This window comes from Brachycentrus maculatus, unplaced genomic scaffold, assembly GCF_059751285.1.
Source record: "Brachycentrus maculatus isolate JH-2025_06_01 unplaced genomic scaffold, ASM5975128v1 h1tg000010l, whole genome shotgun sequence".
Taxonomy (NCBI): domain Eukaryota; kingdom Metazoa; phylum Arthropoda; class Insecta; order Trichoptera; family Brachycentridae; genus Brachycentrus; species Brachycentrus maculatus.
The window spans coordinates 193,462-337,500 of record NW_028280764.1 but is presented as its reverse complement, the minus strand read 5'-3'; the positions used below and the strand labels follow the sequence as shown (position 1 = coordinate 337,500).

The 144,039-nt window shown below is 31.1% G+C and overlaps 12 protein-coding genes across 15 annotated transcripts in view; 10 read left to right on the top strand and 2 right to left on the bottom strand.

Annotated features, from left to right (window-relative positions):
- The window catches only part of LOC148313504 (uncharacterized), a 26,526-nt gene extending 6,110 nt beyond the window's left edge, over window positions 1-20,416 (top strand). Inside the window, exons 2-5 of the mRNA XM_088261200.1 lie at window positions 5,221-5,350; window positions 17,476-17,655; window positions 19,533-19,669; window positions 19,748-20,416. Of these exons, the coding sequence (XP_088117326.1) occupies window positions 5,221-5,350; window positions 17,476-17,655; window positions 19,533-19,669; window positions 19,748-19,993 (693 nt within the window). The 3' untranslated portion in view covers window positions 19,994-20,416. The remainder of the gene's footprint in view (window positions 1-5,220; window positions 5,351-17,475; window positions 17,656-19,532; window positions 19,670-19,747) is intronic.
- Window positions 20,417-22,379: 1,963 nt separating this feature from the next.
- On the top strand, window positions 22,380-26,925 carry Atg4a (Autophagy-related 4a). Its single transcript, XM_088261133.1, has 9 exons — window positions 22,380-22,632; window positions 22,713-22,908; window positions 23,185-23,331; window positions 23,995-24,074; window positions 24,152-24,333; window positions 24,822-24,956; window positions 25,225-25,323; window positions 26,257-26,425; window positions 26,667-26,925. Exons 1-9 carry the CDS (start codon window positions 22,512-22,514, stop codon window positions 26,726-26,728), a joined length of 1,191 nt encoding a protein of 396 aa, XP_088117259.1. The 5' UTR covers window positions 22,380-22,511; the 3' UTR covers window positions 26,729-26,925.
- A 667-nt stretch (window positions 26,926-27,592) lies between these two features.
- Window positions 27,593-29,733, top strand: LOC148313502 (protein phosphatase 1L). Its single transcript, XM_088261168.1, has 2 exons — window positions 27,593-28,722; window positions 29,094-29,733. The coding sequence occupies exons 1-2, from the start codon at window positions 27,709-27,711 to the stop codon at window positions 29,463-29,465; spliced, it is 1,386 nt and encodes a 461-aa protein (XP_088117294.1). The 5' UTR covers window positions 27,593-27,708; the 3' UTR covers window positions 29,466-29,733.
- Window positions 29,734-35,994: 6,261 nt separating this feature from the next.
- Window positions 35,995-67,887, bottom strand: Ziz (dedicator of cytokinesis protein Ziz). 3 transcript variants are annotated; one of them, XM_088261144.1, is made up of 32 exons: window positions 67,742-67,887; window positions 66,876-66,988; window positions 65,868-66,040; window positions 65,090-65,393; window positions 64,565-64,736; window positions 64,019-64,205; window positions 62,991-63,294; window positions 62,659-62,876; window positions 62,385-62,575; window positions 62,052-62,296; window positions 61,568-61,767; window positions 61,317-61,440; window positions 60,974-61,234; window positions 60,782-60,895; window positions 60,468-60,650; window positions 60,245-60,382; window positions 59,520-59,718; window positions 59,167-59,397; window positions 58,813-59,073; window positions 58,586-58,718; window positions 58,358-58,501; window positions 57,886-58,097; window positions 57,380-57,616; window positions 56,598-56,758; window positions 56,385-56,505; window positions 55,418-55,638; window positions 54,635-54,776; window positions 39,237-39,646; window positions 38,820-39,033; window positions 38,542-38,707; window positions 37,253-37,378; window positions 35,995-36,878 (listed from the first exon to the last, which is right to left on the bottom strand). In XM_088261144.1, exons 2-32 carry the CDS (start codon window positions 66,975-66,977, stop codon window positions 36,662-36,664), a joined length of 6,111 nt encoding a protein of 2,036 aa, XP_088117270.1. In that variant the 5' UTR covers window positions 66,978-66,988; window positions 67,742-67,887; the 3' UTR covers window positions 35,995-36,661. The 3 variants fall into 3 exon arrangements, with proteins under 3 accessions (XP_088117270.1, XP_088117286.1, XP_088117278.1); XM_088261152.1 differs by lacking the exons at window positions 35,995-36,878; window positions 37,253-37,378 and adding an exon at window positions 38,210-38,320; XM_088261160.1 differs by lacking the exons at window positions 65,090-65,393; window positions 67,742-67,887.
- LOC148313501 (venom acid phosphatase Acph-1-like) lies at window positions 42,179-49,941 on the top strand. Its single transcript, XM_088261179.1, has 7 exons — window positions 42,179-42,381; window positions 44,052-44,162; window positions 44,936-45,175; window positions 46,887-47,069; window positions 47,595-47,715; window positions 47,805-48,022; window positions 48,106-49,941. The coding sequence occupies exons 1-7, from the start codon at window positions 42,202-42,204 to the stop codon at window positions 48,253-48,255; spliced, it is 1,203 nt and encodes a 400-aa protein (XP_088117305.1). The 5' UTR covers window positions 42,179-42,201; the 3' UTR covers window positions 48,256-49,941.
- LOC148313500 (venom acid phosphatase Acph-1-like) lies at window positions 49,991-54,432 on the top strand. Its single transcript, XM_088261192.1, has 8 exons — window positions 49,991-50,128; window positions 50,312-50,376; window positions 50,668-50,778; window positions 51,166-51,402; window positions 52,022-52,201; window positions 52,273-52,393; window positions 53,329-53,549; window positions 53,662-54,432. Exons 1-8 carry the CDS (start codon window positions 50,068-50,070, stop codon window positions 53,806-53,808), a joined length of 1,143 nt encoding a protein of 380 aa, XP_088117318.1. The 5' UTR covers window positions 49,991-50,067; the 3' UTR covers window positions 53,809-54,432.
- Window positions 67,888-68,517: 630 nt separating the features above from the next.
- On the top strand, window positions 68,518-71,666 carry c12.1 (spliceosome-associated protein CWC15). Its single transcript, XM_088261106.1, has 4 exons — window positions 68,518-68,762; window positions 68,850-69,132; window positions 69,786-69,890; window positions 71,076-71,666. Exons 1-4 carry the CDS (start codon window positions 68,632-68,634, stop codon window positions 71,211-71,213), a joined length of 657 nt encoding a protein of 218 aa, XP_088117232.1. The 5' UTR covers window positions 68,518-68,631; the 3' UTR covers window positions 71,214-71,666.
- A 639-nt stretch (window positions 71,667-72,305) lies between these two features.
- Window positions 72,306-74,835, bottom strand: LOC148313497 (mediator of RNA polymerase II transcription subunit 11-like). The gene is made up of 2 exons (XM_088261119.1): window positions 74,634-74,835; window positions 72,306-73,646 (listed from the first exon to the last, which is right to left on the bottom strand). The coding sequence occupies exons 1-2, from the start codon at window positions 74,707-74,709 to the stop codon at window positions 73,300-73,302; spliced, it is 423 nt and encodes a 140-aa protein (XP_088117245.1). The 5' UTR covers window positions 74,710-74,835; the 3' UTR covers window positions 72,306-73,299.
- Window positions 74,836-76,280: 1,445 nt separating this feature from the next.
- RpL3 (ribosomal protein L3) lies at window positions 76,281-79,568 on the top strand. The gene is made up of 7 exons (XM_088261090.1): window positions 76,281-76,307; window positions 76,437-76,629; window positions 76,945-77,113; window positions 77,422-77,744; window positions 77,848-78,027; window positions 78,134-78,312; window positions 79,341-79,568. Exons 1-7 carry the CDS (start codon window positions 76,305-76,307, stop codon window positions 79,524-79,526), a joined length of 1,233 nt encoding a protein of 410 aa, XP_088117216.1. The 5' UTR covers window positions 76,281-76,304; the 3' UTR covers window positions 79,527-79,568.
- Window positions 79,569-81,246: 1,678 nt separating this feature from the next.
- slmo (PRELI domain containing slowmo) lies at window positions 81,247-88,533 on the top strand. Its single transcript, XM_088261074.1, has 4 exons — window positions 81,247-81,375; window positions 81,457-81,622; window positions 86,152-86,346; window positions 87,421-88,533. The coding sequence occupies exons 1-4, from the start codon at window positions 81,344-81,346 to the stop codon at window positions 87,724-87,726; spliced, it is 699 nt and encodes a 232-aa protein (XP_088117200.1). The 5' UTR covers window positions 81,247-81,343; the 3' UTR covers window positions 87,727-88,533.
- A 1,485-nt stretch (window positions 88,534-90,018) lies between these two features.
- Window positions 90,019-103,257, top strand: mdy (diacylglycerol O-acyltransferase). 2 transcript variants are annotated; one of them, XM_088261050.1, is made up of 11 exons: window positions 90,019-90,730; window positions 94,678-94,806; window positions 95,183-95,277; window positions 97,930-97,982; window positions 98,669-98,777; window positions 99,446-99,595; window positions 99,984-100,022; window positions 101,221-101,368; window positions 101,447-101,612; window positions 101,688-101,960; window positions 102,388-102,734. In XM_088261050.1, the coding sequence occupies exons 1-11, from the start codon at window positions 90,618-90,620 to the stop codon at window positions 102,589-102,591; spliced, it is 1,479 nt and encodes a 492-aa protein (XP_088117176.1). In that variant the 5' UTR covers window positions 90,019-90,617; the 3' UTR covers window positions 102,592-102,734. The 2 variants fall into 2 exon arrangements, with proteins under 2 accessions (XP_088117176.1, XP_088117184.1); XM_088261058.1 differs by lacking the exon at window positions 99,984-100,022 and having other exon boundaries at window positions 102,388-103,257.
- A 14,048-nt stretch (window positions 103,258-117,305) lies between these two features.
- On the top strand, window positions 117,306-119,081 carry LOC148313493 (neural retina-specific leucine zipper protein-like). The gene has a single exon (XM_088261830.1). The coding sequence runs from the start codon at window positions 117,361-117,363 to the stop codon at window positions 118,270-118,272; it is 912 nt and encodes a 303-aa protein (XP_088117956.1). The 5' UTR covers window positions 117,306-117,360; the 3' UTR covers window positions 118,273-119,081.
- Window positions 119,082-144,039: the final 24,958 nt, after the last annotated feature.

Sequence of the window (144,039 nt, the reverse complement as noted above, 5' to 3'; positions counted from 1 at the left end):
TCCGTCAACATCTGTGTCAAGAGAGATTGTTTCTCAAGTTTCGTAACCTAAACTTTGATTTGTTCGTATGCCTGGTATTAAAGATGATCGAATGCTGTTATTATCTCAGGAGATATAATGGAAGCGTGTGTATCGATAATAGATAGTTATATTTACGAGTATGTAGGTATAAGCGGGTTATTTGTACCACGTGATTGAACTTCGTTGTTTAACTTAATATGGTTACCAACTGCGACCCGTGAAATAGCTGTAGGTACCATTAAAGTACGTAGATTGGTTGTTTAGTACGTTCTGTGAAAGTATGTTCTTTTATGCCTAAGGGGAGGCCAGGGTCACTACATACTTTGCCGTGCTTCTTTATTATTTTTTTCAGAGAATTTTAACGACGAATCATTTTTTACCAGTGTAGCTAATTTTCCGTTAAAAAGGTATTTTTATTTAATATTATTGATTTATTTAATTTATTTAACCATCCGGGGGTATTCACAATTATCGAAGAGTTAACATAATTAAGGAGTTTTTAAAGTAAACCAGTAGAAAACAACGTAAGATAAATTTTAGTATAATGTTTAATACACAGCATTGTAAATTAATTGAATGCTCTGGAAATGAACAGTTTTTTTTAAATATTGTAAACAAATTTACATCTCTTTCTTTCCTATTTCAGTAGTGTGTCAATCACTGAAACTGAAATAGTGTTATCCTAATCTTGGGTGGCAGTTGGCGTTTTCGATTTTCAATTTTTTTAAACCCGGTTCCCCTAGGGAAATAGAGCTATGGCGTACGACACCGCCAACACAGCTCAAACTTACTTCGTCTTATAATATTTTTTATTCATTTGTTTGAGAGCCGTACAGAGTCCGACTAGTTAAAGTCAGTCTTCAAATTAAGGAATATAATTGATATTTTACTGTATTGATAAACAACTAATACCCCGGTCAGTAATTAAAAATTCCCCGGGTTTTCGGGTTCGGGAAAATCCGTGTCAAAAACCGTAGTGTCGGTCCAGGAAAACATAAATGATTTATTAGTGAAAATGTACTAAGAGTAAATACATATTAATATGTTGACTATCAGAAATACCCGGGACCGCATGCACGTTACGAAGTCAGACATAATAAATATTTGGTAGGCATTTACTATGTTTACAGATATGTCAATATTACGTTTATTTTAGAGTCGGTGGATTAAGTTACTCGGTAAATACCCGGAAAAATAGAATTATTATTTTTACATAAAAATCAAACAAGACGGAAAGGTTAGAAACTTGACGTAAGAGAGTAAATAGTAAAGCTAATAGAATTATTTACCTACTCGCCACTCGTAACTTGTGCACGTCTGCCGGATAAAGGCATCAATACAATAACATGAGATACATGTTCTGTTAGAATATAGTTTGTTAAATGTAAGAAAATAACTAAGTATACATAATAAATATTACTAACTCACACTTTCGTCAGTTGGTACAGTAATAAATCCTACAAATACCCTAATTACCTGATTGTCTTTTAACTCGATCGCATGTTTGCAAATTAATTAAAAAAAAATCAATAATAAATTATAATCCCAAAGTCGGTAATATGATGTTATTTCCTGTTGTCAGAATATCTTTCTACCCAAACGCAAGTTTGAAAAAGAAAATTACATTTCAGTCCCCTGATCTAATAACACAATCTTAAACATTGAAAACTAATAATTATATTAAAAAATAAATGAAAAATACCTTACCCGTACTACATTAATACATCAAGAAATAATAGTCGGTTGTAATTGTATTCTGATTAATTAGGGGAAACCGAGATAAGTGGGACTAGAAATATGTTCTAACATGTTTTTTTAATATCTCACCCAGTATCGAAGAAATACAATAACAATAAAATTAGTATCTATTAAAAAACGTGTGAAATATTCGATCAAGGTCGTATTTGCAATTTTTAATTCGAGTAGAAAATTGTCGGAATTGTTTTTGATACTAACAATGCAGTTACAATATGTAATGTATACGTGTATGGTAATTATATTCACAAAGTATAGTAGGTAGGTAATCCTAAGTTTGCTCAGAAATAAGCCCACGTTTCCATGGTTTGTTTGCTTGTCGCGTGAATAGGAACAAATAAAGCGGCTTAGGAAATCAGTCACAGATGTAATGGATTAGAAATAAAGTGCGCGTCGAAGAACGTGAGAAAAGTCAACGTAACAGGAAAAGGTTTTACTTTCAATCCAATTGATAACGCCGCCATCGCTTCTGTACTTTGCATCACGATATTACTTTGATTTCATTAGCTTTCTAAATGAGTTCGTTTAAAAGCGTAATTTCTGTGAACAATGTTGTTTACTATTCATCACACCGTTGAACAATAAATGAAATACTTTCTCTCGGATTCAAAATAAAATGTTTAAACCATGCGTGAAATAAATATTAAATTACTATCGTGAGCAAACGCATCTCCGAAACTCATTGAAAAATGACACTCTTGATTTAAAAAAAACTTCAATGAACAACTCATAGTTAAATAGGTACATATTAAACCTGTTAATGAATATATGTATGAATGGGAATCTCTTAAGTACATATTATGTAGCTTTTTCGCATTGCCTTTATTCATGATTATATGTGCCCGTACAAATATCATCGATTGAGTAAATATTATATTGTAACATACTTCCAAATTAATAATGAACTTTTAAAAATTAATTAAATATTATAAAGGTTCTTTAAGCGATGCCAATGTGTTGGTATTTTATAACGATGCAACATATAATTTAAATGCCAAATTCGAGTGCCTACTATCAACTATATACATGAAGTTTTTATTTTGGAAAAAAATTACATCATGTTATGGTGACCTTTGAAAAATAAATATGTTTACAAACATACAAATGTAAGTATTACCGTGTCTCTGGTATGTCGTAATAGTACCTGCAGAAGAAATTACTCCAATCTTGAGGAATATCTCTTAATACAAGTGTTAGTGCAGTTTTTTTCTCATCATTTTAATTATTGTTAGCATTTAAGAATTTAACGACAATATTTAAAAAAAAATTGTTGTTAAAAATGAAATGTTACCCTTATTTTATCAAAAATGTTACCCTTATTTTATCAAATACTCAACACTATCATAGTAGGTATGGAAGTTCATTTATGAGCACTTAAAACAACTTCTTTGATTCGTGTGTGTGTGTTTTTTCATACTTTAAGCTAAAAATTTATACATATCTAAAAATATACCCCCATTTCTTATTAAAATGCATAAAAAGTATATCTCCAATATTTTTGTTATGCCATGCCATTAGTTACATACATTGCAAATGAATAATATAGCAAATGGTAAAGACCTCATTCACGTTTGAATGCAACAATGGTGAATGAAGTCATTCGACCTGTAAAACGTTGTCTAAACAAGCCGTAGTATTATTGCTCACGTATTAATTAATCATTATAAATGTACACATAATATTATGTAAGTATGCATATTCGTCATAGTGATAATTATACACAATGCATGTAATGTTAAAAAACGTCATATTTTCTATTGTTAGAAATTAATCTTAAAATCAATTTGACAAAATCGTAAAACATATTTTCAAAGTGGTATTTCGGAATTTTTATTTTAAACTGCGGATCAATGATGACAGTGTTAAATATAAACCAGGAAGTAAAAACAGTTAAGTCATTGGTAACGTGTCATGTAATTCGTGTACTTGGATATATATGACAATGAACTTTAATATAATTTTATTTAACATTATTTTAAAATCATAATTCAGCCATCTTTCCATTCAACGTGTACCGGATGTCTACGATTTAATGAAAGGAACATTCAATGTATTTCTTTAATCGTATATACCTGAGGTTATGTGAATTACAGTAGGGTCTCATAGTTATTATATAAGAAACAAAAAAATGGATCTGATTGCACATTCGAGAATCGACACTTCTTTGGCAGTGCCAGTACCATTACATCGGTAAAGCAATTTACAACCTTATGCCTGAACTGAGTAATGCTAATGAAATTGTTGGCTTTGCTTTACCATTGACTGTGGACATTAAATATTAAATATTGTGTGACTCTTAAATATTGATGACCGTTGACGCGGTCGTCATAAAAAATATCTCCTGCTTAACAACTAAACTAATTTCATCCTGTTGTTTCTCTATTCTTCTTCGTTATTTTTGTTTTGCTTAGAACGCAGATCTTACCCTAGGTAGACACAAAACGTCACGATTTTTTTTCTGTAAGTGGCTGTGTTGTCTTTTTAGTTTATCTGCAGATCGGTCGTATGTGGTTATAGAAGTCGGTAAGATATGCATTAAAAATAAATAAATGTTAAGTAGGACAATATGAGAATTAATATAATCAGTAGTGGGTACATACCTATAACACCCCCCGAACAAAAATTAAAGAGAGTAATTTTATTTACGTGTATTTTTGTTTATATTTCAGTTTTAAATTTTTATATTACTAATCCATATACCATATGGTATACAAAATACAAATACATAAAAAAAAACGACATACGCATAGCCGGTGCGTGGGTGTAAAATATATCTTTCTTCTTCTTGGTGTAGGCCTTGTGACCTATTTTTAAGAGAGATTAGCCTGCTGTGATGTTGGTTCCCAGCTGTCGATCCATCTCTTTGGCGGTCTGCCCGGGAGTCGTCTGCCGGAGTCGTCTACCTTGGGGTTGTCCTCGCAGTGCGATGTGGTGGAATCTGGATGGTACCATTATCCTCACATGCGTATACCATTATCTTCTTCGTTGTCTTCCCCACCTTAAGACGTCTTGGATCTCGCATATAAACTATAACTTTCGGTTTAAACTATACGATACAAAATACGGTTAACCCTTACTGGTCCAATCTCATTCGACATCGATTTTTTGCTCTTAGGTCCCATGTTGGATGTTTTTCAACATTTTTCTCATCATAAGTATTATTTATTTGAATTCCAAGCTTACATTTTTGTCACTCGTATCTATTACAACAGTATGTGGAGCAGAGGACTAAATATATTTTTTCCAATTGGAATGTAACTGTCTACCTAGATTTTTTTTTTTAATTTTGGGGGACCGGAAAGGGTTAAAAGAAATCGGATAAGTCGTGGGAAAAGGAATTTTTGAACTGTATTTTATTTACGAACGTACGAGAAAATCATGATAAGAATGATAATGCGATAGAAGGTTCGAGGGTAGTAATAATGTGGATGGATTGTTTTGCAGATGAAGTTGACGTGTATGCTGATGTGTGCGCTGGCGACGCTGGTGGCGGGCGCCATTAACGAGATCCGGGCCCAGCAGAACCGCCCTGGACGCTTCCTCACTCTCCCCAATGCCCAGAAATGCGCCCAAAGTAAGTGTTGTTATAACTTATGTTTTCCTCTTTCCTTTTTACTTACTACAATGTCATAATCTTATAATTGCGAAAATTGAAAGTACGACGATAGATCGAAGATAAATGACAGATATAACAGGGTTGCATTTTTTTTCAAAGTTGTCAAGTTGTTAAGTCGTTAACAACTTTTACAGAATAGACCTGTCGGTATTCTAAAATTATCAAATCATCAACTTAATTTTCTAAAATAAGAATGTATGATTAATAAGTAGTAAGAATATATAGAAAGTTACTAGGAAGTATAATGTGTTTTACGGAATACACACACACACATTCTTCTCATTGAGCTTCTCTCAGAATAAGGAATCACATTTTTTTTTTCTCAAACTGGAATACAAAAACAAACTTCTTAGAAGAGACAGTCAGAGATTTACAATATTTACCAGTCAATTTACTAGGACGAGATTTACATATCCTTGATTCGACCACACGATACAAATTAAAATAGTGAATCAATGAAAGTCGATTACTTCAACAATAAATTGTTAATTATTAATACAAATATCTGAGTAATATTTTTACAACGCCCCCTTTTTCTCCCAAATTTATTTATTTTTTGCGGAGTGGAGAGTACCACGAAATAAGAACCCTTTGTAAGTAGCCCTTGTCCAAAAAAAAAGTTCTAATGATAAAATAAAAGTTCTAATAATATTAGTCTTAAACTGTTTAAATTAAAGTATTGTATATGGCCAATAAAAAAAAATCAAAAATATTATGAACAGTCTAAAATAGATATACACGTTTTTAAAATAAAATTCATCAAATCTTCATGATTGAGATAAAAATCTGGTCTATGACTTATAATATAATATATATAATAATTGTTATATATGTTTATATATTGTGGTCCACTTACACATGCTAATATGTAAGTACTATACGCCCATTTACCGTATTAATGGAAAGTGTATTTTGACCGGTTCGAAACGACTGAAAGCGAAAACTCCAATGAACGACAAATTTGAAGCCACCTTTTTCATCGGTTTATTTTTTACGTACATAATACGTGTATTCAATATATTTTTTTGGTTGACGAAAACTGGTATATTTGTTCGGTATATATGTTATGGTCTGAGTATAATTGAATTGGATTTAATGTTATTTTAATGATAATATAGTATCGAATTAATATACATACATAAATATGTTGTAAAACAAAAATAATAATTATACATTTGTATGCGTTTGTACAAAACTAGTTTTTGTTTATTTATTCGTTTGATGTTCATCTAAAATATTGCTTTTAATTAATTCAATACCAATAATGCGGATACGAGTATACTCACAAAATATAGGAGGTACACATGTATATGTAAAAACCAGTAATTTCACATCGAGTTTTAACCCTCCTCTTTTAATTCTCATTCGAAATTTCTCCTTTTTTTACTCGGAGTTTGTTGTAAGTATGTATACCAGTGAAATCACAAAATCAGCGACTATTTTAATCCTCCGTAATTTATTTTTAAAACCTCTACATGTCCTTCAAAGAGTGATGCGTAAACGTACGAAATAAATGGTGTAAGACAAAATGTAAATTGTAACAATTTCGAAAAATTATTCAAAATGACTACCCGATACTCACCTCTGATCGAGCAATGTGAATGTGGATAGATCCGAACTCCGAACAGTGACCCGACCTAGTATCTTGTAGGTCGGTAGGTAAACATTGCAAAACTTAAATAATGCCGACACAAGATGGAGCGTTTTCTCGGTTTACGATGCGCCCGACGTAATATGGTATCTTACATAGCCTGCAAATTTGTCTTACGGCTTTCGAGTCACGACCATTATCGAACATCGAACCAAATTAAGTAGGTACATACTAATATTTTCGTTAGAGATATATTATTTGTAAAATGGTTTTGTCTATATCTGCAAAACGTGTATCAATAATAATTGAATGTTCTTCGAGATTTTCCCATGGTTTTTTTCTCGCTCGTTCTTAGCGCTCATTGTTCGTGCGTGGTGATTTCACGATTTAAGCGAGTTATAATAAAGAGACGAATTTTAGCTTTAATACGAAACTTCAATAGGAAACTTACCGAAGGATTACTTCATAAGTCACAAGATAGCGTGTCTTGTGTTAAGTGCGAGTATGCAACAGTAGTGTGTACTACACCAAACCGGTCTGTTCACCTCAATAGCCGAACACTTCAATCGATATTAACGTCATCTTAAATGATAAGTAATTAAATTACCGTACGCTTAGGTTTATTGTAAATTATTATAGAATATTTTTCTCTTTTTGATCAGACAAATTTTCTTATAACAACAGTACATTCCGGTACAAGTCACGTGGCTGGTATATGAAACATTACATATTTACCTACCCGGTTAGAGAAATTGGTGATGACTGTGAAGAAAAAAAGCTGTAATGTAACTTTAAAGGGCTTATCATCCCAAACTTACGTACAAAACTTCTTTAAAGTGCTGTTTTAGTGCTAAATAATCTGATAAACTTACTAGTATACACAATAAATTAGTACCGTTACTGCCGTTTATAGATACATTTCACGTTTTGTACCTGATTATTTGTTTTTTGTCCAAATCGAAAACGTTTAATATTACATAATTTAAATTATGTGAATTATGTATAACATTCCCTCATCTCTTCGTTATTTTTATTTCTATTGAAACTACTTTGAGGTGGTATTTTACGAAAATGGCGCTATAGAAATTATCAAAATTTATTATTATTATTACTTCAGTATAAAACGGCGTTTAAATAAATAATTACCATGTAACTATGTGATATTTTGGCAATATCCTTTTAAAACTATTTAAACGTGTAATTTATATATATTTACATACTATTATTATGTTATAAGTTGGGTTCTCTACTATACATATGTTTTAAAATTTGTAATTTAATTAAAAAATCCTTTCTAACTTGACGTAAATGTTTTTGGCCTTTACTATATGATACTATATAGTCTTAACTATATGGGTGCATATGATGATTATGTTTACATCATAACTATTATTAAATGCCTATAAATAAATAATGTTATTATTAAAGATAGGTCAAACAACAAAAATATTTTAATACTTGCATGATTTAATTTCCTTAGAATCAATCGAGAGATCAAGTTCATTATGTGTATACTTACAACATTTTGAGTGTGTCCAAATAAAATAAAATGTTGTAAATAAATTATCTGGTTAAATTATAAGCTTAAATAATAAAAATGAAAATGGTATTTTCTGGCGTTTCTCATGTGTGTGATTATAATCCAGGATTCGGACCTCACATACTAATATAAGAGTTTCTGCTTAATAAAAAGCTTCTTTACATCTCAGCAATAGATGTCTCTAGTGAAGTTCTAGTGATTCAAGAACAAGGTTTCTAAATTGGTTCATGTATAAAGAACTTCCAAGAATTTGAGTAGCGTGGTTGTCAATAATGGGTAGAATTGGTGAATGTTACACGTGTGTAAAGTGATCACTTAAACCAGCCTATGACGGTCGTCAGCCCCGTAAATGCCCAGACTTCCATATTCTTCTTCATCTTTGATGAGATGTCAAAAAAATAATATGTGTATACTTGGTACCACTTATAATAAAGAGTAATAGGTGCATGAAGATTTATATATATATATATATATATATATATATATATATATATATATATATATATATATGTATAAGTATATACATTTGAAAATTTACTCAACAACCAAATTTATAAACCACAATTTGAAAAACAAACATCCGTATCAAAATATTAAACTCTCAATGATCATACTCTTTTATATACAGTCAGTATGTACTGGATAAAAATTATTATTTTTATTTGGGTTAAAACAAATAAAGGTTAGGTTTAGGGCTAGGTTATACATATTGAACGTGTCATACGAAATACTGACCTTATACAAGGCCTACTAGAGACAGGCCTGGGCGCGCAAACGCCGAATTACGAAGTCAGTGCTATTGTCCGCGTGCGATATGCGAGTGGAATTTCGGATTATTTTTTAAAGGTTTAAACCTACAATTTTCGAAAATCCAGATGTTTAAATGATAACAGTTTATACAAAAAAGGAAAGGTAAAAATAAAACGAATTAATATTACATAAAAAGGCATTATTTATTTTCTTATATACACACACATACACATACACATATACATGTATATATATATATATATATATATATATATATATATATATATATATATATATATATATAAATATATATATATATATATATATATATATATATATATAATATATATATATATATATATATATATATATATATATATATATATATATATATATATATATATATATATATATATGTAAATATATATATATATATATATATATATATATATATATATATATATATATATATATATATATATATATATATGTAAATATATATATATATATATATATATATATATATATATATATATATATATATATATATATATATATATATATAAAATATAATATATCATACTCAAAAACACAAAAATAGTAATGGAACCTACAGTAAATTATACAAGTAAATTATAATAATGACATCAAGAAAATGTTGCATTTACCAAGTAAAATTAAAATTTAAAATGGACAGAAATTACCACAAAGCTATAATCTCACCATAAAAGACATGCATCAGGAATATAATTATTTCTAATATGTATATTTATATATATATATATATTTATATATATATATATATATATATATATATATATATATATATATATATATATATAAATATGTATATATATATATATATATATATATATATATATATATATATATAATATATATATATATATATATATATATATATATATATTTATATATATAAATATACATATATATATATATATATATATATATATATATATATATATATATATATATATATATATATATATATATATATATATATATATATGTATATACATATACACATTTAACATTAAAAACATGTAATATAACAGTAATTGAAAAAAATCTATTCAACACAAATATTTTAAGCATAAGATATCAAATGGAAAAATAATTGGACATGAAAAGAAGCTTATAATTATGTAAGTAAATTTCTTAATATTGGTGACCATATAAGTCGATTCAATTACAACATTTGCATTTAATCTTGTACTACTCAATTTAACAAAATACTTCAATTTTGTTAAATTGACAATTGAGAATATGTGATTTATGTTATGTGAAGGATTTAATTTAAAGACATGTTACATTAATTTACTCAAACAGTTTACACATTAGGTTTGATAGTTGATGGTTATGGATGAGAAAAAACTAATAAAATTTTAGTACTTTTCTACTTGATCCCGAACAACTTTGTGCAGCAAGTTCATCATTTTTGATATTTGCTAAGTTACTTAAAAGGATTTTACAGGTTCTATGGCAAATATTTTCTAATATTATTAGCAAAGTCTTATTACAAATACATTCATTTAAAAAATCACCTTGATTCAAGAAATAATAATTTAATTTAGAAACACTTATCTTATTTAAAATATAGAGTTGATTCTGGCCACTAATAAAAACATCAGGACAATAATCTAAAATTGTTTGCAAACTAAACCATACCAATGCTGTAGCAAGAGGAATGCACAAATAATTAGTATTAAATAACATATGATACGTAGCCGAGGAGTGTAAAAACATTGACGCTGCAAATATCAAAGTATTCCCGCTGTATCGACGGAGATTTTTTAGGGTAGCGGCATACTTAATTTGTTCTATAATGAACATAATTCTCTGATCACTATCTGGGAAGTGTGATTGCAACATAATTAGAACATCATTTAAATCAATGGCGGGGATGGTAATGTCATGGATAGAGGATTCAATAAAATTTATCACGTCACTTAAATCATCTACGTTTTTGATTATACTCACATTTCTTGGATGACGACTTTTACTTACTAACTTATTACCTAAATATAAATGTATTTTTAAATCACTCACTACTTTAATAGCGCCCAAAACACAAGGCACATCATTTAAGTCAATTAAACACAAAACTCTTTGTAACGCTGTCTCCGTTAAAACCCATTCTGGTTTAATTTGATTGGTCTTAGTTAAATCGTCTAAACTGTTTATGGATTTTGCTTCATTCAGCTTTCTTAGGTCATCGAGGCTGTTTTGAAGAGCGATCTCCATCCGGGATGTCTCCACATCAGCGAGTCTTCTAGTTGATTGGGGTGCGGTGGATAGATATTTGAGAGCACTCGGAAATATTGTAGGAATCCCTCACGAAGCTTGGGAATTTTGCGAGGCACATCTATAGCTTCCTCGCGTACTGTGCATCTGTCGCTTCGTATAATCATGGATTCTTCGAAATGCTTGATGCAAACATATGGATTTTTTATTCCAGAAAAATCCGTAGGAATCCGACGAAGCCATTTTTTTCCGTAGAGCATCGTTTTTTGGAAGAGCAAATGTGGATACATTTTCTTTTTGAGAGCGGTAGTTGGATTTACATCCAAAAACGCTGCAACATCTCCCCATTTTGTTTTGTAAACCACCTGTAATGAAACAAAGATATTAAGCGTAGGAATTAAGAATGCTAAGTTTGGTCATCCGAGGTTATCGTTTGGTTATCTTGGATAAACTCAACATGAATAGTGTATGTTTAATACAATAATTTAATATGATAACGAAAACGAACAGAAATTTGAGTCGACATCATCTCTCGTGAGTAAGCTCATGGATTCGTAAGCGAAATATAACCTCAAATGTGAAATAATGATTTTGTTGAAAATATTAAGTATAGTTATAAATAAAACACGTGTCAATATTCACGTTACATAAACACTTAAAAATGAAATACAAATAAGTATGCATTGTTATATAAGCTAAAAAGTAGCAACGATTTATTGAAACGTTTTGAAACGTCAAATGAGATTTAAACTCGTATAAACATCGAAATTGTGTTATAAATACGAAAATTACTTACTAATTCAATTTTCAAATACACTTCACTGTCTAATCACTCACTTTGAAGTTTATATGCTTTTAATTCAATATCAAAACAACACACAAATAAAGCAACAACGAACATCAACATAAACAATCGCGGCCATTTGTAAACACTGGACGCACCGACGCACTCCGCTTGGCTCGAACTGCAAATTTTAGAACACCGATTTGATCACGTGACATTTCAAAAACCCTTGTGCGCCCAGGCCTGTCTCTAGTCGGCCTTGGACCTTATATTACTGACGTCAGTTATCTCCTGACCAATATGCAGAATTAGATAACAAATCAAAAAATACAGCCAGATTCTTGGAGACATTTTTTTTACATTCAAACCCTTATCCGCACCCCAATGGTGCATAGGGCACTGCATCATATAAACGCAGTGTTATCTTGATCGTTAACACACGAAGGAAAGGTGATCAGCCCTCAGCTTCAGGTACCAGTTCAGGGTAATATTGAATAAATATTACAGTGAAAAAATCACTTATATTTATTAGATTCCTCCTCTGGGAATCGAACCCGGGGCCTCCAGAACGGTAGCCGAGCGTGCTGACCATTACACTTCTTTTTACTCTACATACATACATAATATGATATACATATCGCTATATATGATTTCTTTTTACATACATACATAATATGATATACATATCGCCACTGATTTATATTATAGATAAATATTATGTAAGTCATTCATTACGTAAATAGTAAAGAAGATTCTTGTTAGAATTTTTGACAATGCAAATTTTATATTAGTATCGTAATTATTGGTATTTATGCATAACTTGACAGTATTTTAGAATATGTAAATCTAGTTAGCATATTCAATGGCACTTCATGCCAAATCTCACCTTGGCCTCATCTCTTTCTCATTTTGGTAATTTATTTTGTCTTTTCCAGTTTCGACTTTGACAAGTGCAGATGTTTTTTTTAAATAATTAAAAAATATATCGTCGCATTTTTAAAGTTATTTTACTGTAGTATATCGCTGACAAGGATTGTCTTTAACCCATCAATGTAACTTAAGTAGTTATAAATTTAATATATATTAAGTAAAATAGCACACCCTTGAAATAATAATAAGGGGAGATGAAAGCAGATAAAATAATTAACGTTTTTGAGTTGCAATTATTACAAATAATTTTTTGAAAACATCATGCCTCATAATATAGCACATGTCGCTCACTCCTTTCAACTACGTCATATATCAAAAATCGTCAATTTTCAGTTGTGCATGTTCACAGAATGCATAGAAAATGTACTATATCCCAGCAAAAGCGGCATATTTTTAACTTAATATTTACCCGCTACAGGGCAGAAAGTGTTGTTTTTGCATTTTGAAGAAAAGGTTTTGTTTAATAACTTTTTTAAATATACTAAATGTTTTTCAAATGGAGAAAAAATCAGGTTTTATCTAAAAAGATCTGTTGCACAGTAAAAAGTTCAATAAGTGGCTTGATATTTATTTTTAATACATTTTATTATATTTTTAAACTTTAAAAACGATCTCCCGAAAAATCAAGTTTTTTTTTATATATCACGTTGTTGAAAGGAGTGAGCGATGTGTTACAAAATAATAGCTAGTAAGTATGAGTTTTACAAGGAAAACGAATGAAATGTTTCTAATATCTTGTGGATCAAAAATCGATAATTTGTTATAGCAATCATCAAAAAATAGCAGGACTTTTATTTTGGGTGAACCCAGATGGTAGTTTGGGGTGATGGGTGCATCATGCAAGTCTGGTTTCTCTTTCATGTCAGTAAATAGGTACCTTGGTACATCCACCGCTTCCATGCCAGTTTAATAACGTGGTCGATCGAAATATTTCTCTACTCCTATTCACAAAGCGATGATTGGTAAGAGCTGTGGCAGACGAAACTCCTTGGCCTCATTTCCATATGGAGTTACACAATGTAGGGGACATCGCTCTCTGTACCAGAGTCTTGTTTCTTGCTATGTGGTTGCTGGAAATACTCGTAATCCGTAATATCACGCGTACCTACACTATTGAGATAACAATTTATTTCCTACAACACACTTACATTTCAGTAAGGTTTTTTGTAGCAAATTGTGTAACTCATGGTACTTGTATCCTTAAGTTGATACTTATTTTACATCCGATTAGCAATACCGTGCTAAAAGTAAGCGCGTCAAGTGAGTAGCAAACCTCTGGAAGCTTTTCTTAATTAGAATAACTCGATAAATCGAAGGAAAAAACTCATCACAGTACACAATACTATTTTCATGGAATGTTTGTCTCTTTATCACCACTAAAAAGCTAAAAAGTATTTTTTTTAAATATTTATATCATAATACAATTCGTACGAAAAATATCACTTAATGAAATTGAAATAAGCTTTTGAAAGTAAAAACATATTATTACAAGAATTAAAAGTAAACGCAGTAATCGTCGAAGATTTTCGTTTACACATTTAATTACACGAATTAAATGCAAAATTTTAAACAATAGATAATAAAAATAAGATACATTCGTATTTTATGCGTGTTTCCATTTGATAATTTATGCTAATTATCATCGTTTTTTGCTGTATTTGACAGCACACGTTATGTTGTGTTTATATGCATTGAGGTTTGTGAAAGAAAACTCCTTTGTACGCAGAATAATGCAGAACTCACAGAACATCACGGAAACAGAATTATGTTTCCATACTTGCCAATAATCTTGAAACAAAACTATTAACAAAAACTACATATCGATGGGAAGGAAAAGCAATTGAAGCGATGCTTATGAAGAATACTGTTTTTTATGATTTTTGGCATTGCATGCCAAATTTTGCTAGATTTGGTTTAGTGTAATTCTAAGATTTAAAAAAAATGGATGAATGTTTTACCTTCTTCGTTTTTCATAGATAATACGCTCCTTTAATAATGCCTAGAAAATTTACTATATCCCAGCAGAAGCGGCATATTTTTAACTTAATATTTACCCGCCACAGGGCAGAAAGTGTTGTTTTTGCATTTTGAAGAAAAGGCATTGTTTAATTATTTTTTAAAATAAACAAAATATTTTTCAAATGGAGAAAAAACTTCAGGTTTTACTTAAAAAGATCTGTTGCACAGTAAAAAGTTCAGTAATTGGTTTGATATTTATTTTTAATGCATTGTATTATATTTTTAAACTTTAAAAACGTTCTCCTGAAAAATCGAGTTTTTTGATTTATGACGTTCTTGAAAGGAGTGAGCGATATGTAGCCAAATGTGTGTGTATGTATTTAGTATATATATAGGTACTTGAATATTTTAAATGTGGACATAAAATTTAATTTTTTCGGAAATGGTCAATGTGACTTTGAAACGACGATGGTAATAAATTCAAACCTTAAAAAAAGCAATCGCTTGATGCTGCATGATAAAACGAGCTTTCGAATCCAGATCGTAAATCCTACTTTAATATCCTTAATAAATCACCAAAGATCCGAGACGGTTAAATATTGTACAATAGCCACCATCAATTTAAGGTTTTGTATATATATTTTTCCTATGTCCGAAGTTATTTCTCACATACAGTAATTAATGGACGGTGACAACGAACATGATTAAAAAAAACAACTCGTCCGAGGATCTTCAAGGTCAAAACCACGAATACTTCATGGAAAATTAAAACCAACAGGCAGAGTACCTTGAGATCACAAAAAGTTTATTGGCGTTTAAATGGAAGCGGATCTTGTGTATACGAGTATATTGTATTTCTACGGACCAACTTGTACACGAAGATGTAATTAGCGATTATATTCAGAGCAGGAACATCCGATCTCCAGCGCCCTTGACCATCTTGCTGGCTGGCGGTTAGTAACTGGTCGCTGGTCAGCCTGGTGAATGCTGAAGGCCAATTTACTCTCAGCGGTGGCCATCACGATGACCCTGCGCCCTGAGAATGTTAAAAATGTGCACATCCTGTTAAAATCTCCACCTGTGCTTACCTAATACGAATATACAGGGCTTTTTCCATTTAACGCGGTGGAACGGCGTTCCGGCACTTTTTTTCACGGATACATATACGGCTATATTTTTTAATTTTCAAAATCAATTAGACGAAACAATGTTTGTGCTTACGTAATTAGAATGTTTATTTATATAATTCGTCAAATGATAAAACATGGTATTGTAATGAATATTTAAATGATATTTGAATACAATATATTTTTTTTAGAAAAAAGCTTGACATGAAGTGAGTTCCGGCAGTTTAATTAAAAAGCCCTACGAATACATAAAAACATTATTTTTATTACAGTAATTTACTTTATGTAGATCAATAAATATATTATCAAGTGGTCAAACAATTCAAAATATAAATTAATTTTGTTATATTTATAAATTAACATGAAAGCAAAATGAACAGTCCTGAGTTCTAGATTTTTGGATCTATGTATTTAATATGATACAGATGATGCGAGTGAAGGAGATCAGGGCGAAATACATTACTTTTATATGGGAAATGAAATAGAGGAGGAATAGTAATAATAATTTGGATAATTTGTGCAGCGCCATTTTCGTAAAATACTACTTCAAGGTCGCTTAGAAAGGATTAGTTCATAATAGGATGATGATAATTATGATAGATTATTTAAAAAAAATAACAATAATAATAAGGTACAGGAAAAGTAAAATATCACCAATGGTCAGGGCATTCGGGGTTGCATACCGTAGTTGCACAAGTTTGTGTAATGTGAACGACTCCCTTGAGGAAATGTACAAACATACATAATAGCGTAATGTCATAATGAAATAATACCGCCTTTATGTATGAAAGTAGATTGGCATGTATATTTTCTCTTTCTTAATTTCAATAAATTGTGTAATACGTAAACTATATAAACTTTAATCATAAAAACGTATAAGATTTTCCAAAATTCTGATTTATGGTTTAAATATTCAATTTAAATTTCTTAAAATATTCAATCAACATAATATTGATCGGTACTATGGTAAAAGCCATTTATCAAATAATTTATAAACTTACCTATATGGTTTATAAATTTTAATCATGTATAAATTTTGGCACACTATTATTATTGGAATCGAATTAAGACGTTGAAGGTTAGTGTTAAACAATTGGCTAATAAATAATTTATTATAATTTACGCATTGTTTTGTAGGACCAAAAGACTTCTTCTACCGAGGCCATAACTACTTCTTCAGCGAGCAAGTCGCGGGACTGAAGGGTCGCAAGTTCGACTGGCTGGACGCCAGGAATATCTGCCGCGAGTACTGCATGGACCTCGTATCCATGGAAACCCAGGAGGAGAACAACCTGGTCTTCAGAGTTATTCAGCAGAGTAAGTATTGCCATCTTATATCTATCTATGCGCTAACCCTGCGTCCGTTTATTCTCGGACAAACGAGTACATGTGTAGCGGGTTCCTCTTAAATCTTCCCGCTTTGTGCAGCTTTCATCCAGCCGAAGTTGGCTTTAGGTCATTATTTAAAAAAAATGTGAATCTCAGATTCATGGCCGCTACTGGGCATAGATTTCATATTAAGGTTAACTTTAATATCCCTTCATAAAAAAACAAATTCAGTAAACTTTTTGTTTGATTAGGTAAAATTAATTTCTTGACAATACGGATCGATATGCAATTTCAAAATCTTTGTGGTTACGTAATTACAATCTACATTTTTATAATTCGTCAATAATAAAATATGGCATTGTAATGAATATTTAAATGATATTTAAATATATATTTTTTTTAGTAAAAAACTTGACATGAAGTGAGTTCCGGGACCTTTTTTGTTAGTAAAAAAAAGCCCTGCGAATACATATAAACATTATTTTTCATTGAAGTATTTTTACTTCATGTAGATAAATAAATATTTACTATATGTAGATAGTAAACTTTTTGTTTAATTAGGTAAAATTAATTTCCTGACATAACGGATGCATAAAATGTCAAAGTCGTCAGAAATTAATACCCAGAAATAAAGTTGAAATTATCTAGACCACGTGTAATCTATCTATTGTAAGGTTTTTTTAACTTTTTGTCGCAAATCGTGTAATCGTGTAATCGTAATGATCGCAAGTGTAAAAATATTATTTTACACGATGATGTTTTAAAATACACAAAAGATGGTTTTTATGATTTAAGATACATTTGATTGTTAAATGTATTACAGATTAACCTGATACATAAGCTTCATGTACAAATACTTTCTTCCTACTAATGGCTTTTATAATAAACTAGTTACTTTTGTAACGGACCTATACCTTCAACATGTTGATACTGATACTTACATTGTTAACATCTCTTTCTTTGTAAAATATAAATGTGTTTACGACGTAGTCTCATATTGTATTGATTGACAAATAAAGGCCTATAAAAACCAGTTCCAATGCTATTATATTGATGTAATGGTTTTCATCGGTATACATTTGGTAAATAACCCAATATTTAAGGTTAATGCATTAAACATATGTATCTTTCATAATTCTTACCAATAGCACCTTGAAGAAACTTAATCGAACATTTATAAGGAAAAACTTTCAAAGTTTTGATTATTAAAACGAAATACGTAGACATACAATATGCATGCATAATGTTGGTACATTATGAAATCAAGAGTAAGAGTTGCATCTTGGGCAACGTATAAAAGAAGATACGTATTTACACCTATGTATATATAAATATATATGTATATGTGTGTGTGTATATATTTATATATATATATATATATATATATATATATATATATATATATATATATATATATATATATATACATATATTTAATAAATACTTTTCTAAAGAGTTTTCTACGTATGTAGAAAAGTTTACGTTACACAGGCCTTAGTAAATGAATCTGTTTATTTTTTTGTTTCTTCATCAATTAAACCGTGAATAAACAACTAGATTGTAATAAATAAAAAAAAATGAACATCAAGCATTCAAAAAATATTTAATATCTAATAACTTTCCTCGAAAGTTTTGCAGCAAATATTATTCGTGAAAATCTTCAATTCTCAATAAGTTATATAAGTTTCGAGGTCCGAGGAAAATGAAAATCATGTAAATTCATATTCAGTAGAATAATATATTATACAATAACAATGTATGTACGAATCAATATTGTCAAAATGGTTTTTGTAACCATTGACTACCTCTAAATTGATAAAATATTGTTAACATGGCAAATAACAGTAAGTAAATTATAATAATAGATGACGCCCCCTACATCTGGACCAGCGGGCGACTGTGCGACTTCAAGGGCTGCGAAAACCGAAACGACTTGGTGCCCAAAAACATCTTAGGGTGGTTCTGGTCTGCCAACAGAGTCAAGATTTCACCTACCAACCAGGTATGTCATGCGGTTCAAAATTAAGGGACTATTATTGTAGCAATAACAGTTTGCTAATCGCGATCGCTTATTCCACAGATTCCCGGCGGATGGGGCTACAACCCGTGGAGCCAAACAGGACACAAGAAGATCCGCCAGCCGGACGACGCGGAGTACGACATTAACCAAACCCACGAGTCGTGCTTGAGTGTACTCAACAACGTGTATAATGACGGCATCGCCTGGCATGACGTGGCTTGCTATCACGAGAAACCTTTCATTTGCGAAGATTCCGATGAACTCCTCAACTACATCGCTGCCACTAACAAAGGAATCCGCCTTTAAAATTTGAATTTTTACAATAAATTACACGTTATCTATGATCTTTCACAAAAAAATACGCGAGTGGTGATACTTACCTACTGCGCGCCGTGCCACTACAAGCCCATCCAGGTGTAGATATTTATGTGTAAATACCACAGTCACATTCCGGTGATGTCACGGTGTAAATCAATTAATGTAATTACTTAATTAAGTTTTTATTCCAATTAAAATTCAACATGTTATTTGGTGATCGAACTTTATCACCTAAAGTGAGGATTGCGAGTTAGGCGAGCAAATGAATTAGTTGAATAGTAGCGTGTGTTGACGTTGCATAATATCTTGTTCAATTTGAAAGAGATCTTTCATTTTGATCGAATGTTTTTTTTATTTATTTTTAGGACTTTAATTGAACACAAATTATGAAATAAAAGTATTTTTTTAAAATGTTGTTTCATTTATTATTCACTTTTTTTATTTTATTTAATGAGATACATACATACGTATGAATAAAAAAATATTTTTTAAAAATCGTAATTAATACGAACAACTCATATTTATAAATAAAGGCTCTGAAGAGATAATAAAAGGGATCATCAGCATCTATTATTATAGCGTATGTTTAATACGCTGACAGTGTTTAATCCTTTGGTTACCGAAATCCAATATTTCGGCTTTCGGTACTCTAGCGAGAAATACCGGATCAGTTAGATCTGACGTCATAATTTATAAAATTATCAGATACATTTTGGACAGTATGTTAGGGATTCCTTCAGGGTTGCGCAAAATTTCTCGGTTCACATTATGTTTTTTTTTTCTTCAATAAGTTATACATCAAAATTTAGAATTATTGATCTTACATATGATGATACTTTACAGTTACTTTATAATTTTAATATAAGTTGTATTATTACATAAATTGAAGTTACAAAAATACTTAAAGAGAAATGAAAAAACAAAGTACATTAAACTATTTTCGTTTCCTCAAAAAGTAAGCTGTGTATTTTTACGAGTCAAGGTGAATTAATTTTTTTTTGCAATAAATCGATACAAATGCAATAAATTGATACACACATTTCATAAATAAAAAAAATTGTTAATTACACGCGCCCTACCCTATTTCTTTCAACGCCGGATGTCATTGAGTCGTTTGATCTCTAGTGTTATACGTACGGCGTAAAAAGGAGCTACCTCCTTAATGTCTACACATTGAGTGGGGAGCATTTACTTGTTTTAGATGTTTTATAAATCATACATTTAGATAAATTAACCCCAAGGTATATTTTCGACGCGGCGAAGATAAAACAATGGCACAGAGCGTTTTTAAATTACATAAGATTTTACTCTTGAATTATTTATGTTTTTAAATAATTCAATAGTCCTTGGTAACCAAAGGGTCAAGAAAATAAAATTAAAGAGTATGACCATCGTTTCCTTTTAAAATATACGATACTTTAGTTTATTGTACTTTAAAATATACTATACCTACTACATAAACTTTCCTTTTAAAATATACTATAACTACTATAGTTTCCTTTTAAAATAAACTATACTTTAAATTTTTAATATATAATAGTTGCATAGAATAAAGTACTTTGGTACAAATAATGCCCTTTTTTACAAACCTGCGAAGGATATATTTTAGAGGCCTGTCTATAGATAGAAGAAAGAGGATGGGGAAGGAAAATATGGAATATACAGTACAACATCAAAATAAATTTAAAATAAACTGATCATGAACTATACTTAAAGTCCTTAATGTGAGTTAGTAGTCATTTGAATATTAAAAAGTAAAAACGATTTGTGAAAAACCTCGACTCAGATAATAAACATAATAATATGGTCCTGGTCACACTCCATAAACATTTGATATTTCTGTAACATACATTAAAATAATCCCCTTTACAACGTTAGAGCCTTTTGAAGTTCGTAAATTTCCATTGTATGAAATTGACAAGTTAACATTGTTATTTATTTAAAACTAGTATAAAGTATGTCTTTATAAGAACTAAAGTTAACTATGCATTGTAAAAATATCGAAAACTGAGCTTTATTATTTAAAGGAAACATTAGAAGAAAGATCTGGAAATGATATTTTTCCTTGATTCATAAATGTTTCACCATAAATTAGGGTCTAACCTGTCATCAAGTATATAAACATAACTTCTAGATTTAATTTTTATTGCGAACGACCAAATTTTTCAACTAAAACGGTTGGCACGTTTCACGAAGTCAAACTAATTTTCAAGTTTTGAAATTGGTCCCTGGATCTATATGCGAACCTAGCGAAAAAACTTTTCTTTGCTCATAGGTGATCATTTGATCAAATTTGAAATTATTAAAACGCACTTCATTATTTCTTGATTGCTTATGGTTCATTATTTTTCTATGATCAATATGAAGTGTTTTTGTCAACAGCTGACTGTCATTGAAAGTTGAAGGATAGGTTGTTACTGATAAATTCTCTTTGTTATAAACATGCGTTTCATTGTTGTTAAGACTTTTTATTGGACCAAAAACATTTAACCAATATCGTCCAACAATGGAGGCCATGTTTGATATCGCTTACTTGGGTCAAGATGCAAATTCAACAGAGCCAAATGATATACCACTAACAAAGGAACCAGTATGGGTTTTAGGAAAAAAGTACAATGCGATACAAGGTAAGTTATTCTTTATGAACCTCATTGATAATAGGAATCTCTAAATATTTATTACATACTTAGGTGATTTTTTTCGATAGATATTGAAAAGATTCGAAGAGACATCACATCAATAATTTGGTTCACATATAGAAAAGGTTTCATACCAATAGGAGATGAGGGCCTTACTACTGACAAGGGATGGGGATGCATGTTGCGGTGTGGCCAAATGGCTCTTGCACAATCCCTCATTAGGATACACATGCAGGGTGATTGGTATTGGACACTTGAAACAAGGTATTATTTACAAATTTACCCATTAGAGATCAAAAAATATTTATTTTTAAGTACACATATATTGATTGTGCTTGAAATTCAGTTATTTTTTATATCTACCATTATACAACACCATCATAATATAGTGTTATTTTGAATTTTGAAATAAAGTAATTTAATGAATTATTGTTCATTTCCATAAACGGTTTTAGATGAAATTAGTGCAATTAGCTTATTTTTCACTGTAATGTTAATAAGAAATTATTAAACTACCTTTTTATTTAATGAATTTTTTAGGGATCCAACGTATTTAAAAATTATTCAAAGATTTGAAGAGCGTCGCCAATCTCCGTTTTCGATTCATCAAATAGCACTTATGGGGGCGTGTGAAGGGAAGGAAGTCGGACAGTGGTTTGGACCAAATACTGTAGCACAAGTTTTAAAGTAAGACATTGATATTTAAAAATATATATATAAATCTGGTTTATTGTGACTTTTATTACCATATTGTATTTGCAATCAATAAAGTATCTGACCATTATTGGTTGCATCCAGTGGCGTGCACAGAGTTTTTAATCAGGGTAGGGAGTAGGGTTAGGTAAGGATAAGGCATAGTAGGCACTGGTCATGTTTCTATATGGGACACGAGTAATCCAGGGTAAGCATTGCTTTTCTGCCTAATATAGAATGCACGCCTCTGGTCGCAAGTATATTTTTAGTACCATGATTCCTACTAAGAGAATGAGGTAACCAAGGCTCCGATCAGAAGACTCGGAATGATTAGTTATTACATATAGAAGTATATTACGAAAAGCTGAATTAGCATTGAAAACTGGTAAAAAGTTTTAACAAGTATTGACAACATACGAGTAAATGTAGTAATACAAAGTGAGGGAATATTTCTTGATGCTGAGATAACTATTTTTTATTAAAAACTTAGTGCAAGAGATATCAAATGGGAAAGTATTTTTTTGAGGTTCGCTTTAGGAAGTGAAATGGAACTGTTATAAGACACTCATAAGTTTGCTCATCTTGGGTTCCTCTTTTTTTTGTTTTTACATAAAACACTACAACCTTATCTTATTAAAAATCCATATATTTTTATAGAAAACTGGTGGTTTATGATAGTTGGAGTTCACTCGCAATACACGTGGCACTTGACAATACAGTTGTCAAAGATGATATAAGTAAGTGACACAGTACTATAATTTTATTAATTTGTTTGTTTTTTTTTTAATGTCTACTTTATAATTGTAATTTACAGGACAACTATGCAACATAAAAAAGGAAAATAAAAAGAGTAAAAATAAAGATGACAGGAAATGTAAAAAAAATGTTACTTCTGATACTAGTCATTCTACGGAAGAGTGGAAACCTTTATTACTTATCATACCTCTAAGATTGGGGTTAAGTGAAATAAACCCGATTTACATTAATGGACTAAAGGTATTGCTCTTTTCTCTTCAAAAAGAAACCCTACAGCCTCCGGCAGATTATCAATATAATTTAAATTTTTACATTAGTCACATAAATGTGACATCAAAAAGATAATTAAAAATTTATTTTATTGATTATCTACAAGGGGTTTTAATATTTTCTTACTGAACAGTTATGTAAAATAAAAGAGTGCATTTTATTTTTTATTATCATTAAATTAATGGTTAAGTTAACACTATATCGATTTGATGCAGTTCTCTAGGCACCATTGTGTGTGGATAAGTTTTAAAAAATGAATTGGCAATCAATTCTATGGAGTATAATTGAAATATTTATACTAAATTATTTAAAAATGAATTTATTTTTATTTTTATTTATTTCAATTTTTATTAAACAAGTATATATTTTATTACTGACTCAGTAGCAAATCAATCAATTGACAAAAAAAAATTATTGTGGATTTCAATTTTCTTTATGTTATTTTGCCATTGTTTTAGATGTGTTTCTGCTTTCCCCAGTCGCTTGGTGTAATTGGAGGGAAGCCAAATCAAGCATTATACCTTGTTGGTTGTGTGGAAGAGGAAGTTTTATATTTAGATCCGCATACAACTCAAAGGGCTGGATTTGTTGAGGTGTATATAATATTTAATACATTTACAAGAGGAGTATTTATTTAAACACATTCTCGATTATATAAAATCACTTTATATGTGATATTTTTTTTATTCCTAGGTTTTTCTTCCAGGAACATTTTCCTTTTTTTGTTCTGATAATTTATTTCTGCACTGTTTTGGACAATCAGAGGCTTCACATGTAAAATATTTATCATATAAAATTATTGAAAATTATCTTGAAAATGTGTATATATATCATATTGTAACATTTGTTAAAAATTTCTAGAGCAAAGACACTGATGACCAAAAAGACATTGATTCTTCTTATCACTGTAAATATGCCTCAAGATTTCCAATTATTGCCATGGATCCATCTGTTGCTGTTGTAAGTAATTTAATGTGGCTATCAGTTTTTTATTTAATTTTTAAAATATATATATGTAGGTAGTAATCGATTGTATCACCCAAATCAAAAGTGTGTACATATTATGTTGAAGCTCAACAATTATTATTTATGTGTGGGTAAAAGAAGAACAGATTATACAAATGATTATAGTCACATTTTTGGTATTAAGTATGAAGGTTGTTTTACGTCCAAAGTTTATCTTTACATTTATTTGATTACGCTTTTTTACGCATTTTTATTGATTGCTGCGCGGTATGATCGATAATCCTGAAATTATCTGGAACATTGGTCTGTATGTTCCCGATAGTTACCTAAGACAGCGTCGGCATAGATTGTTTCACATTCCTATACACAGGACCAACCTGCCGATGGTTATGCCTGTAGGAAGAGCTACCGCTATGTTGAACAATATCTCATTGGATATTGATCTGTTTCATGTGTCTGAAGGAGTTTTCCAAAGCGGGATTCTTCTACACCTTTAGCCAATAGTTCATGCATATTTCCGATTTTTGTATGTATTTTAATGTCTACACATTAAATTTTTTAGTTAGTAATGTATATGTTAATTGAAAATAAATAAATTGAAATTGATATTTAACATTGACAAATCATTGTTCATTGTTCATCGTTAATTTGACAAAATATCAATAACTTCAATGCCATAAACGAGAAACATGTGTTTCTTACTGTATTATGTTTTTTAATGTAGAATACGCCCTTTAAAAAAAATAGGCAATGAATTTTTGACTTTCTATGCAATAAATAACTCCTTATATTTTGTTGTGTAGTATGTAGATATTCGCCAACCAGGAATGTAATACACCTTACTCTATTTGATTTCATACAAATGAGATCATCTTTATTTATGGTTACGGAATAACTAAGCAGATATGAATTTTTTTACATTTTCAGTGTTTTCTTTGCAAAACTCAAGCAGAATTTGAGTCGCTTTGCAATGATTTTGAAACCAGCATAATGAAAGAAAGCCAACCTCTTTTTGAAATCTGTAATGAACGCCCTAAACACTGGGGACCTAATAATGGTGATTTGGAAGAACAGCTAGGAGCAACAGCATTAAATGGTATCAGTTATTTTTATACAATATCTGTTCTATATTTTTTTTAGATTAAATTTATTCTTTACATTACAAGAACTGAGAAAAACAATACAAAATTATTATTTTCACTGTCTTATACCTAATTTTAATTAAATCATCTTTGTTTTATATCAATACAGTACTCCCAGCATAATATGAATTTATACTGAATGTGACATTAAAAATAATATATTTGTAATGGCCAACCTATTTTTTTTCTTTTCAGATTTTGATGAACTGGATAGGCAGTTTGATGATTCAGATGAAGAATTTGAGATTCTCGGGTAGAATTTTGACAAGATTTTATTTCTTAAGAATATTAAATGTCTTTTCAATTTTATACACCATTAGTCTTTTAAGAGTAACGTAGACCTCATTGTTTAATCCTTTTTTTAAAGCTTTTGTGAATATATATAATTGTGCATATAATATAAATTTGTAATATATGAAAAAACTTTTTTTTAACGAATAAATAATGTACCTAATATTATTATTTTATTAATTGTGAATGAAAAAGAAATCTAGGAGACCACAAAATTTAGTGAAGGCTTAAAAAACAATATTAAATAGATATGCTGAAAAATAATGTCAAAATAATAATACCAAGCAATAAAAATCTACCAAGATGGTGTGATTATATAATTCAAATAAAAAAGTGGAAATATACTTTTAATTTTTGCTATGGACAAACGAAGGAAGGTTCTTCGTGCTTTTCCTTCAAAAAAGTTTAGATACCCTTATTCAAATCACAAGCCAGTGAAAATTGCCATCAATTTCAAAAGAGAAATTCGAAAAACAATCTTGGAAAAGAAATGTTTTCCAAATAAATAAACGATACTTAGGCAAAAGTGCACATTGTAACAACTGACTCAACGCGAGTATCTCGCACATGAAAGGTATTTATTTAAATAAAATATGAAAATAATATTGTTGACATCGAAATTCAAGGAAGAAGTGCTGAGCAGTTTTCCTAATGCTAGAGTTCACCGTAGCTGTTCGTTCCTTTATTTTTTTTACCCTAAAGATCTACCTAGCGAACAACATATTTATGTTTCTAAAATGTTCATGGTGCTCTGAACGCTTTTATTTTCGGAACACACCTCGGTGTGTTTATAATGTTTGTCTTTGATTATAAGTTCCTAGGTTCACAGTGATTGTTTATGCTTTCATTGTTATGATTTTGACGTAAGTAATTTAATTCGACTTAATATAATATTTGCACGATATTTTGATAATCAAAACCTAAATTACGATCGAGTAAAAGGGACATGGAAGACGAATTAGAAGATCGATTGTTTTACCAAACCTACCTTTCTCACATGAAGCTGTTATCGAAGTTTTCATTTGGAATATCGATGAACCACCTCAGAAGCTATTTATGGAAAATAATACGTTTATACTTATTACGGTCGGAAGTAATAATTTTCAGTTTAGCGCTATTTATTTTCCTCATGTACATTCAAGCCGTTGATGTTTGGAGCCGAACTCTCCTAAGTCGTCTTGGATATGCGGTCAGCCGGTCCTCCATCGGCACTCAGAGGCTCAAATTGGTCGAGCCTTCCGACTCGGACAAACAAAGTTGGGAAATAAAAGAATCTTCGAGTGCTGCCTACGCAATAACAGGCAGAAGACCTCAAATGGAAGATCGATTTATCGTAAATGAAAATATTAACGCCTCTGGAGTTTCGTTATACGCCATATTCGACGGTCACGGTGGTCAATTTGCAGCTGATTATGCTAATGACAAACTTATCGGTATACTGTATAAAAAAATAGTCACCCTAAAAAATATAATGTCCGGCAAAGAAATTGATACCAGCAAAGATTGCGAAGTGGATACAAGTAAAGTTGAAAAAAACATTAGCTCTGACTCTGTAGAACGCAAGAAGAGTTTTAAGAAGACTGCGAGTGCTGCGGATGATTGTACTAAGAAAGACATTACCGATGTAGAACTGTTGAATAAGTTAAATATGTCACGCCCTGTTAGTAGAGAAGTCCATCCATCTCCAGTGCAGACTAAAGTACCCGCCGTTCCTATTTCTTCATACATCGAAGGAGACAAGGTCAACTACGGCAAGTTGCTAACTGACGAGGTCCTCGCAGCGGACAGGCTTCTGGTAGAAGAGGCCAAGAAAACTATGGATCTTGCAGGAACAACTGCCCTGATTGCAATTTTGGAAGGAAACTTACTAACTGTAGCAAATGTCGGAGATTCTCGCGGTGTGATGTGCGACTCTAAAGGAAATGCTATTCCTCTTTCTTTTGACCATAAACCTCAGCAGGTAAATTATTTTACTTTATTAAACCTTCAATAACCTTTCTTCATTCTTAATGCTGTCTGAAATATATGAAAAGTTTAAAGGCCTGTGTATAGAACAATATTCCCAACTTTGTTCAAAAAAATAAAAGTGTAAACTTACCATTTATTCAATTAGTACTATTCATTTTATATGCTTTTTCAAATGTATCTATTTTGTTGAAATAATATTAATGAAAAAAATCACATCAAAGTAATGCATATTTCTGCAGGGAGCAGACACAGCACTTCATATTTAATTGATTTATCCTTTCCCAGAGTTCAATGAATAATTTCTGACGATTCAGGCTAGTTGCCTAGTGGTTATTTTTGATGTGTGTGTATTTATGCTTATAGATGCGAGAACAGAAGAGGATAAAGGAGGCAGGAGGATTCATAGCTTTCAATGGTGTGTGGAGAGTAGCCGGAATCCTAGCCACATCTAGGGCTATGGGAGACTATCCACTAAAAGACAAGAAGTTTGTCATAGCTGACCCGGATATATTGACTTTTGATATTTCAGACCACAAGCCACTATTCATAGTTTTGGCATCAGATGGCCTCTGGGATACATTTAGCAATGAGGAAGCTGTAAATTTCATAAAAGACCGACTTAATGAACCTCATTACGGCGCAAAAAGTCTCACTCTTCAATCGTATTTCAGAGGTTCTCTTGATAACATATCCATAATAGTTATTAACCTAAAAGATAGGGAGTATGCAAATTAATTTAAAATCGTACATTTTGATGAAACAATACACTAAATGTAATGCATATCATTTTTGTTAATATTGCTAAATAAAATTAATATTTTTATACCAAAATGTATTTCAGGGTACAAAAATGGTGTATTTTAACCTGTCAAACCATAAAAATGAAAGGTTATTTAGTCTGTTTCTTCAAGTACATTGTAAATGCACTCGGATGTATTTATTTTGCTTAAATAAGTACGGGGAACTATAATCTCTAGCAGTCATGTATTATAGAGTAAATTAACCACCAGCGGGACTGCCACTGAGAATATTAAGATTCTTTATTTTCAGTCACTACATAATATTAAGGTGTACATGTTCATGTTAGAATATTCAGCTGAGTAAATAGTATATCATTTTAGATTGTTACTAGTTAATGGGACTACTTTGTTTAATCTTTTGGCAATTTTTACTACTTAAATTCTTTGCACGATATACCTTTAACATAATTTATGCCTCATGAAATCAAAATATAAAAGCACTACACAAATACTAATACAGCCCCCTATGTATTATGTTTTGAGAATACGTATAGATATGTATTTTGATGTATATTCAGACATGTCTTGTCTGAAGGCTTTTAAAGCAAACTTTTGTTTCCAATTTTATTATTCCACAGAATATTTGATAGTTCAGAATTTCTATATTTCAAAAGAGAAAATAATAAAGATAAATCGCAGTAACATTTATCCACATTTTACTTAATTTAAGTTTTAGTAATTTAGTTTTAGTATAATCCTTAGAATTCTGCTTTGTATCTAAATAAATAAAAATTGCATTGTGGAGTAGGAGACTTTGAAAGTTTAAAAAGTTCAGTTTAGAGCCAAACTGATCCAAAAATCAGGTAATTTTTTGTTAACATTGATTTTTTTTAGAATAAGAGTTTTAAGTTTAGAAGAATGAAAGAAAATTCGCTCTCCTAATCTTTAACTTTAAAATATATATCAATCTCAATATTTTAAATATATTTGTTCTTACCTATTCTCATTACTTACTGCACAAGTTAGCCCAAACGTTTAATTTGATTATAAACAGATATAACTCTGTCTCCAGAAAAAAAGGCTGCTGTGTTGGTAATCTTTTTCATATACTTTTTGTTGTTGTTACATTTTATATAATTTAAAAAATGTTATACTTACAACCATTGTTATTTGCGCATGCTGAAATCTTGTGAAATAAAACATGTATATTTATAATGGACATACTTCAATGAGTATCTAAAATAAACTATTGGAAGTCTTCTTGAAAAGAATAAAACATTTAAAATATATTTTAAAAGATAAAAGGTCCAATTCTATTAAGAACATTATTCTGTTAGATAAAAAGACAAACATATTTTTATATTATCGTTAAGAAAAAAAAAATTTCAGCAAGTTAATGGCATACCTTACATTCAGTATTTTATTCAATCTATCAGCTGTGATTTTATTTATTTCATTTTAAATTGTAATAACACTCATATAGTAAAAATTGGCGGAGAATGTATCAGAAAACTCCTATAACTTGTTAACTAGGATCCTAATTATTTCTAGTCTCTTTAAAACATACTAAGGTGCAAAATACATAACATATTACATTGAATTGTTTAAACAAGCGTTCTACATTTATATTAAGAGTTTTCTAGACTTATTGCATGAAGAGTGCCATAGAAAGTTGTATGTATTATAAGCACTATTTTTATTGTTTTCTTTTTTGTGTTTTGGTTGTGATTTTTAATAATATATATTCTATTTATGTATTTATAGTAGTTGATATTTCACGTTTGCTTGCTGTGTGCCAAATACTTGGAAGAATTTTATAAACATATAAATATTTACTTGTCTACTATTCAATAAACTGTGTTATACATTTATTATTTTGTATTATTTTCAAATAATTTTGGAATCATACTGTTTCTATATATCTCCTTTCTATATATTTTAGTCATTCATGGTGAAGAATTTAGGTAAATGTAATATAAAAATTATTATTTATAAACACATATATTTCCCATTACTGTAGCACATAAACAAATCAAGATAATAAATAATACACATTAAAATACAAGTATTATATCCCTATATTGTGGAAGTTGAGGAAAACTTATAAATTGTCATATATGAAAAAAAAACACAAATTAAGGTATATTTTGGACTCTTCTTTTATCAACATTTAATATTGATAAAATAAATAATGTCATGAGCTGTATCAAAATGACCCCTTCTTGGCAAATTATCATTAGTGGCATTTAGATGAAAATATTTTTTGCCGTTATGTGTATATTACTTGCTGTGTAATTTAGTATGTGATGTGCAAGCCAATATTTATGAAATTTTTCAAGAATATTTGAGATGATCTTATTTATAATATTTATTTTGTTTTAGTCGACACATTGACATCAAAATAATATTCTTACTCAAATTTTTCTAAAAATCTTTCTACTAAGGTTTATGGTTGAGAAATAATCAATTTTCAAAATTTCTTTCTCTTTCAATGCATATTTTCTTAATTGAATTAATATAAATTATTTATAATTTTAATTACGAAATTTTTACTATACGCAAGTGCAATATGGGCTTAGTTTAAATACATACTGTTTGTAAGTGGTTAAACTTATAAACAGCACTTTATTCATGACAGTAAAATACTTGTTGTTACTTTTTAGATTATCTGACGCTGGATTTTCCACCCTTAGGATGAATATATTAAGTCGTACATATATTATAAGTATGTTAACTGAGATGAAGCGTCTATTATTTTTTTATGAAGGTAAGATGGAAATCTGAGGATTCCAGGGGTTACGACCTGGCATTTGACTGGCTTAAGTGATCTCTGCATGTCAGTCAAATGGAAAACAAAAGCTAGTCTAATTCCAGGTTGTAAACTCTGGGATGCTCTGACTTCCAACTTTCCTTCATGTAAAAACAATAAATACTTTGTCTCATTTGACACACCTATAAACGTAGAAATGTCAGAAAAAATCTAAACCTATTAATACATGAAGTTTTGAGAAAACAATAATTTTCCTAATCAGTAGTAAAGTAAGTGATTAAGTGTGTTGCCGTAATAAAATATTAAAATTGTGCATAGCGGAATTCCCCTAGAAAGTTTTCAATTGAGATTTTACTATTTTTCCATCCTGTTTCAGTTTATTTTTTTTATTTTTAACTAAATATCTCTGTAACTGTTAACTAAATGTATCTGAGAAACGAAACATAGTAAATCATATTGCAAAAGACCCTGAGTTGGGTCAAGTAAAAGTATCCTAAATGCCATGAGCTAGAATTATAATGTTTAATGTCTTCTTATCATCCAATATCATAAGATACACAATAATATGGCTGCATTTTAAATTTAACTAAAATGTATATAACACAACTTGAGATATTTAAAATTAACATCCTATTATGAAATGGGATTTTAGGGTTTGCGATAGTTTGCCAGGAAAGGTACAGTAAGATGATAAGATTTGGTAGGTGACTTTTAATTTAGAAATATTTGTTGTATTCACTTTTCTGAGGCTAACAAACAAATGTTTGATAAAGAAAAATAATTTTCATTGTAATAAAGATCTACTCATGAAATATCTGACATACTGCGAATAAACGATAACTCAATAAACATACTGTTTAAAAACAAAGACAATATTTAATAAAAATCAATAAATCAATCATTCATATGTACACAGATGGTATTTCAAGGCAGAAAAAATAAATTTCGCATAATATAAATATGTACATTTAAACTACAGGTATACCCCGCATTAACATTTGCAATGGTATATACTATAGGTCCAAAAAATAAGTTTACAGTGTTGAAAATGAAGTAACCAACATTTTTAATTATTTTTTGTCGCCATATATACTTAGGAACTGATGGAATTGTAACTTTTGCCTTAATTTATTTTCTTAAATTTTATTATTGCAAAAAAAAAATCTATCTGGGGAAAGGTGTGACGATTCTTTTTTATTAAAATAGTATCAAATCTTAGAATTCAGTTTACAGACTGGCATTAATTTCATAAATCATTTTTAGCGGACTAATATTGAGTATTTCAACTATGATTCTTTGACATTATGTATTTTTTTACGAGAATTTTTTGATGTAGTAACTAAATTTTAAAATATTAAAAAATAAAAAACATTAAACCAATTTTTGAAACAAGGAAAACTATTAATCACTGGAGCAATCTGTACCAATGTATATTTAAAAAAGGTAAGATACATAATTTAAATGCAACATTATGCATTTCCCTGGAAGATATTATGCATAAGTCAACTGTCAGGACGTCTCTCAATCAAGGTCAGGCTGAGTCTGTATTTATAATTTCATTTTATTAACCAAGGACTGAGGATTTTTAAATGGTGAACTATATATTTTAGTCAATCTAAAATTTTGGCAATTACAGTAGGCTGGACGCAGTAAATTCTTTCAAAGGATGCTTCCTCAAAGAATACCTTCGATGATGTTGTATCAGACGCCTCTAGGTAACAGACCACAAGAGAGACCTAGGAGGCGATAAATTTATAAATTAAATACACTTTATAAAAATAAACATGTAGACGGGTTAATATGAATACGTATATCATCATTGCCTACAACTATAGATAGGTACAAAATTATAAAAGTGTTTTAACAAAACTAGTATCAAAATTATTTCATGTATGAATAAAAATATATAAACATATACATCAATATAAAAATGTGATAAATAAAGAAAGACTAAATGATTATGTTAATTTTATCTTGATGATAGGGACGGAGATTTAAAAAAAAATAGTACATACATAACCACTGACTATAATCTTAAAAATATAATTCAACAGGTTTAAAAACAGAAATTACCATTCAATTTCATTTTAAATTCTTTTCCACAGGTTTATAAGACGATTCCTCTATTCCACAGGTTTACAAAATGATACATATTTTTTATGGCTAAATTAATTTCACATCAAAAGCAATGTACCCTCAGTAAAAGTTTTACAATCCTTTATTCTTTATAGGTGATGTCACAAAGCGTACTCAATATGTAACTTGTTTAGTATTGATATTTTCACTTATGTGGATGTAAGATTTTACTGAAGATACGCATACATCAAATACAAGTTTACGCATACTCTACATCAGTGGTTCCCAGACTATAATAGGTGTACCTTAAAAAAATAAATCTCTGGTGATAGAGAATGCACAAGTTAAGTTATATTACTTAATGGCAGAAAAGTATATGATGTTGAAAGAATAGTAAATAATTGTAAATATTTAACGGAAAGGCTTCAATTTGGGAAGATGAGGTACTAAGAGATACCCAAATAAATAAAAAATATGGGAACCACTGATCTACGTGAAAAATAATCACATAAATGGCAGACATAATCATTTTTAAAAGCCGTTAAAGAAATGTAAACACAAAAAGTAACATATATAATATAACAACACATTAAAAGTAATTCTTAAATATAATTTGTACAAATAGACCACAGAACATGTTTTTCAAAATTATCAGATGTATATGGAGTACTTTACACATAATGACTTAATTTACAAACTCCCAGTTGAAGGATTTATAAAAAACATACGATTTACCTCAAATTATGGCAAGATCTAACAAAATCAAGAATAATCACCACTTATTTTTTTATATTTGCTTACTAAAATTTATTTAAATAATGATGGTACATATTGTCATGGCATTAATTAAGGAGTAAAGATTCAAACTTAGGGAACACACTGTAAAAATAAATTAGTTAAATAAATTATAACTTATTTACTCACTGCCGTTGCCGTTTTTACAAGAGATTCTAAAGAGCGCACACACATGTTCTTTATTATAAAGTGTGATGTAAGAGTTATTCGCCATCTCTGCATATTTGTGAGAGTTTTTATTAGAACCATACTAAAATGTATACTTTGCATTATCGCTGACCATCAATCGCCAATTCATCACTAGTTAGTCACAATATGGAACCTGACTGAAAACTTATGCTTTCTTTTCATACACAGTAAAATTTCTGCTACATATTAGTTTGTATAGTACTTTTATAAATTTTAAAATTAAAATAAAATAATATAAAAACACTTCTAAAAAAACTAAAGAATTGTCAGGAAACATCTTAGATTTTTTTATTGAGGCATTTTTGTTATGGCCTAGAGAAAAAATACACATGGCACATAACATTTCTGGAGTTTTTACAATATATAAGTATACGCTAACATTTAGTGAAAAGGTAATAAATATAAAAAGTAAAAAATGGTTTCTACTCATATTATATATATTGCTAATGTGTAATTAGGTTTTTGGCATTAACTTTATTGTATAAAAGATTACATAATATTTTCACTACTGGCACTGTCAATATAATTGACTCCTTTAAAATTTCATCTAATATTATTATTAGTTAGTACATATTGAAAGAGGATAATAGTGTTGTTGTCCTTAAATTTGATATTATGTGAATATGTTATACTAAGTGTTAAAATTTGAGCGAGTACTTTGGTGATGAATAATATTAATATGTTAAAAGTGTTTGGATCCCTCGAGTTGATGGCAATAATTGAGCAGGTGTAAAATGAGCTAATGTGTAAAATTGTAAAAAGGTATGCCTTTAGTCATGGCAAGTCAAAGCCGACGGTTCAATTTACTTTAAATACTATACTAGCATATCTAACTAAAGGATTAAAACCTTTTAAATGTTTCGAAAATTCTAGTTAAGTATACTTTGAACCATATATAAAATCACATTTTAACTATCATTATAATCTGTATAGTAAATATAAATTTGTAGTAAGTTAATCATGGGCAAGATAAATATAAAAACAAAACTAAACTAAACCTGATGACATAATAGGATCTGTCATAAAACACATAATTGGATTAATCAATGGTCATTAGTAGGTTAGTCTAAACTATTTTTAATCTAAGGGAGATATATTAAAACTGCACCTTTAATGGCTACGTTATTAACATGGTGATATATTGGCTTACATTTATGGGGGTCACCACAATGTATCGATGGTGAAAAATGGCAGACTACTTCTACTGATTATTGAAAGTTAAATGTAGATTATTACAATAAAGCTAGTTAATAAATAACAATTATGTATATCTAAACATTGGCAATACACAAGAACCCTGATATGGTACAGAGCCTTGACTGAGGCTGTTAGTTAGGGAGCTCTAATCAGGTAAACGTTCATCAAGCGGTGCTGGAGTCCACTTGAACACCGCTGACAGTGGTCTTGGGAGTGAGAACTCCATTTTGCATTTTCTTTATATTTTCACCTGTCAATTGTGACAAGGAATTACAAAATTTGTGGTAATTATCTTCCAAAGCCTCCTGATATTCAAATTGGTCCGATGAAATGAGCGTACTATTTATTTTCAACGCAATGCTGCATACTTGAATGAAGTCCCTGAAAGAAGAAAAGTAAAATATAATTTTGTAAGTTGTACGTATTAATTTACTTATGGTATATTAATGTATTTATCAAATAAAATCCTGTTAAAGGGTACATATCCTATTAAATTCTTCCTGGCATATAAAAGTAAAAGTCAATTCGATAAAAATCCTTTTGAAAAGTGGAAAAAGTCATATAAATACTTATATAAGAAAGAATGCATAGTATTTTTTACCCGGTTACTTTGTAAAACTGCAATACATACAGTTTTCTTTTCATTATGCAAAATATGTCGTGGTACTACTGGAAATATACTATAAAATATGAACTCTCATTGGGAAAAGGTCAAAATATTCTAATGCAAATTTAATAATATAAAAAAATATTACCTAAAGACATTATGCAGTAATTTGACTTTATCATCCGAGTACATTTTGGATAGGGCTGGGTCCAAAAACACAGAAGCGTATGCTAAGGGACCGGCATTTACTTGTACACAAATGCTCCCCTGTAATCTGTAAACATAAATACATGCTTATTGAGAAAAATAACATACTACATATAGTTAACAAATAATATTCCTCACATCATAGCATTGGTTTACCATGTGAATAAGATCAGTCTTTATTTATTTGCATCTTTTTTATCAGAATACCAATCAGTTATCCATGCTTTTGTAATTAAATAAATTTTGACCAGATTAAGTTTGTACAAACCCATGTTTTCGGTATCCAATTATTTATATAATGGTTTAGACCAAGGGTGGCCAACCTGCGGCCCGCGGGCAGCATGCGGCCCATGACTCCCTTACGTGCGGCCCGCGGTTATGTATGCCGAATATATTTTTAAACCAGTGATATCTTTTGATACACGGTTTGATACATCAACAAAATTTATGCCCTCAAGTATTATCTATGAGCTAAGTCATACATTTTGGTATAAAAACAGTGAACTATATCCATTCGCACGCTCTTCAGCATCGCCAATTTAAGGCAGTCTCAAAAAATCTCGAAAACCAGTTAAGGTGTGCAACTTAAACTATTGAAATAGATTTAGAAAAATTAAGTAAACGAAAAGAATCTCAAATCTCGCACAAGTGGTCATTGATAAATTGGTTTTATTTCAAATAAAAAAGTTAATATTGCTTGATTTATGTCCTGATTAATAATTTTGATTGTTAAAATTTTTCAAAATGTTTATTACTATACAAATACATTTTTGTTGGTTCAATGGGTGTTTTTTTCTCACATCTGGTCGTAGTAATGTTTTATTTCTTCACAATTACCCTGATTGTACTTTCTGATTACCTCTGCATTCAAATTATTTATAATACTTACAAAAAATCAATAAGAATGAATTCGTTGTTATAAAAAAAGTCTGTATGCGGCTCTTGGGAAAATATTAGGTCCGGCCCGGGTGCAATTTGGGTTGGCCAGGCCTGGTTTAGACACTAAAAACTTGGGAAAAATAAAGGATTTGTGTTTACACTAAAAGTCTTCTTTAAATACACACCACACACTTTACTTTTGTATAATTATGTTTATTTAGTTACTTTTTGAAAATTATCTGCGGTTTTATTTTCAACATATCGAGGGACCATAACCACAGTGAATAATGGAAAATGAAGGTTCTTCTATGAGTATTTAATTGATAATTGAGAATTAAAAAAATTACTTACTTTAACTGCAGTTTCTTAGCGTCACGAGTTCTGGCACTCACAATTTCGTTCAATTCTGCAACTCGATTTTGCATTTCTTCTAATGCTACTTCGATAGGACTTATCTCTTCCATACTTGTATCAACAACCATGATACGTTTCTTCACATAAGGAAATGAAGATTCCGCTAAAAAAAAATTATACATTTTTTAAAAGCAGTTCTATAAACTAACACAATAAGTCCCCATAGAGGGAGTATGCTTAAAAAATATTTATTCAGGATTAAGGCAGTTACTTACTAGTAAGAATTGTTTTCCGTTTCCACTGTTCTTCGACATTTCCACGAGCTCTGCCATCTTTAGTGAAGGGTGTTTCGTACATAAACCTTTTAACTTCGTGGTTTTTATCAAACTCTGTTATTCTCTCCTGTGATAATTCGGAGCAATCGAAATGTGGTTGAACTGATGTAACCTGAATATAAGCGAAGCGCTCATCTAAGTCGCTAACAACCACCTGTAAAACATTGTAATTCATAATTGAGATAATTAAAAAGTGAAGTAATCAAGCGAGAAATTATTTAAATATACAAATAAAATGTTTTTATAATAAGTGAGTGTAGATAAATACTTCAATGGAATGGATGGATTTATATCTACAATTGTGTTTGGTAGGAAGAAATGTTTATGAAGAAAATACACCAAGGCACAATTACTCACCGGTGCAGAATCCATGACAAGTTTCACCACCCCATTTCCAAATTTCTGCTCGTACAATTTGAAAAGGCGTTCAGAAATTTCGGAAAGCGTCGTCACTTTCGGTTCCTTATATATATATTCAATTCCGCAGTCATTCTCAAAATAAACCTGATTGAAAAAAGCAACCCGGTAATATCTACCGAGCAATCGCCTTCCGGTATTTTGTATTTCCAACACTTTGGTGTAGGCTTGGTTGAGATGGCGATAGCAACGGGTCAGTGCCTCGAAGTTTCTTTGTTTCTCATAAAAAGGAAGGATCAATCGATAAAATGGCCCCAACAGCTCATAACGCTCAGCTTTGTCTATATAACTCGTACACGTTTCTAACTGTTCAAGTAATCCTTGTTCTGTGTATTGAATATCAACCATACCTGCAATCAAATAATGTAAAATTTATTTCAATGTAAACAAAAACTGGAAAATATAATATGAGTTATTATTGTCCATTTCATTATTATAATGCATTATTTTTTTGAGTTGTATCCTAAACAAAAACTGGAGTTTCAGCTTTATTCTAAGTCTAGGTAAAAATGATTTATTTTACATAATTAAACATTTAAGTTAAGTCAGCGCTGAATCTTCATGATTATTATGCTTTTGTAAACAAAATATGGTTGACTAAGTATTGCACCCACCCTCAGGCGAGCCAGAATAAGCTATTATTATTATTATTATTCGCCACTTGGTGCTCAAAGTTTAAAATTTCCTAGTGAGTTTTTATTTTAGCCTTTAGCTCCGAAATTTTATGTATATATATATATATATATATATATATATATATATATATATATATATATATATATATATATATATATACATATACACATATACACATATATACATATATATAAATATATATATATATATATATATATATATATATATATATATATATATATATATATATATATATATATATATATATATATATAAAATATATAATAAACATACAAATAAATGTCTCTCATATTTCATAATAATTATCTAGACCTAATAAAGTAAGTTGTACCTAATTAAAATTGTCTAGATAATAATAAATTAAAAAGAATCTGAAAATGCTTACTTCATTAAATAATGATGTCTACAAAACGTTGATAAGTCATGGCGTGATGCAGAATGGTGTGATAACACATTACAATGTACAAATACAGTGTGATGGCAAACATTACTACAACAAATGTTAACTATCATAATATTAATTGCCATAGTTAAAAGAGTTCTCGCATAAAATTTAGTCTAAAGTAAATAATAAATTGATCAATATTTGGAATAAAGAAATGCCCTCATCCATTTTTATGATACAGAATGTGAAAAAACAGCAACAGTCTTTTCTCTGCTCCCCACTCAACAATGATGATATATATTTATATTTATATATATATATATATATATATATATATATATATATATATATATATATATATATATATATATATATATATATATATATATATATTATTTATATATATATATATATATATATATATATATATATATATATATATATATATATATATATATATATATATATATGTATAAATACATGTTTTTTGCGTTTATTACATTCTATTCAGCTACATCCTTATACAATAAACTAAATAAGTAAGAAATCGGTTATAGCCATATGAAAACACCCCATTATAAGCTTGCACAATATGTGACAATCAGTCTGTGTGTGTGTAATTGGCTAATATATATAGGGGCATCTATACAAAATATCGCCTCAAGGGCGCTTTACATTTTTCTTCTTTACTATACTTATGCTATGTACTATTTTCAAATTTGATTAAAATCTAAATGTAAGATACAAATGCTGATCAATGTAATTAATAAATTGCACTCCACAGAAAAAAAGAGGAATATTGCTTGAAGGAAGAAGGCTTAGAACATATAATTTAATTTTAATTGAAAGGATGGGAGACTTGAAAAGGATGAGTCTTCAGTTGTCATCGAAAATAGTTAGGATTCCGGAATAATCTCAAATGGGAAAGCCAACCGTTCTAGGCAGAAGGGCCAGCAACTGCAAAGGATTAGTCTTTAAAATTGTCATACACAGTATTTTTTCCCTATAATGCCTAACACATTGCTGTCGGATAGTTTTTTCATCAACTCTGACCCTAATCATACTGAGACAGTCTGCCGCCCAATCTTCAGTATACTAATCACAAGTAACTGCAAACTCAATTTCGATCTGTACAATGTTTTTTGGCATTTTTGCACCCTACCAAAAGTAATATGACTGACTTTTTATCACTGTACTCACTTAACTATTCCACACCACATAATCTTGATTAAATAACTAACCAACCATCACGTCGCTCCCCACAGGGGTAGGCAGAGAGAATCGATTAAATAAAACATTCATTGCATGGTTTCCAAAATCTGTTTTTAAATTACATATGGTTTTTGCATTTTTTTAGTTCTAATGGCATATTTATAAAGTTTAAGGAACTGAAAATAAACAGCTTTTGGATAAGATATCAAAACAATATAATATTTTCTCTGTAAAAAAGTATGTATGTATGTATGTATGTATGTATGTATGTATGTATGTATGTATGTATGTATGTATGTATGTATGTATGTATGTATGTATGTATGTATGTATGTATGTATGTATGTATGTATATATATATATATATATATATATATATATATATATATATATATATATATATATATATAATATATGTACATAAGATTAGTTGTACATCATGTACATTTTAGAATGTTCAAAGTTTCCAGTTCAAAGATGAAATGAATGAATGTTCAAAGTTACTAAATTAAAATAGAATATTGCAAAGCAGCTAAGTGGCATGTGTGCGGTAGTATAGTTTAGCAGTATAGTGGGGCATGGTGGCTTCCAAAGGTGTATAAATATAAGTATTTGTTAATAGATCTGTGAGTAGTAGACATCCCAGCAGCCATGCTGCAAGTACACGTCTGTGTCTGCTATCTCGCGACGGTGTGGGTAGTGCTGGGGAATGAAATGTGTCGTGTAGACGGGGAACAATTCACCCCGATACGGATCGATAGCTTTAACCCTGAATACAGTGCTGTGATGAACAAACACAATGAGAAAACAGAACTTAAATTGTTACATGTGGTAAGTGTTGTAAATATTTATAATAAAAAAATCTAACTATATACTTTATTCATATATACATAATATCACACTTCATAAGTCGTTTTTGTTGAGAAATAATATACATATATATGTATTTTTAAAAGATAACATGTTGATGTACTATGTATAGTTAATTTAAGTAAGTGATGTTTGAGGTTCATTTATGTATATGTTTACATATATACCGTAAATGTATTTTCCAAAAGCTGGTTATGATAACCAGGCTGTTAGCTGACGGTATACATATACTTAAAAAATAAAACAATGATCTGAAATAGTTGAAATAAAATGATAAAACAAAGAACACACATTGTAAGCGCGTAAAATTTTAATATTGTGTATTTATTTACAGATTTTATCAATACCCTACGAATGTGTATCGTTATCTATTTTACAATTTTTAAATAGTAAAAAGTATAACTTCAGATTAAATGATTGTAGAATACACGTTAATTTGAATAATAAACTAAAATAAGGTCATTAACCTATCAAACTTAGTTCAATGTCGAGGAACATGAATCAATATTGGAATTGATAATAATCTATTAACATATCAGATGTACCAATAGACTTTTGTCATACACACATTTTAATTGAGTTAATATAATATGTAACAGTTATGAGTTGAATATTTAAAAATTAATATATGTGACTCATGAAAATTTTCAGAAACACTATTTAAAACAGTTCTTTTTTATAACATTTTAAAATTGCATAAAAAGTTCAAATTTTATAAGTATACATTTAAGTAACACATTTTTATAGCGAATCATATCTATAAATTTAATGGATTTAAAAAATAAATTATTATCATTATCGTTTCGTGCTTATTTGTACTCCTTTCCGTATGTGATATAAAATTACATTATATATCCGATGGGTAATAAAATTATATTAGATTGTGAACCAAGAATCTATAATACTTATAGATTAATAACTACGTAAAACCCATCTAGCAAATGTATTTAATATGTGCATTAAATTTTTATATATTATTTATTTTTAACCCTTAGCTACAGTTACTAATAATTGATAAGCATATTGGGAAATTCATAGAATATGTGAATATCGAAAGCGAACCCTTTCTTAACTCTTAACTTTTAACTCAGATTAACAATATGATACATGTATATTGTACTTTAATCTAATAAAATATTAATTACGCAATTAACTGATTTAGTAAATATAAAGACATTCCTCTGAAGGCATAAATTCAATATAGCTATATATATATATATATATATATATATATATATATATATATATATATATATATATATATATATATATATATAGATGGAGATTTAAAAAAATGATGACACCAAACAAATGAGGAATAAATAAATAATATAACATAAATGAATAAAAAAAAAACAAAAAAATTGTTTCATTGGCAGTTTCATTTTCGAAATAATTTTTAAAAACATGAATAAATAATCTTAACCTATGTTTAGTAAAATTACAGTAATATATAGTATTTACTAAAACCTGTTGAGAATAACTGTTGCACGATCATTGTATCAAATATGAATGTGGTGTGATGGTGATTTAGTGCATAATGGGGCAGCTCATTAGCTTATTTAAGATAATAGGTATATGGCAATTGTAGCACAATAATGGATGTGTTGGAAACTGTTACTCTACCGTAGCTCTTCCGGCACGGAGACAGGACGCCTGACAGAGAGGAGATGGAACTGTACCCAGACGACCCTAACATTGACAACAAATTCTATCCGTACGGATTGAAGGCATTAACTAATGTAAATATATTCATTCTTCATTTCTGTCTGACACCGAGCGCTTGCTCCAATTATTTATACACTAGACTCTCAATATACAGTTGAATGAAGAAAAAAAAACAATCCCATATAAAACAAAACGTGTTGATTATGTTTATCCCTTTGAACGCCATTTATACCATACCTTACAACCGAAGCTATTTAATTTAATTGATCAATTTAATTGCGTCGGTTATTTGGATAAGAAAGCTTTTTTGGTTCGGGCAGGTGCCTTCAGCCAAAGATTTTCAGAAAGTGACGTTTAACTGAAATGTTTTACAACTGATTTAAAATATTAAAATAAAGATACCTGTTTTCTATTAGTAACTTTTTGGCGAATTGAAAAGAGTATTCCTTCAATTTAAAAAAAAAAAAAGAATACTGTTGTATTATAAAATACTGACGATTGAATGAAAAAATATATTATTTGGAATTGACTGAGAGTATATTTTCAACCATATGCCAGTAAACTCATTTTCCAGTTCAGTTGAACCCAGTAAATTGAGAGTCCACTGTATAAAAGATTATCACATAAAAGAACAATATAATTTTTGTTATTTCTTACTTTTATTTTTTTATAATTATATGGTTGTACACAAAATATGGCTAAGTGTTGCACCCACCACTTAGTCGGAATAAAATTATTATTATTAGTATCATTATAACTATGACTTGTTTTCAAATGTTATTTTTGCAGTTGTTTTATTATGTAACACTCACCGAGAAGCTGATCAATTTATAACAAATACTTTTAGGAGGGGAAACTAAGAGAGTACAGATTGGGACAAATTTTAAGGCAATATTATAAAGATTTCTTAAGCAATATTTATGTACCTGAAGAAATATATGTGCGGACAACAGATTTTGATAGAACTAAGATGAGTGCTCTGGCATGCCTGGCTGGGCTGTACCCACCGCAAAAAGAACAGCAATGGCACCCACATATTACGTGGCAGCCTATTCCTTACTACACTATACCGTATGATGACGATGATGTAAGTAAAAAGAAATTGAGAAATCAGGACTGGGATTATGTACCTTATATGTATGCCAAAAAGTAAAGTATTGGTAAATTTAACATTACCTCGGAAACTACATTTCAAATAACTTTTTTTAAAAACAGTTGTCAATCCATGCTTTAGAGAAATTAATGTTACCAATAATAATAAAATGAGTATTATGTAGTAGTAACTACAAGCAAAGTAAAATTTGCTTTCACTTTATTTAACAACATAGATACATCTTTCGATATAAAATACCAGCAAAAATATACATACAATAAAAAAATTATAAGATTTTTTATTATTGTAATTATGACTATGTTATAAATATGTAAGACTGTAAAAAACATGTTTTATTTTAAATTTACACTACCAGTTTTTACAAAGTACAGATAAGATAATTGAACAAAATATTACTTCAATCATTTGATTCATGAATATTTCATGAACATCCGATGTTTTGGATTTATCTCGTACTTACTGATAATATGTATAATTTAATCCATCAAAATCAATCAACTTTAACAAACTGATATGAAGTACTTAAGGTTGATGATACGAATAAAGCTATCCATTTTAAAAATACAATATATAATTAATATGGGATTTTTTGTTAATATATTTGTAAGCATGAAGAGTGTTATTCTTCTTCTTCTAACCCTTATCCGCACTCAATGGTGCATAGTGCACTGCATCTTATTGACACAGTCTCATCTCGATCGTTAACAGAAAAAGCCAAAGTGATCACTCCTGAAATTCGAGGACCAGCTCAGGGTAATATTAAATAAATATTAGAGTGTAAAATCAGTAATATTTATTTTCACCCCCCTGGGAATCAAACCCGGGACCTCCAGCACGGTAACTAAACTTGCTAACCATCACACCAGGGAGGAGGACAAGTGTGTTATAAAACAATAATAAATTATTCTCATGATATTTGACCTAATGTATTTTTGATAACGTCTTTGAAAACATCCGGTAATTACAGCCTATTACTAGTAGGGTTATCGTTGTCTATTGGAGCTTTTGAAGTACTTATAAAGCAGACATTAATCTTATCATAGTACTTATAACAGAGTACCTTAGAATTAAAACACAAATTTCGAAATATTATTTAAATTTACATAAATGTCTTAGTTATTCCATAAATCCCATAATCTTTATTATGGTCTCAAAATAGCAATGAAAAGTGGCAGTCAAAACTTACATTATCCAAAGTTTTGACTAAAGGAAATTTACACGATTTATGAAGTCAGACGGTCCCAATCTTTTTCGGTCTGCGGCTCCCTTAATACAACAAGAAAACTAAGCTTTTTGAAAGCAATTACTCATTTAACAGTGAAAAATTGTTGATGCAATAATTTTGAGAATTGGAAATTCCAAGAAATTTGCCAAATTGTTTAATTAAATATTTTGCGGCATCGATACTAAACATTAATGAGAAATATGCTATTATGGTATATTGTATTTTTGTAAAAGCTAATATTTTATAAAATGTGTCTTTCGATCCCAAGGTACTCATTTATTGGTATAAGGTAATATTACTATTACGTTTGTTATAATCCATTGGAAGACCTGAAGGTTTATATGCAAGTTGCTTAACCCAAATTTTTTTAAATCACTGTTTATAACATTAATAGTTTTGAGGATCAATCAACAAATTGTAAATTGTGAAAGATACAGACATTTCGATTGTGTTTTTCAGATGTTATATTATTATACATGTCCAAGATTTTTGGAAGCAAGATTAGATGAACTATATAGTCCAAAATTTAGGAAAATACTAGAACCATATTCAAATTTATTCACAAAAATGAGTTACTACACTGGACGCAATTTAACCACACCGGAAGAAATATTTTACATAGATAATTTATTTCAAGCAGAGGTAAAATATAAAATTGATTATATTTTTTATTGATTTAGTATTAACTTTGTGGAATGACATGTAGATTCTTTTTTTTAAAAATAAACACTTGTATAATATGTACCACTTATTGAGTTTTATTTCATTACACGTGACTAGTTTCGAAAACTACAGTAGTTTTACTAATCACCTGTCAATGAAAACAACTATAGTTTTCGAAAGTAGTCGTGTTTAATGAAATAAAACTCAAAAAGTGTTATACAAGTGTTTAATATTTTTTTTAAATAATTCAAAATTTATTAATTGTTCTGTACAATCAATATTAATATGTACATAAGGACATACTTGACACATTGGCATATACCGATCATTATTATCATTTATTCTACTTTGAATGTAAGCAATGTCAAAGTAATAACATACAAGACTAGTAGTAACCATAGAATGCACATGTAATTGTAAAATTATTAAATTACTGTAAATATAGTTATGTGATAAAAGGAAATGATTGACAAAAGTAATTACTTAATATATAATAAATTATAGAAAAACTATAACATTCCTCCGCCGGATTGGGCTGTACCACTGATGGGTCTAATTAAGGAGATGACTGTCATAGAGTATAAACTACAGTTTGCAACTGATGAACTGAAAAGAATCGCAGGAGGTACGTCTAAAACTTTAATTTTAACAAGCGATAGCAGACCTGTGTATCTTTACTAACCATAAATAATTTGAATGGGAATTTTACAACAGGTACACTCCTACAGAAGATGTTACGGGATTCGTATGCTAAAATAAAGGGAACCCTGGAACCTAAAGAGAGGAAGCTATTTTTGTATTCGGGGCACGAGAACAATGTCGCCGCAATGTTAGCGTGTAGTGGAGTATTCACACCACACCAGCCCGCGTATGCTTCGACCGTCATTCTGGAACTTCACAAACTTCTACAGTCGGAAGATTACGCTTTTAGGGTCGGTAAAATTATCAATCCTATGATATCTTAATACGAGATTTTCCAATATCCTTGATAACTATTCAAAATATTATATTTCAGATATTATACATCAGAGATACGTCAATGGATGCGGAAATATTAACCATTCCCGGTTGTGGGGAATTTTGTCCGTTTGATAAATTTGTTCAACTAACAAAAAATACAGTAACTAGTACACTGAAAAATGATTGTGTATTAAAGCACGGTTGAACACTCTCAATTAGAACGTTAAACAATACTACTTGAACCAATCAAGCTATGCTGGAAATCTTAGTATGGCAATTTGTCGCATTGAACAGTGCCAGCAAATATATTACAAAATAACGTGTGATGGAGACACCACACTATAAATAAGAAAACAGTCATTCTATTTTATAAATCTACAATATGTTTCTGTTAATTTTGAGTTTATTTTTCTACCACATTATATTTTAGTAAATAAAAACATTCTATATATGAATGGGTAAGATGTGCAATTGGTAAAAAAAACGTTTTACTTATCCCATTACATACACATTAGATAATTAATAATTTTTCTAATTAAATACCAAAGGTAAAGTAAGATAGTAAAGTAAAGTACACTAAAGTAAAGAAATCAATTAGCCTTGCGTGTGAATAATTACATTTTGATAGAAGGGGAAAATAACTTCTGTAAATGCAAGGTCCAAAGGCTTTCATTCATTTGGTACACTCTACCTAATCATTTTCTAAATACATTTACTTAAGTATTGTTACTTTACAATAAATTTATACATAGATGCATAATACTTTTTAATTGTGCATAATTAAGACAAAACATTTTGGCTCGTTTATCTATTTATTAATGTAAAACAGTGAGATTGTGATTATTTAAAAGATTAAATTATTTATTAAAAGTGTTTTTGAATTGTTTTATTATAAATGAAATCATAATTACCAGTACGTAAAAATTCTAGGTGAAACAGATTGTCTATCCCAATTTTTTTTTTTGGAAATGGAACATTGAGTAAAATAATATACTTGAATAGTTCATTGATGTTTGAAAAACCAGCTGGAAACAAAAAGACAATTTTGTTTCCAGCTGTACCTATGGACACTTTTCAAATTTTAAAGCGGAACATGAATTAATTGAGGAAGTTTAAAGAGGTTAAAAAAGTGAAAGTTAAAAAAAAATACATATATTGTTTTATGGCTCTCGGGAAAACATAATATGTATTCAATTGACGCAAATATAATACATGATGAACGATTAATGTTACAAAGTTAAATTTCAGCAATTCATAAAACCTGTAATTGTGTTTGGTAGTTGTAATCCCTGTAGATATTAAAAAAACTTCAGATAAAGATGCAGACAAGGTTATATGCTTTGAATGTACATAAAGATTTATGTTAAGACTTTTCAAATATAGCAAGATAGTCTCCGTATATTATTTACTTAGTAAAATAAAGGATCAAGTCTCATTTATGAACATTACACATGTTCATGTGAGGTGAACTCAAATTAACCCTCGAACGGATATAGCTATTGCCGGTGTCAGAATGCAAGTGTTCTATTTGCAAAAAAAATTATGTGGGAACATGACCTTCAAAGTTCTTTGTATTGTTGAGGTGGTAAATATTTAAGTTTGGATACCACATGGAATTGAAAGGTGGTACATAAAGAAATTAATTAATTTTAGTATTTTTCTAAAACCTACATGTTTTGCATTTTGAGGGTTAACCAAAATTACATAATATAATAGTACTTAAAGCAACGTAAACAAATAACTGTCGGTAATGGTTCTCGAGTAAAACATTTTCATCCCGAGACTAAATGAAGGTTAATAATCATACGGATTATGATTAGCTCAAAATTTCAGATAATTGGTGGCTGTGATTAACCCTCATCATCGCATAAACAATATTTATCTTATATTGCATATTTGTATATCTCTGAAGTTAAAGTAAGGAATCTCAGATAACAGATGGTTACCCCAATGGGGAAGCTAAATGTCAAATGAAGCAGTGTTTAATTAAGGAAGTAGTTGTGCACTATCAGCAGCCATGAGAGTAGATCGAACGTGGTACTACGTGGGTGGACTTGTTGTGGTGGCTATTATTGGAGGTTTGTTAAATACCCTATGTATTTAAACTATTAAATAAACATATGTCAATAAAAGTATTTATGTCATTAAAATATTTTACAAAGAAAAAATAATATTATCCAGATAGAAGTGATCATATATTATGTGATTAGAAATATAATTACTGAAGTAATAATGAAATGAAATGTGATATTTGATTTAAGCTCTATGTGGCGCTTACGTAATAAGGAGATCTTTAGATGTTACAACACTGAGACAAGTTCATGTGGTAAGGAAACATTAAAATATTATTTAGAATACATACATATGTGTCTGCCGGATCAAAATAAAACTAATCATGATTGTATTTTAATGTTATGTATGTAAACATATCAATTTGGCAGACATTGTTTGACAGCTGTTCCAGATAGTATTTGGTCAATTGTAGATTTTTATGTAATTAAAATCAGTTTACCCGTAACTGATAAGCATATAAAGTAAAGTAGTAGGTATTAATAGTAAAAAAAAATCAGCTCTGATTTTAATAACTTTTGTAAATTTAATATTTTACCTTATTTAGATATTTAGCCATGGAGAAAGAACCCCAACATTGGATGAAATTGAAATGTATCCTTTAAAAACAAATAACCCAGAATTATACTACCCTCATGGATATGGAGCTTTAACGAATGTAAGTTTGATTTATAAAGCTTTCTTCACTAAACAATTTTTTTTTCAAATCTTATATTTTATTCTTATCTATCTCATCTTGAGAATAAAATGTGCATTTGAAAAGTGAATGTATGATACAAAGCTAATGCCATTTATGTTTATTTTCACATTTTATTTTGTACAATACATATAACCATTTATCTTAAGGGTTGCACTTACCGTCAATACCAGTCGTTTAGAGGGTCGACGTCACTCAAAGAACAATCTCTTACTTCACAACCTATTTTTTAGTCATTGATAAGAAATTGGACGAAAGTTTAACTTTTAAGGGGTGCCCTAATAACTGTGTGTAAGGGTAAAGGCTGGCACTTATTAACTTATACATATTATTATTAATGCATTCCAGAAAGGAAAAATGACAATGTACGAAATAGGAACAGCTATACGTAAAATGTATGACAGTTTTTTACCAAAGGAGTACGACCATAATATTTTTAAAATACAGTCGACCGATACAGATTTATCTAAAATGAGTTCGCTACTAGTCCTAGTAGGATTATGGCCAGTACAAGATAACCAAATGTGGAGTGATTTGCCGTGGCAACCAATACCATATTCTAATTTAGAGAAGAAACATGACTATGTAAGTAAAATGACCTTAATATATAATTGAATTCCGAGAGCAGAGGTGCAAACCAGCAAAAGCAAAATACATATTGAGTAAGATAACAACAAATGTTGGTTTTCAATTTAAATGCGCGTGGATCATGAATTTTATAAGAGGCTACTCTTGTTTCAGCAAGATTTATTTATCATAAAAGACATTAAAAAATCATATTTATAGGGATACTATGGGAAAAAAGCTCCTTAGCTGACTGATACATTAAAATATAAAATAATACATTTGCTATTATAGTAGGTACATTGTAAACCCATATAGGCATAAGGGCCTGCAACAAACGAACACATCATTACCATCCCGTATACAACACTGTATCTGTGTTGGTAATATGTTCGGGTCAACTCTGATGGCGATAGGTTTACTTTACATTTTAGCATGTCGAAATATGGTGACGAGTATGAAAATATCTCATCGAAAAGCTTGTCTCATACTATTTTTCATAGTACGAGCTAGTTCTACAACTTAAAAATCTTATTTGGTTTCGACACCATTAAAAACGGTGATGGCATTCATCATAATGTACTCGTAACAACATTACAATACTATATTTTGTTTTATACATATTGCAATATCTTTTTAGCTTCTCTATGAAGAAAGTTGCCCCAGATATATTCAAGAAAAACACATGATTATAAATGAAATCCAAAATACTAAAAAAGTACTGTATAAAGATTTATTCCAGTACGTAAGCAATCAGACCGGCAATAACATTACAGACATACATCAACTCAAGAAACTTTGGAATCTTCTGTCAGCACAGGTGCGTATCAACTATAAAATGTATGCATATTTATATGATTTTAAAATATTGCTAACAAATATTTTTTTCAGGCAAATATGGGAATCCCAACACCCGGATGGTTCAATACTAAAGAACATGAAATATTGAAACTCATCGAAATGGAATATGAAAACATGTTCCACAGTGCAAACATGAAGAGGTTATCCACAGGTGAATAAATAGTATCGCTACGAAGATCTAAAAAAAAATTGAATTTGCCAAAATATTTATTTCTTTCAATCCATGTATGTATTGTACATACATATTTACATTTGTGCAACCCACATATGTACATATTTGTACTCTGTGTCGGTAATTACTTAGTAAAATAACTTAACAAAAAAAGATCAATAATGTGATATGATAACTTCATCAATCTTTAGAATATCGTAAAAGTAACAAAGATGAATAACATTATCAATCATTAGAATATTGTAAAAGTAAGGCAAATCAATAATATGATATGACAACTCTATCGATCATTTGAATATTGTAAAAGTAACAAAGATGAATAACGTCAAGCGCCCTTGAGGTATTATACGAAAATGGCGCTTTATAAGTTATACAAATTTATTATTATTATTATTATTATCAATCATTGCAATATTGTAAAAGTAAGGCAAATCAATAACATGATATGACAACTCTATCGATCATTTGAATATTGTAAATTAACAAAGATGAATAACGTCAAGCGCCCTTGAGGTATTATACGAAAATGGCGCTATATAAGTTATCCAAATTTATTATTATTATTATTATCAATCATTGCAATATTGTAAAAGTAAGGCAAATCAATAATATGATATGACAACTCTATCGATCATTTGAATATTGTAAACGTAACAAAGATGAATAACGTCAAGCGCCCTTGAGGTATTATACGAAAATGGCGCTATATAAGTTATCCAAATTTATTATTATTATTATTATCAATCATTGCTATATTGTAAAAGTAAGGCAAATCAATAATATGATTTTATAACTCTATCGATCATTTGAATATTGTAAAAGTAACAAAGGGGTTATATAATACATATTTAACGAATATGTAATATCATATTTAATTTATTGGAAAATATTAATAATAATGTTTTGTTTCCCAGGTGCCTTATTTCAAAAGATTTTGACTGACACAAAACTAAAAATCAAACATGACAGCGAAGGCATTGAAGACATGAAGATGTACATGTTTTCGGGATATCAGAGCAATGTGGCATCTGTGCTTTCCGCTTTGCAAAGTTTGAACATATTTGAAGAGAGCTATGGCTCATTGATTATTATCGAACTACATTTAAGAATGAAAACAGCTGACTATGCGTATAAAGTGAGTATAAGAGAAAATGACGTGTCAAAACTCAATAATAATAAATGGCTTTTATCATATTATATTATACATACATATGAATACGTAAAGTAAATTTATTATGAACTTTTAGGTTTTGTACAGATTGAAGAATGGAGATATCATAAATATTGACATTCCAAATTGCGGAGTGTTGTGTTCAGTTAAGGACTTTGAAAATAATATGAAATCACTTTTGGTAACAAATTATGAAGTTGAATGCAAAATATCGAATAATTAGTTTTAAAAAATGGTGATAGAGGGTTTAGTTTATATATAAACACGAGAAAAAGACCAAGGTCACAATGTACGTAAGATAGTATGGTGTAATATGAAACATGTATTTCCAAAATCTGTCAAATCCACCCGCAATAAATTTTGGTAGCAAGACATTTAAAATAAAAAAAAAGATCAGGTAGATAATAATGTTAATTAAAAGAAAACCTTTTTTGCCACCCTTGTTATACATACAGATATATTATACAGATCTTTTTTAAGGTTTAACAGCGTATAAATATAAACTCCTACTGATGTTTCAGACACCATTTTAACAGTCATTTTCAGGGCATTGGAACGGTAGCCGAAATGTTTATACATAGTAAGAAATATTGATGTATAGTCTTTGAAAATCTAAATTGAAACCCCCCCCCCCATAAAATTAAAGTTGATTTTAAATGTGTATAAAAATTATCCTTGAATTTTAAATAACCTGTTGTCCTATAATTATTGCAAATGAATTTGCTGATCTGAAAAATACACGTATGTACATCAATTTAATATGATATCAGTATTATTTTATATAATTGAATAATGTATTGTATACATGTGTTATATTTTATAAATAAATGATTTATTATGTCAGAAACATCAATAATAATTTTAGAATAGCTACAATAAAATTAAGTTTTATAAGTTTAATGAAAAAAATGCATAGTCCAGTTGGTCACAAACTTAAAGAAAGGAACCGGAAAATAAAAGACTATTGAAGCTATGTATAAACTAAACAAAAATATATATGCTTTACATTTGATTCTTTTATATGTGGAAGTCAATCAATAAGAACTTACCTGGATCGATTTTGAGTCCCATTTCATCTCTGGGGATATTTGAGGAGATACAGGTAAATGCGTCTGCTCCCCAGGACAGACATCCTCGCAGCCGGAGATACTCAGCGATCAGTGCCGCTATGTGCAACTGACAGCACATTGCCTGAAAGCATTACCGAGTATGTGACATTGACCCTTTTGAGAGTAATAATCTATATGTAAGGCAAGTCCCAACCTTGCCCAGGTGAGTACTGGCATATACATAGGACAATACTCCTATATGAGACTATAATATTTTTTAGATGTGTATGTGAGAAAAAAATCATTGGCAGAAGCAAAACATGTTGATAAGAAAAAATGCAAAAACATGTAGGTAAGAAATATCTAGGGTCTCCTGGTAAAGTTTTAGTTTTAAATAACAACAAAACAACAAACAACAACAACAAATTTGGAAACAATTAACTAATATTTTTTTAACAATTTTAGTGTAATTACATAATTTTAAATGTGACAAAAAATAGCAAGGGCCATTCATATTTTTTTTCTGAATCCCAAATTTAAAATGTGCTATGTCACAAAAAACTACAGTGTACATTTAAAAAAAAAAGGAATAACTCAAAGCGTCTGCTTGTCTGCAGTTAGGATAGAAAGGGTAGGAAAGGTAAATGTGAAAAATACATCACAAACACCCAGAATATAAATCTTTCTTGAATTCATTTTGCAATTGGCGGGAATCGAACCTGCGACGCCAGTTTCGCATCACGATTTTAAAAAAATGCATTTCTCCAGTGAAATTTCCCTCACCTCGTCCAGGTTGAGAGCTCTGGAGTGGTGCTGCGCCATAGTATGCAGCCAGGCATGGCGCAAGCGCGGCGTGGCCCGGTAGGACACGGCCAGCGTGTGCTGCAGCTCCGCCAGCCGCTCCTGCTCCGCCCCGCCCACGGCTCCACGCACCGCCATCTCCTCGGTGGCCACCAGCACCGTGCGGATGCGCCGCATCAGCTCTTTTACCTCCACCGGGAATCCTGACATCGGATTACACATTTGCATTTTAATATAGGTGCCTATCAAACGCTAATATCAAATAATAATTTTGTTGATTTATTCGGCAGTCACTTTGTGGTAGAATCTATCCATTTTTAATTCAAGTTTTATTTAGTAAATACCACTTTTTCTTAAAATCTACTGTGACACGTGTTTCGATGCATTCCACAATATTTTCCATGTTTGAAAATGAACCAAATTTAAAATTGGTGAAATCAAGGTATCTACAGAAACAATGCTGTCAAACAACATTGTTAATTTGTTATGTAACTTTATTCTCATTGCAGATACCAAAGTTTTACAAGACATGTTGCTCGATTTTTGCCAATTTTGCATTTTGGTCAGTTTTTTTTAAGCTAATAATATGTATGCATACAAGATGTACGTCACAGCAAGGGAGGTTTATTCAGCATTATTTCGATTCCTTGTTAACCAAGAGTAATAATAATAATAAAACCCTTATCCGCACCCCAATGGTGCATAGGGCACTGCTTCATATAAACACAGTGTTATCTTGATCGTTTACACATGAAGGAAAGGTGATCAGCCCTCTGCTTCAGGTACCAGTCCAGGGTAATATTGAATAAATATTTCAATGAAAAAATCACTTATATTTATTTGACCCCCCCTGGGAATCGAACCCGGGACCTCCAGAACGAGTAACCAAGAGTAAAGAAATGTAAATAAATTATTGATGTTTAGAATAGAAAATTAGAAAAACAATTACCTGATCCCTTCATTACTTTATCACTTGTAGCGTAGCTGTTAATTAATGAAAGGGATTCTTGAAATCTGGTATTATTTAGGCTTACTACACTCCCCAACATTTCCGACACACCAATTATAACCTGCAATAAATTTAGAAGTAATTGTAAATAAATTATTCTAATAAATGATAGATAAATACAACAGTAAGTATGAATTTAGAAACTTTAATAACCTGTAAATGTATTCTTGTAAGTCCCTTTCTGTGAGTGTGCTCAAAGTTTCCTCTCATCAAGAGGTACAGTAAAGCGGTAGATTCTTGACGCAAACTGGCTAAATGACTATCGCAACCTTTTAGCAAAACGCTGACTAGATTTCCACAAAGGATTCCGTTACCTAGAATCAAATAACCAAATTGCAATTACCCGTCAATATCACATTACATACAATTAAATGTCATTATAACTATAACAAGTTTTTTTAAACTTATTTTCTGTCACTCTCATTCCATTTAAAATTAACAGAGTAAAATGGAATAAATTATTATTCAGAATATCCATATCTCGCATTAAAGAATTGATGTTAAATTTAAATTAAAATTTCTTATAAATAATACATAAATATAGTGTCCGCCTACGTAATGTAATCGTCAGCGCGCTCAGCTACCGTTCTGGAGGTTTCGGGTTCGATTCCCAGTGGGAGGTCAAATAAATATAAGTGATTTTTTCACTCTATTATTTATTCAATATTACCCTGGACTTACTGGATTACCAGTGCTTCTATCCACTGGGTGCGGATAAGGGTTAATGATGATGAAATATGGTAGATATGATAAATATATATGATGTATTCAAAGTTTGCTATTTTGTGGATGATCCTTTTTCATCTTAAAATTTAATTAAAAACGATCAATCTATGAACTTTTTTTAAATTGTCTTATGTTAAAATTCTCTTGAAAGATGAGATATGTCTTTAAAAAGGAATTATTTGACACATAAAATAAACTTGCATCCTTACCCACAAACAGAGTATCCGAAAACTGGTTAATGTACGCTCGCAGGGCAGCAAAGAGGTGCTTGTAAAGCAGTTCACTCTGCGGAACGGCAAGTAGGCGAAGGTACGGGCGTAGCGCCGCCCCGTCCAGGGGGCCGAGCTGCTCCGTATACAGGCAGCAGCGATCCACCACCACCATCCCCACTTCGGTGGATAGCCAGCCCGCTATATGCGCCGCGGACTCCGCACCACTGTCCTTATCTGTAGATTAAAAAAGTTTATTGTTGTTACTTACAATAGATATAATCCTAAAAGGCCAAAATTTACAAAAAGCTCCAAAAATATTATATTTTGCATACTTCTACATACTTAACTCTATTCACAGATGTTAACTCAATTTACAATTTACAAATAAACAAATGTGAACTTAAGAGCTACACACTCGTTAGACACAAATATGATACTACAAGTCGAGACTAATTAGCGAAAAATGATTGCGTTGTTAACATGTTTTTATGTTATATATTTACCCTTGTTTACAGATAGAAGTTTCTCTCGATTGACAGTATTATTTTTTTCTGGAAGTGTTGGCGGTTCCTTAGAAAAATCTGGAGGACTCATTCTGGCCGGTAATGTTCTAGCTTTTAAAGGTTTATTTTTTCCCACATTTTCCGGGGTGCAATTTCGTACATCTGCCATTATAATTTTCTTGCCTTGATACTTGAAGTTTTCAATACATATTCTGAAACAAGAAAGAAATATACATATAATATAATTTTTAATAACTTTTAAAGAATTAAGCTAAAAAAAATGCATTGAGTATCTACGTCAAACATTAATAGTAACTCATACTATTAATGTTTGATGTAGAAAAAAAATGGAAAGGAGGAAGTTATTTTAAACAGAATGATATACATATGTACTCTAAACAAAAGCAATTAATCGATATATTGTTGGCTAAATATGGACAGATTAGCATGACATAAGTGAAAGTATACTCACTCAAGAATACTGAAGAAGGATTGAAGTTGTGTTGTTGAACAATGTTTCCACCACGACACAAGTTGATCATCATCCAAATATTTCAACACAAACAAAAAGCAGAACAAAACATCCTGAATTTCACTTTTGGACAACACACCAAACCTACCAAAATTGGAAATAAATAAAGAAAACCATTAATGTCTGTAGATTGACACTGGGATTAGAAATTGGGAGAATGTAGCTTACCGATTGACAGGATCCGACGAATCTTTATCCACCAACCTGAGAGTATTATCTGTACAATGATTACTGCAAATATCATTAGACATTGTCGAAATATCAGATTCTATAGAAGCATTTGAGGTTCCATTATAGTGTCCTACAAAAGTAATAAAATCATTAAAAATAAGTAAAAAAAAAAGTGAAATTTAGTTTATTAAAATTGCCTTATTTTTGTTCTTTGAAATAATTACCATTTGCTTGATTTACAGAAAGCGGAATAAAGAATGTAGACTCCTTCGGGTGAGTTGGATTTCTTAGAGGACTGGGTTCATCAAAATGCAACGTTAACCTATTTCTCTTTGGTGTACAAATATTACTACTGACTGTTGAATCCTTAGATTGCAGGCACAAGTTAAGAGTATTTGACATATTATTAACATCCCCGTTTGATTTTTTTACACTACCATTTATATCAATTGACGGATCCCTCAATACTAAGCGATGAATATTATCTAGAAAAAAAATGAAAAATAATAGAAAAAGATAAAGAGAAAAAAGAATAAGTTATGAATTAAATTGGATAATGCGAAGAGATGTTTACTCACCACATACAATTGGTAACCAAGGTGCGTAGAGCGCAGCTATTCTTGCACGTGCAGTCTTCCATTTATATCTATCGTCTATTTCGTGCTTTATTAAAATATCTTTCAAAATGGATAGTGACGACTTCCTTTTCTGAGGAGCTTCATTCAAAGACAAGTGCACATGTTTTAGTAAAGTTCCAGCCAAGAAATGCCTTTGAATAAATGCCTCGCCTGGTCCTACATTTTCTGTATCTGAGTAGAAAAATATATCAACACATCTGCACGTATAAAATGGGTAAGAATAATTTTAAAACTAAATACAAAATCTAGGTACATAAGTCCTTAGTTAATAATAGTTTTAAATATAAACTAACCAGTACACCAGTCTGCTGGTGATAATCTGTTGTGTTGCAAGGGAAGATTAAATGCCACATAGTGCTCGTGTTGACATATAATTTGAAGAAAACTAAATTTGAAATCAAAAAGTGCCTTAGGATCTCCGTGTTTAAATTTGTCTACATAAATTTTTATGAGTTTAAAAATGAATCCTCTGTCCATAAATGTTAAACATTTCTGTAAAGAAAAGAAATTTATTTAACACTACAACTCACAATAATGTCTAATCACTTTAATATCCACATTCAACAATATGTACATTTAGATTTTATGAGTTTAAAAATGAATCCTCTGTCCATAAATGTTAAACATTTCTGTAAAGAAAAGAAATTTATTTAACACTACAACTCACAATAATGTCTAATCACTTTAATATCCACATTCAACAATATGTACATTTAGATTTTATGAGTTTAAAAATGAATCCTCTGTCCATAAATGTTAAACATTTCTGTAAAGAAAAGAAATTTATTTAACACTACAACTCACAATAATGTCTAATCACTTTAATATCCACATTCAACAATATGTACATTTAGATTTTATGAGTTTAAAAATGAATCCTCTGTCCATAAATGTTAAACATTTCTGTAAAGAAAAGAAATTTATTTAACACTACAACTCACAATAATGTCTAATCACTTTAATATCCACATTCAACAATATGTACATTTAGATTTTAAAAAGCTGAAGATTGACTTACTTTCAAGAATAGAGCAATGTTTTTGTTTATACTATGCGTCTGAACTGGTTGCTGCAGAACGTAAGAGGGCTCTAAAGCAATTATAAGTTTTTCTAAATATGTATTAAAATTCTCAGTAAACCTCTCACTACGGCACATCTAAAAAAAAGGTATCATAAATAACAAGTTTATTTCCAAGGAGTGAGCGTGGGCTTGAAATACAGGGGTGAACATTTTTATTTACCTTTATTCTTCCAGTGTTAAATAAATACTGAGCCATACTTTTAGTTATAACATGGAAAAAGAATTCAGAGTGCTGCATAAACTTGTGTCCTAAAAGGAAATCCTGTTGAGAAGACTCCACAAAGGAGTACAGGGGAGCCATCAGATGCTCGTGGACACCGTTTCCAACACACACAAATACATACTGAAATTAAACATAATATTAAACATGGATATTATATCAAATTAAAAAAATCATAGATTGATCCTGGAAATAGTTCTGTGAAATGAAGAGTAATCTCATATACGAGTACATGAGGAAAAAAGTGTGTTTACCTTTATATAACTTTCCAGAAGATCTTTTCTACCAGCATCGTATATCATGTGAACCAAATGTACCATCAACCGAACTATGTGCACTCCCACATCCGAGGTCCCTTTCACTGTAGCCTGTAAAGTATTATTAATTTTTTTTGAAGGAATAAGGGAATAAGTAATACAGCTTAACTAAACATCAAAATAACTTACCAAAAGCTCAAACAATTGGTTCAATATAGTTGGCAAAAATTGAATCAAAGTAGAATAATGCATGGCATGAGCAGCTTTTAATATTTTACAGGTTTCTACTTCAGAGGGAATAGCCCCAGTCGGTGGTTTTATTAATTTTTCAGCGTGGCTAAACAGATTATGAAGATGTTGGTCTCGAGATAAAATCGTGGAATCGAGAATTAAGGAGCATTTGAAAAGGGGCTTTTCACCATCGATCCAAACTGTTTCTGGACCGGAGTTCTGAAATGACTTTTATTAATATACATATATACGTAATAGAACGCTGATAAGTTAGATAATTCCGATAATTATAACTTCTTACCCCTTTCCCCAATCCTAATGGCTGAATAGACAGGTATCCCGAAGCAAGATGCGTTGCGACAGGAAGATTCACTACCTCTTCAACCAGTTTACCAGATTTGTTAAGAAGTGGTATCCAAGAATAACTGTTAGGGTAGAATAAACAATGTTACTTAAATACAATATTTGAAAATATGAATGGATTTAATTATTATTTCAAAGAAGCCATAATGGTAATTAGGAAATCAGAATTATTTCAAAATAAATACTCACCCGACACATGTATCTATTCCGCAGTCTTGTTTTTTGGAAAGATCACAAGAGACATGATAAAAGGTGAATAGAATATGGTGTGAATTGGTCAGCAAAACAGGAAGCTTTATTTTTATTTCCTCAAACCAGTTTGGACATGTATTGTGGTGGACAACGGAACACATTTTTTTATTCATTAATCCATTACTGCCATAGATTACCTAAAATGAGATTAAATTTTTACAAATTCATGAAGAAATTATAAAATCCTTTTTGACCAAACAGCACTAAAATCAGAAGTTAATGTTTTTGATATACGCCGATCAGAAATATAAGTTCTGTATTTTATGCGTACAAATGAGATTTTATATATTTTTGGTCACACTTTATATAATGTGAATTAGAGTTTTTCCATGCAACCAGAATGGAATCAAAGCAACGATTAATAGAATTAAACAAACACTAAACTAAGCAAAGATAGTTGTTTTCATGAGAGTGGACTCACATTTAATGAAGTTGCTTCCCGAGAATCACTATCCCTCAACTCTACACTACAGGCAATGTTTCGAGCTCTAGCAAAACATTTTTGTGAGTCGAAATTTAGCATCATGGGATAAATATAGAGATGGTTAACATAGGCAGTATACGGATGTTCTAGTGGCATATTAATAGTGGACACTTCGAGAGTGCATGGACTTGTTGGAGGCATTGAGAATGGTTTGACGGGAGCCCATCCACATGTAAGACTATCTGAAAAAATACATTGGTATGTTTAAATTACAACATTTCAAAAGCAATTGAAAAATACATCATCATATTTTATCTAATGAATACATACTAGGAGGTTGTTCGAGGCAGGACTGGATATTTATTTTGATCCATCCAGGAATGAGCGACAGTTTTGATAACTTTTCAGGTTTCCGATAATCAGATAAAACTTTTAGTAAATCGTCATCTGACATACGACCCGGTTCTTGACGATATATTGCGGGAAAATCTGGTCCAGTATCTAATTCATTACTGTACAATCTGAAAGGATTTACAAAGACATATAATTTATATTTAAAATGTGTTAAATTTTTATAGTGATATAATGGTGGTATTCTTTATACCTGAATAATGGTTTTGCCGCCCAGGCAAAAGGCATCTTATATGAGCCAAGTCGGTTAGCGTATGTCTGTACGGTCTTATGAACCTTAAGACCGAGTCTAGGGTCTTTAGCGGCTTTCACATACGGCTCTGTTACTTGATAAATGTTTCCTTGTAGAATTTTATCGATTCTCACAACAAGAAAAATATCAGGATGAGGATTATTTATTGATAAAATAGCCTACAAGAAACAAGTTACACATTTAAACGACATGATTATAACGATAAATAAAAATAAATAACAATTTACAGAATAAAAAAGAAAAAATTGTAATGTTCACAATTTTCTTTTTACCTGTTTTTTACTTTTAAACCAATCATCAGGCAGCAAATTTAAATCTAATTTGGGATCAGAGTCGGAGTGCTCATGGCATAATCCAGAATGGCTTTCATCCAGCATCAAATCTTTCACTGCCGGGTGATTAATATTGAAATAAAAGTTTTCAGAGAGCTTTTTGCCATTTCTAGCATCAAATAATGAAAGATAGGTATAGTAAGGCTCCACTTGACATAACAGTTCTTTGTCTCCATCTATCGGAGCTTGCAATCGGAATTTTAAGCTTTCACATTTCAGCAAAATGCGCTGTCCAAATTGTTCTCTGAAATAAAACAACAAATACAGAGATATTGTAACCAACTAATTCTCATGCCGTTTCTCCACAGGGATAGGCAGGAGGAATAGAATCACACACCACTCTGTCTTTGCAACCAATCTTCGTCTCTTCCACATTCATTTATCTCCTCATACATACCCGCCAATTATTCTGACTTCTGACCTGATCACTTTCAAGTATATAAATACTTAAACATGCCAAGTTTTCCTCAGTCTTCCTCTGATCCTAGTCCAACAACATTTGTGTCATAAATTTGTTTTACTGCTCTTTCCTCACTCATTCATTCCAGATGTCTACACCATCTCAACACACCTTTCAAAATTTTGTTAATCATGCTTATCACAGCCTTGCATTTTTTTCTTTATTTCACTGTTCGAAACTCTAACATCATTTTGCCGCAAATTCGTCTGAGAGATCGTATTTCGACAGCATTCAGTCTACTTTCATCTTCCTTTGGCTCAGGAAATGAAGCTTTAAGTCTAAGCTACATTTCCATACATTAGTGGACGTTGTGTACTGCCAGTTTAGTTTTCACTAATAGACTTTTATTTGAAATAACTGATTTCAGTGCACCATTCAATCTCATTTCTATATCTTTATCAATCTTCCCATCCCTAGAAAACATTGTTTCTAAAAATATTATGTTCTATTTTTAAGAAAAGAAGAAAAAACTTTTTTAAATCTTTAAATATGAAAAATCTTTGGTTACTTGAATGGTTCGACTTGAGGTTCTGGTGTGGAAGAACAATTATTTGTTAGCATGAAAAGGTTTTTGCGAGCATAGCTACGGGCAGAAGAGATTGTAGCGGTAGTTTCCTTGGCATAACTTATAAGCTGGGGATTCATGCTGTGCTCTAAACCTTTGAGTGTTCCGAATATTGCAGGCGGAGGAGCACCTAAACATAACAAAACAAAAGTTTAAAAAGAGGACTGATCAATATACATATATAGTAAACCCCCCTATAAACAATGAGATAAGTACCGCATTATCGGAGAGAGAGTAAATGTTTTTAAATTGTATTTTTATTTAATAATTACTCATTTCAGTAATTTCTGCTGGTTAAAATATAAGAATAAAATTTAAAACATTAATTAATCCCTTATAACATACCCTCCAATAACGCGGTACCTATCTCAACGTTATAAGGGGGTTTACTGTACATCAATGCGATTTCTGCAAGTTCTCTGTGGTCGCAGCCAGAGCATTGTCAGTGTACAAAAGGAATATTACCGATTGATCCATTCAATTGTGTACCTGGTTCTAATTCTTCTTTATTAGCGGATTCTTCAATTTTATTCTGTTGAAGTATGGACAGTAAAGTCACAGTCCAACTTTCCAATTCAGCTTCTGACTCCGTAGCAAATGTGTATCCCTTAGTGCCCGTATCCATGCGAATTTCAAAACAATTTTTGCTGCGCTTTGAATTCTAAAATACAGTTAATAAATTATGTCATTTATCCAATTACTTTATATAACTGATTATTTTCATTCAAAATTGACTTCTATCTACATCCAAGTGGTGATACCACAATGCGATTGTTATTGTTTAAATTGATCACTGATTAATTTAGCAAACTCCTGCGCTTTAGATTCTTGGATATAGTAGTGAAATATTTTTCATAGGATGCTGATAACGTAAATGAAAGAGCTCAAGCTGAAGGTCATTGGTACTTATTACATGGGAAAGGAAATGAAAGAGGAATAGCAGATTATAAAAGTAGAAAAGAAGCAATGGCAGTGGGGCTGTAAGACAATATTTTACAACAATATTGAACTCACCCTTACAACTTCTGTACAGAGATCCAGAATAATAGACTGTTTAGCATCCTCTTTTTTATCATCTTTATGAATATCCAAAACATAGGACCCGTCAATGTGTTGTCGTAAGTAACAGTATCGCTTTTTAAATGATTTTGAAGCTAAATTAATAAAGATCCTGTCGGATCCAATTTCAGGGCCTTTTAACAGATATCCTTGTTTTTTAACACAATCAGTCTTGGTATTTTTTGAATCCTTATCAAGTATTTGAATGTCTAAATCAGTTTCGTAAACATCTTCTTTTAAGGAGAGAATATTTGGCGATCTGTAAAATAAAACATAAAACATAATACTATAATAGAAAAGAATTAAGAATTATACTATTTATGGTTTATATTGTGGTGGAGCACATTAAGCATTTAAAACGGGTGAGTTGCTGGCAGCCCAATCATCTCAGATACCTTAAAGCTGAAAAAAAAAACGAGATGTTTCCCATCTGCTAGTAAAAAAGCTCTCAAATGTGTTAGAAGAAGAGATATCTTTATCTTAAAAGAAACGAGTTTGGATAGGGAAGTGGATAAATGATACCGTGGATAAACGACAGCATTGGATACTCTACAGCGCTGAGTCTTGTGCTAAAAATAATGTACCTTGTAGGATCTCATTGATTTTCCAGATCAATAAATTGTGATAAACGATTTAATGGAGGTTTTTGTGCTAAAGACTAATCCCGATGAGACTTTATTTTATCATTACCACCTATTTCATAAATGCATTCAGAGGTATGTAGAATACTGACCTTGGCAAGTCTAGATAGGAACCAGAGTAAGCGTTGTATTTGAAATGTACAAGATTCCAACTGGAAGCATAGCTGAGTAGCGCCTGGCGAGTGAGAAGAGGACAAGCTGCTGCCACACGAGCATCTGGTACTGTAGTATTCACTGTGCGCCATCTCCTTGGCAGAACTACACACTACAATCAAACAAGAACCGTGATCACACTTGCTGAACAATATGGCACCATTACACGCTTAACAAAAATAATGACTCATTGTCCTGTTATTGTAATCCTAAGCGATAGCCAAGCAAAGGAAAGTTTCCAAGCAGCACTATTATATAGCATATAGTAGATATGAAAAATAATAAGAAATAACAAAAACATAAGTATAGAATTACCTTGTATCTAATGGTTTAAAAATAACTTAAAAATTCAATATTTGTTCTCAATTTTTGTATGTGGTGAAAGTAAAGGTGAAAGTAATTGTACCAGTTTTGTTAGTTACCATTATAAATCAAAACTTCATCTCATTTTTTTATAATAGAATAATGTTAATAGGATTTTCAAGGATAAGTAATAATGATGATTCGATTTGCAACTAGGATCCTAAATTTATAGTTTCCAAGTATTAATATACATGAGACCAGAGTTTTAAAAGTGTTACTAATCATTTCTCCATTACAAAGTCTAAAATTATGTGTATGTAATTCAAGAATGGCTCAGTGCACTTCATGAAAAGTTTAATCAGGATAATTATAAAAAGAAAAAATAATAGTCGGGTTGTGGTCCTGTGGTTAGTGTCGCGGACTCCGTCAGAGTTTCTAGGTTTGGACTTATTACCCACTCTATCAGAATTTGAAAACTATTTAAAATAATGGGTCGCTTAGGCCAATGAAAAAAGTATGATATCAAATTATTTGTGTATATAATGAGAACACAAATGACTCCTTCTAAATTAAAAATAATGTTTCATAACCAATTTTTTTTACCATTAGGTAGAGATAAGGAAAGAAGATAATAAAAATCTTACCGAAACATCATCAACGGGATACACTAATATCTCTCTTAAAGAATCATTGTGTAAAATAGTTTTATTTTTTGACACAAATTCTTCAAAGTCTATTGGATCCATTTTGACAATGTCTGCAAAAATACAAAATAACTCAAAAATATAATACTCATCGCTAACCACAGAAATTAGTCAAAAATATACATTATTATTATGAAATCTACACAAAATACAGATTTTTGTTAATATAATTATATGGTGTATAATTAAAAAATTAAGTGAATGGTACAATATTGCTATTTTGTATGTTATTTTTAACACATTACAAAAATATACATGGTATGTTCATTATCTTCGGCAAAACCATGTTATGGCGCAATGCATAGTGATCTCACTATATCGAGGAGATATTTTATTAAATAAATTCATAACACATTTTTATCTTAATTATAACGAAACACACATTATAGTGGTTTTAAAAATACATCATCTATATAGGATATGGTTATAATAGAAAATCTAACCACAAAGAGTCACACAAAATGTGATAAGATGTATTTAAACAGTATATGAGTGGCGGCAACTATTATATTGTAAGTGTAAACAGAGCAGGATGGCAATATTATTAAAAATGAATTCCCAATATATCTGATTAAAAATGTCTTATAAAAATGGCATTTAATACATGTATACATTTGACAAATAACTATCAGAATATTCCGAGAATTTTAATCAAACGTGTACAATTATTTTCAAAACATTTAAAATAAAAAAAAATATATATTTTTTTTTAAATAAGAGAATGTCATATTATTGACAGAAATAAGTAGTAATCATTTTGGTAGATTATTAATATTAACCAAATTAATAAACTTCTTAATACTCACTGGTCAATTACATCTATAATGGTCCACTAATAATGTTAAAACATGTAGAAAACAGGCAATATTTGAGCAACACCCACATCCCTAGAAGTGTCCAAAATCTATTTCCCGAATATGACAGCAAATGTAAATAAATTCTATGAAAAAATAGCAATTCATAAACAATATTTTTTAACAGAAACCATAAACAACAACTTCTAACTAGGGGTTTTGTTCTAGAAATATGTTTTTGCTTTCAAAATTAAATATTATAAATATCGATACAGCAGCGAAACTTGATAACTTCAGCTTTGGTGAATATGTACCTAAGTAAATTACGACTATAAATGGTCGTTTAAAGAGATACCGTCATAATTGCTTAGGGTAAGGACTGTCTGTAATGTGAAATTCCTGGAGTTGTAAATTCCAACCAAACGAATATTTTTAGACAGCTTGAGTTGCATTAACATTTGATTTCCCACCAACATCTTAACTATATTAACCTTCCCTAACAAACTTGCACATAAAAAATTAACTGTATAAACTTGTAAAGATATATGAAAAATGTAAGATAACTCACTTAACAATCAAACATTACTAATAACACTAATCCCACTAACAGGAATACTAACACTTGAAAGTCAAATGTAAAAAGTGTAAATAAAAATATATCTCCACACTAGCTAGAAAAGGGTGAAAAGCCATTAAAAAAAGAAGAAGAAGAATGAGATCAGTAATGTGTATTTTATCTTTGATTTTGTAATTACTTTCTATCTGTCTATGGTTCTCCGTGAATCATTGTCAATTTCGTTTCGTATCTTGGTGGTATTTTGTTGTAAATAATATTTTTTAGAAGTTCATGCGGAGATATTGAATAAAAAAATATTTTGAACGTATTGTATTAATTAAATACAATGACTACAGCTGCGCGTCCGACTTTCGACCCCGCAAGAGGTGGATCTGGTCGCGGGGAGAAAGACTTGAGTGCTATCTCCAGGCAATATTCCAGCAGAGATTTACCTGGACATACAAAACTTAAATTCCGGTAATTATGTTATTCAGTTATAATATCTTTGTGTGGTAAATATATTATAAATGGTCTTTATTGCCGGATATTCTTTTTATATTTTAGAGAACAAGGTCAAGGAACTACTGAGGAACTAAGAAGTCGTGATTTCCGTAAAGATCTCGAAGAACGCGAAAAGGATGGGAAACAAATCACTGGTTCAGCCAGGAAAGTAGAGAGCACAATAAAAAGACCCAAATTTGACCAAGTTCCTGCTGCAAGTTTAGACGCAGATGATCCCATAGAGGGAGATTCTTCTGATTCAGATGACTCCGATGACGACACTGCTGCCCTTCTCGCCGAACTCAATCGCATAAAAAAAGAACGAGCATTAGAACAAGCCAAAAAGGTTTTAAAGTATTTCTGTATATTAACTATTTGGAGAACAAAAATAATTGTTCTTTCATCTTACTATTTTTCACATGAGGGAATAACTTTGAATACCACACTCATGCTAAAACTAATGTACATATATATATATATATATATATATATATATATATATATATATATATATATATATATATATATATATATATATATATATACATACATACATACATACATACATACATACATATATATATATATATATATATATATATATATATATATATATATATATATATATATATATATATATATATATATATATATATATATATATATATATATATATTTTTTTTTTTCATTGCCAACAATTCCGCTAAGTCTCGTATTATTCATCCAATCCACTGCTAGTAAGCAGTAACTACATACGTACTTGAATGATCAAATCGCGGAATGTGACTGCCCAACTATCAAAAAAGTAAATGGCCTATTAATGTTTTCTTATTCCTAATTGCTGCTACGGTTTTTCCCGTCTCTTTTTTTGTTTTATGTTGCACCATTAATTAAATACCTTTTGTACGGTCTCCTTTTCGTTTTATGGTGTACCATTAATTAAATATACTGATGCTTTACAAAATTATTAATAATTGTTAAATTTAATATTGGTTTCAGGAAGTAGAAAAACGGCATGAAGATGAACGCATTCGAATGGAGAACATTTTATCAGGAAACCCTCTTTTAAACTACACTGCTAATGCTCCCAAGGCAGATTTAAAGGTATTTAATAACTTGTGTATGATTATTTTCAGCAATACTTGCCAGAAAATTTTATTTTTGCCTTACATTAGCATATTGATATCATTAACATAAAAACACGTAGGTTTTTGTTTAAGAGAAAGTATTACAGCCACTCAGTTACCTCAAAGCGAAACCAAAGATTTGACGTAGTGGAAATTTAAAGGAAAAGAAAAATTAATATATTTAATTTTTAATCATACAAGATCAAAAAAAAATTGAAGCAATTTGATGTATTTTTTTTAAATTTAGTTATCCGTTATATTTGAAGTTAACATTAAGGGTGAAGACTGACCGGAGCCATTTCGTCGTAACGTAACATGTTACGATGCGAGCATTCGTATAGTCAGTACAGCGAGCTGAGCGCTCCATCCATAGTTTAGTTTTTTGATGTTACGTTATGACGAAATGCTCCGGTCAGTCTTCACCTTAACATTAAATATATTAACTTCTTCAGTGTTTGCACTTTACATTAGATTAGTGGTTCTGAACCTTTTCTAAGTCAGGGAGCATTTTTGATCACAAGAAATATTTACGGTACACCAAAACTAAAGATTCACAAATTAATACTAAGATAACTTTTATCAAAAAATAAAACTGATTGTTTTGTTAGACAAGTTAAAAATTACATTAATTAAAAAATACATACACACTTAAATACTCGAGTGGAACTTTTTGCTGCAAAAATTAATTAATGTAAACTGAGCTTGCCGGCTTTAAAATTTTTTAGCAATATTAGGTCTAATATTTGATAAAGCTACTCTCATTTCTTCATCCAAATTGCTAAGCCTTTCGCGTTTCTTCGTTTTAATATTGGTTAATGTAGAGAAATCTAGCTTACACAAATATGAGGTTGAAAACTGTAATAAAATTTTCTGCGCCCTTGTGGAGAGAGGTGGGTATTAAAGAACGGAAGTAACCTTTCCTTCCCAGTGATGTATTTACTGCACTTAATAACGAGAATATTGATATACAGTAAATCAGCCAATATTCAATTTGCATAATTTCGCGTCGCACTTGCAATAAGCTCACAGAGCACCAGTGCCCCGCGGAACACCGGTTAAGAACCACTGCTCTAGATAGATGAAAATGATGATTATTCTGGTCTTGTATGTTCTTACCTTGAGTCATTGACTGTCAGTTTGAGAGTTTTTGTTGTTATTTCAGGTTAAAAGGCGTTGGGATGACGATGTTGTTTTTAAAAACTGTGCTCGCTCTGAACCGGAGAAAAAGCCAAATACCTTCATAAATGACTCACTTCGTTCCGAATTCCACAGGAAATTTATGGAAAAGTACATTAAATGAAACAATATTATCAGATATTTTTTTTATATTCACAAGTACCTCGTAATTATATTTAACTGCCATTAAAATTTAATCACAATATCTAATTGTTTTTTCTTTTACTTTTATTTGTACAAAGCATATAAAATATGACAACAATTAATAATACGGAATATCGACTCTAACATCAAATCAGTGTATCGACAAAAAGTCAAAGTGTTAATGGATATTTTAATTTTGAAAACGGCAACTTGACAATGTCTTTTGGTAATATTTTTTTCATCATACATACATGTTGGAAGGCTTCAGTGTGTATATCGGTTTACTATTAAGCATATATATTCCAAATTGTATTATTAATCATATTAAATGAAGTATTGTATTTAGCATGTTAATGCTTCAAAATTACTCAGTTTATTATATTACTATTAGAATATTATTTCACAAGAAAAAATATACAATTTACTTCTATAACATTTAATATTTCATATATTTCCCTAGTTATTTATTACATGTATAATACATTACACTACTACACACATTTATAATTATTAAAAACAAATTAACCATGATTTCTTCAGCGAACTAATGTAACCACAATAATGTAAAAATTAGATAAGAAAGTCAAATACAATATTTTTTCATTCATAATACATTACTTTTGTTAAAAAAAATGACATAAGGGAATTTGTGGTCCCTCAAATTTGCTACGATGTGGCGCTTTCTTGCACCACTTATTTAGAAAATCATATTTTTATCATGGTTTTAGCTGTTACAAACCTACAAAAATAAAATATTGTCCATTTGTCCCATTCGATGGTGGTACACCCAATTTAAAAAAAATGTTATTTAACTTTACTCCTGTAATAATTATTTATATTTTAATCAAGGAAATGTTGACATAAATATGAATATATATATATATATATATATATATATATATATATATATATATATATATATATATTATAATACAAAGTAGCAAGTCCTACTTCTATCAACAATATCTTAATGCCTTATTTACAAGGTATTACACAGATTTTTTTTTATATAGAGCCACATTAAAGTAAGTACATAATCATTTACAGAAAAAAATAAGTAAAACACTTAGAATTCCATATTCCTAGTTTATTTCTCATACATACAAAACTGAAAAGCTATAGGGTAAACGGGGGTATCGATGACACCCCCACCCCTCCCTCTCCCAAGATATTGACACTGATTTATATGTAAATATTATCACAGAGTTAATACAGACATTATTTTCCAACTATTTGACTATATTTTTTCTTGACTGTAATTTGATTTTAATGGTTTTTTTAATGGCTAGAATCAAAATATTTTCATTCTAGAATGTCAATTATTTAAATTTCATATTTAAAAAATAATTATTAATTGATTCTGCAGTCATATTGTCGTAAAATGTATCCATTTTTCATTTAAGTTTTATTTGGTAAATATGGTATTTGAAAATGATGTGGAATGCCTTAAAAAGCGTGTCACAATAGTTTTAAGAAATAGTATTTACCAAGTAAAACTTAAATTAAAAATATATTCAAAATGCCTACAGTAAAAAGTGTTTTTATAACAATCTCCAAAAGTTTAGAAGACATTTGAATATAAGAAATATTTTAAAATAAACTGAACACTCATTTGTCCACATGAAAATTGGATCGATTTTGGTGAGAATAGGTAAAAAAAAATGCAAAAACACTATATACAATTCAATTCTATACAAAAGTAAATCTGTTGAAGAAAACAAGTTGAAACATGATGTGCACAAACAATGCTTGGGAGAAACATTCCCAACAAGTTGAAACAAAACATACCCAAACGAACATTGTAAGCATAGTAAAACTATGTGCCAGAGTCACGATCATGTAAAACTGTCAAGTGGTCAAACAAAAAATAAATTATACAGATACAATGAATGGTTTAGTTGTAAATCAATATTGATTAGAACAATTTGCTTAAAGTGACAGTAATCGGCGGTTTCATCTTTCATATAACTTGAATGACCATTCTTCGGTTCTAGTATTACAGGTTACAACGTAATTGATGGAGGGCAAGGATTCAATTAGTTGTACACCTATTATATCAGGTACTGTCATCCAGTTCCAATGGTGGATGCTGTAGAAGTCAGTGCAGAGTTGCCATTCAACTTGGCACCATTGGCAGCTCGGTTGGCAACGGCGAGGTGTTTAGTCTTCAGCCGGTCAAGCTCACTGACCCATGAGCGCACATGCTCTAGTCGGTGCCAAGCCATCTGTAAGACTTTCTGTGATGCGTACCCGGAGCCTTCATGCGGCTGACCGGTCGAAACTTGTGTGAGATAATTTATCTGTTCATTTAGTTTTGATTCAACTTGACTCAGGGTCTTGAGGAACTGGTGTGTATGGCCCTCGGCTTGTTTTTGACTTGATTTCTCTTTGCTTAGTTCTAGTAATGCTTGTCCTAAGAAGAAAAAAACAAAATCTTTATAAGTACTAATGCCAGTTTCAGAATGCAAATATTGAGATAAATTTCCCATTTCTACATATACATTATGATAAGTAAAAAAACGTAGTGTTTAAAAAAAATGTACCTGCCTAAATATAGTTTAGGCTAGTGGTCTCCAAACTCAATAAGGATGTGAGCTACTTTCAGATATCGGACTTGTCTGGTAAGCTACCTAAACTAATTCCCTCTTTTTAGTTTTTTTTATCATCGGCCCATATCGAACCATACATAATATTTTTACAATAGTTTAAATAAATTAGAACATCAGATTAACAATAAAACATAAAATGCGTACTTTAAATATTTATTTATAAACAAAATATTAATTCTTAATAGGTGTGATTAAAAAAATGTAAAATAAACACAATAATAAAATTTACTAGGCAAATTTAATATTCTACGCGAGCCACCGAAAACGCCTCGGTGAGCTACCGGTAGCGTGCGAGCTACCGTGTGGCGATCACCGGTTTAGGCATTCATTTGATGAGTGACGAAAGAATAGTAAAACAAATTTATGAAGCGAATATGGTTCGTATCAGAAGCAGAGGAAGACCAAGGAAAAATTGACATGATCAAGTATTTCAAATACTTGGAAATGGAATAATCAGCGGGTTATTATGGAGAGATGCATGAATGTGGAAGAGGCGAACATTGTTTGCAAAAACAGATTGGTGGCATTCGACTCTCTCTGCCTACCCCTGAGGAGTAGCGGCGTGATGGTTAGTTAGTTAATTTTATTGTATTTCACCAGGTGAAAGATAATAAAATTTTTATAGAAAACTTCAACATGAATTTACCAAAACGGCACTTGTAAGAAGCAATAGTACAAAAAGAGTCGAGGGACTTACAGGGATAATTGTACTGGTCTCTGGGATCGAGGCGCACCTTGCAGCGGGATCTGGGCTAAATTTACGAAAAATTATTAAAACGAACAATTCTAACCTGCACTTTGTAGACAGGTCATAATATCCTTCTCGATTGAATCCAACGATTGAATTCGTTCCATAGGAGCTGTCATTTTAAATATATGATATATCAAACCAATATCGCCAATTGAAATAATCCAAAAGTTGTTTGAAATATTTTTGTCCAAACCCAAGTATATCGGAAAATGACAACCACAAATCCAAAGACTAATTATATAGGTATTGGTAGGAATGAATAATACCACAATGCATAATATGTAATGACCACAGACAGACTATACCCATATACTAACCTACTTACGATGCAATATTTGATATCTAAATATTTATTCACCAATATCACATTTTTATACATTATGGATGCTATAGTAATTATGAAAAGTAATTTATTACAACCTATGATAAGTATTGAGATCCTTATAGGAAATATAATTAAATAAGTATAATGGCTTGGATTACCATATGAGTAGTATTTAGTACTTCATCCATAATCATACCCTTAATAAATATCCTGAAAAAAATAAACAAGAATGTTTACAATTCAGATAGGGACAAGAAATATTTAAAAGTTTTCAAGAAATAACAAGATGTCCAGATTCATGAAAATCATCAGAAGTTTTTGTGCCGAATCGGTCATTGAATCATATTTTTTTACTTCTCACAAAATTCAAATGTGGAATAAATACATTTACACTGATGAATATACCATATATTGATTAAAATCCTTTTTCTCTATTAATTATTATTCCGTCGTCCTAACATCTATTTAGGTGAGCACGGTGCAAAGGGAATTCATGGGTGAGGTCCATGAACTACACATGTCTTGCGGCAGACCCTAGATGCGTCTGTGTTATTAATAATTATGTCACATAAGAGGGACCAGATGGTAGTCGACTTTAGGGATTTGATGAGCTCGGCGTGTTGCCTGGTTCTGGTATCTAATAATCATCATATCAGAGCCTTCAACTGCCTCATCTGTAGCTGTGTTAATAAAGGAAGATGTTGAGGAAAGCATAGGATTCACCTTCGAGCATCATAGTTGGCTTTAAAAATGCAAGTTACTGCCTCACCGTGCATAAATTAGCTCAAATTTGTTTTGTCATATTCCCATAAAAGGGATGAGGGAATATAAACAAAAATACGAAAGTCGGGGACCAGAGTTCCACCAAAGTCTCGCCCTCTCTCAATAGTCCAAAGATTGCGGTTCTAGCCCATTTGGTGGAATTAAGGGTCGTTAAAATATTAAGTCTGCTTGGTATTCCCCCTCAAGGTTTAGGTTTGTGGTAGGTTTCAATGAGCGCGGGGTAGGGATGCAATTTTCCATCGGAGTTAGGATCTTCTAGTAGAGTTACTAACTTTCTAGTCACTTTAATATTAATATTACCTTACATAGCCCGATGCAGGGGTTTATGGACTCTGAAAGCATTAGTTATAATGTTTGTTATTTTTACTCGCAAATACTTCGCATGATTGATTTAATAGCAATATTAAATAAAACAATAGTTATAGGAAGTGGGACCGAATGATAGTCGAATTTCTGTATTGGATCCGGGAATTTGGTGTTAACTTTCAGAGGTAGGTACAATTAATTTAACGTTGGCAATTTTGTGTATTGTGTTGCCAGCGTACCAAACGTCATATACTGTCCAATTTCCCGTTCCTCGTCCATTTCGCCGATTCCCCCATCATGGTGAGTTGTCGCACGGTCCTTCTTTTAGTAATCCTTGCGTATTTTTATAATCATATCAGTTTAAGTCGGTTAATTTGTGAGAATTTCACCCAAACATGTAAAGTAATCATTCTTATCAATTCCTTTTAGTCTCATCGTAAGTTTTCGGCGCCCCGTCATGGGTCCATGGGATTCTACCCCAAGAAGCGGTCCCGTCGTCATCGTGGTAAAGTGAAGGCTTTCCCCAAGGATGATCCATCCAAACCCGTTCACCTGACAGCATTTATTGGCTACAAAGCCGGCATGACCCACGTGGTCCGAGAAGCTGACAGACCTGGCTCCAGTAAGTGCATTTTTAATATCGCGATTTTCACTATCGACAAGTGTCATCTTGTGTCGGGTGTAAACTTGATGCTCGTTGACGACGTGTGCAAAGCAGCCGTTAATGCTGTGATGAGCGCACCGTGTCGTAGAATAAATTCGCCGCCCCTCGGGGCCGGCGTTAGTCTGTCATATTCCATTTTCCTCCTATAGTCCATTGGACGATGAATAGGTGGAACGGCCATGCCCTGCACAAACCTTCTATTCAATAATACGATATGTGCTGAATGTACCTGATTTTCACGTGGCTTGACTAATGGTGACGTATTGTACACAGAAATAAACAAGAAGGAGATAGTGGAGGCCGTTACTATCCTTGAAACACCTCCCATGGTGGTAGTTGGTGTAGTTGGTTACATCGAAACACCTCATGGCTTAAGGTCTCTGTGCACTGTGTGGGCTGAACACATGTCTGAAGATTGCCGCCGCCGGTTCTACAAAAACTGGTTTGTCTTTTAATATTTTTTTCCCATATATTTAAAATAAAAAACTTCTATAATGTTGTTTTTACTTAAATTTTACTTGTTTAGTTATTCTACTTTTTAATATGTTGTAAATTGAATGTAACTAATGAAGCGTAACATCAGCTCTCCTATGGCAGCATGAGAGTATGTTCACTGGTTCTAGTAGCCAGTAAGGGTGCGAGTCTCCGCTCTACGATGAGGCGACCCCTTATTGTTTTGCAGCTTCTACGTTGATGCGGGAGCGCTACTACTGGTTTAGCTTATCTGGGAAAATGTTTGGTCTAAATTAGGTACAAGTCCAAGAAGAAGGCCTTTACCAAGTCCTGCAAGAAATGGCAGGATGACCTCGGCCGCAAGTCCATCGAGAAGGACATGAAGAAGATCATTCGTTACTGCACAGTTATCCGCGTCATCGCCCACACTCAGATGAAACTCTTGAAGCAGCGTCAGAAGAAGGCTCATGTGATGGAAATTCAGCTGAACGGTGGCTCCATCGAAGATAAGGTTAAGTGGGCGAAGGAACACTTCGAGAAGCCGATCCAAGTTAGCAATGTCTTTGCACCTGATGAGATGATTGACTGTATCGGAGTCACCAAAGGAAAGGGTTACAAGGGTAAGCTTTTACATTTTGTTAAAAGAAATATGTATATCATAATGAGATTTAATCTATGGATGGATATTTTTAGATCTTTACATTAAATACTTCCTCATTCTAGGTGTTACATCTCGTTGGCACACAAAGAAACTTCCTAGGAAGACCCACAAGGGTTTGAGGAAAGTTGCGTGTATCGGTGCTTGGCATCCTTCCCGAGTGTCCTTCACTGTGGCCAGAGCTGGACAAAAGGGATATCATCACCGTACAGAGATGAACAAGAAGATTTACCGCATTGGTCAGGGTATGTATTTAATCACTTACGGATTTAAAAAAAAAACTAAATTTGAGTTTATTTATAATTTAAAATAGTTTATTTCTGTCTGGTGCTAATGTTTTCTTCCCATTAGGTATCCACACCAAGGACGGCAAGGTTGTCAAGAACAATGCTTCCACTGAATACGACCTTACCGAGAAATCTATCACTCCCATGGGAGGATTCCCTCACTATGGAGAAGTCAATAATGATTTCATCATGATTAAGGGATGTTGCATGGGACCCAAGAAGAGGGTGATCACCTTGAGAAAAGTGAGTTTATTTATTGACAATTTAAACAAATGTATTATTTCTGTTACATTATAAATTTAGGTAAATAGTCAAGTTTTCATATTACTAAGTTGTTACAAATTGTTTTCCATGATTTTTTTTTTTTTCATTATTCTGTAAATTGGTATTATGTGAGACAAATTTTGGAAAAAAATAGAATTACATTCGAACTCGGTTATTACAAGCACAGTTATAGTGAGATCTCGGATATAACGAGGAAATATTTGTTGAAATTTTGGTTTTTGGTTTTCTCCATACATTTATTCACAGTTATAATGAGCAACTTCTCGGCTATAGCGAGCAAAAAGAGATAGCCTTTTTTTTTAAATGTTGTAAAATATTTTAATCTTATATTTCGACCTTAAGCAATAAAACCCGTTTGCATTTGCGTTGCCGCCGGGATCTTATTACGTTTATGACCTAAGTACTGAATTGGTGGCATCACCGACAATAAAAAAAAAGTTTCACCCATATGGGTTAAAATTACATGTTGCAAATTGCAAGCTTTGTCATGTCTGTAAGGACCTACTTTATTACAATTAATAACTTCATGTGATAGGTATGTTTAAAAGAAAAACTATTCTCGGAAATAACGAGGAACGGTTATAATGAGAAAATTCAGTCCCTTCATCCTCGTTATAACCGAGTTCGACTATGTGTTTAAGATATATCAAAATACATGACGAATATCCTTTAAATTCTAAGCTCAATAAAAAAATCAACTTTTCTGTGTAGAAACTCTGGTCCCTATCCATGCCCAAGTGATGCATAGGTCACTGCATCAAATCGACATGGAGTTAGATTCTTAGTCTATGAAAGGAAAGGGGGTGATCAGTTGTACGCTCCGTATGGAGAAAGCGATGACTAGGGCACTTGGGGTTGCATACCCATACTCAAACTAACTTGTGGAAGTTGTACACTGTTAATTGCCTATGACTCATGTTTCACATATTTTTTCTGGTTATTGGAATAGGAATAACTTTTAAAATATTGTTATATATTTTTTTTAGTCCTTGAGAGTTCACACCAAGAAAGCTGCCCTAGAAAAGATCAACCTCAAGTTCATTGACACTTCATCCAAGTTTGGTCACGGTCGCTTCCAGACTCCGGCTGACAAGAGCTCCTTCATGGGAACATTCAAGAAGGACAGGCTGAAGGAGGAAACTGCAGCTACTGCAGCAGCCACACAAGCTTAATTTTAGTGTAAAAATTTATGCTAAAATAAAATTGCGAAAATATACCGGTCTTTTTTCATTCCCTTCCCTCGTAATATTACTTTTATTCGGGAAGCTTCCGCTTCTGGAATTATTTATTTTCTGGACTTAACCTGCTTCACTCAAAAAGGAAGCACCATCCCATCTGCCTAAACTTAAGATTGCCGCTGCTCTACATTGTCCATTATACACTAAAATAATTTATGAAGGTTATTTATTTTTACTTAAAATAATTTTGTATCTTATTTGGAATCCTTTTTTGATTAATGATAGTTAAACACATAAAATAAAATATTTAGTTTTCTTTCTCTGATGGACCATGAATTTTAATTTGAGTTGTCCAACTCAAAACGAAAATAGAAAGAGTGAATGGTGCACTGCAATCAGTCAACAAATAAAAACCTAACTGCGAAAGCTAAACTGGCAGTGCACAACGGAGTCCTGGTTCCAACCCCAAAAATACGGTAAAACAAATTTATAAGGTGAATAAAGCAGGATAAAGGAGCAGAGGAAGACCGAGAAAAACGTGGCACGGTCAGGTATGCCAAATACTTGAAAGCTGTCAGGTTAGGAGTCGTAATAATCGGCGGGTATGTATGAGGAGATGCATGAACGTGGAAGAGGCGAAGAATGTTCGCAAAGACTGGTGTGGCGTTCTATTCTCTCTGTCTACCCCTGCGGAGAAGCGGCGTGATGGTTGGTTAGTTTTTTTTTTTTTAATTCAAAACTGCAACCTTTTCTCGCCCCCGACACCTAAATTCTTTCTAGAATTCCGCGGCACACCAAAAGTTAAAATGAAAACCATTAAACTGATCACAGGATACTCGCGGAAATTCACCACAGAAGCTCTAAAGCTTAGCAAAAAACAAATAAGGATCCTAACCAGGACACTGCAGACTGAGGAAACACATGACAAAAATTACACTTTATGACTCCTCAGTATGCAGATTTTGTATGGAGGATAGCGAAACGCCAATCCACATTCTTTACAATTGTGACGCACTCGCTCACAAACGAAGTCACATCCTTGGAGGACCTCTACTGGACTCCGAGAAGGTGAAGCTCCTACCACCAAGACAGGTCGTGAGTTACATGACTCATGTAGGTCTTGGCAGTGAGCTGTAAAACACAGGAAAGTCACAATAGACCTGACATGGTCGCGGTGACCTAAGGGATGCAAGATCCCTTGACCCCCAAGGAAAAAAAAACATTAAATTATTTAGTTATAATAATTATTTTATATATTTTTCGCTCGTTCCACCGCATCACTCCTTAAATTGTAAATAAAACGAGTTGTCAACCTAATTGAGGACATGCGGTATTGAAAAGAATAGAGCAGGGGTGTAGGTCATATTTTTTGGTTACCCAATACACGGATGTTTTTGGAATTCCGAACACCGAGTATTTTTTTAGGCTTGGAAAAAAAAACGGCATTGTTGGTACATAGTTTTTGAATGGGAGTCATGCCCGATTACGGGAAGGCTTAGATAGTTAGGTAAGTACCTGTTTATATAAAATTGTCTATGCCTTCAATAATTTTCTATACATTTGTAGTCTGCGTATGATCAACACCAATTATATACACACTGGTCTGGTACAATTAGTACAGTAGTCTGTGGTCTGCGTACAAATTACTTAGTCTTTGGTCTGCGTCTATACTCGTCTATACTTTGGTCTCTGTTGAAAATTGAAATTAATCTTTCCTTTTCTCGACTGCGCCCGTGGGGCTGAGAGGCTCTTGTCAAAGTTGTCGTCGATTGACATTTGATTCGAAATAAAATAAAGTGTTTGGATTAAAAATGCGGATTTGGACATCAGAACACACCTTCGAGTATGTGCAGTGTGTCTTGGGAAATTTTATGTAATATCCCCGTACGTTTCGTAATTATTCATACAAAATTTATTTTTCTAGCCATCCGTGGGAGACGGTTGCTCAGGCAGCCTGGAGGAAGTATCCTAATCCCATGAACCCTGCGGTTATAGGGACAGATGTTGTGGAACGAGATGTAGTGGATGGCGTCTTACGAACTCATCGACTTGTATTATCTAAGTGGTATTTTCCAAAATGGGCACAAGCTGTAAGTATTTATTAATTTTTATATTATGTTATATTGGTAATATCAACGTTAGCAACGGCGATTTCTTACAATATACAGGTAGCTCGAATGCAAACAGTGATTTTATCATTGATATAATCTTACATTTCTCATAATAAATATAATTATATAAATATAGGTGTTTGAACTATTTTGTTGTTTATTTTATTAAATATATCCAGGCATATTGATACTGGTTTCATGATTATATTTTAATTTTGTTTAAACATATACTCAAATGTTTAACTAATTAGTATACCTTAATATGCATCTGGATGATTTCTAAAATATTCTAGAATAAATATAATAAAATAAACTCAAGTTCTTTTATATAAAATAATTCTTGGATGCCTGAGGGATGCATCAGTAGTTTTTAGTTAGTTTGCATCATTTTATAAAAAAAATTCAGTGCGTTCAATGATGCTATAATACTTTTAATATATTTTCTTGTTTTAACATTGCATACATCAGTACAACAATAATAATATTTTGATTTGAGGTATTATACGTAGCCAGCCATTCATTGTTGATAACTACACTTGTATGAATTTGTAATAAATTTGTATTGCTTGCACTGATTTTCAAAACTACAGACAAAGTTGGTGAAAAATTCCTTCAAAAGACTGAGAAATAGAATCCTAGGCTAATCGAGCCTTTCTTTTTCTAAAAATTGTTTTTGTAAATACAATTTATTTGTGTCAATCCCTTTATATAGATTCCTCCTATGTATACTATCATAAGCTGTAAAATGCATTTTTACAGGAGAAGCTCTAAATTATATTTTATCTGGTTCATTTATGTTCAAAATGTATACCTCAATTTTATGCCCAAGAAAAATAAGCATTATAAAAGATATAATGAAATACAGTTATTTGTGACTTACATAGCACATGTAGGAGCAGTCTTTATGTATTGTACTTTAAATCTAATATTTCTCTGATTATACCCTGTAATGATTCAAATTATGTTTAAATTCAACAAAAATATGTCATTAAAACATTGTTTTTAATGTAATATGCGTTAAAGCTCTGATACTGCACTTTATTTTCTCTATCTCTTCAGTTTCCTTAACTGAAAATCTAGTATGTCTCTTGCAATTACAAAATCTCCATATATAAACCGGAAAATATGTTTCGTTGGAGTAAAGCAAAAATATGGGAATGTGGATAGTGTGGTCATCGGTGTGTTGGTCTAAAAAGATTATGACATGCAACGACAATAAAAAACTTTGTCATCTTGATTTTTGCATTGTGAATGCCCAACGTTTAAAAGGTTATTATACATTTTATTTTCACAGAAACGTATTTGAATATTTTAGAAATCATCCAGATGCATATTAAGGCATACTAATTAGTCAAATATTTAAGTATGTGTTTAAGCAAAATTAAAATGTAATCATGAAACCAGTATCAAAATGCCTGGAAGGTTTGTGCAGGTTTCTAAAATATGCCAACGCTAATGAGCCTTGGTAAGTAAGTAAGAATGCACACTAAGTCCGATACATATAATAATAAAGTACATATTTTATAAATAATTTAATTTATATATACATACATATTACATCCTTCAGTATATTTATGTTTACTTATTTATAAATCTGTATTTTTCTTTCTTTATATGCTGTAACTCCTCTTTAAAGAAATGGATTTTTCATTTTCGATTTGTACATTAATTTTCCTGAGATTAAATTAAAATTGATTGTGTGTGGAAATGATAGACACTGGTAGTAGTACAAGTCTCATATACAGGGTGGCGCAAAACGAATCACCCTATCGGAAAATAATAAAATTTTTGCCAATGGCGTCGTACGTCAATCATACTTGACACTTGTAAACTAGACAGCTGCAGTATACAAACGGATTTAGGGTGGCGCAAAATTCATCATACAGTTTTTTTTTAAATAACTTTTTTACTAAATAAAAAAAAAGATTTTGAGTGATGAAAATCTTTATTTGGACCTTTACAATTTTTTCTGTTAAGTAGAAAAGATGATATCCGCCAAGTGGCTGCTGCCAGTGTTGATACACATTTGTGCCTGTTTTATCAATTTGTTTGTATACTGAAGCTGTTTAGTTCACAAATGTCAAATATGATTGACGGACGATGCCATTTGCGAAAATTATTACATCTTTCGATGGGGTGATTAATTTTGCGCCACCCTGTAGTATCTAAATAAGAGAAGCTGAACTCTACTGTAGTTGTCCTCTCACTGGCTCAAAATGATTATTATTGCAAAACAATAAGTATTATTAAGTACTATTTCCTTTTGGGTAAGTAGTATTTTTTCCTATGTATTTTGCAGATTTAGTCAATGTAATCAACATTAAGTGGCATAACGACTTAGTATTTTCATGCATATTTCTACTTCTGTTCACCAAAAATCTCGTTATTTTCAAATTATATATTTATAAAATCATAATTCCAAAATATTTTTTTTTTATTTTTTGATTTTTTTATTGTCTTTATTTAGGTATTTGAAATAATATCTACCCACTTTATTTCTATATTTATTTGAGAACTTTGGACATTCCACTCTTAAATTATAAATAACTACATTTTGCCATTCTTGTGATAAGCCAACTAATGTTGGACATCCGCCATGAATCACAAGGGAAGTCTTCCTTAGGTTCTGGTAAAATTTGGCAACAGCTCAATGCTTTTATCTAACTTCTAAACGTATTTTAGTGCCCGTGAAAAATTAACCTTCATTTCTTGTTATCTCATACATACTTCATAATACAAGTTCATCAAACTTCGGGTTTACCAAGCCCTAGGCAGTTTAATTATATTTAGGACCTCACATACAAATGAAATAGTTTCTGCTTAATAAAAAGCTTCTCTTGTCTCGTCATAGATGTCTCCAATGAAATTCTAGTTAATTCAAACAGTTTGTCTCGAATTTAATCAATATAATTAGAAGTTCTAAAAATTTGAGTAGGTAGTCAATCATGGATAGAATTTGTGAATATTATACGTATGTAAAGTGATCACTTAAACCAGCCTATGACAGTCATAAGCCCCGTAAATGCCCATAATTCCATATTCTTTTTCATCTATGTTGAGATGTCAAATTTTAAAGTTTTGATGTCAAAATTTAATTAGAATTTACATAGGTACTGAGAAGTACAAACTGCTTCAGGTAAAGTGATTTATCTTGCTTACAAACTGCACACAAAATTTGCGGTTGCGGGACGGATGGCATGGAATGCTCTTCTACAGTAGTTAGAAACAGTGAGAGTGAGATGATCTTTAGGAAAAAACTAAAAACTCATTTGTTTGCTTAATCATTTCCACTTATACTTCCACTTTCCCCTAATTATCCAATGTTTTAGAATTAATTATAAGTAGTCATACTGAATTCATAGTTAGTTGAAAAAACCAAATTTCATGTTTTCTTGATATTTTTTTAAAGCAAAAATATATTAACCTACCTCCGTCGTCCATACTTATTGAAGCTCAATATTGTTCAGATGGTAAAATATGTATTCAATTGAGAACAGTATGATTATGTTATATGCTTGCCACAAAATGCGGTTTTATGTTACAAAAGCATTTGATTGTATTTTTTAAAAAAAAGTAAATATGTTATGAAAAATATATGTAAAACATTAAAAAAACTCCAATTTGCTATTTTGTGGTCCACAATATTTGAAGTATACATCAGAAGAGTTGATATAGTGTTTTTGGAACATCTGGCATATTTTTTGTTTAACCAGCCTACCCGACTGCAACAAGTCATATCTCGTCCGTTCAGGTACAACAAAAGTGTACTTGCAACCACAGAAACGTTAGTTATACGTCAAATTGTTCCTATTCGCCCTATGCTTACAAATACGTCATACGGCACGTTTAGTATTTCGAGGTCAATATCACTAGCTACCTCATTTGCAGAATAGGTCTAGATTATGTTGATTGATATTATTACTTTTAGTACAAAACACATTTGTAAAAATATTCCATTATTATAAAAAATATATCTGGCAACATCTTATATTGAGAACCTCTGACTTGCAAAGGATGTAAAAAGGGTCATAAATGGGTATATTGTTTAAAAACATTGTAAATAAGTATTGTTATTGAGAAATATGAAAAAAGGAATGGAGGATTTTTATAAAACTACTTTTTGAATAATAACCCAAAGGTAAGGCAGTTAATATGAATTGTCTGTATTGAAATCTTTTAAGTTTATAAAATATGTAAAAGTGTCTTTGTTTTTAATATAAGTAAAATAATATTTTTATATTTGATAAAAATGACAAAAATAAGAAAAATATTTTTAATTTTTTTTTTTTAATTTTTAGATTTCTTTTCTATGATTATACACAAACTGTAGAAAGGGTCTAATAAAAAATGTGTGTCCTTGAAATCTGGTGCTATGTAATGTCTATGTCACCAAAGATATTTGATTTTTTACTTCCTTTCAAGCTGTAGTTAGAAGGCTTGGTTGGTTACCAGTTTGAAAACATCAAAATTATGAAATGATATTTACAAATGTTGTTTTTTGTTTTCAGATTATTGGAACTGCCAAGGTATGTTATGCCAGCGAACGTTCCATAGTGAATCCATCGATAAGGGAAATGACTCTTAAGACTATTAATCTGACGTTTTGCCGGTATATTGCTGTTGATGAAACTCTCCGTTATATTCAACATCCTACGGATGCATCCAAAACTCTTTTGAGACAGGAGGCTGTTGTAACAGTTCAAGTGAGTTACCTTCTTGTTTTACTGAAATATCTGTGCACTCAAAGGTTTACTGTACAGTATGGATAGGGACAACAAATATTTGGTTATACATATATTTGGATGATTGGTTTAAATACCATGAATAAATAACTGTTTTTAGCTTTAACCACTTTATTTCCACATTATTTGACAAGCAACCAGGTTTTGTCATTACCAACATCAGTAGATAAGTCAAATATCTAAAAATAATAATAATAAGTCAAATTCCGGTTGATGAGGTATTACTGTGCTTGAAATTTGTGCAAACTTACCCATTTTCAGAAATACTATTTATAAAAAAAGTTTTTGCCGATCCTCACCCCTATATCCTACCCTTATCCAGTGAAAAGTATTATTTATCTAGTAAATTATTGTCACTCTGTATGACATGTGCTTAAAATCAATGCAAAAGCAGCCCAGTATCATTAAACATAACAAAATTTCAACCAATTGTTATAAATTTGCATATTTTTTACACTTTCCCTATTTTTATATTTAGTTAGTTTCTTGTTTATTTTCTGACTGAATGTTAAATGAAAAACATATAATTTTACTCGCTGAAAATCCTAAACTCACAAAATACCCAAAATAAACTGGTAAAATTTTAAATAATTATAGACAGGTAATGTAACAGTGTGGTGTAGTTTTCTGTTATTTGTAATTTTTTAAAATCATCCGTAACAATTTATATTGAATAGACCCAAGAGTGTAATAATAAAAAAGACCGTTTTTAAGAAATTATTAATGTACAAATGGGATGTTGATTTAATGATAATTATTTACTTAAACAGACAATATTTGGTCTAGCTGTTTGCTGGCCTATTGTTGGCATTAGTTATCAATGTATCAAAGTGCTTTCTGTAATCAAAGTATATTTTATCAGTGTTGCATTGTCAATTATAGTGATTAAGTATGTAAGTAATCGTAATATAATGACATTCCAAATTTAAGTAAATTGTTGAATCTTTGTTGATATTTTATTATATATTGCTGTAAATTTTTTGTGTTTTTGTATTCCATACATTTTGTATTAATATTGTATATGATACTTTTCAGGGCGTCCCACTCACCAACTACATGGAGGATGTGCTGACAAGCAGAATATCACTGAACGCAGGCAAAGGGAGACAGGCCATCGAGTGGGTTATTGGTAAAATTGACACAGAAGTAAAGGAAATTGCATCATCTGCCATGAAGAGTACGGATGAAATTCTGAGTCACACCAAAAAATCAATTGATGATATAACTACAACTGCCCGAAAGTCAATGGACGATATTTCTATGAAAACAAAAAAATCCCTCGATGATATCCAAAACCTAGCAACACCTAATAACATTCAAGGCAATTTGCCGGAATTTTAGCCAGATTTCTGCGATTAGTACAATTTTTTCAATATGTATTTTTTAAATAATTAAATGGGAGTTTGTTTATTGGAGTGTTTGAGATTTGTAAATATTGTGATACCCTATTTATCACCTCAGGGAACAACTGCTAAGCTATTATTTAAGGGATAAATTATTGATTTTGACGAAAGATTGAGAGTTGCACATAGAATGTAAGGTTGAAGGATGATGCTCGTAAGAATTTCCAAATCTCTCAAATACGAACATTCCTCTTTTCGATTTGAATGATTAAGATTTCTTCGGTGTAAACTGTTCTGTGAAAATGTGACTTTGGTATTAATTTGTTAATTTAAAGAATTATCTGTTCATTATACTAGTTAAAATTTGATTTTTTTTTACGTATTGTACATATTCATATTATTAAGTTACATTATTTAAATCATTCAAATTTTACATTATTTGTCTCTCTCATAACATATTATAAAATCATAACTTTATTCAACTACCTTTAACTTTCCTTTATTGAACAGTATTGTAACCATCAAGTAATATTTATTGTAGAAGTCTTTATTTTTTCTTACAAAATATCCTTATACAAAATATACTTGATTTCATACCCCTTTTCCAAAAGGTTTTCCAAAACATAATCAATACATTGATTCACCAGAATTGTAGTTTTTAAAATGTAATTTTAATTTGAATTATCAATTCAAAAATCACATTGTGGTAGAGTACACAATTTCTATTTAGTTTTCTAATTTTTTCTGACATTCTGTATTATTTTATAATTACCTACTGCATAAATAAATCCAAACCATCCAAACATCTCACTCTTTTTTTTCCCTTCTATAATATTATTGTTCTTTAACCTTTCCCTTCCCGTGCTAAAATAAAATGCACGTCCCGATGTTGGGTAGTCACTACACAATAAAAAATTAGCAATTTTAAATCGGAAAAATACGCACAATCATGGCTAATCCCCTTAATTATAAACGAAGTCAAAAATTATAATAATTTAGATTTATTAGCTGAAAACATTAAAAAACTATCTGACAACGCTAAGAGAACAAGCATAGGTCCACTCTTGTCGGGAACCCAAAAGTAAGTGCCGCCTGCCGCTAGTCCGCCAGAGAACATTGAGCTTTGAGCTCCTCACGCTTGCACAGTCCAAGTATGCAAGAGTGAGATGCGTACATAGTGTCGTGGTTCCCGTACACTCTTCACGCGCTGTTTATACGCTAATTTGTTTCCCATATTCACAAAATACCTCCAATGTACCCGATAAATTCTGATTATTATTAATATTATTTTTTAAATCAATGCGTAAATATGTTGTGGAGGAATACCTAAAATCTTAGCCTTGTATTTATTATATTTATAGAGATATTATGGTTATAAGAAGCGAAGTGTACTAGGTACACAATGCTTTTTAAAGATGGGTGAGTATCCATTACATAAGAAAACGTATAGCATATAGGTTCCTAGCCTTATTTGGTTTAGTGCACCCCCCTGCCAAAAATTCTCATCAATAGGGAGAAGAAATTGTCATGGAGACCTCTCCAGCGCTCACGGGGGGCGGTACCACACCTGCTGGAATCCTATGATAAACCACTTTGTGCTGGAAACATTGCGCTTGCGACGCCTGCGTAATGCAAACTAGTAAATGCTTCACTCCGGATTTTTGGATCTAGGAGTGGAATACATTTAACTTCTGGAATACACTAGGATACAGATGACCTAAATGAAGGAGTTGAAGGTGAAGGAAATTACTGCTACATGGAAAAGGAAACGGTGGAGGAATGGTAGATATTACATATCAGGAAATGGAGAATAATGGCAAATGCAAGGGTACTTGTGGTTGCATATCCATACAAAGGTGTATGAGTTGCTTACTTATTAATAATTATTGCAAGGAAAACTTGCTAACTTCTAAGGGGAGACAGTGACTACCCTCACCAACACAAGCTGGCTGCTCCGCTCTAGCTTCGGCCCCACTTTGACACAGCTTGATTCGTATTTTCAAGCACAAGCTGCCTACGCTTACCTGAAAATTGCGTTGACTAGAATACAAATATTTGTTTTATGTATTTAAAAAAAAACACTAGCAGTATTCGATGTTATTCGCTGTAATTTTTCACACAACTTAGATTTTTAATTCCAACTGGAAAGTATTGTGGATTCGGATTTTTCGTATTGGGTTTCACGCGTTCCGGATTCCCAAAAAGAAAAACGCCCGTGTGCCTGCAGCCTTAGGTATATGATAATATGTTGTAAATATATGATATACTTTATAATATGTGATTTGTGCCGTTTTCAAAATTTATTTGTAGAGTGAAGGCATAAATAAATCTGTGCTTTGGAAAAAGTCTGCTATATAGGCATGTGGGTACTTAGTTAAGGGCAGATTCGGACAAATTACGGTGACAGGACATCAATCAGCTGTGCTTTATATTACCGTTTTCTATTACACATGTGCAGCTGATAAGCTGATAATGTAATTTTGTTAAATTATAATATTAACTTATCTTTGACTATGACTTAAGTAGACTTTAGATAGGTACAATTAGTTCGTCTGTGGATAGGTATATAGTATGATATTTGTAATTTGTGATAAATAAGTAATAAATTTAACTCAAAGTTTGAACTGGCGCCTTGCGCTGCCGCACGTCGTGTACATGCCGATTTATTTTTAGTTTTTATTGCATTTGATCATTTGCTGTCACTGTGTCATTTTTGAAGAAGCCGTACGAGCGTGGGCGTTTATTTACATTTATGTTCCACTTTGGTTTCGCTCGTTCACTTTTCACACGTGATCGTCGGCAATCAGTAGTAATATCATAAATAATTATGTTGAAGGAATTGAGTTAAAAGTTTTGAAATTCAAACAGTTGTGTGAATAATATTGGAAGATGTCAGAGGCAGATGATAAATCTTTGCGGTATCGGAGAGCTCAAAGCGTTACCAGGGCGGAAGAGATAACAGAAAAAGAGAAAAAGGCGAGAAGAAGTCAAAATGATAAACCGTAAGTGTATTTTATTTTTGAGTTTTTGTATATAAAAGAAGAATTATCCATGTGCTGTTTTCTTATCAAGTTCCTTATCATGAAAAATTATAAAATTTGGATAACGGTTAAATGTGTATAATATTAGTTTCTTTTAAGTTTCTTATATGATTATGCAGTATTCTAGTTTGTTATTTAATTTTGCTTCTTTATGTTTTCAACATCAAACCAGTTTTACAACGCATTCCATATTTACTTTCATAATTGCACGGATTTACAAGGTTGCAAATAATTCCGACTCAATATCTACTTATATAATTCTTCTTATGTATAATGAGTTCATACATACACGCATTTATAAGATTAGTAGATATTAATTAATCAATGATATATATATCTATATATATATATATATATATATATATATATATATATATATATATATATATATATATATATATATATATATATATACAGTGGGTGGCCAAATTATTAGGGACACTTGTCCTTTTTTGTAATTTTCAAGTTCAAATGAATTTTATGATCAAATAAATTTGTTCTAATTAAAAAATATTATTTATTTTGGTTGCTTGTATCATAATTATTGTTTTTGAGACGTGGCAATACTGCAAAATATCAAAGAAGTAAGTTTTTTTCTCATTTTAGTGTTAATTAGTGAAAAAGGGTGTTTGTGTGAGCTCAGTTAATATTTTTTTAAACCATTTTTCTGTATGTTTTTTGAGTCCAAGACTATAAAAAATTAAGTATTGTTTAATAATTTATTAGTTTTGCTGATTTAATAAGTAAATTTCAATTAATTTCTAATTAAAATTCAATTTAGTTTGAATTGAACCTTAATATTCTAAATTTAAGTATGGGCAAGTCTTTAGACATATCTCCAAGAAAATGTAGGGAAGTACCAACCTAACTACTTCATTCCACATATTCCTAAAGAGAGATAGCAGCACTCACAGGTATTTCGAAGTCTGGAGTCAACCGGATAAAAAGAAAAATTCATAAAAACCCACCTCTAGAAGCAGCCCGCGTCTGAAAAAGTGGCAGAAAAACGATCACCACTCCGCGTGGTCACCGTAAAATCAGGGACATCTATTTCCAAAATCGTAAAACGTGTGTTGATTGTCCACTACGTTGATAAACGATGTAGGAATCAACGCCTCCAAAATGACAGTTTGGAGACGGTTAGTTGAAGTAAATCTAATTGGTCGACGTCAAACCAAAAAATTACGCCTGACTGAGGCCATGAAGAAATAACGACTCTTATGGGCCAGAACACTCCGGAATATGACTGTTTCGGACTGGAATCGAGTATTTATGACTTATATTTGTATAATAAAATAAGAAGATAATAAAAAATACACATTTTTGCAATCATGGTAATACTTTATAGGTCTGCTTCTAAGACGAGTCAACATTTTAAATTTTGCTGGGAAAAACTTAATTCGTCCGACGGGGCCCAGGAAAAAATTCCACCCGGACTGCCTGGTGAAGAGGGCTAAAAACACCCTGTTAGCATAATGTTGTGGTCCATGATCTCATTTAAGGGTATGGGACGCCTCCATATCATGGAAGGGACCATGAGGCAAGACCAGTACCAGCGAGTACTGAAAAGTCGGTTCCAGCCGAAGCTAAGGAATGGTTCCCTGGTGATGAAGAGTATGTGTTTATGCATGAATAAGTACCGTGTCATAAAGCCAGGAGTGTTACCGTATTCCTGGCTAAAAAAAAGTCTGTTGAGTATGTGTTTTGCCTTGCCCGGGCAATTTGCTGGATATGAACCCCATTGAAAACATTTGGGGGCTAACGAAACGGGAAATTGCTAAAAAAAGTCATCACCACCAAGCGGTTACTGAAAGAAACTCTTATCAGAGTATGGCATGGTAACCCTAATCTTCGGCACAATACAAAAATCTGCATAGAAAGCATGCCCCGACGTTTGGAAGTTGTAATCGCAGCATAGGGTGTTATTACTAAATATTAAGGTTTTTTTCTGAAATTTTTGAAAAATCGCTTTTTATGATAAAAATAAATTACTTTTATTAAATGTTTGATTACATTGTTTCTAAATTCTAAATAAAGCACCCCAATCAATAAAAAAAATAATTAAAAAACCTAATTATTTGCTAATTAAATTCAATTGATCATGAAAATTACAGGAAATTCGAAGTGTCCCTAATAATTTGGCCACCCACTGTGTATATATATATATATATATATATATATATATATATATATATATATATATATATATATATATATATATATATATATATATATATATATATATATATATATATATATATATATATATATATATATATATATATATATATATATATATATATACATATATATATAACGTGGTAATATTTTTCTTTATAAATTGGGTGTAAATAATATGTAAAGTGGGTGTATAATAATAAAAAAAACAATGTGTTGCTTTGTAATTAAAGAAACGACAATAAAAGTTTATTCTTAATTAATCTTTACTATAATTTTTATATCTATCTGATTCTGACAGTTAATAATATTATCGGAAGTCTTTTGTTTTATTCTGAGCGACGCATGCGACATCTGGTGGTAGAACTGTTTTATGTAGGTACTATTTTGTAAGTACTTAATAAAATGTATAGGTAAGTACCTAGTTATTTTATTACATATATATATATATATATATATACATATATATATATATATATATATATATATATATATATATATATATATATTTATATATATATATATATATATATATATATATATATATATATATATATATATATATATATATATATATATATATATATATATATATATATATGTATATATATATATATATATATATATATATATATATATATATATATATATATATATATATATATATATAATATATATATATATATATATATATATATATATATATATATATATATATATATATATATATATATATATATATATAATATAAAATATGATCAAAACCAGTCGTTCCAGGCTATCCTCATTGCCACACGCAAAGTGTCCAAAGAACTGAGGAATCCGTCGTTTACAGATATTATTGGCCAAAGTCAAGCCATCCAAGTGTAGTTCCTGGATTCCATCGATGTTCCATGACGAATCCAATTCCAAATTTAAATTCTGTTTTTAAACTATGGAGAGCGTTTATTAAATATGACATTTTAAACTCCCACATGCTTATATATGGTTAAAATACTTTTCACGTATTGTCATGTGATTGTTTTGATACAGTGACCTACGCGAGGATGTAATGAAGATATTTTGAAAGTTTCAAACATTTCCTATGCTTAATATAGCAATGCATTATGTACAAAAAGACAAACAAACAAACAGACGGGACATTTTATATATAAAGATTGCTTTTTTATTTAGCAGGCCACATACCATGTTGGTGTGAGAAGCATGGCTTTTTCAAATTTAATCCACACACTTGTAGCGATTGTCCCTGTGCTTTGTTGTCAATGCGAATGCAAATCTAATATTTTAACGTTTGGGCGGCATTTTACGATTTGATAATGACTTTGCGATAACGTATTTGCCAAAACTGAAATTAGTCGCGATGCCATAGAATCGGAGCGGTTGTTTACTTTAAAAATTGCGTAACCTACTTAATACTGAATTCTTAGTTCATTCATAGAATTCTTAGTAGGTTCTAAGGATTTTCGACTCTTAGCACTGGAAAGCCGATTATTAGACCCTGACCCAGCTGCTTTCAAGTATTTGACATAACCGATGGTGTCAAGTTTTCCTCGGTCTTCCTCTGCTTCTTTTTCCAACTAAATTTGCCTCAAAAATTTGTTTAACCGTTCTTTCTCACTCATACGTTCCACATGTTCAAAACATCGCAACACACCTTTCTTAATTTTATCAATACTGCTTATCTATATGATTTTATTGGATATGATTTTTTGAAAGTGATTTCATTGTAGATGTCACAAACCTCAAGATTCCTTGTTTTCATGGAGTTCAGGCTTCAGCAACTTCACAGGACTTGTTAACTGGGGATTCTTACTCCTCGGAATGGGTGGAATTCGCTTATTTCTCGAAAATTTGATCAAGTAAGTACTCAGATTTATTTATTTATGCCATGGTAGTATGAACTATCAAGTCAAGAGACTTGAAGTCTCGTGGCTCGATCCCCACTAATATTACTTAGTGTGTCTTTTAAAACAAAAGGATGGTTCGGTAATCAGATAATTTGTAGAAATTGTTTGAGAAAAGAAACATTGCTTACTGGAAAACCTGGTAAAGCATAGTCACTATTTAGCTTGTGTGATGGTGTGGTGTGATAGTAAGTTATATGTTGGAATATAAAAAAGTGAAATCTAGGTAGAAAGAAGGTAAAGGAGATTTTCTTAAAAACTTGTACTAGGTTGTAAGATTGAACAACTGAATTTTTTCTGATGCAGGTATCTAAGTGATTATTGTTTTCAGGTATGGCATTATGGTAGATCCCGTTCAGTGGTTTAATGTATTAACAGGAAAAAATACTGGCAGTTCAGAACATCCTTCAGTCATTCTTCTTATATGTGAGTAAAGAAATGCATAAATGGATTACTTAAACAAGAAATTCATCAAGTTCTGACAAATTATAAAGTTTTGAAAAACGCAGATGACTTGTCATTAGGTATACTTCTTTACAACATTTTGAGTGTGTCCAAATACTTGTTCACAAAATCTGGATTATCTCCAATTACAGGAGCTATTTTCATATTATTTTTTGACATCTCATCAAAGATGAAGAAGAATATGGAAGTCTGGGCATTTACGGGGCTGACGACCGTCATCGGCTGGTTTAAGTGATCACTTTACACACGTGTAACATTCACCAATTCTACCCATTATTAACAACCACACTACTCAAATTCTCGGAAGTTCTATATATATGAACCAATTTAGAAACCTTGTTCTTGAATCACTAGAACTTCACTAGAGACATCTAAAATAGACATAGAAAATTATAAGCTTAAATAATAAAAATGAAAATGGTATTTTCTGGCGTTTCTCATGTGTGTGATTATAATCCAGGATTCGGACCTCACATACTAATATAAGAGTTTCTGCTTAATAAAAAGCTTCTTTACATCTTACCAATAGATGCCTCTAGTGAAGTTCTAGTGATTCAAGAACAAGGTTTCTAAATTGGTTCATATATATAGAACTTCCGAGAATTTGAGTAGTGTGGTTGTTAATAATGGGTAGAATTAGTGAATGTTACATGTGTGTAAAGTGATCACTTAAACCAGCCGATGACGGTCGTCAGCCCCGTAAATGCCCAGACTTCCATATTCTTCTTCATCTTTGATGAGATGTCAAAAAAAAAATGGTATACTTCTTATTGTATATGTATACTTCTTATTCCAAGATATAAAATACTCTTATAGTGTGGGGATCATGGGCCAATTTGAATGAAAGCTTCACCCATAGTTTTCTTGTATGCAGTGATGTTGGCTAGTGTAGTATAACTACCCTCTAGCATAGCAGTCGAGGAACCGGGGTAAATAACCCCAAGTGGAGTAAAAATGAATTTTCTTGGGGTAATAAGGATTTTTTTTAACAAAGCAAATCTGTCGTCTTTTTGGTTGTCAAAATCTGTGAAGGCTTTCAAAATTGCACACGAGGATGCGGTAAAAAAGTTGCTTCTATTTGCAACAACCTATCTTTGTGAACAAGTGTTTTCCACTCTAATGAACAAAAAAACGAAGAACAGAAATCGATTAAACACCGAAGAATGTATTCAAATTGCTCTTACATCAAAAAGTCCCAATTTTGAAGTAATTGTATCAAACATGAAGCAAAAACTGAAAAGTAAACCTGAAAACCTGAATTTTTGTTTGATCCAATTTGAGATTTTTTTTGTTTTGAATATTGAAAGCATTAACTTTGTGGATCATATTGATATATAATATTATTTTAAGAAATAATATATGAGATTGTCTACTACATGCTTACTATTTTCATGTAACTTTTACGTTTATTTTCCGCGTAAATCAATTTAATAAATAAGGTTTATTTAAAATATGCATTAATTGTCTTCTTTTTAAAGTGGGGGGGAGGTAATATCGACTTACGCAAAAATATTTTGGAGTAATGGTACAAAAAGTTCCCCGACCGCTGCTCTAGCAATATCTATCTGATATAGTATCTGAGGGGAGGGGACTGATTTTGGCTATACAACTTTATTTTGTTGTTTTTAAATTATTATTTAGGAGTAATTATATGCATGTTAGGTTTTGAGTCCCATGAGGCTAAACTATATGATTTTTTAAATTAAACACACCATGATGTTTTTCCATTGAGTTGCTATTACTTATTGTTACTTCAAATTCCTGATCAATTAGTAGGTAGACTCTATATATACCCAATAGGGTATATGTATATACTGTATCAAATTGATGCCATGTTAACCTGATCATTAACTTTATGAAGATCAGTAATGATCATGGTGATCATTTCTCCGCTCCAGATTCTTAGATATAGGAGTGAAATATATTTGATAGGATACGGATGACGTAAGTTAAGTAGCTCATAGTGGAGAACATCCCTACTATGTGGGAAAGGAAATCCAGGATTAACTCTAGGTAGAAAATAAATATAAGAAGCAATTGTTAGGGCACTCGAGTTTGCATTCCCATACTCGTGCTAGTTTGTAGTAATTTGAATACTGTTTATATGTATAAGTCCATTGAGAAAAATGACGTGCATAGTTTTCATCAATCTTTTTATATTTTTGTTGTTTGAAAATTATTATCACTATGCCCTCCGCATGTCTAATCGTGATCCTCTGTTTGGCACCGGTAGGACTGGTTTAGATCATTTCGCTTGATGGTGGCGGTTTTTCCAGGTTTTTGACAGATCAGTTCTCATGTGTTACAATCCTGTCCCTTTATTTTCATAAAATTTTGAGTATGTTGTCACCGGTATCTCAATAGTTTTGCACATGACACCAACATGGTATCAACGGAATTTACCCGATAGTTTTCACGGGACACCCACATGGTGTCACCGGATGGCATATTGTTGATATTTAGTCAGTTACTTTAAGTTTTTTTTCACTTTTTCGCCTTGTATGATTTATTCCTAATTTTTTTCATCTTGAAAGTTAATTAAGGTTCATATTATGCACAGTAAGTATTCACTGTTACTGTGTTATGATTGAATAATGTGTATTTTTTTTTCAGTTTCTACAATTCCAATTTTACAATGTCTGATTATCGAGAAAGGCCTTGCTGCGGTAAGTGAAATTTCTTTTAATAATTGTTATTATGAATATAATAATTTTGTATGCGTCATGTTTAAATACTCGTGGAAAGAAAAGCAGAGATACTATAAATATATATTCAATTGAATTTAAAAATAAACTATATGTAAAGAGAAAAACAATTGAGTATTAACATATTAAATATGAAAATTATATAGTAAATATGTAATTGTCCGGAGCCTTATATGGCACTAATTCAACTAGATTAAGAAGGATAATAATTTATTTGAATGAATAATTTACTTTAGAAGCCGTCATGCACCCAGGTTTGGGTATAGGCCTCCCTTAAAATCCCGGGTGGTCATCAGTCCGGCACATCTGTAGACATCCTCTGCTCTGTTGTGATCTTGTAGTGATTGCCCTTTGTAGGACTCTCAATGGAAAACGTTATAATCGTTGAATCCTCTCATATACAGCCTTCAATTGAATGTTTATTAATAAAATAAAATAGGTTTTTTCCAATACACTGTTTTTAACTTTGTATTTTATTGTACTTATCAGTTAGCCTTTGCATTTAAGTGTCTAATAATTAGTTATTGCCTTACAGATATGAAATATTTTGCGTATATATTTTTAATATGGATATATTTTTGCTTGAAATATTTTTTTCCTTTTCATTAGTTGCAATTTTTTAATATGCTTTTCGTGTTTTGTTTCAGGGTATCCTATCATACAAAATAGGAGCTTGGGGACATATACTAAACATCATCACAGTTGTTGTTCTTCCTGTGGTAACTTTACATTACAAAGAAAAGGATTTCAGTTTTGGTAAATAGTTTTATATCAATAAAACAACAAAACTGTTTTATTTAACAAGTGACCCGGTTTCATTGTTACGACATCATCAAACTGACTGACATTACCGACACCATCATTTCTCCCTTTAACTTTTAATATGTACAAATCGCTCACTCCTTGAAATTGTCAATTTCAAGTTGTGCATGTTTTCGGAATGCCCAGAAAATGTTCTTTATCCCAGCAAAAGAGGCATATTTTTAATTTAATACTTACCCGCTACAGGGCAGAAATTGTTGTTTATGCATTTTGTAGAAAAGGTATTGTTTAATTATTTTTTGAAATATACTAAATATTTTTCAAATAGAGAAAAAACCTTCAGATTTTACCTAAAAAGATCTGTTGCACAGTAAAAAGTTCAATAAGTGGCTTGATACTTATTTTTAATACAATGTATTATATTTTTAAACTTTAAAAACAATCTCCTGAAAAATCAAGTTTTTTGATTTATGACGTTCCTGAAAGGAGTGAGCGATATGTATTAATATGTACAAATGTAGTTAATTTAATATTTTATGGCATCCTGAACTCAAGTTTATCAATTATACTTATCAGATACAGTTTTAATTATAAAAAAAACTCTAGTAGACCAGTCAAAATGTAATAAATCTGAATCTAAATGTATCATTATTATTTTTTAGTTGGAGCCATGACTGTATGTATGCTGTATCTTGTGATTTTTCTTAAACTCTGGAGTTACGCTCAAGTCAATTATTGGTGTCGAAAATCCCAAAAGAAGATCACTCCAAAAAGTAGTTTGCGCCGACAAAGTTTATCTGCACCAAATTGGAGTAAGTATCCAGTTTTCTTGACCTGACAACTCTTTTTATTCTATTTCATAGGCTATCAAATGTAGGTACATTGTTTTGCAAGCATCTATAATCTTGGACTTTCAATGAGCCTAGTATTCATGCAAAAAATAATGGATTCTTAATACTAAAGATCTGAAAATGATATATTATGATTATTTTTCTTTTTTGTATGAGTAAACAGGTATGTAGAACCTTTAAAAATATATAGTAATGCTTTATATTAGCATCAAATAAATATTGAATTCAGTTCTATTTATTGATCGCTCATACTTTATTTTGCGCAAAATAAAGATTGATTTTTTTAATTGAGATCAACCACTTTTTTACGGTAGAATGTTATTAAACAATATTTTTATTGAAATTTCAGTTATTTCAGACAGTGTTGACCCGGAATTTATCGATGATCGTAAGTTTTGCATTGTGCCTTGTGTCTGATTCAATAACTGCACTTTTTTCTAATACATACCTTGACACCTATTCAATTTTCTTTTTCTAACACTTTTCTGCACCAAATGGTGCATAGGGCACTGCATCGTATTGACGCAGTGTTATCTTGATTGTTACTTACAAGAAAGCAAGGTGATAACTCTTGCGCTTCAGGGACCAGTCCAGGGTAATATTAAATAAATATTAGAGTGTAAATTCACTAATATTTCTTTTTACCCACCCTGGGAATTGAACCCAGGACCACCTGCACGGTAGCTAAACGGGCTAACCATTACACTACGGAGGCGGACTATTCAATTGTACCACTTTAAAAATATCTCACTACTTATTCTTTCCAATCTGCTGGTAGAAAGGTGATGGTAGGGACACTTTATGGCTATAAATTTAATCTTATGTTGTTATTAATTACTATTGGGAATAAATATGTGTACAAAATTTTAATAACACTAATTAATTATTGGGAATGAAATATGCACTACTTTTTTATGCAAAATTCACGTCTTTTTCAGGTTTTACTCTGGTTGTTGATGCATTCAAATCAAAGTGGCCTGAAGTAGACTTTGAAAATTGATTTCTTTGACCCAAGAGTGGTAGTTAATAATAATAAATAAATAAATTTGGATAATTTATATAGGGCCATTTTTGCAAAATCCTACCTCAAGTTAGCCCTTATCATGTGACTAGCTTATAAATATATCAAATACAAGTCACAGTTGACAGTTGTTTATACAAAACAAAAAAAAAACTTAGTTGTGTAATTTTTTGTGTACAGAAACTGAAAAATCTTTTTATTGTAATTATGTAATATTATTAATTTGTGCATTTTGACCTTGAGAAGATTTTTTAAATAATTTCCCAACATTCTGGTTAAAACAATCCAGGTAATCTGAGAGTCTACTGTATACTATTTACCAAATATGTTTATCAGTTTTATGGCTTGTTTATTATATAACTATAAAAATAAAGCATATTTTTTATTAATACTATTTTTGCTTTGAAACAAGTGAATGCTGTTTCATATAAGTGTTTGCATATTTTACTTAAATAATTTCTTAAAAATCACAATGTAGCTATTTTCTATTTTTTGTTGTGATTTTAACCCTCTAATTATGAGCCTGATGTAAATGTTTATTCTTATAAGTATTACAATTTTGCAGAAGTATACGAAGATGCCCGGAATGGTTTTCACGATGAAATGGATGATTCAATAGTAAGGTATCCTGATAATCTAAATGTTAAGGATATATTTTATTTTATTTGTGCTCCGACGCTTTGCTACGAACTTAATTTCCCAAGAACCACGAGGTAAATATAACACATTCTTACAATTATGCATTATAATATGTGGACTTTTGTACCGATATAATAATTCGTTACTTTTAGAATCCGAAAGAGATTTCTCATCAAAAGGATTTTAGAGGTTGTGATCGGTGTTCACTTGGCAATGTCCCTTTTTCAACAATGGATGGTACCGTCTGTGCAAAACTCGCTTGTGCCATTCTCAAAAATGGATTATATGCGCCTGACAGAGAGGCTATTAAAGTTGGCGGTAATTTCAAATATTTAAATTGACATATTACAGTTGTTCCTAAGAGTTCTCGTAGTTACATTGGTTTTGTTTCAGATTCCGAATCACTTCATATGGCTTTGTTTCTTCTATATTAATTTTCACTCATTCCTTAACTTGATGGGTGAGCTGATGCATTTTGCGGACCGTAATTTCTACAATGATTGGTGGAATGCAAACAATATAGATATATTTTGGCGCACTTGGAATATGCCAGTACATCGGTGGGCAGTTCGACATGTTTACATTCCTGTTGTGGAACACGGCTACAGCAAGAGTGTGGCTAGTATTATCGTATTCCTCATATCTGCATTGTTCCATGAATACCTGGTACGCACAAACCTCTTTATTTATTGTTTTATATATAGGTACGTTAGTATCAGCACATTAGTAGAAGTACTTGATAAAGAGTATCAGTATTATTGGATATGACCATATATATATATACACTAAATCCTCACTTTGCATCGTAGATACGTTCCAAAAGATTCCCCGAAATTTAAACGAAATATAAATTTACATAACGGGAAATTACCTTTTAGAAAATTTAAAAATGATTCTCTGAATAATAATTTAAAAAACAACAACGACGCACAGCAAAATGAGTCTTAATTCAGTAACGACGCAAAGCAAGGTCTGAGTGTATTGAATTATTATATTTGATATTCTTACTGTGAGCCATGAATGAAGATTGATTGTGTTGGACATAACTTGTCGATTAGGAGTGAAGCATTGATGTAATGCATTTTATTTTTAGGTAAGCGTGCCTCTGCAGACGTATAGGATTTGGGCATTCATGGGAATGATGGCACAGATCCCTCTTTCCTTTCTGTCTCGATATGCAGAAGTTCACTATGGCCCCCGATTTGGTAACTTGATAGTATGGAGCTCCATCATATTGGGTCAACCTTTAGCCATTATGATGTACTATCACGATTATGTTATTTCACACTACGTCTAGTCAATAGAATTACAATCATTTAAATCAAATTTACACAAAAATACATCAATGTTACTAATCTACCCACCACGATGTATCCTGTGATTTAAAAATATAAAAAGGACCTAATTATAATTTTTTTACTGCCTTTCAACATTTCACATACATATGTATATTTATATAATTAGATTTTTTGGTTCATACTATAACGACCGTATTTAAAAAAAATTATGTAATGTAACATATTTCTACTTGACACCTATGCCTTAGTATTGCATATCAATAAAAATTATGTACCTTACAAACTTAATATAAATGACAGTTGAAAATCTTATGCTTGTATGTAGAAAGTTCATAAAGTAACAAAATGTATCAGGCACGGAAGAGGCATCTTTTAATACCGATATTGAAATATACTGTTTGTTCTCTAACATACTTTTTTTAAATTATTTCCAGTGAATGTTCAGTTTTCTTTTAATTTTTCCATTATAAAATATTATATATTTTTTTAATATCACACCAGTTTGTCCTTTTTTAAAAATATGTATGTCATTATTTGCTTTTTTGCATAGTTTATTTATCTGTTATTGGTTTAGACATTTGGAAAGATTTAGCTTTATGTATTTACTATTATAAATAAACCAAATTATTTATTTTTATATAGATTACAATTTTTCTAGAAAAAAAGGATTTATAAAAAATATATATCAGCATTCTACTTAATAAATATCATATTAGAATATGAGAAAATTAATTCTGCAAATGCATATTCATGAATTTATAACTTAAGACTGTCAAAAATACTTTTGTACCTTGAAGTGTGCCATTTCATATAACAAATATTTTTATATCAGTCATGGATGTCTACTTATTTGTTTTTTAAGTTTTTTGTTTGTTTTAAAATAATACTAACATACTTGTATTTGAAATAAATTGAAATTGTGGTTTTCAGATATAAATAACTATATATATTTTTGTCCGTGATTTAGTTAACATGATATAACATATATATATATATATATATATATATATATATATATATATATATATATATATATATATATATATATATATATATATATATATATATATATATATATATATATATATATATATATATATATATATATATATATATATATATATATATATATATATATATATATATATATATATATATATATATATATATATATATATATATATATATATATATATATATATATATATATATATATATATATATATATATATATATATATATATATATATATATATATATATATATATATATATATATATATATATATATATATATATATATATATATATATATATATATATATATATATATATATATATATATATATATATATATATATATATATATATATATATATATATATATATATATATATATATATATATATATATATATATATATATATATATATATATATATATATATATATATATATATATATATATATATATATATATATATATATATATATATATATATATATATATATATATATATATATATATATATATATATATATATATATATATATATATATATATATATATATATATATATATATATATATATATATATATATATATATATATATACACTTTATTTACTTTTATTTGTATACATATATTTAAGAATAAGGTTTCTTTTTTATAATAAGTAATATGTTAAAAAAATATATATTTACAAATATAACTTCACCCATTCCATACTCTATATAATTTGTCTGATATATAAATAATATTTAATGTGCAAAATAGGTATTAATACATTGACTGCCTATAGGATTTTTGTAAAATGTTTTATGTGTTTTATGGTTTATTTCATAAAATATGTAGACATAAATACAATAGTTGTATTGTTCTGTATACATTTATGGCAAATTATTAAGTTTTTTCGCGTGTCGGACACCGAGATGGCGCATTTGGAAGAATTTAAAAGATGGCGCTGTGTCAACCACCTTGTCGGTGCCAGAGTGGGGTCACGTCCACTCTGAATACATAGCATTTTAAAAAAAAATTAATACAGCGCGCGTGTCTGTCAGCTCAAAAAATGTTATTTAGTGTCAGCCACCTGTGGCCGACAAGGCGGAATTGGTATCTCTTGTGTCGGCCACCGGTGGCTGATGTGGCAGTCAACGTGTTAAATATTTTTTTAAAACACAATGTTTGTATTAAAAACCAAGAGTGCCTTTTATTATTTTATTGATTGTAAATATGCCTGTACTATTTTTTATATGAAATGATAGGGTGATTTATGTAAATAAGGTTTTTTATATTTGATTTTTTTCCCTATGTTCACGTTTTTTCATAGTATACAATTTTCATATGAATTATGATATATGAATGTTTAAAAAAATTGCAATTTTTATATTTATATTTTTGTATATTAAAAAAGGATGAACATAATCAACACGCTAGTTATAAAGTATACAATAATATTCATAATAATTGTGAATGTATCGCTACAATATTTGTGCTTATAATTTAATACACAATTTTAAAAACGTATGCATTTTTGAAACCCTGCACATTTTAAACATGACATGGATTATTATTAAGAATTAAAAGTGAATAAAATTAAAAGCGCATGTACGCTATCATGCAATGCCTAAAGGGCAGTAAACGTGCATAATAGGTATTCAGTAGGACGGCAAAGGGCTCAAATTTTATGGTTTTCTGTAAAAGCCCTAAAATGTTAATGTCATCGCTATATACATACTTCTTTATAGACTCCTTTGTGTTCTTTTCCCAAATATCTAGTTTATGCTCTCTCACCTTTTTTGTATGGCAGCATATGTATAATGTTTTACTTCACTGTGTTTAATGTTCTCTCTTCCAAAAACTTCTTATTCAATTATGGGTTTTAAATTATGAAAAAAAAAATATTATAGGTTTTATGAACCTAATATTGTAAAATTATGACTACTCTCCTATTTTTTGGATTCATTATAAGTTATATTTTTAAATCGGTGCCAAAAATTACTTGAAAGTCAAAAATGTGCCACAAATTGGTAAATCTATGTGATATAATAAAATATATTTAATATATATTCAGGTTGCAATAGTCAAGTTTAAAACAAATACATAATTATTATTATTATTTGAAACCTGTATGTATTTATCTCATTTGATAACTCGTAATATTTAAAAGATGAAACTTAAATATTACTGACATAGAATTTTTACATTTATTTTTTCGTACCTTACCAGTGTATTTTTTGTGGATGTATTCTTTTAAAATTTTTAAAAATTCTTATTTTCTTATGCATTTTACATATACTGATTTTTACACTTAAATACTGTTACCATTATTTAATGTTTTTTGCTCAATATTAAAAAAAATTACAAATACGTTTTTGTTTATTTATTAACATGAATTAATTGATGTGGGGAGACGTATGCCGCAGGGCCTTTCCATTCCGAGCCGCTGACTTTCATTGACACGTTTCAAGAAAACACACTGTCATTGGAAAACGTAGCTTTATATAAAATAATAATTTAAAGGTGTCTCAACTGATATGAAACGTGTATCATTCTTCCCTTTTTTTATAAAAGAAAATAGAAGTCTAAGTATCCCAGCGCTTGCGACCTGCCATTTGGATGGCTTAAGCAATCACTTTATACACTTGTGTAACGTTCACCATTTCACAAAGATTGTTTGTGACGACAGATTGGTATGGCGTTCAATTTTCTCTGCCTACGGGGGCGGAAATGCGCCGTGATGGTTAGTTAGTTAAAAAAAGTGGCATTATATAAATAAACCCACCCCTTATCCTCCACCAGCAAATGATATCTGCAATGATTGTACCATTTTGGATAGCATTTTGTAAGCAGTGAGATGTACGAGTAAGTATAAATTTATAATTTTTACAAATTTGTCTGCCACTAAAGTGCCGTTAAAAAGTTGAACATTTTTCATTACCCTGAGTTTGAGTATTTTGAGATGATAACTTACACTTAAAAATAATAAATAAAGAATGAAAATAAATAAATAACAAACAAAATTATGTTAATACTTATATAAAATATGAAAGCATAAAAACTAAAATAAAGTGTACATTTGTTCTTATAATAATATCAATGTTTTCTATTTATTTGTAAAAAATGAAAACCGGTGTAAAAACATTGGTTGCATTATGTACTATATAATATATAAAAAGAAAAATTTAGTTTAGGTACGTACAAAGTACCTAATCATCAACGAATGAATTTCTTTTAAGAATGTGCATTTGTATATAATTATTTAAACATTAGATAATGACTTGCGAGTTGAATTAAGTACATCATTGTTTTTTTTTAAAACAGCCTTATTGGTAAATATTAATATTAGATAAATATTTTTTTTTACAATGAAACGAAAATTTTAGCTGATACAATATTTAAAAAAACAATTCGTACACAAAAAAACTACCTTATATTTATGTATTCAAATGTCATGTTACAAATATGCTAAACTATAAAAGATCATATCACTGGATGATATTGAATGATGCTATTGACTTGCGATGTAGCAAATTATAACTATGGGAGATATTTATCGTGGTTATTATAACAATTTATGACATTACGATGTCAATGTAATTTATCATATCTACTGCAGTTTAATAACAACTCACACAAACTAATCAAAATAATATATTTTTAAAATATTTGATTAATATTAGGTGATTGCGTTATCAGGTACACACTATAAAATAAAATGATTTCTATATACGAACGACAGAAATAAGTATGTATTATTGACACCTTTGCCTCCAAGTTATTTAAGGCATCTCATAAAAAAGGTCTTTGGATCTTAAAATATAAGGGTTTTTCATTTATCATGAAAAAAAAAATGTCGAAGGAAGTTTCACTAATTTAATGATTTTCCTGGAACAAAGAAGTATTTATTTACTCAAAGTTTATTTCCCGAAACTTCAAAATATCTTAACGATAAGGGAGGGTATTCACCATACTATATTTTCAGGACGGCTTCATGTCGAGCAAGTGTGAGCACTTCTAGTATTGGCCTTTGTGCGTTGTACAACCTCGTTCTTCCAAAACTTAGTACTGTGCAGATTCTTTGTTAAACATATACGCTTATTTAAATCATCTCAGAGAGGCTGAAGGCTGAGTTTGGCATATCTGAAAAGATTAAGAAAGGTTATTTGAGATGATTTAGACACGTGGAACGAATGTATGACAAGAGAACATCTATCTCCTAACTAAATGTCCATCAAACCTCTTCCCTTAGTTTTTCCCTCTACCTCCTTCCCTAAACTCCTTTTCCTTTGCCTTCCTTATTATCATCAATTTATAATTTATATATATTTTTTTAATGTTCAAGTACTATCTACCCTATGATTGCAAACGGCTATATGGTATCAAACGTTTTGACCAATATCACTAGTCTGTTTTCGGTTGGTTGGAAGATATTGCTTTTTAGCAATAAGCCCGCCAATGTGCTTATTTCTTTTCTGTACATGAAATTGAAATAAATAAATAGAATGACAAAGAGAGTATATTTGGAAAATGTAAATGGGAGAACAGAATGAAAATGACCAAGAAAGACTTAATACAATGAAATTAATAAAATCCTGGAAACGTGTTAAAAGTTGTGGGGCGTTCCATCCCCTCTGCCTACCTCTGCAGAAAAAGGTGTGATGGTAATAATAGCAGCAGTAAATTATCTCATCTAACTAAATATTATGAAAATGGTAAGAAATTATCATTTATGAATTTTTAATGAAATATCTATCCCTTATAGATTAAAATATATAATTTGTTTTACAAAAGAAGATCGATCATAATATTTCATTCATAAAGTTTTATTTAATAAATACGTTTTAAAATAAATAAATTAAATAAAATAAGTATTTTTAAAATTCATTTTAGGGCTAAGTTCGCACAATTTTTTTTATCAGTTTTGAGCTTCGCACATAATATATTATAACGGAGTCTTAAAGATATAAAATATCTCACTTCTGCACTTGACTCTAATAACAAAGATTTGGATATTTATACACTTTCTACGAATATTTTTTTTTCTTAAAAAACTTGTTTGATTTTTTAAATATATTACTTATCCACAGCATTGCTCGTGTCAAGGTGCCTTTATACTATAATTAATTAATTATTTGATAACCAACCGATAAGCTAAAATAATATTACATACTTTGTCGACATTATAACCTTTTACTTACGATTAGAAAAGCGAGCGTGTTTAGTTGTACAGTAATTTAATTATCAGAATTAGATATTGACACATGCATAAATTATGGACAATTCATTACGAAGAATACCGGAATACTCTTTGATTTAACATTATTTTAAAGTCTTTTAAATGCAAATAGGTACCGCATTATAAATCTGAAAAAAATGTATAAAAATTTGTGTGCGTTATCTTGAAATATTCAGTAAAAATTTTTCTAATAGTATTATCGTATTTATTTGAACATTTCTGCTCGAGATGACTATCTCTGAAATGTCTGAAATATTTAATAATCGGGGATTAGATGCAAAGCCAAGCATTATTATTTGTCTGAGCAAATAGAAGGTCTCACAGATGCCCTCTTTGTTTCTCGCTACTTGTTCTTTTAATATCAAGGGTTTTATAGATGAATGGCTAACATATCGCTCACTCCTTTCAAGAACGTCATAAATCAAAAATCGACAATTTTCAGTTGTGCATGTTTTCGGAATGCCCAGAAAATGTACTATATCCCAGCAAAAGAGACATATTTTTAACTTAATATTTACCCGCTACGGGGCAGAAAATGTTGTTTTTGCATTTTGAAGAAAAGGTATGGTTTAATTATTTTTTTTAAATATACTAAATATTTTTCAAATGGAGAAAAAACCTTCAGGTTTTACCTTAAAAGAACTGTTGCACAGTAAAAAGTTCAATAAGTGGCTTGATATTTATTTTTAATACATTGTTTTATATTTTTAAACTTTAAAAACATTCTCCTGAAAAATCAAGTTTTTGGATTTATGACGTTCTTGAAAGGAGTGAGCGATATTTGGAACGCAATGTCTCGATGGTCATGTAATAATTTACAAAAATGTGATAAAATGTAAATATTACAATAAATGATAGCTCTTAAACTGAGGTTAAGTGTACTGTTCAATTGTTAGTTAATTTTTCAAATAGCAATGTGATTTACTCAATGAATTGATTTTCACTTAAAATATTGCATATATAAAATAAAGGGATAAAAAACCGCAGGTAGGTACTTATATTTACAAATCCGGAATGGAATATCGATGAGAGTATGGGAGGGACTCGTGAAAATAACCCCAACGACCTGTATTTGTAAATGTCATCAAAGTTTTAGAATTTAGAGAATTATATTATAATATTGTAACAGATATTCATAAGCCTTTTTCTAAAAAATCCCAATCTCTTGCTGAGTAAATTGCCTAAACCAAGGCGCATTATGTGCAGGAAAAAAATACGGACATGTAAACAAAGTACAAACCATGTGTACTGAGGGGAAGGAAGGCCTTATATCGTCAGTAGTCTTTGGTGCATCAAAATCATGGTTTAAAAAATAATTGAATAATCATGTATTTTTCAAAAATTATGGTATGTAGGTACATTACACACAAAAAATATTATTTTTTCGCCATACCATTCAAAATTTTATTATTAAATAATTAAATTACATCTTCAACATTCTTCAAACCCATATCCACACCCAATGGTGCAAAGGGAACTGCACTCATATGAACGCTGTGTTATCTTGATCGTTAACATATGAAGGAAAGGTGATAAGCCCTCCGCTTCAGGTATCAGTCCAGGGTAATATTGAATAAATATTAGAGTGAAAAAAATCACTTATTTTCATTTTGTCCACCTCCGTAGCATTATGGTCAGCACGCTCAGCTACCGTTCTGAAGGTCCCGGGTTCGATTCCCAGGGGGAGGATCAAATAAATATATGATTAAATTACACTGATTGTAAATGAAATCCAACGTGTTATGCTATTTTTATTATAAATTTGTGTTTTCTTGTTGTTTAATTTATTTTCATTGTTTGTTTTCAATTGTTTTATTTGTATTTTTTGAAATAAGTTTTTTTTTAAAAAGCAACTCGAATAATAAAAATACTCAAATAAAACATACAATTTTATTACTGTTGTGGAAGACTTCCAAAGATCATAAAAAGGCAAACCATATATAATACGAATCAAAAGCGAGTGAACTGGCCATAAAAAAACGGACAATAGAATATTAGTTTTATTATTTTCTGAGTATGCTTTATTGCTCATTATCCCGAAATCCATTAGAATATGTGTCAACAGTATGGAATCTTTATACACAACATTGAATTTATATACATACCAGACAAATATATATATATGTAATAAAATAACTAGGTACCTACCTATACATTTTATTAAGTACTTACAAAAAGTACCTACATATTATAAAACAGTTCTACCACAGATGTCGCATGCGTCGCACAGAATTAAACAAAAGAGATCCGATAGGAAAAAATTAACTGTCAGAATCAGATAGATAGATAGATAGATAGATATAAAAATTATTATAAAGATAAATTAAGAATAAACTTTAATTACAAAGCAACACATTGTTTATTTTATTATTATACACCCACTTTACATATTATTTACACTTAATTTTCAAAAGGAAAATATTACCACGTTATAAAACGACAATTTTGTTAATTGGAAATGGATTATGAAACATTAGATGTATTAAAACAATTACTACAATATGTTCGGAGTGAGAGAGAAAAATTAGAAGATGATGAAAGAAAACGATTAGAAGATAAACAAAGAAGACGTGGAAATCTAAGAACTAGTGATAAAATTAAAGATAAAAGTCCATGTAAGATTTGTGAAAATTTAAATAAGGGAACTCGATATCACTCTGAAGCAACGTGCTGGTTTAAAACAAAGGAGGATGATAAGATTAATAATAAAAATGAAGATTTACAAATTACACAGAAACAGTGCTTGAAGAATGAAAATAAAAATAATGTGGAAAAAATTTCTACAAAATATAAAATAAAATATACTCCAGGAAAGAAGAATTTCGAAGCAGATTGTGTGAGCAGGAATCCAGTATTAGAATCGAAGGAAAATGCAAATGAACAATTAAAAGTTGTAAATTTGGTTAAATTAGAAGATATTTTAAAAGATCAGAATAAAAATGAAGACATACAAATAACACAGAAACAGTGCTTGAAAAATGAAAATAAAAATAAAGTAGAAAAAACTTCTACGAAAGATAAAATAAAATATACTCCAGGAAAGAAGAATTTAGAAGTAGATTGTCTAAGCAGGAATCCAGTATTAAAATCGAATGAAAATGCAGATGAACAATTAAAAGTTGTTAATTTGGTTAAATTAGAAGATATTTTAAAAGATCAGAATAAAAATGAAGACATACAAATAACACAGAAACAGTGCTTGAAGAATGAAAATAAAAATAAAGTAGAAAAAAATACTACAAAATATAAAACAAAATATACTCCAGGAAAGAAGAATTTAGAAGTAGATTGTCTAAGCAGGAATCCAGTTTTAGAATCGAATGAAAATGCAGATGAACAATTAAAAGTTGTACATTTGGTTATATTAGAAGATACTTTAAGAGATCTGAATAAAAATGAAGGAATTCAAAAGAAAAAAACAAATGGATTGAAAAAAACTGTGTCTACTTTAAAAGGGTCAAGAAAAAAAAATACAAAAAAAAGAAAGAAAGAAAAAAGAATGGAAAAAAAAGAAAGAAAGAAAAAAAAAACAAGAAAGAAAAAAAAAGGGAAAAAAGAAGGAAAAAAAAGAAAGAAAGAAAAAAAAAAAAAAAACTTTATCATATCACTTAACTTATACCAGTCCCTTCACTACAAGAAGATGATCCGGAGGACGAGTGAAAATTTTACTATGAATTTTCATCCCCAAGGGGGGAGATGTAATAAAATAACTAGGTACCTACCTATACATTTTATTAAGTACTTACAAAAAGTACCTACATATTATAAAACAGTTCTACCACAGATGTCGCATGCGTCGCACAGAATTAAACAAAAGAGATCCGATAGGAAAAAATTAACTGTCAGAATCAGATAGATAGATAGATAGATAGATATAAAAATTATTATAAAGATAAATTAAGAATAAACTTTAATTACAAAGCAACACATTGTTTATTTTATTATTATACACCCACTTTACATATTATTTACACTTAATTTTCAAAAGGAAAATATTACCACGTTATATATATATATATATATATATATATATATATATATATATATATATATATATATATATATATATATATATGTATATATATATATATATATATATATATATATGTATATATATATATATATATATATATATAAATATATATATATATATATATATATATATATATATATATATATATATATATATATATATATATATATATATATATATATATATAATATATATATATATATATATATATATATATATATATATATATATATATATATATATATATATTTATATATATATATATATAAATATATAAAATATATATATATATATATATATATATATAATATATATATATATATATATATATATATATATATATATATATATATATATATATATATATATATATATATATATATATATATATATATATATATATAATAGCTATACAAAATGTATGGTATTTGTCGAGTCGACCTAATATTTATTCTTAAAATCCTAACAAACCAGAATGATTGTTCAGACCTTCTTTCTGATAACAATTTTAATATCCCACCGACAAGTACTTGACATACCAAATTATTTTGTACTGTTAAGTACAACTGATACACCAATCGATCGTACCATGAACTCTTTTGATCAACAAGCTACACCAGATATTGACATACATCCTGACAGATTAACTTTGTTCAAAAATAAAAACTCTCAAATCGGTACTATCATCATATTAAATTAAATTTTAATTTGAAACAAAATCATATTTGTTATTAGGATGGTAACTAGGCTATCACTTAGTCAGATTTATATTTTGTAATTATTGTTGTTAAAGGTCTCTGAATGTTTACCAAATAAATAAATATTATGAAAGCAATTCGCACGTGTTTATCGAGTTCACTGATTATGAAAAGTTATTTTCCACGTTTCAAGCATAATACATTATATCGCATTATAAATTTACGCCCTGGAATTCTCACTCACCGCTACGACTCTTTAGGTTTTTTCTAATCATATCCCGAGAAAAGCAGTTTTAAAAATTAATAAATTTATCAAACAATTAAAAAAAAACTGTTTCCACAAAGCGGTACAATTCAACTTATATATGTAATTCCTTTTCGGCTTCTTCTTCTTATACTTCTTAGTGTAGGCCTTGAGGCCAGTTTTCAAGAGGGATTTGCCTCCTGCGATGTCGATTCCCAGCTGTCAATCCATCTTTTTGGTATTATGCCCGAGAGTCGTCTACCCTGGGGTCGGCCGTGCAGTGCAATGTGGCGGAGTCTGTATGGTTCCATTCTTCTCACATGTGTATACCATTGTCTTTTTCGTCCCCTTCCCATTTCTGCTATTATGAGAGAAAAATAGTTGGTTCGATCAAAAACTTGAGTGATAAAAGTAAATAATTTTCCTTTTTTTTTATTGATTTTCAGGGCTGACCAGATGCTGAAAGTGTTATAAGTAAAACGGCATAATAAACCAGAAAACACTACCACAAAATTATATTTATATTTCTATAGTCTACTTGCCAAAAATTCGTAGATTTCGAGGACTAGAACCCAAAAATAAGATAATGTAATATGATTTTTAGGTATGCACGAGGTAGTAATTAAACACGTAATTAACGGTGATGTAATTAATACAAATAATGATGATTGCCAGATTCAGCTATTCTGGGAGGATTGTAAAGTTTATCCGTTCCGCGGGAATGGCAAGCGGTGGTTGTTCTACGCGTAGCTAATTGTACCACAATGTGATTTCACGCTAGACCTGACCCCGCCGTGGAAGGGTTCATGTTTAACCGCAAATAATAAGGGGTGATGCAAGGGCGGAGCGTGACTTAGAAATAGAAAAACATTTTATACCTTTTATATTTTTTTACCTTTTCATCTTTTTTATGTTTACTTTTATTTAAAAAAAAAACATTTTTTTTCTGAAACTCGAGTATTTTTTGTATTTTATATTAACACTACAATTAAAGTTCTACTTATAATACCTATTTCATTCTTGCCAGTGCCCTTTACTATGAACTAAATTATACAGTAAACCCACACACAGGCCATGCCTTTGTGGGATCCTTTTTTGTATTTATATTTTATTCATATTTTTTAATTAAATTTTTTTTTGTATTTGAATTTATGTCACGTTTCTATAATGCAAAAAATTTAAAATAAAGAAAAAAAACCATATATATTTCATGTATTTGTGATCTGCTAATTAAACGTTTAAGAAATAAATGTTTAATTTTTTTTAACTTCATTATTTGATTAATTTACTTAATAAACTTTATTTTTCAAGCAGAAGATAAATTTGAAAAATATTTTAAATGTAATGAAAGAATAATGACGAAGTCAAAACAAATAAAAAAGTTCATTTTAAAAAGTGGATTAGTAATAATAATTATACTTGAAAATAATATTTACTTAAAAATAGCAAAAAATCTTAATGATTTGTTATTGTGTTCATATTTTACAGAACAAATCTACGACTATTCCATAATAAAAAATAAAAAGAATTAATTTTTAAAATCTAATAAAATTAATCTAATATAATCTAAAAATCTAGTTTTAAAAAAATTCTAAAACTTGTATTTTCCTAAAAATATAATATAAAAAAATACATATTTAAGAGTCAATATTTTTTTTAGAGCCGCCCCTGTGGATGATAGCGTTTCATAAATTGAAAGCGGCGGAGATTTGACGGTTTAATTGTGAATAAATATGACGGGATGTTTGACTATGTACCTACTGTACGAGTGTTTGGTATTAATCATTATGGAAGTGGCCTCCCCCATACAGATATGATGATTAAAAGGTTTAGTTGTAATTAAAAAAAAATATATATAAGAGCGTAACAATGTTTTTAAGGACAAGTAAAATATTTTTGGATGATAAATTAATTACCGGCGTTTTTCTCCAGTTAAGATATTTAAGAAATTTTGATATGAGTTCATACATATTGAGGATTTTTTAATTTACATCAGAGTTTCAACCCTAATGTATGGAAGTGAAGCGTGGAGTTGGCAAAAGAAGGATGAAAGTATACTGAATGCTGTATAAATACGATCTCTGTGTGGTAGACGTTAATGATGTATGATAGATGTTAGAATAGTGAAATAAGCAAATAATGCATGACTGAGATAAGCATTATCTATGAAATTAAGAAAGGCGTGTTGAGATGGTTTTGGCATGTTAATCGAATGAGTGAAGAAAGAACAGTTAAACAAATTTGTGGGGCGAAGAATGGAGAGGTATGAGAGGCAGAGGAAAACCGAATAAAACTTGGGATGATCAAGTATTTCAAATACTTGAAAGTGGTCAGGTCAGGAGTCGGAATAATCGGCGGGTATGTATGAAAATGCATTACTGTGGAAGAGGCGACTATTTGCAAGTAATTAGTATTTTGGTTATTTTATTTATTTTGCTAGTTGTTAATTTGTTTTCCAAAAACACAATGGTAAAATGTATTGTATGTGGTAAAAGACAAAAAAATATTCATAGAGTATATTTAATCCTTCCGGGAGTATGGAGGTAAAAGAACGTAGGAGCGAATTTTCCTCAAAGGAGTTTCGACGTTAATGAACGTCAAATTCCGTCTGTCAGGTGGTATGATGTAACTTGTAAATCAATGACAGCTGTGGATATTTGTATGTAATTTTGTCATAAAATAAAACCTTCAGATGATTTCAATTGGTATCAGTGTTTGAATATGTAATGGAAAACTTCATCAAATTTTAATGAAAAATCTAATTTGTAAAATTAAATATATTGTTTTATATTACCCAAGGGCATCGAATACATACGGATGTTAAAGTACTAACTACGTAGTGTGAATAACTTTTAATTTACTTATAGACTTTCATGCTGCTCAAAAAAATAACCACTTTAATCGGTACAATTTTGGACCCGGTTTGGGATAAAAAATGTTTATAATTATCTACGTTATCCTAATGCAATGTTGTTATAACCGCGGGAGTCCACAGCTAATTAAAAACAAAGAAAGTGACCGAAATAAGTGCTTTACTGGAACTCAATCTATCTAGTTTATGAAATTTCTAATTTAAAATCACTGTTGAAGTTTTTTTTTAAAACTCCACCCAATAAGTTAAAGATAAGTAAGTTTATACGTTTTAAAAATCTTATTGTAAATAAAATAAAAAGTATTTACAAAATTAGGAAAAATATGCATGCATTCTTTTACAATAAACTGGACAGAACGTGAAAATAAAGTTCCTTTCAAAATATAACATGCAGAAAATCACGTATTGGCGTAGACGTAACAATGAAATAAAAAACGTATTTTCTTCGGAGGCATTGTGGAAGAAAAGTTTATAGGCGTTTCTCCAATGGGAGAGTGGCAGGGCGGGGCTACAGGAGGGTCCGCCCTTCCCTCCCCCGCTCCCCGCGCGCGGTCTCCCTACCTCGCCAGGCGCGGAGGAGCCGGCGCCGGGAGGACCGCCGTCAGTAGTTGTCAGCTTTCCACCGCGGCCGCCCGCCGCCAACGGTCTACGAGCTCCGCGAGTTATCCGCATCGCACGTCCGCCATGCAGACGGTCGTACCCGTGATACGTTGCGATTCCACCATCGACGATCGCAAGCTAGACGACGAGCACCTCGCCGACGAGTACGTTCAAGAGTTCGTGTTGGATCACCTGGAAGACAACGTGAAGAGAGAGCCGCAGCGCCACCACCACAGCGCCATGTGGCACGAGGACGACCCGCGCATGGTCCGCGCGGGCATGTGGCCGGACCCGCGCAGGCCCCCGTCCTGCGAGCCCGCCACGTACGGCTCCCAGCAGCCCGTGCCCGTGAACATCCCGGGCCTGCTGCCGCTGAACGCCATGCCCGGCTCCCCGCCCGAGACGCCGCCCGGCAGCCGCAGCCCCGTGTGCCGCCAGCCCGGCCTCATGGAGGACATGATGTGGCTGCCGCAGGCCCTGCGCCAGGAGCAACAGCCGCTCGACCTGCGCCCCATGCACTGCGTGCCCGACGAGTGGGAGCGGCGCGAGTACTTGCCGCACGAGGGGCCCGCGCACATGATGCGGCCGCTGAGCGCGTGCTCGGCCGGCAGCGCGCTGTCCCCGCGCCACATGCACAACCTGTCCAGCGGGTACTCGACGTGCGGCAGCGACGACCTGCTGAACGACGACCTGCTCATGTCGCTGTCGGTGCGCGAGCTCAACAAGCGGCTGCACGGCTGTCCGCGCGAGGAGGTGGTGCGCCTGAAGCAGAAGCGCCGCACGCTGAAGAACCGCGGCTACGCGCAGAACTGCCGCAGCAAGCGCCTGCAGCAGCGCCAGGACCTGGAGATCACGAACCGCTCGCTGCACGGGGACCTGCAGCGTCTGAAGATGGAGCTGGCGCGCGTGGCGCAGGAGCGCGACCTGCTGAAGCAGCGGCTGCTGGCGGGCCGCGCTCCGCAGGACGCGCAGGGTGGGCCGGACTTCTATCTGTGACGGCAGCTGCCGCCGCCACAGAAAGCCTCGTGCACTTGGTCGCGGTATTGACTCTCCCGTAGTTCCGCTCCCCGGAGCGCGTGACGTCGTCGAGTGATTTTATGGACGTTGGCGCGAAGCCTCTAATATACGATCAAATCTATTGTCATCTACGCGCATATCTTTTAATTAGATTTCTTATTACTGAAGTCGTCGCTTCGTTCGTTAGCTATCGGTTGAGTTTTGTTATGTTTGGTATTAATTTTCTTTTAAAGTGTAGAAGTTTTTAAGAGTAGGTAACCCTCGAGATTAGTTATCGTTTCGGCGTAACGCGTGGACCGTATGTTAATGTCCTTCGTTACTTCGCAATAAGATTATAACAGTCATATCTAGGTACCTTTATGTATATTCCGCGAAACTACTTCATTAAAATAAATAATAAGGTTGTGTTTAAAGATATAAATGTGTTAAAAATATGATAAAGACTTTATTTCTTTTACTTTACGAATTTAAGGAATAAAGTAAGGAATTGTTCTTGTGTACATATATAAATGATTAATAATGGACTATGGTGTTTAATTATATGATATTAATAAGAAAGATAAACACATTTTTATTTGTCATAAAATGCAAGCATGAGAATATGAAAAAAGAATAACATTTTATATTCAAAATACTGTAACCACTTACTTACCTTTCGAATTTGTTTCAATAAATCATTATATACTTAAAAATATATTTTTATTTTAACAAAATATGTTTTCCTAAAATGATTTTTAATGGAGGTTTGGAATTATTTTTAAAATTAAATTGATAATATTTATGGGGTAAAGAATTCCCTAGTTTGACCCCTGATGTTTGTAATAATTGATGATCAATTTTCTGTTGATGTCAAACAAACAAAGAAGTTAATAGGTAACAAATTGATTAATTTTTTATATCTTGTTTGTCAATCGCATTTATTCAAAAGTAATTTGAAAATAGTATTTGTAAATTAGATCAAATTATAATACTAAAAAATAAATAAGAATTCATTTTGTACATTGGATTTTCTTAGTGGAAAGAGTTATTGGAAAGAAAATATAATAAACAGGAATTTTTGAAAAAAAAAAAATTTGTTTAACTTTTGATGAACAACTTTGTAAAAAATTCCAAGAGAAAAAAGACATGTTTGATATGAAATACCCATTCAAAAAACAAAAACTATTTAATTCGATGGGCGCTGTGCCATAGTGGGTTGACGCTCGACTGCGAAACTGGCGTTGCGGGTTCGATTCCCGCCATTTGAAAAATAAATTCAAGGAATATTTAATTTCAATTGGTCTGGGTGTTTCTTATGTGTTTTTCACATCTACCTTCCTTATCAAGAAAAGCAAATATCTTATCCTACCTGCAGACAAGCCTCTTAAATAAAGGTTTTGCGGGTTATTCCTTAAAAAACTTTTTACATTGGGTAAACAATACATTTTTGATATTGTTTAGATTGTAAAATTAATTTTCAAAATATGGTCTTTTGACCATGGGCCCTGGTTAAGTATTTTAAAGGGTTAATTTGTAAATTTTCTCAGGGTACAATTGTTTACTTCTGACGTTTTGATTTTTATTTAAAAAAAATATATAACGGGGATTGTACATGAGTATGAATTAAAAGTTTTGTTCGGTGACATATCGCTCACTCCTTTCAAGAACGTCATAAATAAAAAATCGTCAATTTTCAGTTGTGCGTATTTTCGGAATGCCCAGAAAATGTACTATATCCCAGCAAAAGAGGCATATTTTAAACTTAATATTTACCCGCTACAGGGCAGAAAGTGTTGTTTTTGCATTTTGAAGAAAAGGTATTGTTTAATTATTTTTTTAAATATACTAAATATTTTTCAAATGAAGAAAAAACATTCAGGTTTTACATAAAAGATATGTCGCGCAGTAAGAAGTTTAATAAGTGTCTTGATATTTATTTTTAATGCATTGTAATATATTTTGAATCTTTAAAAACGTTCTCCTGAAAAATCAAGTTTTTTGATTTATAACGTTCTTGAAAGGAGTGAGCGATATATTAACGCTCTTTGGATGACATTCATCGCGTTGATATTTTTCAGGAATTTCATGGCTGAAAATAAATGACATGTAACTCTCCCCTCTCCCTGCATCTGACGAGAGACGCGTGAATCAGAACTCATAAGATTCGTCGTCAGTGGAGGGTGATAGAGAATTACTGCTTTATTTTCAGGTTTTCAGGAAATTTTCCAGTGTTCAGGGAGTTGGAGCGCTTCCAGTGCCGATTTTTTCAATTGGTATGGGTGTTTTTAATGTGGTTTTGATATTTATCTTCCCTACTCTTACTATCCTACCTGCAGACAAGTCTATTAAAGTTGGGGCTTTGTGGGTTATTCCTTTTTTAAAATGTATGGTCCTTAACGTCCTCAGGCATTGTCCGACCTCACGTCCTCCACACTGTTCGGCCGTCATTGTATCGCCCATTAATGAACGAGATGAACTTTATCTAAAAACTGCCACAATTTTTGTAATTTCTAAATAAATGGGAGCCTTCATTGCGTTGTATTGTAAAACTTGGATGATAATGTAAATGTGGGTAAGAGTTTAGATTACTTCCCGATTTTGAATGGAATAGAATATGAGCAAATTAAATTTGTACATATTTAAAAATATATACTGAGAGTATCCCATAGAATATTGAACTTAAACGATCGTTTCTTAAATATTTTTCGCAGATGTGTGGCACATTTTATAAACTTTATAAAATTAAATAACTTTGTTTTAACCACTTTTTTAGTTTATTATTAGTATACTTTAACTAACCTTGTCATCATCAGGGCTAATTAAATTCTAAAACATTAAAAAAAAGTTACAAAAAAATATGCGAAGAGATGGTAAGAGAAAGGGCCAGAATAACACCTGGACCTGATGTTGCTACTTGGAGATCGTAGAGTCTGAAACTCTTCCGGCAGAAGGAAAGGTATGTTGATATCTTTTAATCGTACGGTTTTTCTTGATGAGGTTTATGTGATTTCCTCTTCACATAAGCCGATGAATTGCGGAGAAATGTCTGAAAACGTTAAGTTTAGTTCCTCGGTATATCGACTGATTCCTCAATACTTCAGTTAGAACCGATCCATTTGATGAACTATAAATCATTGTTCATAATTGAGAAGGCAAAAAGTAATGTGGATTTTACACAAAGAATAGTGAAAATATGTAGTGCTTGGCCACAAATGATGCAAGAGTTAGTCAGGTACAATATTTTTTCTTTCCTTTATATTTCTTTCTTTCCTTTCAAAAACATCTGTTTTAATAATTTATTTAGATAAAATACAATACAAGTTGACGAAAATACTAGATAAAAGATCACAGTACCTACCCAAGAAATAAATATACGTATATGATTTTTCACAAAGATTTATTATCACCATGGATTGGTAGATGAAGCGCACGTTGCTTTGACGTACACAATGCACGATAAAGATAAGGCTGCATCGTATTGACGCGGTGTTATCTTGATCGTCAATTACATGAAGGCAAGGTGATCACTCCTGCGCTCCAGGGACCAGTCCAGGATAATATTAAATAAGTAATAGAGTGTAAAATCACTAATATTTATTTTCAACCCCCTAAGGAATCGAACCCGGGACGGTACTTAAACACGCCATTTTACCGTACCCAGTACGGTAGTTAAACACGCTGACCATTACACTACGGAGGCGGATTGTGAAGAAGAAGATCATATGCATGCTTTGAACATAAATATTACTGAAATATAAAATAATGCACGTTTCACCTGCACATTCAACGTATTTAATAAACGGTGGGTCGTTTGGGTCAATATTATACTCGTATTTCTGTATTTTTAATACCATAATATGAGGAGCAAACATACTTGTAGAATGATATTGATTGTTCAATATTGATTTGCGGGCATTGCTAGTGAGTAGTGAGTTGAACTCGAGGTAAAGTGCTGACTTGGGGAGACGAGGAGTACAGAACAGAAGCTGGCAGCAATATCAAGACTCAGCAAATAGCTTCTTAATGATCCGCCGTAGTGCGAGCGCTTTACGAGTATGTTTCCCGGTATAAAAATAAAATTGCATCAAGTTCACCATTCAGTCGAATAAATATTCCTTTTGTATTTGATTGATTTAGAAGTATTTTAATGTTAATTTAAAATAATTATCCCTAGATTACTAAACTATTCTACGAGTGACGTTGTTACTAAACGTTCACGATATAAAACGGGAGTAAATATGTAATCAAAAACTTTTATTATTTTAGAAGTAAAAGTAACATTCTTTGGGTTTAAGAGATCACGCAATAATGAAAAAAAGTTACATTAGGAAGAAACTTTGAAGCAGGGGATGAGGGAACGACGCGATCATGATTTTTTTCCAGGAAGCGTAATTTTTCTGTCGTAATTTTCACAATAATTTAGTATTTTAATTTAAAAAGAGGATCGAAATTCTAAAATGAATTTTACACTGCTTACTGATACAAAATTATACCTATATGTCTTATGATCATTCTAGAAATTATGTTTAAGTTACTGAATCCTTTTTAGAAAAAAAATACGTGAAAAACATTTTGAAAAGTAAAATCGAATTGGTTTTCTTAAAATGTTTGAAAAATAAGGGTTGATGACAGAAGTTGCCTACCTTTTAGGTTCAATATCATTTTAGATGGAATAGCTTTTTGTTCATAGTTGTAATAGTTAAATGGGACATATTAATGCATTTTCTATTGAATACCAACTTTTATCAACTTTAACGTCATAATCAAAACTGTGTCTCCAAAATGTACAATTTTCTTACAAAGTAGACTAAAATAAAAAAGAACCTCCATGGTCAATTTTTAAATGGAATAAATAAAAATAAACATAAATTATGGTTGTGGTCTTCTGATTAGCGTCGCAGATTCAGCGAGGGTAGAGTTTTTAGGTTCGATCTTGTGCTTCCACGAAATATATTCTTATTTTTAAATCGAGTCGCTTAGGTTGACATGAAAATAGTATTGAATCGACATACTTCTCCATGTGACAATTTACTAAGCTCCGTTGGTAAAATCTATTGCAAAATTATAATTGAGAGAGATGAGCAAGGTGGTGGTTTTTATTCCTCAGTTTCGAGAAATACAGTTCATAAGTCCACCAGTCTAGGGAGATATTAAATAAATATTTATAAAATAGAAAAATCACTTAGTTTAGGATGATACAAAATGTTATTCATAAAACATAAAATTATTAATATTTATTTTAACCCCCCTAAGAATCGAACAAGGAACCTCTAGAACGGTAGCCAAATGTACTATATTCCAACCAAAGAGGCATATTTTTAACTTAATATTTACCCGCTACAAGGCAGAAAATGTTGTTTTTGCATTTTGAAGAAAACATATTGTTTAATATTTTTTTTTTATAAATACTAAATATTTTTCAAATGGAGAAAAAACATCCAGGTTTTACCTAAAAAGATCTGTTGCCCAGTAAAAAGTTTAATAAGTGGCTTGATATTTATTTTTAATACATTGTGTTATATTTTTAAACTTTAAAAACGTTCTCCTGAAAAATCAAGTTTTTTGATTTATGACGTTCTTGAAAGGAGTGAGCGATATAAGGTTTTTATGTGAGTCCATTCAAAAAATATTTTCACCGAATTTCAAGATGAAATATTTAAAGCAAAAAAGTTTAAATAACTTGACGAAACGTATACAATTTATCGCTATAACTACTGACTTAAGTTAGATATGGTTCTTTGAAACTTTAAATCACAGTAAGTCGAACGACATTAAAACAACATAGTATTCCCCAAAGTAATACTTTGAACTTTAAAAAATCACCACTATTGTATCGTTCCTCTCCTTTTAAATCCCGTGACAATACTAAAAAAAAGATACATCATTGGGATACAGTCCAATTGTGCTGTCATAAAACGCTGTTTGCTGGTCCATAAACGGACAAAAAAGTTTCTATTTTTTTTTGTTTAAAAATCTGTATTGCCATTCATAGTGTAGCAAATTGGTTTAATCTGACACAGTGCCATATGAACCATTGTGTGCGCATGATGATTACAATAAGGAAAAAGTATACCCTCTAGCTGGCAGTGTGCAACTTATACAAATTATACGTGTTTGTTCTAATGTCGGTATGCAACTTGGAGTGCCGTCGCCACTGCTCCTATTCTCAATATATCTCTAGATATATCCGATATAGCTGGTACCTGAATCTCAATACTAATTATCAGCTTGATTTCATGTAATTAACGATCAAGAAAACACTTTGTCGATACGATGCATTGGGTACGGAAAACGGTTAAAAGAAAAAAAGGTTCCAATAATCTGTAGGAATTTCCTATTACAGTGGAACCTCTCATACCGAGTTTAATTCGCTCAAGCATCTTACACGCTAAGCAAAACCCTCGTCCCATACAAATCGATGTAAAATACGATAATGCGTTCCAGGCCGAAAGAAAACTCATTTTTATGTGGTTTTTTAAAAACGTTTATTCAAATAAAATAACTTATAAATTGTTAAGGAGTGTAAAAACTTGGAATATAATTTAGATTTGAAAAAAAAACGTAAAGAAAAATATGACTTTATGACAAATAACCTGTTAACTAGTAAACTGTTTAAAGGCATTTGTTTTTGTCGACGCTTCAAAATTTGGCGAAAATGTGTCACAGCATTATATATGCTATGTATATATATATATGTAGCACGAATATCCACCTACTTTTTAGGGTGATTCTTTTTTATGTACGATGCAACAGTTTCCCATGCTTTCAGCATTTCTCTTATTATGCTACAAGATTGTTGCTCTGCTAATTCTTCCTCCTCCATCCTGCTGTGAAACACGATGCAACTCCATAAGCTCTTCGGTGGTCAGCTCTTGGCTGTACTCTTTCACAGGCTCTTCAATATCGTTGCTATCCACCTCGAGTCCCATGATATTGGAGAAGTGAGGGTCCTCTTGGTAAACCTCCTTTCCAGGCCACGAAAGTTTCACAAGTGAATGTCGTGAAAAAGGGACTTGTCCTTCCTCTGTTACTCGCTATCCGAAACATCGCTCGTTAAGGGAGCAATTTTTTCACTATTTTTTTTGCACGTTATGCGAATTGTTCGTTATGAGAGGTGCTCGTTATGAGAGGTTCCATTGTACTTGTTTTTTACAAGTTACATTTTGGCTTTACTGCAAAATTATTTACAAATTTTATACTAGATATCAAATAATGGCAATCGTAATTAATCTAAAGTAATGTAACAAAAAATAAAGTATTCAGCAATACGTTTATAGCATTTCAGTCTGAAAATAAAATAAAACTATATTTGCACCATTATGGCGCAGAACTTCTCAGTTATGAAGCATATTAAAACGGAATTCCATAGCAATTCCACTTTGCATGTAGCACTTACGTAGATCTAAGTAGCAGTCGAGAGTGTCGTCCCGACGCGGGCGCTGATTGGGCGCTGCTGTGACGTCACCACGCCCACTTCCTACCCCCTCCCCGCACCCACCCCCGCTAGACCATACATCATTCTAACCACTGCCTTTGGACCTGTCTAAAGCTTGTATATTACATGGATATACAACAATATGATATAACACAACCATTCCGGATAATGTACTTTATCTAGATTTATTTTGTGTATCTACGAAAGCTTTGAAACGTTACGTACATGCCAACGTACATGTGAGTGGGTGAATAATATAGATTTTCATTTAAGTACGCATTACTTCTATAAAAAATTAACCTACGTACATAACTTATGTCACATTCAAAGGGTCCATAAAAAATATAAAAAAAATAAGATTATTTCCGAGAGAATTTTTCTCTCTTGAACACTCAAAACGCATTCATGTCCAAATAAATTTTATAATATTGTTTAAAAGTAATACTAGTACTAACCCACAAATGTTAAAATGGTTTTGAACCTTCGAAATAAAACCAAAATGATATATAACGTTGATGTTATAAATATGGCATATCAGAGTGTCATTTGAATTTAAATTATTGTATTTTTTAAATTGAAAACTCGTTCAAATAAGAAATAAAATAGAATGGGATTGACGGCTGCTGCTTGTCACGCGGAAATATAATGTTTTCAAATGATAATTATTTTTATTAAAATTGAAGTGATTGATTTCGTATTTTCTTGGGAGTAGTAAAACAAAAGTAGAGTAGGGAATGGAGTTGAAGTTTACTGAGTAACTGGTAAGAAATATAGGTGAATAGAATTGACGGTAGCTGTTTGTTAGACAGAAATATAATGTAATAGGATAATTATTTTTATTAAAATTGTAGCGAATTTGACATATTTTCGTGGGAGTAGTAAAAACATAGAAGAGTAGTGAATGGGGTTGAAGGTTACTGCGATTCACGCAGAAACTGTTACAGACGCTTACGACGACAAAACCGCACGTGAAGAAAGTTCGGGGGTGCACGACTTCACTATTACTCCCACTCTACCTTCTGCTGGCTTTGTGATGATACGTCGGCAGATTTTTGTAGTGACAAGGTCGTCGCTTCACGAGCGGAAACTGTTCCTCCCGCCCTCCCCCGCGCTCCGCCGCCCCCGGCCGCCCGCCCCCGCCCCAATCAATAGCCCAGTTATGTAAGAATGAACGGATTCAGACTGAAATGGAAACCGCCGACTCGGTGCGTGGAGCTGCCAGACCAGACCAGAGGTTGGCAAAATCACTTTTGAGCTTTGGCAGCGATTTTCTCGGAACGGGGAAATGACTAGAGTTGCAGTAATCGATCAAGGTCGACTACTTTTACAAGGTTTTCCGTACGTAAACATTTCAGTCATCTGATGGCAACCTGTAATTTTTATCTAAGGGTATATTCTTAGTATTTTGCCGTTACGAGAAGAATTTGCAAGTGATAACGTAAAATATTAATATACATATTTATAAATATTATAACATAATTATCTTTGTAGAAGAAGGGTTCAAACTGATAAATAAAATATTTTTTTTAATTATTGTAGTGATAAAGCTATATCTAGGATTTAAGTGAGGTTGAAATCAATCATGTTTCAGTAAAAATGTAATTTTTAAAATAAAAATATTTTGAAGCGGAAAAGCACTTTCTTGATGCATCCGTTGAAAATTAAAGATTTTTTTAGTTTAAAGTAGACAAATATGCTTAAGTACCACGTTATTATGAAAATAGATAGAATATATAAAATAAAAAAAAAATGCATGGTAGAGATCACCTCTTTGGAAATAAAATAAAATTTTAAGATCGATTGAGGTATAATAAAGATGTGTTTCCACTTAATCGTATTGAAGCAAAATCTGACACAATTTTTATTTTTTTCAATATTTAATATTGATTTAACGTTCATTATACAGGATTAATGATATAAATGATACAATCTACGGATGGTAAATGTATTTTCTTTTCCAATTGAGCCACAGCAACCCGTGACTTATAATATATATGTATATATATATATATACATATATATAATAAAATATGATTATTTATTTAGAGTAACTCGCCGGCATATATACTCTCAATGGGAATAAATGTAAAAATATAAACGTTACATGTAAATAAAAATAGAAAGTTTATCAAATTTAAGATTTCACAAAAAGTCAATTTTATATCACGGTGTGATAGGAATGACCGGGAGAAGGAAGTGAAAGAGCATAACAATTCTAATTAAAACAGGTTTAAGGGTGAGATTAAATAATGACAACAAGAAACATTGCAAATAAAGCGGGGACTGATAATGGCGATTAAATCTGCAGTTATGTCACTTATTTGTCTTGTCATTGTGATGATACACCCCCTCCCCTTCACTTTGCCGGTGACGTATTACATCCCCCCGCCCCACACAATCAGATGACATCCACGAGTAGTTATTGAAATGCACGTTTATTTACAAAACCCTCATCCCTATGTTACTGCATAACTTAATGGGCACAAAGTACAAACTCCGATTTCACAAAGGCGTACAAGGATTTTGTTTGAAATGGAAAGTTAAGTGTTCCGCAGTACACGCAATCATTTTTCACATGACTGGAAATAAGTTCTAGAAATAAGTGTATTAGTGGCTACCTGTTGGGCGAAGAAACATCACCAAGAAAGATAATTATTTATGTAAATTATTAGTAGATTATTTCAGTAAGTAAACACCAATAAAATATTAAAAAACAAAAAAGTATATGAATATCATTTGGGTATATGGTAAGTCAAGTATGTCAACCACCCTACCTTCGGGTTATTTTCAGGCATATTTTTTTTATAAACAAGCACAAAATCACAACGTTTGTTGTCACAAAATATTGTCAGGTATGAAGCCTGACAAAATTTTGTCAGTGTATCTGGTACTTGAAGCGGAGGGCTGTGCGGATAAGGGTTATAAGAAAAAACAAGTATTTTATTTATAATTTAATCATGTCTTACCACAAATTAAATGCCGAAACAATAAATAACTTATGTGAGAGTAATAAAGTATGTAAAAGTATGTAAGATCTTTTAACGTGCAGCGTTTTTGTATTAAATTCTGGTAATTAAAACCAATTTATTTTTATCTCATCGTTTGTATAGAACTTGAAGAGCTATAATGTTGAACGTTGCTCACCGTCGCGACGCGGCGCTACTGCCCCCCGCGGCTCCTGGTGTCGCGTCGCGGTGCCGTTTAGCACGGCTCAGTGGGCCACCAGCCTCAGCCCCGCCGCTGTGCACATAATAATCGAGACGAGATGATACGTGAGAATCACCCCAGACGATTTGAATGAGTAAAGGATGTCGGTGAGCAAATTTACTGTCATCTGTGAAGGGAGAGACTAAACGGGGAACGTACTGCTATCAGACAGGAGACTTTTTATATGTACTTAATGAGTAGACGCAGACGGTTCGTGTTGATGCGTTTAAGATAAATAAAACGATTTTTCTCAAAAATTATGGCTAAATTAAGCAAAGCAAGTTAAATTTTTATTTAATTAATACGGTTACAAAAGTTTTTAAAATAATTTTATTAAATTAATTTTCTAGAAATTTCTACTTTACAATCTTAAAATTTATAACGCAGTTCTCTCCAATAAAAAAACTAAGCTCTTGTGCTTGGAAAGATAAATTAAATAACAAAAAACAATGGTTTCGCTTATAAACCATATATCCAGAAAAAAGATACATACTCGTATTATAAGTATGTACTCAAACATACTTGGAAATAATTTATTATGTATAAACATTAATATACACCGAATCATATTATAATTGGTGTAATCTACAACTATTCTTGTAGTTTTTTGTAGAAATTTATTTACGCAGATTTATTTCTCATACATTACACTCTATTTATTCAAAAATCATTTTCAATCAATGTTATAACAGTATTTTCACATTATGGTGCTATTTTTTTCATTCATTTTACTGAATAATTTATATCACTTAAAAAAGGTATCACGTGTAACTATTGCGCCTATAAAATAAAGCTTGTTTAAAAAAGATTTCAAATTTAGTTCTTCGTTTAAAATTATCAAACACCACACACCACACAATACACACCACACTTTGATATGATGATAATTAGAGTGTTATATACATAGGTTGCTATGTAAAAATAAAATAATTTTAAAAAAATTGTCGAAAAGGTTTGAATATGTAAAATTTAACATCTACCTGCCTCGCCTCTTGTTTCTTGCTGTAAGGGGTGGAAAAGCGTATTAGAAAAGCTTCGTTTGTTCTCAATCGCGTTTGTCGCGCGTGGCTGCTTCCCGCTTCCCGCTACCCGCGCTGTGGGCGGCGCCGCTAAACGCGTTAGGAATAAACGCACCTAGTAATCCGGTAACACCGAAAGTGACGTATTACGACCATATAATCCCCGGCCTGCTTATGCGTGTCAGAAACGGACAAAATATTTGATTGAATTTGAATTGGTATTCAGAAACATTAAAAAATATCCACAACGGTATTCATAGATGTTTCGTAATGCTTGAGTCGAGTTAGATGACGAAACGACAGAAATATTGAAGAACAACGTCTAAAGGTGGGGACTGACCGGAGTCATTTCGTCGTAACGTAACACGTTACGATGCGAGCATTTGTATAGTCAGTACAGCGAGCCGAGCGCTTCACACATAGTCGGATGCTCGCCGCGAACGACGTTACAACTTTACGTTACGACGAAATGCTCCAGTCAGTCCCCACCTTAAGAAAATATTATTGTCTTGAACCAAACAAGATGCAAGGTACATCTTTGAATTCCTTTATCAACACGTTCATTGATATTCGTTAAAAAATATCGTGAGAAGGCAAAAAATACTGTTACGTCTCTAAACAAATAAAAGCTGATATCTCAACATATGTAGATGAAAAATAATAAAGAAGTCTGGGAATTCACAGGGCTTCCGACCGGTCAAAGGCTGGTTTAAGTGATAACTTATTACACGTGTCCCATTCACCATTCTACCCATGATTGAAAACCACACTGCTCAAATTTTATACCCTTTAATTGACACGTCCCTTCACATGTGAGTTCTCAATCATGTGGTCGTCAATCATGGGTAGAAGGGTAAATATTACACATGCATAAATTGATTACTTAAAACAGCCTGTGTCAAGTCGTAGGCCCCATAAATACCCAGACTTCTTTATCCTTCTTCATCCACATGTGTTGAGATGTCAAAATAAAAAACAATGGGTAAGCTTAGATTTGTGAACAAAGATTTGGACACACTAAAAATATTGAAAATGTAAGTAAGTTGTCTCAAAATAATTGTTTAATATCTTATCAACCACTTAACAATCGAATTTTAGCGAGAAAATTCGTCGGTGAAATAAAATCTCGAAATCACCAAACAACTCGAAACAGGACTACCCGAACACTGCTTGGGTTAGTCATTAAAAATATAAATAGATACATAAATGCATACGTAAATATATTTGGCTCGGGCAAATCAATACCTCGTTGGAATACGATTTGCCCGAGCAGCACTCGGACTCATCAATGCACACAAACTCCTTGCCCGAGTCACGCTCGGGATAAACTGGCAACTGTTACACAATTTTACATGATTCTTGTCAAAGTACCCACAAGCTGAAGCTTGAAATTTGTACCTACTTGATAAAGGTATGTTTAACATATGTTGTGAAACAATCCAATACATTACAGGAGATTTCAAAAAAAGAATTTTATTTTATAAAAAGTAAAGAATATTTTTGGTTGTTGTAATTCCTTATTGAGAGTTGAGATATCTTGAAATAAAGAGCTCAGTTGACTGTAATGTGAGAGCACTGCGCCGAGAGCCGGCGCCGTATCAGGGCGTCGCACTCCCCGCGTCGTTATAATATCATTTAATTTTTCTTTCCCGCAATCAGCGAGCGGAGCGGGGCTCACAAATTGAACGTTAAGTACAAAATAAAAATATAGAGAGGGATTACAATTAAATTTTAAACGCCGCAATGCTCTTTCTTTAGGAGATAAAGCGGTTTGAGGGGTGAGAGTACCCTAAAGGGACACTTGCGGGACTCTTCTTAATTTTAACCGAGATATTCATTTCTTTCAATCATAATTTTAATGTTCTAATCCGCTTAACTTTGTGGAAAGTTACTACCTTTTAATGGACATTTTTGTTTATGGTTTAATGAAGTGAAAATCATCGTTAGAGATAACGGTATGAAAATAGTTTATAATTAATTAAATATAACTAAAAATAAAACCACCGTTTAAAAAAACAATAAACATATTTTTAATTTCTTAATGAATTACCTTATTTTTTCTGACAATCAACTTTGCATATTAAAAGCATTGTTAATATTGTTGTACGGTAATATAACACACTCCTTATCATTCATCGTTCACTTTGTGTAATACCACAAAGTGAAAAATTACTTAAAATGTCTTAAGTCTCAAATTAACTTAAGGCAGCTCTAATCACTCGTATAATAATTGAAATGTTTTGTCCAACAGAAAAAAGGTGAATGATACATATTGCATAAAGTGATCACTTAAAACACTCAAAAAAATAAATATCGTACGTTCTGTACTTGCCCGGACTTCCCTATTCCCTTCTCAAAAAATGTTATTTATCTGTTTTTATTATTTTTTGTTTGCCCGCCACTTAGTGAAATTCGTCTTTATCAAGCTATCAATAAAAAATATTTAAAACGATATGGGGAAAAGGGAAGTAAATTAAGTATCTGCGTTCAAAAATTCAAAAACAATTAAAATTATATTTATATATTATTATTTATATTATTTAAACATTATTATATTTTTCATTTTTAGTCTCAAATGAATGATTGCGATTTGTGCCATAGTGCCGTGGTAGCATGGATTCGATTATATGCTGGGTAAACACATATATACCGTATATCTGCATATGTTTTTTTAGTTACCAGATCATGTGTCGTGTGGGAATGAAAATAATGCTCTTACTGAGAAAAGTTTAGCAAACAATGTGAATGAATACGCTTTAATATTATATGAAGTGATAGTAGATATGTTTCTATATCATATTAGGACACCTTGGGACTCGGTTGCCGCCTTTGATGTTTGAATGAAGTAAGCAATAGTAAACTTGACCCAATTAAATAAGAATATATTTGATGTTATAAAATACGTATTATTTATTAGCGTGGGATAGAATATTTAATTTCGGCAAACAAACGAAGATAAAAGAGATTTATTTTGGATTGAATTATTAATTAAATAAGAAATACTATTTCTCCAGTTTTAACGAAATTAATTGACGTATTCAAAAGGCATTTTATTGGTATTTATTTTATTTTGCTTGTATCAAATATTTATTCTGTTACTTAATGTATGGCTATTTAATTTTTTTTATTTTAATTTATTTTACGATGTATTAAATAATTACTAATGACGCTGTAGTGTACTCCGAATTGACGCACGAAAAAATCGAAGATGCACGGCAGTACAATATATAACCCAGAAATATTTGGTAATTTGTTAAATAATCAGTTGATTTTCAGGTGTAATCCCTCTTTGTACCAGAAATATTTTTTTTTATCTATAATAAATTCAATGTGTAAAAAATTCAAACACCTATAGTATTCTAATAGCATTCTAATAGCATTCTAAATAAAGATTTATATTATCCACTGACACTTCGTGATGGAATTGAATTTTTAATATATTATTAGATTAAAACCAATATTTTTAGCTTTTCCACTTTATTTTTGTTTGACCAGCGACCGGGTTTCCTCGTTACCGACATCATCAGACTGGTCTGATGATGTCCGTAACGACGAAACCCGGTCGCTGGTCAAATAAAAATAAAGTGGAAAAGCTAAAAATATTGGTTTTAATCTAATAATATATATTCTAAATAAAGGAAAATATGATTTAATATACTATAAATACGATGAATAGCATACTTAATCGTGAATTTATTTAAATAAATTTCCATATTTAAAAAAAAAAGTAATTACCCACAAAGCCTACTTTACGAGGCTTGTATGCAGTTAGGATAGTAAGGATAGGGATGGTTAATGCGAAAACTACAACACCCAGACTAATTGAATATAAATCTTTCTTGAATTTATTTTTGCAATAGGTAGGATAGAGCCCGCGATGTCAGTTTTGCAGTCGAGCGTCTTCCCAACTATACCACGGCGCCTGGCGCATGTGAATTTAGTTTAATATTTTTCTTGCATTCATTATTAATATTAAAAATCAACCATTACATAATTGTTTCATTGATATAAAATAATTAATATGTATCGAAATTTTTAAACAAACTGAAAAAACGCAATTGAAAATAATAATAAGGAAGGGAAATACAATCGATTATTTTAAAAATATATTTAGATTAATCATATTTTTACTAAGGCCATGAAAATAAATTAAAAGAGTTCCCCAATTTACGGAAGCATATTATTAATAATAATAATTTATATATTATAACTTGTTTTTACTTCTATGAATACTTAAAGACATGTATATGTATTGTTTGTTATTTATAGGATGATAAACAAAAGACACCCATGAACTAGATTTTGATAAAATTTCTGTGTTTCTCTTCCGTATTATGGCGACATTATTGTGTTATTACATTGATATAATGTTGTTGTGATTAGAAAATTATAATTATATTATATTGTCCGCCTCCGTAGTGTAATGGTCAGCACGCTCGACTACCGTTCTGGAGGTCCCGGGTTCAAATCCCAAGGGGGGTCAAATAAATATAAGTGATTTTTTCACTGTAATATTTATTTATTATTACCCTGGACTGGTACCTGAAGTGGAGGGCTGATCACCTTTCCTTCATGAGTAAACGATCAAGATAATACTGCGTTTATATAAAGCAATGCCCTATGCACCATTGGGGTGCGGATAAGGATTTATTATTATTATTATTGTTATTATGAAAGTTTCGATATTTTTTACTACATTCAAATTATATTTGTAATATGAAACAGTTTCATAAAAATAAACTATGTACTTTTGAACAATATTATTTTCAGGAGCACAGAAGAGATAATGCAGTTAGAATTAGCATACTAAACATTATCTCTTCCTGACTTGGTCGCTTATTTTACAGTGGTGACGTCAGCTCTCCCGAGAAAAAATATGTTCGCGATTTTGGCTTCAAGTGCACCATATATCATTCGAATCAAACATTATCGTGTTCAACAATAAAAAATACATATTTGGTACAGGTTAGAATATATATTGGATACAATCATATAATTGGTCAAATGCTGGTGCTTTTATTATTTTGTTGAATCCTGTATCTGCCACTTGTCTTCTAGGCAGTGTAATGGTCAACAAACTCGACTACGAAGGGAGGTCAAATAAATATAAGTGATGTGTTTTTCATTCTAATACCATATTTATTCAATATTACCCTGGAGTGGTACCTGAAGCGAAAAACTAATCACCTTTCTTTCGTGTGTTAACGATCAAGACAACACTGCGTTTATATGATGTAATGCCCTATGCACCCAATGGTGCGGATGAGGGGTTAAAGAAGATGATATTTACCATTTATGATGTGTATAATGCTGTATCAGACAATACTCGTTGACTCGATTTAAAAAAAGAAATTTTAATAAATAAAAATAAATTCATAATGAAATTTTTTTTTTGGAAAATATTAATATTTTGAAACTCTGAGCTTCTCTGCGAATCCGGAACAGCAGAGCAATTTTTTTAACCCTTATTCCTTATCCGCACTCAATGGTGAATAGGGCACTGCATCACTACGATGCAGTGTTATCTTGATCCTTAAGTGTATGAAGGAAGGGGGTCAGCCCTGAATACATATAGCCCAAAAATGTTGTTATAAAAATAAATAAAACATTGTTAGAATTTAATTAAATGACATCTTCAATTTCGGGTATTGAGTTAAGTACCATTATTCTTTTATCAAGCGTTAAATTATTTCCGAATGAAGTTACGTATAAAGAAACACGGAAACGAATTAACAAATACACCGGCCTACATCAGTCGAGGGTTACAATGGTTTAAATACGACTAAACCGACCCATTAGTATCCAATTGTTTAATGCACTTACTATGTATAGGAGCCTTAATCCGCGCTCAAACTCACCGAGGAAAAGCGCAAAAAAGAAAACACCAGAGTGTAATTTAACTTAGCAGATTTTAATTATTTCACGGGCTTTTGACAAGGTGCCCGCAGGAGTAATAGAGGAATTGTAACTCGAGGACAGTGTTTTGTTTGAAACCACCCGCGATTATCCTCCCCAAGCCAGAAGGCAGAAGCCCTACACATATTAGTGAAGCCTTAACAACTTTACTAACCTTTGTGATGCGCCCAGGGTACAGGGCGCTGTGGATGAAGCTATTGTTTTGACACGAATGGGAAATTATCCCCGGAAATAGCCGTCGATGATTCGGAAGGTAAAGACCTATTATCGAAATTCAATTACTTCAGGACTTGTGAAAATTCGTAAAATACAATGTAACTAACCAACCAACGCCACTTCCCCGCAGGGGTAGGCAGAGAATAGAACCCCACACCACTCCGTCTTTGCAAACATTCTTCGCCTCTTCCACGTTCATGCATCTCGTCATACATACCCGCCGATTATTTCAACTCCTAACCTAACCATATTAAAGTATTAATTAAAGTATTTGGCATACCTGACCATGTCAAGTTTTTCTCGGTCTTCCTCTGCTTCTTTTTCAAACTAAATTCACTCCATAAATTTGTTACCGTACTTTCCTCACTCATTCGTTCCACATGTCCAAACCATCTCAATACACCTTTAATTTTATCGATAATGCTTATCTCTACTTTGCATTCCTTCCTTCAAAAAATTCCATGTTTTCCAAAGAATTATACAATAATAAATATTATATTGATGAATTAACCGTATATTTTGATGTCACAATAGCTTTAGAAGTTTTAATATAACATACTACTTTATTCCTTTGGAATTGAATTGATCTAATTAAATTCTCATATCATTGCACACAATACATGCGTGTATTTTTTTAAAGTGAATAAAACGTACATTGAATTGAATCGGGTTGTGGTCCCGTGGTTTGTGTCGCGTACTCTTGAGTCTGGGTTTCTCGGTTCGAATCCACTCTACCACACTTTGATACCTATTTCTAATAATGAGTCGCTTAGGCTCACATTAATAGTATGAAATATGGTATAAGTATTTTTGTAAATAATAATAACACAAATATTTAAAAAATAATAAAAATCGCAATTTCAGCAGTGTACCAGGTATCCCCTCCAATCACAAGATCGTGTCTATTTTTTATAGCGTTACTTACAGTAATACTCATAAGTAATTTACTTATTACTGTCGTGTAATGTCGTGTATTGTCGTGTCTGTCCGCCTCCATAGTGTAATGGTCAGCACGCTCGGCTACCGTTCTGGAGGTCCCGGGTTCGATTCCCAAGGTGGGTAAAATAAATATAAGTGATTTTATCACTGTAATATTTATTTAATATTACCCTGGACTGGTACCTGAAGCGAAGGGCTGATCACCTTTCCTTCATGTGTAAATGATCAAGGTAAACACTGCGTTTATATGACGCAGTGCCCTATGCACCATTGGGGTGCGGGTAAGGGTTTTATTATTATTATTATTATTATAATGAATAAATCTCCATAATTTGTAATATGTACTGTAGTTGGAATTAAATATAAAGATAAATAACATCATTAAATATTATAGCTCTGAAAAAAATATTGATAAATATTCGACTTTTTCAGCCACAAATGATGTGTATTTTGTCAAAATTTTCAGGAGAGAGATAAACACGTTTTACAGGTGCCTATCTATATTTTCTTAAGAACACCCCTAGTACGTACTTCTTCCCATTAAAGTGTGTCTAGAAGGGAAAAAGTACACTTAACCACGATTTTCATTGACACCGTCCTGAATTAATAACTCGCTCGCGGCACAGAGACTTCGGCACGAAACCCGATAGGAGATACGAGGACTTACTCGGGATCAGCTCCCAACTGCACTTGACCCGCTGACTGCTACTGACTCGCTGACTCGCCGACTCGCCGACTCGCTTTCAGGTAATCTGGATTGTGTTTATATCCAAATAATAATGTTATTTTAATAAAGTACTTAAATATGAATGGGTTAATCTTATTGAATTGAGCAGATTTCAACCAATCAGCACTATTTTAAATCACAAAAAAGGAGTGTTAATATGTATCAGATATGTGGGAATGAGCGAGTGAGGAAAGAACGGTAAAACAAATCTGTGAGGCGAATGTAGTCGGAAAAAGGAGCAGAGGTATTCCTCCGATAGAAAAATTTGGTGTGAGATGCCAAAAAATAATATGACCTATATCTTGTGTTTAACCTTTCCCTTCCGGTGCTAAAATAAAACGCGCGTCCCGGTGTTGGGTAGTCACCACACAATAAAAAATTAGCCATTTTTAACCGAAATAATACAGAAAATCTTAGCATATCCCCTTAATTAATTAAAAATGAAGTAAAAAAATAAAATAATAAAGATTTATTTGCTGAAGACATTAAAAAACTATCTGGCAACGCTCACGGAACAAGCATAGGTCCACTCTTGTCGGAAGCTCAAAAGCTTCTGCCGCTAGCCAGAGAACATTGAGCTTTGCGCTCCTCACGCTTGCACAGTGCAAGTATGCAAGAGTGAGATGCGAATATAGTGTCGCGGTTCCCGTACTTACAAAATATTTACAAAATACCTCCGATGTACCCGATTAATTCTGATTATTATTAATATTATTTTTAAATCGATGCGTAAATATGTTATGGAGGAATACCGAAAATCTTAGCCTTGTATTTATTATATTTATAGAGATATTATGGTTATTAGAAGCAATGTGTACCTACAAGGTACACAACACCGGGAAGGGAGGGTTAAGAAAAAATATGATTAACTACTCAACTTATAAAACGTTTTGTTTTTAAATATGTTTTTTTGTTATTTTTTCTTTGCTCGTCTGAAAATGAACCACTGAAATATAATACTGCGTATTATAATCCTATTTAACCCCACATCGGGGAACCCTCGTGAAACAGTAAGCCGCCTAAACGCCTCGGCCCGTAACTGGATTCAAATTCTCCGAGTGAGTTGGAATAGGCGACCTTTGTGCCTCACAAACGAAACCAATTTGTCCGTCAAAGGGCTCTGACGGGGGACACGCGACACATATCTCTGTCCGCCCCAAATGACAATTGCTCATTTATTAATGTTACATCGTTTTATATTTAAACCATTGTACGCAGGTACCTATTTACTTTTATTCTCAAATATCGCTCACTTCTTTCAAGAACGTCATAAATCAAAAATCGTCAATTTTCAGTTGAACGTGTTTTCGGAATGCTCAGAAAATGTACTATATCCCAGCAAAAGAGGCACATTTTAAACTTAATATCTAACCGCTACAAGGCAGAAAGAGTTGTTTTTGCATTTTAAAGAAAAGGTATTGTTTAATTATTTTTTTAAATATACTTAATATTTTTCGGATGAAGAAAAAACCTTCAGGTTTTACCTAAAAAGATTTGTTGCACAGTAAAAAGTTCAATAAGTGGCTTGATATTTATTTTCAATACATTGTATTATATTTTTAAACTTTAAAAATGTTCTCCTGAAAATTCAAGTTTTTTGATTTTTGACGTTCTTGAAAGGAGTGAGCGATATGTCCAAATCTTCAATTATATTAGGACTCACGAACATTTGTTAAAACCTTTACGTATTATTTCTCAATATCATCAGAAAAAATATATTTTGCATCTACATTTTTCAGACGGCACATTTGTATAAATTAATGTAACGAATTTGAAGCAATTTTTTTTAAAACTCTTATATATTTAAAAAAAATACTAAATGTAAAATACGTTGACATTTTTTAGTATTCAGATTTAAAAATCAATGTCTAAAATTTATTATTTACACTTTGATTTACGTGTACCAGGGAACCCCTTTATTAAGTATTCGTAATGAAAAAGTTAATATTCAAGTGAATTGACTAATTGACTAATCATCACGCCACTTTCCCGCAGGGGTAGGCAGAGAGAGAGAGAGCCCTATGCACCATTGGGTTGCGGATAAGGGTGTAAATGAAAATTGAATGAATGTAATTAAATCGATTAAAATAAAGAATTTTAAATTGTTAAATCTTAATGCACGATTTCATTTTATTCTTTAACTATTAGGTAAAATATGTAAATTAATATTTAGGTGAATGAATTCACAAAATTATATTTCAATACATAAACAAAAACTTTTTAAATATGTTAAAAACTAATGTTCGTATGTATGTTGTTTCAAATAAAACGAGCATGATGTACTTATCAAAATGTAATGCTAAATATCATTTTAAGTTCAACATTAAGTTAATCCGATTTATGTAGTAGCTACTTACTTACGTAAATTTAGGTGTCGCTGAATTAATTCTCCATTACATCATTGGTGTTTTCTACGAAAATTTAAACCGTGTAAAAATAATAAAACCAAGTACTTCTATATACATATTATTGTTTACTTCTTTCTTGCATGTAGTGGTGCATAAGGCGCGGAATCAATGCAGAGGTATCTTCATTGTAAATTACGTGGATGCAAGGTGGTCAGTTTCTTACCTTTCTGAGAATGTTATAGTGAAAAATACTTAATATTGATGTTAACCTAACAGGTAATCAAACCCGGGACCTAACAAACAGCAAGTAATTAAACTAGCTAATAACTATACTGTCTGCTTCCCTAGTGTAGTGGTCAGCATGCTCGGCTACCATACTGAAGGTCCCGGGTTCGATTCCCAGGGAAGGGGGTCAAATAAATGAAAGTGATTTTTTTACTCCAAAATTTATTCAATATTACCCTGGACTAGTACCTGAAGTGGAGGGCTGATCACCTTTTCTTCATTTGTCAACGATCAAGATAACACTGCGTTTACATGATGCAGTGCCCCATGCACTATCGGGTGTGGATGGGGGTTCGAAAAAGAATGATTACTTTACTACAGACGCGTAAAATTAAATAAATAGATATAGTAATTTATTTACTCATTTAAAATGTAGATTTCTATCCAAGGGTTGTCGTAGAACAAAATTTTACAAATTAAAATTTTGTGAAGGGTTGTGGTCCCGTGGTTAGTGTCGCGGACTCTTAAGTCAGAGTTTCTCAGCTCGAACCCACTCTACCACAATTTGATACCTATTTCTAATAACGAGCCGCTTAGGCTCACAGAAATAGTATGAAATTGAAATATTTGTGTAAATAATAAAAACACAAATATTTCTCTTTTTTTAATAAATTAAATATGTGACGTAGCAATGAATAAGAAAAAATCTGTTAGATTTAGTCTGAAGATATTTGAGCAATGTGTCATAGTGCGCGCCCTATTCGGCCTAGACCTTCACTACTAGGGGTAGATCGTATCACACTGAGGGACGTTGTTCCTCTTCCCACAGCAGTACAGCAGTACGGGCGCGGGGTGAGACTTCACCACTCGCAAGGGTTGTCTCTTACTCTCCCGGGATACGCTTCTTCAATAGATTACCACATCTGTTAATGCAATATCGCAGAGAAATTTTGTGACATGCAAACTATTTTACGGGTGAATGTTTCTCAAGTGTAGCACATTGGATAGTTATTATCAGGGTTTTTTTTTCATGTAACGCGGTGGAACGGCGTTCCGGCACCTTTTTTCATTTATTTTGGCACACATTATTTTTTAAATTTATTACAACTATTTTTATATTAAATTTTTTAAATTTTCGAAAAATTATTTTTTAAATTTATTACAACAATTTTAAGTATTTATTTTTTTAAATTTTCTAACAATTATTTTTAAATTTTTGAAATAAATTAGACGATACAATGTTTGTGGTTACGTAATTCAATCTATATTTATAAAATTCGTCAAAATGATAAAATATGGTATCGTAATGAATGTTTTTTTTAATGATATTTGAATATTTTTTTAGTGAGTTGCGGTACGTTTTCGGGGGGGTTTATAAGTGAGTTCCTGGACCTTTTTTGTTTAAAAAAAGCCCTGGTTATTTTGGTACAATTATTTTTGCAATAATACCCAATAATCCATTGTGTGATTTTTATTTTGTAAATAATAAATATTATGCAATTATCAATATTTTTGTTGTTGTTAGTTAATCTGTTTGGTCACCGTCAGGGCGCTGTTTTACTGAAATTAAACACAATTGACCCTTGTAATAATGATCCATTAGTCAGTGGTAGTAAATATGGGATATACGGTTTAACACAAAAATGTCAAAAAAATAACGTGACGGTGAAAATCTTTTTTGGACCTTATCCACATCTATGTGGTGCAAAAGACACCGCATTAGATCGACGCAGGTTAACTTAATCGTTGATTATATATTATTTAGTCCTGGGTTCCAGATTCTTGGTGAAGGCGTGGAATATGCCTGTATGTGGATGCAGATGACGTAAGAAAAAGAGCTCGGGTGTAGCTATTTAGGAAGAGAATGGACGACGAATAAAAAGGTACTTCGACATTTTATCTTTTCTGTTTGTTTTGTGTGTTTATACACATCAAGCGCTATATAAGATTGGGACAATGTGTTAATCGCATTTGGCAAGACAATGGTTCTAATTTTGAGGTGACTCAAAAATTTATTTCATTATTACAATAATTCTGTCAAGTTACTACTTGATCCTCATTTCACTTTACATTTCAATAATTTAAACGCTATTTAAACTCATAAAACCAACGAAAAACTAATATCCATAAATTATCTATTTAACAAGTTAAATTATTATATATTTGAATCCATGCATGATTAGATATTTTTCATTAGAAATGAATATGAAACATTTTATTTGACTTAAATAACATTTCATTTTTTAACAATTTACTGAGTTAAAAAATAAAATTTACTCGTACTTTTTTCTTGTACCGTTCATAATTAAATATTTAATCAACGAAATTTATTACAACAATTTGTATGATATTTTTCTTTAAATATACGATTAATGTTCAAACTACATACCTACATTTATTTGGACATCGGTATGCACAGTAATATCGACGGCTAATTTAAGTACTCCCTATACAGATACAATTAAAATTACCTTATAAATATAGAAGTAATGAAATAATTCGATTAAAGATGCTTATTTTTTAATGGAGCCCCAATTTTACAGTTTTTCTTGAATAAACTAGGGGACGAATTCATTAAGGTTTACGAAGCAATCGTTTCAAGATGTGTGCCGTTCCCTAATGTTGCTTTTATGTTTAAAGAAAACCGAGAGTTTCCCAGATGAAGCCAATAACGGTCACTTCTTAGTGGGGTGTGAGGGGGGGAAGGGTGACTTGGCGCGGGCGGCAGCTGCTTTTTTACTATTTCCGCATTATAATAAAAATGGTAAAAAAACCGCCGTCCGAGGCCGTTCCGTGCAAATGTCACCCTCTGGCGGACATTCGTTATTATCTTACATGATCTCCCCAGCCTCCCTCTCCCACCTCCTTACATCCTATAAAGTGCCCCATCTATAAGCGTTATGCACTCGAGGCCATTCATAAAACCGAACTAGACTTGCGCCCCTCATCTGACGAAACTAAATTAGATTTTTTTATAACTTTCCTCTAATCCCACTTCACACAGGTATTTTATGGTTGGCCATTCGAAAACACGGTCCCGTTATTGTTATAACACGTGCTCTGTCTTGCATATGACATAAATCCTAGATATCCTCTTATGAAAGGGACTTTACGATTTATAAAAAGAACACTTTATAAATTAATATTTTTCTCCCTGTGGAATCTTAAAGGGGTTTTTATCATCAAAGAAATAAGTAATATTCATTTTCTGATTAATTTTTTTTAAATATACTTGTAGTGCATATAACATACAACATATAAATATATATAATAACGCCGAACTAAGTAAGTTGAGTAAAACAGATTGATGAAGAATACTGAATTGGAAGTAGAATGTATTCTCTCGGAGTTCCCCTAATTCGGAAGACTTTTCTCGAATCCCTACTTTATGACGTCGTAAAATTATACAGCTCATCATGAGCGCATGATGTTCATCAGCTAGTTTTCTGCTACCATATTTATTAGATCTTGTTAAATTATTAAGCTAATATTTATTAATGATTTAAACTGTAAAATAACTAATGCGAAGATAAAATATCATGCTTGAAAATATATGTGGTAAATTTTTGTTGTTTAGCAATAAAAATAATTTTGAGAACTTAGAAGTAGCTTGTTTTTACCTAAAGCAAGTGCTGTTTATTCTTCGATTCTTCTTCTTAATTACAAAGTAAAATAATGTGTTTCCGTGAGTTTTTCCGTCTCGATGGCAACTTATTTGATAGTACTTTCTTCTCC

Excerpts from the sequence above, each read along its gene's own strand:
- Atg4a (XM_088261133.1), top strand. The coding sequence starts at position 22,512 with ATGGAGGCCATGTTTGATATCGCTTACTTGGGTCAAGATGCAAATTCA. Across the intron at positions 22,633-22,712 it reads AAAGTACAATGCGATACAAG|ATATTGAAAAGATTCGAAGA; the intron begins GTAAGTTATTCT and ends TTTTTTCGATAG. Across the intron at positions 23,332-23,994 it reads ACTGTAGCACAAGTTTTAAA|AAAACTGGTGGTTTATGATA; the intron begins GTAAGACATTGA and ends ATATTTTTATAG.
- LOC148313502 (XM_088261168.1), top strand. The coding sequence starts at position 27,709 with ATGGAAGACGAATTAGAAGATCGATTGTTTTACCAAACCTACCTTTCT. Across the intron at positions 28,723-29,093 it reads TTGACCATAAACCTCAGCAG|ATGCGAGAACAGAAGAGGAT; the intron begins GTAAATTATTTT and ends TTATGCTTATAG.
- LOC148313501 (XM_088261179.1), top strand. The coding sequence starts at position 42,202 with ATGCTGCAAGTACACGTCTGTGTCTGCTATCTCGCGACGGTGTGGGTA. Across the intron at positions 42,382-44,051 it reads AACTTAAATTGTTACATGTG|CTCTTCCGGCACGGAGACAG; the intron begins GTAAGTGTTGTA and ends ACTCTACCGTAG. Across the intron at positions 47,070-47,594 it reads ATAATTTATTTCAAGCAGAG|AAAAACTATAACATTCCTCC; the intron begins GTAAAATATAAA and ends AATAAATTATAG.
- LOC148313500 (XM_088261192.1), top strand. The coding sequence starts at position 50,068 with ATGAGAGTAGATCGAACGTGGTACTACGTGGGTGGACTTGTTGTGGTG. Across the intron at positions 51,403-52,021 it reads TAGAGAAGAAACATGACTAT|CTTCTCTATGAAGAAAGTTG; the intron begins GTAAGTAAAATG and ends ATATCTTTTTAG. Across the intron at positions 53,550-53,661 it reads CAGCTGACTATGCGTATAAA|GTTTTGTACAGATTGAAGAA; the intron begins GTGAGTATAAGA and ends ATGAACTTTTAG.
- Ziz (XM_088261144.1), bottom strand. The coding sequence starts at position 66,977 with ATGGATCCAATAGACTTTGAAGAATTTGTGTCAAAAAATAAAACTATT. Across the intron at positions 66,041-66,875 it reads ATCCCGTTGATGATGTTTCG|TGTGTAGTTCTGCCAAGGAG; the intron begins GTAAGATTTTTA and ends GTTTGATTGTAG. Across the intron at positions 58,502-58,585 it reads TCGTCGGATCCTGTCAATCG|GTTTGGTGTGTTGTCCAAAA; the intron begins GTAAGCTACATT and ends CAATTTTGGTAG.
- c12.1 (XM_088261106.1), top strand. The coding sequence starts at position 68,632 with ATGACTACAGCTGCGCGTCCGACTTTCGACCCCGCAAGAGGTGGATCT. Across the intron at positions 68,763-68,849 it reads CATACAAAACTTAAATTCCG|AGAACAAGGTCAAGGAACTA; the intron begins GTAATTATGTTA and ends TTTATATTTTAG. Across the intron at positions 69,133-69,785 it reads CATTAGAACAAGCCAAAAAG|GAAGTAGAAAAACGGCATGA; the intron begins GTTTTAAAGTAT and ends TATTGGTTTCAG.
- LOC148313497 (XM_088261119.1), bottom strand. The coding sequence starts at position 74,709 with ATGACAGCTCCTATGGAACGAATTCAATCGTTGGATTCAATCGAGAAG. Across the intron at positions 73,647-74,633 it reads GACCTGTCTACAAAGTGCAG|GACAAGCATTACTAGAACTA; the intron begins GTTAGAATTGTT and ends TTTTCTTCTTAG.
- RpL3 (XM_088261090.1), top strand. Across the intron at positions 76,630-76,944 it reads AGCTGACAGACCTGGCTCCA|AAATAAACAAGAAGGAGATA; the intron begins GTAAGTGCATTT and ends TATTGTACACAG. Across the intron at positions 77,745-77,847 it reads CAAAGGAAAGGGTTACAAGG|GTGTTACATCTCGTTGGCAC; the intron begins GTAAGCTTTTAC and ends TCCTCATTCTAG.
- slmo (XM_088261074.1), top strand. The coding sequence starts at position 81,344 with ATGCGGATTTGGACATCAGAACACACCTTCGA. Across the intron at positions 81,376-81,456 it reads ACATCAGAACACACCTTCGA|CCATCCGTGGGAGACGGTTG; the intron begins GTATGTGCAGTG and ends TTATTTTTCTAG. Across the intron at positions 81,623-86,151 it reads TTCCAAAATGGGCACAAGCT|ATTATTGGAACTGCCAAGGT; the intron begins GTAAGTATTTAT and ends TTTTGTTTTCAG.
- mdy (XM_088261050.1), top strand. The coding sequence starts at position 90,618 with ATGTCAGAGGCAGATGATAAATCTTTGCGGTATCGGAGAGCTCAAAGC. Across the intron at positions 99,596-99,983 it reads TTTATCTGCACCAAATTGGA|TTATTTCAGACAGTGTTGAC; the intron begins GTAAGTATCCAG and ends TTGAAATTTCAG. Across the intron at positions 101,961-102,387 it reads CATTGTTCCATGAATACCTG|GTAAGCGTGCCTCTGCAGAC; the intron begins GTACGCACAAAC and ends TTTTATTTTTAG.
- LOC148313493 (XM_088261830.1), top strand. The coding sequence starts at position 117,361 with ATGCAGACGGTCGTACCCGTGATACGTTGCGATTCCACCATCGACGAT.